The sequence below is a fragment of the Diadema antillarum genome, unplaced genomic scaffold (genome assembly GCF_040938485.1).
Source record: "Diadema antillarum isolate AM-2024a unplaced genomic scaffold, OU_Dant_1.0 scf00000088, whole genome shotgun sequence".
NCBI classification, from domain to species: Eukaryota; Metazoa; Echinodermata; class Echinoidea; order Diadematoida; family Diadematidae; genus Diadema; species Diadema antillarum.
Genome location: NW_027270977.1, coordinates 1,095,237 through 1,239,415, shown reverse-complemented (window position 1 = coordinate 1,239,415; position 144,179 = coordinate 1,095,237). Strand labels below are relative to the sequence as shown.

General features: G+C 37.6%; 2 protein-coding genes across 2 annotated transcripts; both read left to right on the top strand.

Moving 5' to 3' along the window:
* The first annotated feature begins 65,411 nt into the window (after window positions 1-65,411).
* On the top strand, window positions 65,412-88,706 carry LOC139718103 (melanotransferrin-like). Its single transcript, XM_071629594.1, has 13 exons — window positions 65,412-65,638; window positions 66,762-66,919; window positions 78,948-79,068; window positions 79,783-79,998; window positions 81,403-81,526; window positions 82,284-82,464; window positions 83,184-83,267; window positions 83,827-83,986; window positions 84,311-84,475; window positions 85,438-85,728; window positions 86,384-86,546; window positions 87,045-87,321; window positions 88,177-88,706. Exons 1-13 carry the CDS (start codon window positions 65,563-65,565, stop codon window positions 88,360-88,362), a joined length of 2,202 nt encoding a protein of 733 aa, XP_071485695.1. The 5' UTR covers window positions 65,412-65,562; the 3' UTR covers window positions 88,363-88,706.
* A 14,092-nt stretch (window positions 88,707-102,798) lies between these two features.
* Window positions 102,799-128,281, top strand: LOC139718101 (melanotransferrin-like). The gene is made up of 13 exons (XM_071629592.1): window positions 102,799-103,087; window positions 104,234-104,391; window positions 115,633-115,753; window positions 118,546-118,761; window positions 120,375-120,498; window positions 121,063-121,243; window positions 122,552-122,635; window positions 123,144-123,303; window positions 123,873-124,037; window positions 125,001-125,291; window positions 125,943-126,105; window positions 126,612-126,888; window positions 127,754-128,281. Exons 1-11 carry the CDS (start codon window positions 103,012-103,014, stop codon window positions 126,089-126,091), a joined length of 1,725 nt encoding a protein of 574 aa, XP_071485693.1. The 5' UTR covers window positions 102,799-103,011; the 3' UTR covers window positions 126,092-126,105; window positions 126,612-126,888; window positions 127,754-128,281.
* The last annotated feature ends 15,898 nt before the right edge of the window (window positions 128,282-144,179 follow it).

Below are 144,179 nucleotides of genomic sequence, written 5' to 3'. Positions count from 1 at the left end.
TTGTTTAACAGGAGTAACATTGGAAAAAACTGTTCTACTGTAAAATTTCCTTATCATAGTTCATTTCGCTATTATATATATGAAAAAAATAAAATTCATTCACAAAATCAAAGACTTTATACTATAAGTAATAGTAGCTATATGGCAACGATCAACCTGACTGTGAGCAACGATGGTGTCTTACGTAAGACTTTATTGCCAAAAGATACTATGAGGTATTGTTGTACACATTGACTCTCACTTTCCAAATAGATAGATAAATAGATAAATAACGAGAGTCCTTGATTTAAGCTTTTCTATCTTCACCTTTGAATTACAAACTTTTCACTCTTGGAGCCGGGGTGGCAAAACTCAAATGATTGTGACGTAAGGTATTCTTCAGTGCTCACGCCAGTTGTTACTTCAGGTTTCAGAACAAATAAACAGCATTGAAATTAACGAGGGGAGTAGAGCAATGACCCGCGAGCTCTGAATCATTGAGTCTATTTTTACGTAAATTACGATGAGCGTCTTTATAATGTGTGTGGATGTAGCCAACAGTTTAAACGGCTTGGAGGCTATCATTCGTGGGTGGTGGGAAGAGAAAAGAAAAGAAAATAAAGCAATTGGATGTACAAACAATAACAAAAAAAGAATTTCAAGGAATGTGACCGTCGGAAGATGCTATACAGTGTATGGAGGACGGTTGGGGCGAAAATCATTGACTTCTGTTATAGCTAACGTAATTCACTGCCAAGTTTTTAAATAGCCCTAAAACCCGCTTTTAATAACAATTGTTTAACAACAGTAACAACATAAAAAATTGTTCTATTGTTACGTAGGATTTCCTTATCATGAGTCATGTCATTGTGCATGCAAACACAAGCACATTGGACCTACATCTTCAAAAATTAATATACCAAAATTTATGACGTGCAAGGCATTCAGAGTTCATGTGCAAAGTCGAGGACTTCATACTGTAAATCTATGTTAACAGTCTAATGATGCAGCTGGGGCAACGACCAGCCGACTGTGAATGACGATGGAGTGTTACGTAAGGCTTCTTCGCCAGAGATACCGTATGAACATTTAATACACATTGACTCTCACTTTTCAAATTGACTTTTGAATGGCTGATAATCTTTCTCACTAAGGCCAGGATGGTACATACATTACGCCTCAAACGAAAGTGGCCTATGTGAACACCTGGCGTGATAAAGGTGACAAATTGTTACGTTTCAACGACATGTGTTTCAGAGTAGCAAATGAAAAAAATAGCACAGCAAAAGACAAGGGGCAGGCCAAACAACCTGACTTGCAAGGCATCGAGAGTTCATGTGCACAACCCAGGCTTTATACAATAATATGTAAAAGTTTAATCAGGCAGCTAGGGCAACGACCAACCGACTATATGGACGACGATGTTGCGTTACGCAAGACTTCGTTGCCAATAGATGTAAAAAGTACCAAAAAAAAAAAGAAAAACCAAACAAACAAACAAATTGACAAGATGTTTGATATCAACAACCGTGTGTGTTTTAGACCAGACGGCGGACCAAAGACCCGTCATCTCTAAGTATAATATGCGTTATGTGGGACTTCATTTCCCAGTTGTCGCTATATCTATGGGATATACAAATTAATTAAACCTAGTAACGGTTCATAACTGACAGGCTAACTGAAATTCAGGCTCGAATTCCAAAATTTCATATCACTTTACAATCTTATGAATCAAACAATTCCTTTCGTCTAAATATTATCTCCGAAAGAAGAAGATTGCGTTCGATTCCCTTGTAACGATCAAGGGGGAAATTTCTCACATTTCTAATACAGACGTTGGAAAGGTAGAATATATATTCTCCATATGAACAAGGAGCACGTTCTCAGACAATATAACCTAGTTTTTGTACATTTCTTAAAGAAAAAAAATAATGGTGAATTACCATAAAGCTTATATCCTCATACCCTCTGTTTTATCAACATTATTTTCATCAGTCGCGTAAAGTGTCATTAACACTTCTTCTGATTTTTGTCTTGTGAGGAACCTGAGTTCATAATCCAATTCAGAAGCATTATTTATCATGCACTGTAGTGATGTCAGTGTTGAAATCAAAATGACGTAATTGTGTTCAGTGGATTGGGAAACTATGTGAGAGACTAGATAAAGTTTACGTATCAAAGGCCGCGAGTTACAGAGCAGAATGAGGCAGTTAAAAAGATGAGCAGCAGTTGAGACTGGCGGCATTACCCGTCGTATTAGGCGGCGAGCAAAAAAAAAAAAAAAACAACTACAAATGTATATATAATACAATTTGTGTGGTAGGGCAAACAGCTTGTCTCACACTTCTCCTAACTGGAATATAATACTGTATAATCACAAGGTACCTTCTTTCAGACTTTCCGGCTTTTCTATTTTCGACATTTTACTCTAACACTGTACAATCATAAAGTGCCTTCTCTATTGGCTGTTATACTTTCAATTTATATCACTCATATAATGGATTCATTATGAGAGAACAAAAAAAAACAACAACACACATTTCGGATGAACATCAGCTAATTCTTTATCGTAAAGAATGGGAATGTGCATTTTCCTTACTTTGAATGAAGTTTAGCTTTCTTCAGCCCTTCCATGCCGTCCAGGCTGCTTGTGAAGAGAGATTTGTGTCGTTCTTTCTCGTCTGCAATATGACACGGGTGCCCCTTACAATGATTCGCGTGGCTAGCTTGTCCTTGGTTCTCAGGCCGTACGCTATGTTGGCAAGTCGTCCAGGCTCTCGCTTCATCGAAGCTGGAAGATCGGTCCGTACGGTGATTCTGCGGTGGGTAGTGCTGGCTGCGTCGGTGGTTGTTGCTGGTTGAAGGGATGCGCGTTGTCGAGTACGTGTAGATGCCTGCAGAATCTGGTCTCGGTCGCTCATGCGGCCGAATCGAACGATGATCGGGTCTGGGGCGACGGTGTGGCTGGTTGGTGAAGACGCGGCTGCGTCTACCTGTTGTGCCGGTAGTCTGCGAGGAAGTCGATGGGCGTTCATGAGTGGAATTCTGGCCGATTCCTCAGGGGAAATGTTGAGGATCTCTGCGAATGTGTCGGTGCAAAGTTTTACTACATCTTCATTGGAAACCTTTGGGATACCGTATATTAATAAGTTCTGTTTACGTTCATGGATTTCGAAGAGCATTAGTTTTTCATCCAGTTCAGATTTTGCTTTCTCTATTTTGTCGAGCAGGTCCGGTAGTTTGGTGGATTCGATATCATCAAGACGGCAAGACATGTCGGTTGCACTGGTTTCCAATGCTGTGACAGTTTGTTTTGTTGTTGTTAACTCCTGTCTCAGTGACGTTACGTCGGTGATGAGCCCGTCGATTTTACCGTTTAGCTGGCGGTTATTTGCCTCGGTTGTGTTTTTAAGGTCCGATATCATGGATGCTATATCATTGATGGTCAACAGCGGGTCACGGCCCGGCGCTTGCTGGAATGCTGACGGTGCGGACTCCTGCGGTGCGGGACTGGCGTTAGAAGATGTGGAGCGGTCGTGGTCCGAGTCTGCGTTGGTTTCACTGACACTTTTTTTGAGTTAAATTTGCAGTTCTTCGTGTAGCCATGCCGCCAGTCCCTGTTGTTTTCGATGTCGTTGTTTTTGACTTCGTACTCATGGTGAAGAAATGATATCAAACAATGGAGTTATTTCCTGCCAATATGTTGTGGAATGAGAGCTGATGCGTAGAGTTTGGGAGCTCTGCAGCAGACACGTCCGTTCAGTACCGCATGTTCGAGTCAAAGTTTTGACTAAGTTCGACATTGAAAACAGGTCCATGAGTCATACAGCTCACAAGTCGTAAAGCCCATGAGTTCGACACTAGGCAAAAACAGCCCACGAGTTCGACAGATACAATACGGGGCTTTATGTGTCGGTCCATCTCGTGGACCTTGTTTGCCTAGTGTCGAACTCATGGGCTGTATGACTCGCGAGCTGTATAACTCGTGGGCTGTGTGACTCCTGGGTGTCGGTCTCGTTACGTGCACCCGTTTAGACAGCCTTCTCCAGACATGCTAGATGACAGTATGGAAGGAGAGGTAGAAGGGACGGTCAGGCCAGGTCGTAAGAAAACAGGATGGATTGATAACATCAGAAAGTAGACAAATGGAGGAATGACGGCGGCAAGTCGAGAGCAAATGCACACAAGGGAATGAAAATAAAGACGGATCTTTGAGGATTATGGCAATACAGTAGCAGCATACGACCGTATAAACCATTGTTGATAACATAACTAGTAGTGACAAACAGGAAAAGGAGCTGTATCTGATATTTTAACCGCGCTTATTTTGCGTGTAAAATAAGACATTAATGATCAGTTTAAAGCATGCGCAAAACTGCTGTTTCGTATGCGAGTAATCTTCGTTGAATGTGCGATTTTGGTTGAAACTTGCTTCGTTTCGTTCGGCTGATTCTAATGTCGTTCAATAAAGTTAACTTGTGTACTTAGAGAGGTTGAATTTATGAGCAGATTCCTTATCTGCAATTTGCGCTTTTGAATATGCGGGTTGGTTCTACGGAATCTTTATGATATCATACATACACCCTGATTTTTTTTTTCTAGTTCTGCGATTTTAGTTGCATGTGCAGAAAGACCAGAACAAATCATCTTACCATCTTACCTTTAACAAGATCATATACGTATGATTACATCTAATACAGGATATATGCAAACAAAAGTTCACCCTATGTTCCGAACTAATTCACAACTTCAAATTTTAAAGAATATAGCGCATGGCGCTCCCAACCATTGTTAAGGAGTGGGATCGTCTGTGCGGCAATCACCTTACCCTACACAAACGGCCAGTAGTATTTGATAATCATCAAAATATAAAGATCAGAATGAGTTGCCAAGATATTGAGAGAGTATGATCTCCAACAGACTGAATAAGATTAACAGAAATGTTTTCCGCAGTAAACAATGCGAACGACAAATTAACGGCATTGCCGCTTAAACCACGATGCTTGCCAAAATAAAACCTATTCTGTGGTGTTCTGGTGTGCACAATAACGCTTTTCGGAGACAGCTTTGCGTCCAAAGACTTACAGTTCACTCCTGCCACCAAATTGTGCAAAGTTTACTTACAAATTCTCCCGCACGCCAGTACATCTCCATGGGCAAAGAAGAGTGTAATGAATACACCCAAAATTACTTCTTGAAAGTCTGGAAAACGATGTCCCATCTTCAGTCTTTTTTTTTTTTAGTTAATAGGATTAATTGTGCATAAAGACTTGTGATCAAACAGCGTAATGCAGCGGGTTGGCTGGCTGCCACTGAGAACTAGGCACCGGAAACCAATGACTCGACAAGTATACAAGGACGCCATTTCAAGTTAATGCACTTCCCGAAACCTCATTGATTCTATCTGATACCCGGAAGAACATTGGTACTGTGGTTAATCCTTTTTCTTTTGGTATATACAGTATACAGTATTTCAAGTTCAAGTTCAAGTTATATATTTCATTTCCAGCAAAATATGAATACATTGAAAAGTTTAACTAAATATATGTAATGACACGAAATAATTACAACAATGTAACAAAGAGACAAGGAAATGTTATATGTATATATAAACATATATATATATATATATATATATATGAGATTCATGTCTATAATACCGTGTACAAGATATATTTCAGGTTTCTTTCCCGTACAGGATATAGAACAAATTATAACAAAGAGACGTAGTGGGATATAGGAGACATAAATTGCGTATTTTGCTGTTAACCCATGTCAAGATGTCCTTGACTAGATTACACTTATTCAATCCAACGAAAGTATGCGAAAAAAAGTACAAATTGATCCAACAATTTTATGAAGGTTTAACTACCATACACGTGTTGTATTGATCTGTCATTAATGAAGATATGACGACAATTTCAACACAATTGACACTTTTTTATTAAGGAATGATCGAGTTGAGGAAAAATAAAACCAGGAAGAAGGCAAATATCAAGGTGTTGAGAGCATACACGCAGCATATGCCTTGGTAATCTAATCTACACACGAAGAGTGTTATCTTTTCTTCACAGTGACATAAATGGGAAGAATAGGTAAGAAGACTTAAAAAAAGGAAAATACATTATTCATAACAAAGAATAGTTTACAAGTTATCGACAGATTTCATGTGACTTTGTGTCTTTTGTATGCCGAACTCTAACTCACCCACCAAATACTAGTATTGTTACGACGTTTTCCTTGAGTACACCACCTTAATTAAGAAGTGTGGGATTAAACGTATTGTAAGCATCACTAGTGAAGTAATATAATGAAGACGAAGAAGTAATGTTTCACCTCTAATACGTTATAGATATAAACGCTACGGGCACAGAGAAAAAGAATTAAGTGGCAAGCGCAAAAAATAATTATATGATACTCCAGGCACGATTATGGAAAATGCTCACGGATTGGAATCTTGCCAGGAAGCCATTTGCTATGCCATCGTCATAACGAGTCTCACTCATGAACATCCGGCGTTTTAGTTGGTAAAATGCAGCATTAGATATGAAAAGAGTCATGCAGCCTTCATGTTCTCTAAAGAGTCGGTGTAATCGTAGCTGACTTCATATCAAAACAACAGCAGAATAAACATAAGAGTAGAAACTAATCTGTAATTTACGGTGGAAATAGTTGATAATGCATGTTGTAGCTAGTAGACACGTCTGTACAAACCGTCTTTGTACCCTTGGAGTTGTTGGAGGATAGCCCTCACGTCCTCTTTGTCCAGTCCTGGGAAGACTGGAGGTCCTACATATGTGGCCACAAAGTTCCCGAACTTCCGGAGTGTGTCGTAGTATTTATGTTTAGTCTTGGGAGCATAATTCTGTCCGCACATGTGCTTCGTTATGCTTAGGTGTCATAAAAAGAACTGATGTTAAATCATATGAAACAATGGATCTTGACATAAAATGGACATCAATAATGAGAGTAATTTCACTTTACATAATGGAGTATCAAATGTACCTTTCATGTAATTTCCATACTGTGAAACACAATCAATATTCTCAAATTGCCACTGGGATTCAGTGTATGTAGAGTAGGGAATTTTGCATGAATTCTAATTTTGTGAAACATGGCTCTCGCAACATTGATGAAATTGAAATGCATGCAAACATTCTCTTTTCTTAAAGTATGCCCTGAACTTGTTGCTGAGAAAGAAAGCACTAGTCATTGAATAAGTTAGCATTACTGCTGATAATTTATATATACAAAACAAAAAAGGCGTACCACTTTAAAAAAACTATAACTAGCACATACCTTTTTGAGCCAAGTTCGTGAGAAATCCATTGGCTCTTATCATTTTATGCTTCAGTGTGCACAATGTAGATGGTCCCTATTTAAATTTTGCATTTTGATCGAGTGATGCGATGATAGATTTACTACAGTTTTTTCTTATCAAGTATGAACACAAACTTGTGGAGAAATCTACAAATTTCATGGTACCTTTTCCTCTAAGAAGAAGCGAATAGCATGATCCTCTAGAGGATGGTGAAGGTGCAAATAAATTGTAACAAAAACATTTAATCTTAAAAGGGAAATCCAGACCTAATACAAATTAATTTGATAAGAAAGAGAAAAGCGTTACGAGTTCAAGGGTATAGACTTAATCGAAATCAGATGAAAAATAAGAAAGTTTTGATATTTTGGAATTTCACTACTTTTGGAGAAAACAGTTTATGAACAGTCTATATGCATGTAAATGGAAAAATAGCATGTCATTTCCTCTAAACTTACTATATCAATTCATACATAATGTTTTGAAATTAATTGTCAACTTTTTTTTTTTCATTCAAACGCAATTATGCCCAAGACTAAAATCTTCTTACATCTAACTGACCACTATCTTTTTAAACATAATAAATGGAAAATAGTGAGCGTATGACATGGTTAGCTCACTCATATGCATATTTATACCCTATGTACAACAACCGTTTTCGGAGAAATTATCAAAAGTTCAAAATTTCATAATTTTCCTATTTTCATGAGATTTTAGTCTTCTCTTTTCTCATAAATCTCTGAAGAATTCACTTCATTTTATCACCCAAATTTATTTTGGAACTGGATTTCTTCTTAAAGGTAATAAAGGGGAAATGTATCGCCAAGATTTTTTTTTTCTTGATCAGTGGTGCTACTGGATCAGTTATAAGCAATATAGACATTTGTGGTGATTTGCACAAAATTTGTCACAATCTTTAGAAATTGCAAAGTAACCCCAAAAGCACAATTAAAAAGGATACAAAATATACCCCCCCCCCCCCAAAAAAAAAAAAAAATACTTCATTTCAAACAAAAGGTAATTCAGGGTCAGTAAACACTGTTGTGAAAACCATGTTATGGATTTTGTCATTCATACTTCTTTAAAAAATAACCAAAGGTTATTCTAAAAATGCATGGAAAAAAGAAAAAGATATTACGTATTGTTGTTGGGTTTTTTGGTGGCTTCAGACACCTGCGAGGAATTTAACACACGTTTAGACAAAAAAATAGTGCTTACGTTGTCAGGGATTCTGTGGTAAAGATGTTTCTTAACCCTCCAACGACGCCAGCCATGGCAGACAACTGACTCACATGCTGTCGTACGGTTGCACTATCATCACTCCCACATTTCGCCATGAGATCAAGTTGAAATTGCTGAAGTATTTTCTCCATTTCTATTCAGCAGGTTTAACACAATGATTAGCAATTCCATATTTTTGTCAAAAGAATATAAGTAGCATAATTTTACTAGAATTATTTCATTTACAATTGCAATATTCAGCTCTTCCTCGTCCATTATCACCTAACTGCATGCAAAGAGGAAATTGTACTTTGATATTTATGCAAAAGAAAAACTTTTACATATTCCATTACTAAACTCTGTTCAGTTGTAACTGTAGTACGGTAAGCATTTAATGCTATCTTTCAATGATACAAATGAATACTCACAATACCTAGGTATATATGTACATATATATATATATACACACACATATATATATAATACACATATGTGTATATATATATATACATCTATATATACATATATATTCTTAGAATCATTAATAATTGATCATTCTCTTAATGAATAATTTGTCGTAAGAACTCATTATTTTTTTTCTCTTGATGATACATAAAAAATAAACCAAATCTTCTCTAAAAATGTATTCTTTATGCAAGAAAGCAGCAGTACACAGTTAGTTTCTCATAGAAAGGCATGAAATGCTGGGAAAATATGCTATAATTCAATCAGTCAAATGAATCAATCTAATTCAATGGAAGGTAGCTGCAGGCTAAAAAACAAAGAAATACTGTGATTGGTGATTGCAACAGTTTTAATACATGTAAGAGCTGACTTTCTTGCAACATGAATAACAACTGCTGGAAAATTGAACCTCCAGATTTTGTTGGATGGGTTGCTGCAGCTATATGCCCCTTCATATCTGCGGACCCTCTCGGTAAGTCATGTTGGGTGCTGAGGTGAGTGTCCATTCTCTGGACGATTGCCGTGCACCCTTTCAGAGGGCATTTAAAGAGCTTTATCGGCCCTGTTCTTCTTGAAATCGGTTGACTATTCAACCAAAATGAAAGGAGAAAAATATTTAAGGATGCAATTCAATGTCAACTTATCATAGTTTACATGTATTGAGTCAACTTTAATCATTGAGACTGATATAATAGACACAGAATCATAGACGTACCATTTGCAGTCAAAATTTCTAAAGGCAAAAATTCATCATTTTCCAATGTTGGAAAAACTAGAAATGTCGCCATGGCGACTGGTATGCCTCCGCCATAATACATGGTTCTCTGAATAGGTCTATAACACAATGTCTTGACAATGTGTAATGACAATTTTACATAATTGGCAAAATATGAACATGACAGGATTGTCACAAATGCATTGAATGTTCACTTTCCGTGAACTAGGTTTAATTAGATGAATATGGCTATATTGTCTATGGAGTGCAGGTATCTGGAAATTTGAGGATTTGTACCCAAATTTTTGAGCCTTTTATAAGTTTAAAGAAGAAGGGAAATTTAGCACTTCCACTTGACCTTTGACCTTTTGGCAAGAAACTTGCAAGAGAAGCTGCATTGAGTAATATATGCATACAAAATGTTTTACCCTAAGTTTCAAGAGAAAATCCTGCAGACATTGCATCTAGATAAGAGGGAAATAATGACATTTTGATGAGTTCACCTTGACTTTTGACCCCCTGACCTTTGACTATTAACCCCTAAATTCCCTACATGATCACTGCAAGTCAGTACATGCATATATACCTAGTTCCATGATGATACCATGAAATATTTGTGAGATATGGAGGAAAAAGTGAAATTTTAACATTTTCACTTGACTTTTGACCCTTGAGCTCATGACCAAAAACTCTCTCTGGGGAATCTTTGTTCGTCAGTTCATGTATGTTTCAAGAAAATAACTCTAGACATTGAATAGATACAGCAGAAATAATGAAATTTTGAGCATTTGACCATGACCTTTTGACCTTTGACCTTGAGCATGTGCACTCAAAAGTTGATAGGCACAACTTTTCCCACTCATACATATACATGCCAAGTTTCATTATGATACTTCTATTAGTTTTTTACACTGTACGCTGTCCACAAAATGATTACGGAAGGAAGAACAGACAGACGGACTGACGGACAACCCGAAAACATAATGCCTCTGGCATCACTTCGAGGCGGAATTTATTAAAGCATCTAAGATGGCACAATGTGCTATCAAAAGATATGATGAGGTGAGTTGGCTCAGTCGGTAGCGCATCTGCCTCATGATCACGCGGCCGGGTTCAAACCCGAGTCTGGACTGAGCAATGTTGTGTGTAAGCATACCGTCCCCTCTAGCAAGAGGAAAAACACTCTGTCCCTCGGATAGGACATAAAATGGAGGTCCCGTGTATGAGAGAGTCACAGCTCATGCATGTAAAAGATCCCGCTTCATTCATTCATCGCAAAGAGCAGGGTGTCTAACCGGTGAAGTGGTCCCACCCCACATCCAACTGGACCCCATGGAAGACCAGCTTAGTGTAGCTGAATATGGGCTATCTAGCCATCTTCACAGATGGAAAATGAACAACAGCAAGGTGCATAAATGGACCTATGAAAATAAAATTTGCTTCAGGTAGTGAGTTTTTTGTTGTTGTTGTTGTTGTAAATAATATGAAATCATCTCCCTAGACTAAAGCACTGGAATAGTGGTGGTATGCCAACATATTTGCAAAAATGATTAATATTTCTTTTTCTTCCTTTTTTGGCATTCTTGGTTATTTTTCATTCATACGAACATGATTACTCAAGACAGGAAGCTGAGATTGAAAGTTATCATTTTTTTTTTTTTTGCCTTTAGGTAGGTAAAACAAAGAATCTAAAAATTAGCTATATTATATGTTTTTGGTACCTGTTTTTTCTTACAGTGATATCAATGAGTGATTTAATAAGAATTAGTTTAATTTAGAATCAAATTGAAGGTGAACCTACTTTCAAATATTATGAATCTTGAATGATGCCAATGTCAAAAAAGTTACAATTTATTGATTGAGATGAAATATCAGTTGAAATTAGAAGGTGAGACAACCTTCTGTGTTTATGTGAAGACTGTCATTACAATATCAAAACATTCAAGGGACATTCCAGACGATTTCCATAATTTCACATCATGCAGTACATAAATCGACAACTCCATGCATAAATTTGTTGAATTTATTATGGTTCTTGAGCATTAAACAAAACTTTGAAAAATCTTAAAGGACAAGTTAACCTTCATAAACATAAGGATTGAGAAAATCTAGCAATATTAATAGAACACATCATTGAAAGTTTGAGGAAAATTGGACAATTCATTCAAAAGTTATGATTTTTTTTAGTGCAGTAACTGCTGGATGAAAAGAATACTGCAGTGTAGGATGTTACATGCATACAACAACATAAGGAAAATATAAAGAGAACTCCACAAAATTTCATCTTTTGACAAAAAAAGTACACATTCCCTTGACTCGTTACCGACATATATCATTCTCCCTACCTTTAGAACGAGGCAATTCAAGTGCTCCTTTGTATGCCAAAAAAAGAAAAGAAAATATGTTGAATTTTCTTTACATTTTCTTTATACTGTTGTACTCATATGACATCACAAGCTGTAGTAGTCTCCTCGTCCAGCAGTTCCAACACAAAAAATTTTAACATTCATAATTGTTGCATTGATTGTCCAATTTTTCTCAAACTTTCACTGACATGTTCTACTATTCTGGATAGCTGCATTTTCTCAATCCTCATGTTTATGAAGGTGAACTTGTCCTTTCAACAAATTACACTGAACAAGGATGATGACATAGGAGGTTCACATATTTCAGAAATGTAGTGCAGTGTAATTCCATAATAATACCGCTTGCAAGTTCACCTGTGCATGAGCTATGCATGTCTTCTCCTTTTGTTCTGCTTCTGTGAGCCCCAACTCATGCATTCTTAAATGGTGACTCTGCCATGTCATCATCCTTGTCGACATTGCAATTTGTTCTAAATTCTGAAAATATTCTTATACTTCATCCCAATCATCACAAATTCTGAAACTTTGTCCTCATTATAACTAATTTGTAGTTTTTCAAATGCAAATATTGGAAAATCAACAAGTCTCTTTAAGAATGAGATTTCAATGGAGCTTTTATTAGTGTTAATTGACATGGAACCAGAAGGGATTTTTTTGCCATAACCGACTTGCAAAATTCACAAAAATAAGTCCTTTATGTGAAAATACCATAGACATGTATACTGTATAACAAACTACTCACACACTGCAGTTGTAATATTTTCCGTGAATGTTTGGTATAATATTTCACGACAGATATTCATCAAAACAGACTTTATGATGCTGCCAGGCACCCTTTACATTAAGAAGTGAAGTACATACGTCTTGACCATTTGGTTTCTAGCTTCAATGCGCTCCTCTGGGGTGAGCTCTGCGTGCTTTCTCTTAAGATGTTGAGCCATGCGGTTAATGTCCTGGCCACAGAGGCAACATGGCCTCGAGATTGTCTGCCGTTTTTTCCCTTGTAAGAAAACATGCAATATTTATAATTGAAGGTGAACCTACTACTCAAATTCTGAAACAGAACTTTCCAAAGCATTCATTAATAGAATATTAAATGTCAAATGTTATGAGATAAATTACACCCTCTCTAAAAACATAAATATATTCACTAGTGTCATTTTTTCTGCGTAAACTTGAAGACAAAATATTTTGGGTACAAATTATATTCTTGATCTTCAAAAAAATATATCACACCATATAACCGGAGGGCCAAACCCCAAAAAGTCGCTTACTTAACGAGTGAGTTGCACTCTCTCTACAAACTAAGTAGACCATGCTTATTTTCAAGTTTTTATTGTAACAAAAAACATTCCACTGGTCTACCTCAAAAAATTTGTTGCGAAAGCCTCCAAATCCAAGATGGCGTCCAAGATGGCCGCCATATTTACTGAATTTGTTATTTGAAAGATAGAATTTGATTGAAACATCAGATTTCAACAAATTTGATGTCATATGAAAGAGAATAAGATTTTCTACAAGTTGATACCATTTTTGTGGGTTATTGTGATAACTGGATTGAGATTTTAAGGAAAAAACACTCATTTTTTGATATTTTTCTGAAAAAAGGAAAATCATGAAAATGCTTGATTCATCATAAATCAAATAAACACTGAAGGATTATCTTGAAACATCTCAAGAATTTTGTTTGACATATAATTAATACTTGGAGAAAATTAGGGGTCAGTACCATTTTTGGTTCAGGAGTTATAATGTCTCAAACTTGAAAACTCACTATGTAAAAATGGCCACTTTAGTTGTGACAAGACTTCGTTGGTCGTAAAAAAAGCCTGCGCGCGCCAAGACTACTACACGCACCACTGGCACTGGCGGTTGTAGCAGTGCCAGTGGTGCGTGTAGTAGTCTTGGCAAATGCAGACTTTTTCTTTGACAAACAAGGGTTTGTGCCTGCAAACTAACTTTTCATACCAAGTGGTAGCTCAGGTGACGCTGATTGCTATTATTTCAAAGTAGATTGTTCTGAAGCAGATGAGATGAAGCAAAAAATATCTTTCAAATAGAGGTAGAAGCTTGAAATAACCTTGCTATAGAAAGTTTAAAACAAAATTTGGATCAATCACTCAAAAAATTCAAGATTGCAGGTCATCAAAGCTGACATAGTGTATTGCGCCAAAGTAAATGTATCATTTCGATTTTTATACAATTTTGTCTGTTTTGGTGTATATTTATATGGCTTTTATATATTCTGAACATTTAAATGCTATTTCAAACCATCTTAGGTTTTTATGGAGACTCTTTTCAGAATGCACCATGAATATTTCTCTAAAAAGTTACAAAAGATTAAATTAAAAATGTTTATGAAAACCATGCAGAAATCAAAATCTTTCCCATATAATCAATATTTGGAGGTCAGTATTGTATTTGGTTCAGGAATTATAATGTCTCAAACTTGAAATCCCATTTTACATAATATGTATTTGCACGCATCTGTTCCCAAAGACGTCACAGAGGGTCAAATCCAAGATCGTGCTTACTTTTCGAGTTCAACTCTCTCTATAAACAAAACCATACATAATATTAAGCATACTAAGCAATGTTCCGTAAGTACACCTTAGTAGATTTGTTGCAAAAACCTCCAAAGTACAGATGCGGTCCAATAGGGCCGCCATTTTTATTGAATTTAACATTTCAAACATAAAATTTGATAGAGACATTGGATTGCAACAAATTTGATGTCATATGAAGGAGAGCAAATCTTCCTAAATGTTGATACCACTTTAGCTGTGTATTGTGATAAATTGGGGGGGGGGTTGTTTGCTTCTCTCTTTTTTTTTGGGGGGGGGGGGAATCCATACTTTTATATTCTTTTGAAGAAAGGAAGAAATGTAAAAATGCATGATTTAGTATTTATCAAAGAAGAACTGAAGAATTATTTTGAAACCTGCGATTGAGATTGAGATTTACTGAGATCGAGACATAATTCATATTTCTGGAATTACAGGCAATATCATACACTGTTGACAAGTTAACATCTAAAACTTGAAAAAAATATATTCATGCATTATAAATTTTGCATACAATGTGTTTACCTGATGGTCACATATAATACTGTAATGGTCTAGTGACTTGCAAGTACCTGCATGCAAACTAACTTTTCATGCCAAGTGGTAGGTGACGCTGGTCGCTATTACTGTAGCATTTCATTATAGTAGATTGTTCTGAGGCAGATAAGATTGAACAGAATTTTCCAAAAAGAGATAGGAGCTTGGAATTTGGCACAAATTTTTCCAATGTGTAACAATTAGCGATAAAAACAGTATCAACATAAAATTCAAGATGGCGGTAATTAATCGACGTTGTCTTTCAAGGCATTATTTACCATTAGTGCACGTAAAACGAAAAGCCAGCTTTAATTAACTCCTCAAACTAGTTCTAAACTGTGAGTTAGGGATAGAACAACTAATGTACAAACTTAAATCAGTATATTTAATGCTAAATATTGTTAGATGTACTAAATAGATCTGATAAGAATGTTTTTTTTTATATAATTCAAATTCAAATTCAAATTCAAATTCAAATTCAAATACTAAATTGTTAACAGTTATCATGGTTATGGTTTCTTGAAAAGAAATGGTGATATCTCCGTATGTTTTAGGCTTTATTATGATTTTTTTACATAGTAGAATGTTTTGTAATACAACTAACCTGCACATATAAATCGAATGTGATATCTCTCCCAATGGCAAAAAAATACCTTAAGTGTGTTGCGTCAAAGTTAAATCTCAACTTATAACTTATAATTTGATATATATTTTTAATCTTCTTATCTTTCTGTCTATTACATGTTTCTATACATCCGAACGATATTGTACTAGTGTAAACCATATTAAGGGTCTTTTTTTTTGGGGGGGGGTGGAGCTCATTCCAGTGTTTGGGTAAGGCCCAATCTTTGATAAAAAAAAAGAAATGCTTCTGTATCAAAGATACTATATGCTTTTTTACTTGTATGTTACTCTGCTGTTGTAGAAACGTGAATGATGATAGTATATGTGTAATAATGTCTGATCCGTAGATGTCCTTGAAAGCCCTTCTGATCCGAACCCCCCTCCCCCCCCCAAAAAAAAAAAAATCCGACATAGCGGCAATTTCTCTACTTTGCTCTTAAATGTGTTGTGCGAAATTACTTTTCAGTATATTGTTCGAATACAATTTTCCAAATTGATTTAATACTCGTGCTGTATATTCACATTTACAAATAAGCATGCTGAAACTGTATTTACTGTTATCAGATTTTTCTTACATTGTTTTTTGGCTGACTTCATGTGGGTTATAGTGTCACAATTGATCTGAACTTATGCCATTGGTAGATGCTTTCCCATATTAGATATCAGGATCACTCGAGAGTGAAAATATTCATTTTCATTTATTTTAGAGTGACCTCGGGGATCACTCGAAGAGTGACGAGTGATCCCTATTCAAAGGCAGGGCTCGACACTAACGTTGGTCCGGTGGCCCGGGGCCACCAAAAACGCATGTTGGGCCACCAAAATGTCAGAAATGAAGAATTTGGTGGCCTGATCGGGCCACCAAAAAAGGTCAGATATTTGCCTTTGGGCCACCAAAAATAAAAGTTAGTGTGGAGCCCTGCCTAAGGTCACTCTAAAATGAGTGAAAATGAACATTTTCACTCAAAAGTCACTCCAATTTCACTCTAAATTCACCGTTTCTGTTATTCACTCCTCACATCAAAAGTAAAAACTTCCACTCGATTTGTTTTTTCTTTTTCAGAGAGTAGAATATCACTGCTTTTAAAAATGTGTCCATAAAAACCTAAGACGGTTTAAGATATCACAACAGACAAAATTGTATCAAAATCGAAATAATACATTTACTTTGGCGCAATACACTAGATCTATGTCAACTTTGATGGCTGTCATCTTGATTTTTTTTTTTTTGCGGTTGATCTAAATTGTGTCTTAAACTATCTATAACAAGATTGGTGCCCAGTTTCAAGCTATTACCTCTATTTGAAATTTTGTTTGCTTCATCTCATCTGCTTCAGAATAATTTACTTTGAAATAATAGCGATCAGTATCACCTGAGCTACCACTTGATATGAAAAGTTAGTTTGCAGGCACAAACCCTTGTTTGTCAAAGAAAAAGTCTGCATTTGCCAAGACTACTACACGCACTACTGGCGCTGCTACCAGCGCCAGTGCCAGTGGTGCGTGTAGTAGTCTTGGCGCGCGCAGACTTTTTTATGACCAACAAGGTCTTGGTCACAACTAAAATGGCCATTCTTACGTAGTGAGTTTTTAAGTTTGAGACATTATAACTCCTGAACCAAAAATGGTACTGACCCCTAATTTTCTCCAAGTATTAATTATATGTCAAACAAAATTCTTGAGATGTTTCAAGATAATCCTTCAGTCTTTCTCTGATTTATGCTGAATCAAGCATTTTCATGATTTTCCTTTTTTCAGAAAAATATCAAAAAATGAGTGTTTTTTCCTTAAAATCTCAATCCAGTTGTCACAATAACCCACAAAAATGGTATCAACTTGTAGAAAATCTTATTCTCTTTCATATGACATCACATTTGTTGAAATTTGATGTTTTTATCAAATTCTATCTTTCAAATAACAAATTCAGTGAATATGGCGGCCATCTTGGACGCCATCTTGGATTTGGAGGCTTTCGCAACAAATTTTTTGAGGTAGACCAGTGGAATGTTGTTTGTTACAATAAAAACTTGAAAATAAGCATGGTCTACTTAGTTTGTAGAGAGAGTGCAACTCGACCTCTGTTTTCAGCTTTTGGCCCCCCGGTTAATAAGGATGCACCATTCAATCCATAGGGAATTGTTTGAATGACATATACTGCAGTATAATAATACCCAATAACCAATATCTGTATGTTATTTGATTATGTCAGAGTGATGGGGGTAATCATTTTGCCCTTTTATTTTTTCTTATCTCAGAGCCCCTTTTCACTAAAGGACTTCATTAATCACAAATATATGCTACTTCACTTCACTGGACTTCACCAAGACTTGAGCAGACTACACTTAGAAGGGGGGGATCTGACTTCAGAATATAAGCAAATACCTCCAACATCTTTCAGAGGCAGAAGTTTGCAAATAAATAGTGTAAAAAATAATGATTAAAAAATAATAATAATGGTGAATTATAGAGCTAACATGTCTATCCCTCAGTGATGGTCATAATGACGTTACCTTTTCGTCCTCCTCCAGTGATGGCACTTTCTTCTGGTGTTTCTGTAGAAATAAAAGGAGTTCATAAGTACAGTAGTGCTCAATGATAGAAGTCAAGCCAATCAAACAATTCTCACCTGACCTTTGACCTCATGATATTAAACTCTCTCTCTGCTGAATCTTTATGTAGCAGCACAGGGAAACATGTTTTAAGGAATTGTCTTTGGGTATTGCATAGATATGGAGGAAAAGTAATAGTGAAATTTTCAGCATGGGACCTTGACCTTTGACTATAAACATGTTCAGCCATACGTACAACTTCACACACTCATCATACATATTCATGCCAAAATACACAGCCTAGTCACTGTAGGCCTATAAACAGCGACAGGGCTGTACGAGAATGGCCCACAACACGAAGCAAGTTCAGCACGAAGCAAGTTCAGCACGAATCTTACGATCGCATTGAGTTTTGATACTTGACATCATTCTTTTCGTCACCTCAAACTCATTAAATATAATCTTCATTGATGACACTATAGCTATGATTTCAATGCACATTTCAAAACTTACCAAAAATGATGATTACATGCAGCATGTACATCTGATTATCAGAGTTCATCCGCAATCTGAATGCACTTTCAAAGGTATTACGCTGTCAACCATATTGCTACCGAAGAAGGTACTCATACAATATATCACTGCACTTCCAGCAACGCACGAGTGTGCATAATTTTTAGAGTGGTCAACATGGCATTTTGAATTCTGCAACGATGAACCTGAACGGTCAGGGATTGCGCTAGAAAGTGCCTTTTTTTTTTTTTTTTTTGTTCTGTGGACTTATCACGAAGGCTGTCTAGACTAATGTACCTTCTGTAATATAAATGTGCACTTTACATGAGTAACATATGAATTTCTACAGGTAACGTATACATTTCTATAAGTTTTGTAGTTGTGATGTGGATACCTGATGTGATGGTGAGGCCCCAACCAGCTGACGCCTTTCTTTGCACGGTGTCAGATGGTTGGGCCAAGTTTAACTAGGATGATTCGATCTAACTTGTTTTTTTTTTTTCAAGTAATGGTGTCCACAAAATTTATAAGGCTATCTCAGACGAAGGATGAATGGACAGACTATCCGAAAACCTAATGATTCAAGCGACTTCTTGGCAGAGACTGTTAGGATTAGCTTTATTAATAAGGTTCTTTGTTGTTATCTCCCTCTGCAGGTCTGGTGGGGCTTAATGTATGCCAGTAGTTAGAGATAGACAAGATAAGGAACTACCTATGCAAGTACTAGAACAAGATAAGGAACTACCTATGCAAGTACTAGAAAGTCCCAAATAGCCATCTACTTTTCATGGTAGCAGAGCGAGATTACGAGAACAGGTAGACAGAATCAACAGTAGACATGGCTGAAAAGGTAAAGGACAATTTTGTGGCCCCACCAGTATAGAAGGTGGATACCACTTCATGCGAAGATTGGAAGTTTGATGTATCACTGTGGACTCAATTCACCAAGACGGAAAAACGTAGACGGGGTTTCCTGTTGTACAGTGTTCTTCCTACAGACAAGGGAGTCAACGAGAAAGTGAGGCTGGCCATGCAGAATGGAGAGACCTCCATAAATGATGATGATGCAGTCAGTCAGATCTTTGGTGTACTAGACAAATGGTACAAAAAGGATGACCTCAGTGTGGTCTGTGAAGCGTGGTCTTCATACAAGAATCTACAGAAAAAGGACACTGAAAGCATGGATCAGTTCTTGAATGAATATGAGAAAAGAGTGAAAGAGCTCAATAAGGAAGGAATCACTCTGCCAGAGGTTGTTCTTGCTATGCAGTTGATTGACAGTGCTGGTTTGGAGAAAAAGGAGAAGCAGATAGTTCTTACTACGGTAGACTACTCAAAGAAGGAGGAGATGTATGAATTCAACAGATGAAAAATGCCTTACGAAAGTTCTTTGGGGAACAGACGATGCAGAAACAAAGAGGCACAACATACAAGGAAGAAGCTGTGTTCAACACCGAGTCAGAAGAAGCCTACTATACTCGAAGAGGTACAGCCGGTAGAAGTGGTTATCGTGGTAGACGAGGAGGTCGCTGGCCTAGATGGGGAAATCAGCCTGGTAGAGGACGTGGACATGACTACGGACAGGAGAGAAACAAATCACAAAATGAAAAAGGATCCAACACACTAAAAGGAAGTTCAGTGACGAAAAATCCATGTGATGCAGATGGAAACTTCTTGAAATGTCATGTGTGTGAATCTATCATGCACTTCAAACAGGACTGCCCTCACAACAGTTCAGGCAAATCAGAAAATGAAGAAGCATACAAAGTCCAAGACTATTCTCATGAAGACAAGCAGGTGCTTATGACAGAAGCAGCTCATGCAGCCGTATTGGATAGTGCTTGCACAAAAACTGTCACAGGACGTGCATGGAAAGAGTCATACCTGGCTTCACTGTCCTCAGACGAGAAGATGCATGTGAAAATTCGAGCCAGCGATACTAAGTTCAAGTTTGGAGGAGAAAGTACGGTCAGATCAGATGAACGGATGGAGTTTCCATGCACCATTGCTGGTCAGAAGACAACAATTGTGACTGATGTGATAGAAAGTGACATTCCACTGCTGCTCAGTAAGCCGGATATGAAACGGTTGGAATTCACTCTGAACATGGCTGATGACACCCTAGAAGTCAATGGAAAGAAGCTAGACCTTGATACCACTTCATCTGGCCACTACTACTTACCACTGACAGAATGTGAGATGCAGATTGAAAGGGTGAATATGGTTCTAGAAAAGACAACCCAGGAAGAAAAGAAAAAGATGATCACCAAACTTCACCGCCAGTTTGCTCACCCCACGGCAAAAAGCTTGAAAGCTATCATGAAGGATGCTCTAGATGATGACTATGCCCCCCTCATTGAGGAGGTCAGCAACAAATGTGAGGTGTGTAAGAGGTACAAGAAAACACCACCTCGCCCTGCAGTGAGCCTGCCTCTGGCTAGACAGTTCAATGATGTGGTAGCCATGGATCTGAAGCAGTTTGGCGAAGTGTACTTCTTGCATTTCATTGACGTGTTCACTAGATTCAGTAAGAGCAAAGTGATCAGAAGAAAAACACCCAAGGTGATAGTAGAGAGCATCGCAACTGAGTGGATTGCAGCCGGATTCGGGCCACCCAAGAAATTCCTGGTTGACAATGGAGGAAAGTTCAACAATGCCGAATACAGAGAGTTGGCAGAACAATTCAACATTGAAGTTTGCACCACAGCAGCATACTCGCCATGGTCAAATGGTATTTGTGAGAGAAACCACTATGTTGTGGATGTGTGTGTGCAGAAGATGATGGAAGATGACCCTCAGATGAACCTGGAAGTGGCCCTTGCATGGGCTGTCAATGCCAAGAACTGCATGCAAAATCAGAGTGGATTTAGCCCAATCCAGCTAGTTTTGGGGACAAATCCAAACCTTCCTTCAGTCTTGAACAGTTGCCCACCAGCACTAGAAGATGTTGAAGTCAGTGAAGCTGTGGCAAAACATATGAATGCCCTCCATGCTGCCAGAAGAGCATACGCAAGGTCTGAAGCTTCCGAGCGGATTCGCAGAGCCCTTCGTCACAACATCAGAGTTCCAGAAGTCCCGTTTCAACCTGGTGAACGTGTGTACTACAAACGCGATGACAGTAACAGGTGGCGAGGTCCGGGAAAAGTGATAGGACAGGATGGCAAGATTGTCTTCATCAGACATGGCAGTCAACTAGTCAGAGTGGCATCCTGTAAATTGATCAAAAGCAATCATGACACTGCCTCTTCAGATGACATGATAAACAACAGAAGCAAAGATGACACTCAAATCAAACAAACTGGAAGTGGCAAACTGACTGTCCTGGCAGAAATGGATGATAGCGAGTCTGTGGAAGAAAATCACAACAAAGATGATGTCAATGTGTCTGTGCCAAATGAAGGAAGAGACAATGATAGCGTCCAACAACAAGATGGAATTGAACCGGTTGATCGAATGAGAAATGAGGAGAATGCACAAATGCTGATACCCAAAGTGAACGCAAACATAAAGTATCGGCATCCAGGCACAACAGAATGGACAGATGCAAAAATCCTGAGTAGAGGAGGTAAAGCTACTGGAAGAAACAAGTATTATGTCGACGTAGAGACTAATACAGATAAGCACAGATACGGCATTCACCTTGATCAAGTTGAATTTGAAACGATGCCTGATGAAGAAGGAGAGCAACCAACAGACACTGATCAAAGAGGACAAGCTGAAGAAGCCAATGTCGTCTTCATACCTCCTAATCATCACAATGAACCAGAAGTCATAGAGGCCAAACAGAAGGAACTTCAAAATTGGAATGATTTTGAAGTGTACCATGAAGTTGAGGATCTTGGTCAGCAGACGTTGTCCACAAGATGGGTGATTTCTGAGAAAACAATGCCTGATGGAAAGAAAGGAGTAAAGGCTAGGTTGGTAGTCAGAGGATTTGAGGAACAAGACAAAGTCCCTTCTGACTCACCAACTGCTTCAACATCCGCACTCAGGCTAGCCATGGCGATAGCGGCAAGCGAAGGATGGAAGTGTGAGAGCATAGACATCAAGGCGGCCTTTCTGCAAGGCAGAAAAATGGACAGAGATATCTATGTCACACCCCCCACAGAAGTACGTCAAGAAGGAGTCCTGTGGAAACTCAACAAGACAGCATACGGCTTGAAAGATGCATCTCGCAACTGGTATCTCAGTGTCAGAGAAGAACTAGTGAAGCTTGAATGCTAACAGTCAGAGCTGGATAAAGTTTTGTTCAGGTGGTACAGTTCTGGGAAGATGGAAGGCATTATCTTGATGCATGTAGACGACTTCCTATGTGCTGGAACTGACAAGATAAGGAACTACCTATGCAAGTACTAGAGCAAGATAAGGAACTACCTATGCAAGTACTAGAAAGTCCCAAATAGCCATCTACTTTTCAGAGACATAGAAATGAATTAAAATAATAAGAACAGTCATGATAATAATAATGATAATAATAACAAAAATAATAACAAAAATAATGATAAAAATAACGAGCTCCTTGAACTAGTCCAATACTAGTTTCAGCCCAGCTGCCATCCCAGCATACACACACTTCAAGAAATAAATACAAATGTACACTTAAAAGGGATACCCATTTATCACACTTTGGTGGACGATACCCATTTATCACACTTTGGTGGACAGAAACAAATTGTTAACAAAATATCTTGTGTAAATAATGACATTACGATTTCCTCCTCCTCCACTAAGTTTCAAGATAAAATCTTCAGGCATTGCATAGATATGGTGAAAATAGTGAAATTTTATGTACTGTAAAACATGATGTATTCGCGGCATGAATTTTTTGGGAATTGGAGCCGACGGCCTTTTTTGCAGCATGAAATTTTCGCGAACTGCCACTGTCATTCAATGCATATAGTGTAGACAAGAACTTTCGTGTGCATTTTAATTTCGCGAATCTTGGTGCTTGCGAAATTCGCGAAATTAAAAGGTATGCAAAAAATCCTCGTTTTACAGTATTTGACCTTGACCTTTAACATTGAGCATGTGCACCCAAAAGCTGATAGGCACAATTTCATCCACTAATACACATACATGCAAGTTTCTTAGGATACCTCAAAAGGTTTTGAGAGTTTACCCTGTCCACAAAATTCATTACGGACGGACGGACAGACAGACAGACGGACGGACGGACGGACGATAAAACAATAAAAACATTTATTGTGCTCAATGATAGAAGATATTTAACACATCCAAGTGCATTTCAGCATTGATAGATATGCCTTGTCACACACAAAACATCATCCTACCTGATAAATTGCAGATACAGATTTCAAGGGGCCTATAGTGATTATAACTTGCGGGTTTTTTTACGTGTTATTGATTGTCGCGGTACCACGTCGAGTCAAACTAACGGCTCGTTTGAATTTTTCAGAGCCCGCTCTGCTCTGATACGAAACCATTAATTGCATGATTACTAAGACATGAGAGCACTTTGGGGCGAGTAATTCTCAGTGTTAGTTAGATGAAAGGTACTTCAACCTGAAACACAAACTAAGACAAGGAAACTCAGGGAAACTTTTGAGGTAACAAAAATGTATAATTATCTTTAACAGGGATACCCATTTACTACACTTTGGTGGACAGAAATAAATTGTGGACAAAATGTCTTGTTTGAATAATGGCATTACCAGTTCCTCCTCCTCCATTCTCGTCTTGTGGCTCTGTAGAAATTATAACAAAAAGAAAAACAATAAAAAACATTTCTTGTGCTCAATGATTGAAGTCAAGATATTTAACACATCCAAGTGCATTTCAGCATTGATAGATACGCCTTGTCACACACAAAACATCATCCTACTTGATAAATTGCAGATACAGATTTCAAGGGGCCTATAGTGATTATAACTTGCGGGTTTTTTTACGTGTTATTGATTGTCGCGGTACCACGTCGAGTCAAACTAACGGCTCGTTCGAATTTTTCAGAGCCCGCTCCGCTCTGATACGAAACCATTAATTGCATGATTACTGAGACATGAGAGCACTTTGGGGCGAGTAATTCTCACAGTGTTAGTTAGATGAAAGGTACTTTAACCTGAAACACAAACTAAGACAAGGAAACTCAGGGAAACTTTTGAGGTACCATGGTAACAAAACTTTATATTATCTTTAACAGGGATATCCATTTACTACACTTTGGTGGACAGAAATAAATTGTGGACAAAATGTCTTGTGTAAATAATGGCATTACCATTTCCTCCTCCACCTTTCTCCTTGTCTTCTGGCTCTGTAGAAATTATAACAAAAAGAAAAACAATAAAAAAACATTTATTGTGCTCAATAATTACTTCCATTATCATTACCAGTAAAACAAAGAAATAATAGTAATGGGAAATCCTCATACATCACACCTGTCTATCATTGAGTGATGTCCTTGGGACTAGTCTAATACCAGCTTCAGTCCAGCTGCCATCCCAGCACACAAGCACTTCAAGTATTTAAATAAAGTATACACTTAAAAGGCATACCCATTTACTACACTTTGCTGTGTGAAAATTATTTGCTTCAGAATGGTCTCATTTTCAAGTAATGTGCAGTTAAATGTTTTCACACAACAGTAGATATATAATGTACTCTTAAATGAATCCCATAAGAATTGGAACAATTATCCTCCAGCATTCCGACTGATTCCCACTGATCAGTTACTGGCCATCCCCTTTAAGGGGTACATACAGTATACACTGACAAGCATCAACATTATTTCGGGGAGTATATATATGGCAGAACCAAGTATCAAATCCCAACCCCCCCCCCCCCCCAAAAAAAAACAACAACAACAACAACAACAACAACAACAACAAACAAACAAACAAACAAACAAACACCTTAATCAACAGCCAAGCTCAACATGCTCAACAAAATGCACGTATGTACTTATTGATCACACTTACCTATCATACCTTGTATGATGATGTTTCCTTCCATCTGCACGGGCAAACAAATATTGGATCAAAAAACAAAGAAAGAACAAGCAAACCCCACCCCCCCCAAAAAAAAAGTCATTTATCATGTCAAAATCTGTCTAATATATTAATTGTGTAAAATCTGTTACCTTTTATGCATCTGTTAGAGTGCAGAGACCACTTTGCAAATCATAAAACCATACGTAAAATGTTACCACAGTACTTCCGGTTGAGTGTTCGTGGTAGTTCGTTGATTTTGTGAATCATCGCACAATCTACTCCGAAAAATTCAACAATGAGGTCTGGATACCAACAAAACACCAAATTCAACTCAACCATCAGCAAAATACGATGTAGCATTGTAGGTGAGTGGTAATAATCATCTTATTCTTACTGTTGTTAAAATCAAACAAAATAAAAGACATTTTATGTGATTTTGCCGTCAAAAGTGATGATCGTTTACAACGTTTAATTAAACATTGTTATATACAATGTAGTAACGTTAGGGTCTAATACTCTTTAGTTCGACGCTCTAGAGACTAGCTCTAATCTATAGTATAGACAGCTGTGCAAAGCACAGTGGTACGTACGTGGTCTGGCCAGGCTACGCGAAGCACAGCGGTCTGGTCAGGCTAATGTAGGCTATGAATAGATTAGGACGGGAGGTGTATGTGTACAATCATTTACTTTGATTGCCATGCTTGCCATTGATCTCAATTACATTCGTATTTGGCTCTCTAAGTTACACTTAACGTTACAGCTAGAACATTAACTGTTTACAGAAGCTCTAACATTACACTAGTATTGTAGTAACGTTACAGGCCAATGAATGTCCCCAATTTGCAACGGCAATGACATGAGTGTCATTGCACTGTCACTGTCAGTAAATTGTAAAACGTTATACCACATCAATTTTCTGACTGAAGTTGGCTAATCAAAAATGCGAAAAAGTGGGAGGAGTCGTCCGTTCAATTCAATTGAGTTCGCCAAAAAGAAAATTTGGTCCCAAATACAAAATAGTGCATGTATGGGACTGGCCGAGGACATGATACTAATTTTGCCTAACACCGTTAGATCTACTACGATATCGAGGAAACAATGGTCGATTTTACTAGTTAAAACTCACTCGTTCTTGGTATAAACTTCGCTAAATGTTACACCTATGCTGTCAACAAAGCAATCTTAATTCATTCTATTTAGTTAAGTTTCCGAATCAAGGCGAATTTTTACCTTTTCAGTAGCTCTCGATCCCGGCCGTTACTAGTGTTAGTCCCAGCTAGCGCGAACATCCAGAGTAGATTTGAATTAATCGATGCGCGCGCAGTGCTAGTGTGCACCACTCGGCACATCATAGCAATTTTGTGCGACACACACACTCGTCACTGTCGCACATAAGAAGTGTATAAGAAGTGTATGTGAGATACGTAATTGTCTCTCTCTACATAGATGTATCTAGGTAGAGAGAGACAATTACGTATCTCACATACACTTCTTATGGAGTTCGGAGCGACTGTGACAATCTACCTTGTGCGACACTGACGTCCAATCTCTCTCTCTCTCTCTCTCTCTCTCTCTATGTGTCACTGTAAGTGAGTGCAATTACAAAACATGAACCTACACTTAACATTAAAACAAATCAGTTGCTTCCTTTTGTCAGATTATACTGCATGACATTATTACAATAATACTTTGACAAAAGGAAGCAAGTGACTTAATGCTAATAAAAACATGAAATCATATATTCATTCACACATATCTAAGATCTGTCCTCTGAGTACAATTTGAAAACATATCTATCAGGGAACTGAGAAAGAGCATCACTGAGAGCTAAAAGAAAAACACGTGTTCCTTGTTTACGGGAAAACTACCAAATGTCAGTTGCTTCCTTTTGTCAGATTACGGCAGTGTTCACGGCAGTCTTTCTTTGATGTAATGATCGTCACCGACACCTGATTATGTGCATCTTAATGAGTACATTCAGGTGTCTGGACAATAACGTTTGTGTGATCAGGTATCGTCACTAACAAAAGGATCGTTTCCCTCATTTCAGTCTTAATTCGCTGATGTGCCTTTTTCAGACAGAAATGTCTTTGAATAAATACAGATGATGAGGAGCGGCCAACATGAGATCATGACAATTTTTTTTGCCAAAAGATGGGTAATTGCTGATTCGCACATTTTCGCACACGCCTAAGACCTTGCCTAATGGCAACATATATAATAGTTCTCTACCATTACCGTCCCTTTTTGCTGTGGAATAAGCTGGAAAAAAGTGAAATATTAAGAACACAAATGACAATCATTCTGCCAAAATGTTAGCTTTCTTTTAAAAACTGCCTGATTCTCCCAAGCGAAATTGTTTGAGGTATGATTTCCTAACATACAGGACAACTGCACATTCACTTTTCTTGATTTTGTGAGTTTTTTTTCTTCTGCGCATATAGTTTTACATTTCTCGAATCTCCGTCTTGTTCTTCTCCCGGCTTGCTGGCGATGACGATCATGGGATCAAAGCAGAGAAGCATGGTAAAATGTCTTTGTGGCGCTTTTGAGATGTACGGGTGCATGAATCAATTAACGATACGATGAATGTCCATGTGTATTAGGTCCATGGTTGAACATGGACGGGGAAAATGGACTGTATGGGTTTGCCTTAATAGTAGGACCACGTTATCGGACAGGTGACCATGTTACAAATTACGGACCATAAACATAATGTATGTTTAATAGAAGAAACCCTAAACACTAACCCTAAACACAGACCTCAGTCATACAGGAGTAGCCTGTTAATGTTACCCCTTTCATTGACAAATTTGAAAATCATTTATGACCTAATAATACATGTAGATTTTGAGCAAAAATCTACATAACGAACTAGCAGCTAGTGTGTAATGATCACAATAATTATAAACGTGTGTAAGCAAATCACATGAAATCAAAGAAGCCAACGAAATATTTCTTTTTTTTTAGTTTTAGAGTGAAAGAAAATGCAGACGTCTACTATCTTAAACAGGTGCTTGATAGTTGATGTTCCGAGAGGATAATGAAAACAAAAACAAACACACACGAAGAAAATTGAAAGTTTGCCATTGAAATTTGTTTTATGCTAAGTTAATGGAATCAGCATAGGAAAGCTAGTGGGGAAGGATTGACTAAAGGAAGTGAAAAGTTAGACATTAACAGAAGAAAGAAGTATTAAATTGAACGCTTACCACATTACTCAGGGTGATCACATGATCCTGATCTGTTCTGTACCGCCGCATACGCCAACAATGTACATCACCTACGGCTACTAGTGAAACATCCATGATGAAATAAAAGCCTTTTCCAAGGCAAAATGACACAGAACCCTTTCATACACACTACACTTATCAGGGTGTGGTACGAGATACCTCTATAGCAACATAAAGCCTGTCTGCAACTCCGTTATTGGGTCGAACAAAAACAACCTGAAATTTCAAGGAGATGAGCGAGACGCTATACACCTGGCCTAGAGTTAATTCAGTTCTCATTCCTACTCAAGTTTGGTTGTGTAAATGTACACATTCCCACCTACAGTACAACAAAACCAAACGTGGGGAAAAGGGAAGAGAAAATGAGAAGTGGCAAAGAAAAACTGCATAAGGGCAATATAACCTTTAGTGTGACAAATGAAGCAAATATATTAAGCTTTCTAGAGCTTAAATTATATATGAAATTCCTTATTTACGAAGTCTCACGTAATGCTATAGCAGTGTTTCAGCATAAAATCTTTGTACACACAGACAATGTTAAATTTAAAAAACATCGACTTAATGTCAGAGAAGAAACTAACGAACAAGATGCAGTAAAAGCGTAGCTTTCATTACATAGAAATGGAATCCACCCCCCCCCCCTTATTTTCCTTACATATGAATTTCTTATGGAATTTGCACACAGGATCAACAAGTGTGACAGTTCATGACATTTGTGTGTGTATTTGTGTGTTTTAGTGCTATTTTTAGGGTCATTTCATAACAGTCCTGGAGCAACATTGCAGTATCCTGGATGGAAGAAAAGACAAAATGCCTGTTCGCACATTTGGATGTGAATTACTGAAAGTAAATAACATCCAACAGTTTACCTGAGATGGCGCTATATCATAACTACATAGATCTCTGCTGGAGTTTCCATGTTCAGCGAGATGAATTGTAATTTGGCGATAACAAAAAATTCCCATGAGCAATCGAAGCACTCAAACATCCGATATAAAACAAGGGAAATTGCGTGTGTGTGTTCATGGGGTGTGTATATTCGATAAATTATTAAGATAAATAACATCGGAGTGAAGCTGAACTGCCAAAAAAAAAAGAAAAAATGAAGAATGAGATAGAAAAAAGAGAGAAAAAACAACGTCCTGCGGGACTCGAACATTTCGTCCTGCGGTAGCGTAACGTGAACTTCCAGCGCGCTAACCGACTGAGCCTATTGCAAAACTTAAATCTATGTAGCACAAATGAATATGACAATTCTTCGTCTTGATTCCATTCACAAATTTACTTTGATATTGATTTTTTTTGCCCTGATAAGGTTGCCTGATCGATATTTCAGTGCCCAATTACAAAGATTTGTTTCATCAGCTAAAACATATTTGATTCTCAAATGAAATAGACCAAAAATCAAACGTGCCCACGTGAACATGCATTGTACAATGTATTGCTAGCCGGGAATACATCTTCAAGTAACTGTGATTGACTGTGATGGCGCTATGCAATTTCTAGCAATGGGTCGGTTCGATCAAGGTTGCACAGATAAATCAGGAATCGTTTCTGTGCTGTCCCAGTCACTTCAACATGTTTATTACCACAAATTGACACCCGTTATCAGTACTTTATCCGTTGCTTTGATAATTTGCGAGAAATATATGTCAATTGTATATATACATAACTTGTATAATATAGTACCATTCTCTTACACCTTTAACATCGCAACATTGTATTGGGTAATTGTGCAGTTTATTCCAGGAACTCTTAGACTTCAATTACGTGCAATACGTACGATAACTAAAGTCACAGTATTTGGCACAAAGTAAAGAACTGTTATCAGAGTTACATTTATTTTATTTCAATTTTAAGGGAAATGCAAATGAAATTGTTACGAGTTCATTAATCATGAGTACGTTATTTATCAAAATTCAAAACAGGAATGTATATCGTTACGTTCTCTGTGTACTAATTTTATATAATAGTTATCCAATTTATAGTGGACGAACAGCTTTGATAATTACAATGATGACTGGGAAAACATTACGATGATAACGATTAATTTCTATGTTGAATATGACTATGTTTATTACAAACGACCAGAAATATACGATGCCGAAGATATATTTATTATATTATTTCACATATCCGTTTATACATCCCATCCTCTTCTATATCTTTCTCTCTTGTTAGTTCTCTCTTTTCTGCCCTGTCTCCATTTATCTCCTTTGCTGCCTGTATTTCTCCAAGTTTTTTTCTCTCTCTTATCTGATGAACATCAATATGATTTGAAAGGGTTACTGTGGAAGTTTAATAAATTGCGTGTACCGTAAATATTTAAAATGTTTTTTTTTCATAAAAGTCAATAGATATGTACTATGATTTAAATGATCGTTAGACCAACCTGAAGATAACATATAACTAAATATTAGCAGTGCCCGAACGAGAAGTAGTTTTATCCAAATGCTTTGTCCTAATTTATATTCATGATATTATGTAGTTAACAAACAACGCAGTTTCCATCAGCTACACCACTGCAGGTGTACCAAGGTTCATGAGCAGTTTGCCTAAAAAAAAATGAGGAAGTTCTTTTGTCCATAATATTTAGCCGATTTATTACCATAACATATGTTTCCATATTATCATAATATGTTCTTACCATGGCAACGCAGTTACCAACACAATCTAAAATATTTCTTGCACATCTGCACACCGACATTAATGACGTGTGCGCCAAGCTTCGTGAACGTTTTGCTTCATAAATCAAAAGTTTTTCGATCTGTAATGTTTTCCCGATCAATCGCCGTAAACTTATGCCGTTACTATCTCAATGCAGTTTTTGACACATTCAAGAATGTGACTTCCGTATCTTCAGCGAAGGACGATGTGCTTGCCAAATTTCATGATCATTCCTCGAAAAATGTGAAAGTAGCTCGATCACACACACAAAAAAACCTATGCGCTGGTTTATGGCCACAATATGCCGTCACCATTGCAACGCAATTTCCAATATATTTCAAACAAACGTCTAACACATCTTCATCCCAAAACCAATAAGTGTGTGCTAGTGTGTGTATAAGTGTGTGTTTCATGAGCATTGGTTGAAACTTGGGGAAGTGATTTGATTCGCAAGATTTGCAACGCACCGAGTGTAGTTGCGGACTTCGAGCTTTTGCAACAGAACTAAAAGTGGACTCATCGTTTTTTGTCGCGAAACACATTTAAAAGTTAAAGAAAAATACAAAGAATATGAGAACTTGTCGAAAAATCTGGAATCGAAAGAATTGAACAAAATAGACCTATTTCATTTACAAAGTCATTATTTTTTTTTCACTTTAGTGTCCATCTATGTGATTGTATGCCTAACCTTCCTGTATTATACATTACATGTTACAGCTGTATCAATATATATCATGAGCATGTATGACTAATTTATTTCGAAATTGTGTTCACTATGAACTATTCACTTTTATCAATATGACAATTGTTTGATGTTATACGTCACTGACTTATGATTGTGTGAATATTTCATGTCAATACAAAATGTACACAATTCTGCCTTCCAGCTTTCTGCCTGGAAAAGAATTTGCTTATAAACCATTACTACTACGTTGAAACAATAAGCTAGCTATTATGTACGTCTCCTACATTTTCTCTGTTTTTTTTTTTTTTTTTTTGCATTCACATCCGGACGATGAAATAAATGTTTTCATCAGTTCAACAATCCGTCCTGTCACAGTTTGAAAATACATTTTGCGCTATTTGCTTTTTTTATAACGTCATCAGAGCGTTTTATTTTCTTTTTTAAACGCTTGTAAGTCTGAAAAGTGCAGAAATCAAATTTTAAAAAAAATCATACAAAGACGTAGGACGCATTGAACTGTATAGGTGTTAAAGATGCACGACACCCATGATTTTGAAGATTTGTCAATCTAATACACACATGCACACACACACACACACACACACACATACATACACACACACACACATATATATATATATATATATATATATATATGAAGAGTTTGTTCTAAAAAACCGATAAGTCCATGTTTGCCAAATGGAGATATTTGCGATTAAAGATCAAGAAAAATAAAGAGAATAATAAGAATTTTTTTTGCTTCTTTTGACCATAACTTCAAAAATGTAGCTTTATTATGTATGTAGTGACCGATATATCATTTAAAGGGTATTATTTTGTACTTTAAGACAGAGACCGTACTTCAAAATCTTCAAATATGGACTTATCGGTTCTTGCGAAGAAACTCTTCATATATATGTTTGATTATATAATTATACATATGTAATTATAGATATATATATATATATATATATATGATTATATATAATTATATATACATAATTACATATACATATTATTATTATTATTATTATTATTATTATTATTATTATTATTATCATTATTATTATCATATAATTATATTGATACGTATAAGCTCGTATACTTATATGACTCTAAAACATTTCAGGGGCCAATCTGTTGTAATTATGTGCGGAATATATCCAACTGGAGGCAAAAAATAGTAAAAAGTAAGTTGAAATAATTCACATTAGGAATACAGTCCGTCTAAAGGCAACCCGAGTAAAACAGTGCTTTGCTAGGGTTTTCGACACCGTTTTGTCTCCCCAGCCAAGCTCCTTATCTGCAGAGTTAATCCCTTGTACAAACATTGACCTATAACAGAAGAAAGTACTCCTTTGAATCCATACAAGAGTGGCAAAATCGATCTAATTGGCAAAGGGTCTGGAATTCAGACTACCCTTATCTAGAAAACGGTGTCGAAATAATACCCAAACCCGAGTTGGGGAAGATTTTAGACGTGCAACTCCTCCTCCAACTCGGGTTTGAGGATTATTTCAGCACCAGTTTGTAGATGTGTAGTCTACATCAAAGACACTTATACATTTGCGACAGTGGAAATGCATTGCTGATGACCAAATTACCAGGTACTTCATGTTGCTTGATTGTGATGTGGGCATCGTAATATTGTGTTGATTTTCTACCAAACACAAGCTGCACGATTTTTTTTTTATTACGTATTCAAGAAAATACAATCTTTATTTGTGCAGAGATTGTTTTTTTTTTTCTCTCTCTTCAAGAGTACTTCACAGTTCTTTACCACTCTAGTCTAGGGATTGATTCAACACTGTTTTAGGGGATTGCAAGGCCTAAAACTTGAATTATATAAAGATTCTGGGAGGTGGGGAAGTCTCTTCCAACCTCCCCGGCATGTAGAAATGGCAGAGAGAATACTCATGACAACATAGCAACAGCAATGTGCGGCAAAGCACACTGATGTGTGCGTGCACCCATGCATGCAGTCATTTTACACTTGCCAGACTGAGATAAAAACAAAGGGGGGGGGGGGTCTCTGTCATGAGAGAGCTAACCACTGGTAATGCTGAGTATGGCGGTCAAATCCTAATAGGATTAAGATAGCAGCTTCTCTTGTGTAAACATTCAAAACGGTGAGTTCAATTTAGACGAGGTGTTCTCGTCATGATTTTCTACAAACAAAACGGTTGAAAAAGGATCCCAAGGAAAATTGCGACAATATACCATTAATCAAGCATTCTTTATTATTATCATCATTGCATCTTATCTTAGATTCTCAAGAAAGCACAGTCGTTCCATTTATACAAACTGATCATCATCATCATCATCATTCATCATTTATTTACATCCAGCAAAAGAGTGACGCAAAATACAAAGCATAAAATACACAAACGACATTATTTTATTAGTTAATAACAAACTACCTAATGTTGTTTGGATTGTAGAGCAAAAAGCAAGATATATTTACAATTAAGTAGAATAGCCAAGAGCAGGTATTCATGTGAAGGTTGACAGAAAAGTAAGTATGGAAAAGAATCGTCCTTTTAAAAGTGAGGCATGTGAAACATGGATCACTCAAAACTTAATATGTAACTAATACAACCTACTTGCCAGATTCAACATAGCTACGAAGAATCTATTTCGTTCAACTCCTACATAAACATGCATTCTGTTTGGCTGTCACCTCTCATAAAAAAAGAAAGCTTAAGTAAACCAAAAATTTCTTCGCAAATTTATATAACGGCAAAAATGTGATATAAGATTCAACTCACCATTAGTCTGTCAAACAATTTCTTGATTTTTCTCTTAACCTTTTTTATTTCTCTTACGCAAGCACTTCATTCGCACAAATATTATCCTCACACCTTCATGTCTTCAAAGAATTTCATAACATTTCCTTTAACGCACATTGTTTGCTGTACCATTAGTGAAAATATAGGTTTCCCCGGCCAATTTCGCACTTTAGTCAGTCCAGTTCCTAATTGCTGCATTCAATTTAGCAAACTTAAGGGTACATGACATGTTCGGTATTTCAATTTTATGATCTCTTCATTCAAATTCACTTTGGAACATTCAAATTACCTTTAACCTCATTCTAATTAACACTTTTTTCAATTGAAATTCGTAAAACAAGCACCAATTCGTCATTCGTTCATTCAATTTAAAATGATATAGTCACGTGATCACGTATATGCTACGCTCTTTCATTCGAATTCATTTATGGGCATCCAATTTAACATCTTTTGCAGTCAGTTTAGCACACATGTTTATGCTGTGGTTCTTTCTTATTTTTTTTTTCAACATAGTTATTGTTTTGTAAGCATCATTACCCTTAATATTTTCGTATTCATTTTAGATATTTTGGCAGCAGTTTTCTTTTTTATCATCGTACGTTTTTCCTAAGAATGTCTTGAGTTATTCTTTCGTCACACTTACGGCCGTCTAACAATTTCTTTTTGTCGTAAGATGGTCGTACGTGCAACTCATGGCACTCTCAAGTCATTCGTAAGAAAGTTTTAATCTTCAAGATGGCAATAGTGCCAACGAGACTACAACTGCATCTGCATCTGCAAGTAGAGGAGGACATGGAGGGGCTCGAGGTTGTTGCTCCAACTCTCCCCCTCTCGCTCCTTCCTCCTCATCTCCCTCCTTTCTTTTCTTCCCCTTCCCCCTTCCCCCTTCCCCCTTGGATTGCCTTCCCTTTTGGTCCCATATTTAACAGAGATGATTTCTGGTCGAACACCTAGAACAGAGTGAGGATTTGAACTTCGCGCGTTTGGCTTTATATCCCCTAAAACTCAACAGTTGTACAAATTGTGTACCTACGCCTTACGAGTCCCCCACGACCACCTTACAAACTCGAAGAGTTGTACGTAAGAACGCCGTACGAAACTCCGTTCGTATGGCATATTCACGAAAGACGTAAGAGCCCTCTATGAACGACGTGAGGCGTTCTTACAATCATCGTAAGAATTCAAAGGCTTCTAGAATTGTCTCTCGACCTTAAAAAATCTTGCGTAGTTCTTACGATGCTCGTACGACGTTCGTACGGCCGCCTTACGAAGAGAGGGTTTCGTACGAAGTTAAAAAAAAAATCTTGGACAAGATCATCGACCAGGCTACGAACTTACGAACGGTCTGCGAACGGCCTACGAACGCTGGTTTCGTACGGCCTTCTTAAGAAGATCTTACGAAATTGTCTAAAAATCGTTCGTACGGCGTTCGTAGCAGGTCGTAAAGGCTTTTGTGACCGAGCCTTAACTTGTGCTGTCATGACTGTAAGTAGATGAAGTTAATCTGTAGTATTGGTACATGTAGGCCTAAATGTATGAAAGGAAAGGGCCGTCACAAAGCAACAAACTCGAGTTATATCGGGTCAAAAAATGATACTTTTACTGTTTAACTGTGTGTTGATGAAACAAAAAGTCACATAAAATGCACACGTTTAATTGTTCTCTCCTTTTCAAAAAAGAAAAAACATGACGTTAATTTGAATGAAAATGTTTGGAATTTGACTGCCCATTCGCGAATTGAAAGAGTCAAATTCCATTTTCGGCGAGTGGTGGCGAATTTGAATGAACGTAGAGTACCAGCTTATTTGAATGCCCTTTTTACGAATTCGAAAGCCACATTTGCAAACTCCATCGATCGACATGCTACATTGAACCAAGAAGGTTCGAGAGATGGAGTTACAACTGACTATAATTATTACAATCAGCTGTCAGTTTTCTGTGGATGGACAAAATAATTCCACAGGTTCATTTGTGCCTTTGGTGTTCGATGCTTGAAGCCGCCATCTTTCTGAGCAATCTAAAGATTCATTTCTAACGCCAACATGACATCGGGTATATGCTGCTCGTATATCAAATGCAATGAAATTTCACCTAATGATAAAGCATATAAAACAAAAGTCAATTCGGTTCGAAAATATGTGCAAATGTGTAAATCTGAGCTGTATTTTGTGAAAGTGTTTGAAATTTTACCCTCATGGAAAGCCAGTTTTATCACTTTTCTCTTTATTTCCGCCAAATGAAACTAATATGGTATCATCTTCAAGTACAGATTAGCGTACAGACACGTACAGTCGAGTAATTTTGATATCTAGTTCAGCAATATTTGAGCAATTTCTATTCGCGCACCCCCGTGCCTTTACCACTGTCTATCGCCCATCGTTTGTAAGTAGGGATAGTGAAAAGTGATTACCATCACAAAGACATATCTTCCTTGGAAAATGGCTGATGATTATGCAATGAGACACGAGTCAATTGTCTTCGCATCTGAGCGGCAGATCCAGTTTGACACATACTTCAATTTTTTTTGGGTGGCGGCTTCGAACATGGGATCAAAGCGAATAAGACTGTTGTGACTCCATTTCTCAAACCTCCTTGGTCTGTCGGACGTTCGGTCTACAGGGCTGTAACCACAGAAAAAAGCTCCTAATTGGATAGATCAGGTAGCACATCTGAGCTTATCCCGAAATTAAAAAATGAAAAGCACGGGGGGGGGGGGGGGGGGTAAGCGTGATTATTTCATTTTCAGTTTGATTTAATTTCTGCAATTTGTCAAAGAAAATCATTTATGACATAATACAGGTAGATTTTGAGCAAAAATCTGCATAATGAACTAGCAGCTAGTGTATAATGATCACAATAATTATCAACGTCTTTGAGCAAATAAAATGAAATCAAAGAAGTCAACGATACATTGTTTTTAGCTTTAGAGTGTAAGAAAATGCAGAGCTGTATCTTAAACAGGTGCTTGATAGTTGATGTTCCCAAAGAATAATGAGTGGCTGGTGATTATGCAACGAGACACGAGTCAGTTGTCTTCGCATCTGAGCGGCAGATCCAGTTTGACACATACTTCAAATATTATTGAGTGGCGGCTTCGAGCATGGGATCAAAGCGAATAAGACTGTTGTGACTCCATTTCTCGAACCTCCTTGATTGAACGCACAAGTTGCCATTTTGAAATACAGACTGTGCGATAGCGAGGGGTTTTGCTTAATTGAATGAACCTTCTCAAAGGACTGACAAAAGTGCGAAATTGCCCGGGAAAACCTATACTACAAATTCCTTTTCAAAGAGAAATATTTTGCTCCCCAAATTTTCTAGTGTCTTTTTATTCCCTTTACTTCTCCTTGGAAAATATCTCTTTTCAGTTGAATGTATTTACATGCATGATTATATCCTTGAAATTTTCGTAAAGAGCGTTAATTTCTTGTTCATTGTCTTGTATGTCCTTATTTGTGTGAAAACAATTCAATGTACCATTACATGAAAGGCTTGCACTCTAATACTGTGTACATCATGTGCTTCAAAACACTGTGCAACCTACTTATGTACTCTACGACGTTCAGAATATTAGACATACACCGAAAGACTGCTCCTCCTACTTATGTACTCGCAGGTTGTTGTCTCTTTCTAGTGACAAACTTAACTGTACAAGTTTTACGTGAAACAATATCTCTCAAGATAACTACATGTTTCCGTGCTTCTAATTCCTGCCTATTTTCTTGGATTACATTTCTTGTTCAAAATCGATTCTTTATCTCTTTATATTGCCTTCTCCACGCCAACCCATGTTTTGTGTCATTTTCCTCCATTTCACTTTCAGTTTCAAAGTCAGTCATTATGCTCCAGAGTCTAAACTTGCGGTAAAGTAAACACTTCGAATTATAAAGACAAAAAAAAATAGGAAATGTACTTTGCGTAAAGGGAATAGTGTGGTCATTTAGTTGTCGTTGTTATTGCCGTCGGGTGTTGTTTTGCTTTGGGTTGTTTTGTTTTGCTTTTGTTGTTGAGCTATTTTTTTTTCTTTTGGTCGTTGACTCCAGAGGCTAGATAAGGTTCATACATTTCCCATTTTGATCAATCATGTTTCTGTTCTTGTTAGCTTTTCCATGAATTGAAGGGTGACACTATCTAAACTTATGAACCTTCAGGAAATTTTAGTGGGTGGATAGTATTTTGTTATTTTTTTATCTCAATTGAAACTGCAAACTTTATCATCCCATATGCTGCCTTCAAATTGAGTTCCGGACGGTCCTCGTGATTATTTGGGTTCATTGCCGGCTTACACCGAGAATACGCAAATTATTAATGCCTTACTATTCAAACTTTATACGATTAACAATGTAAACGCTATGTAAACTCAGAGGTTTACTGGCACGTCGTTGAAGGTGGAGCATTCCTGACTCGTATTATCTATACTTTTGGTTTACCACTTTTTCCATTATATTTTACTGCTCCCAAATTCATCTCGTAATCACTTAATAGTCTTATACTTCCATGTTGCCCATGCTAAAAGTAAATAGCGTAATCTGAACCGCCTTCAACGCTAAATGGCAAATACTCTGACGTAACGGTTGAAAATATACTTATTATGTCAGTTTCTGAACTTTCTGCAGTTGAGTTTCTGAATTTGGAACAATATTTTCCACCTAAATGAAGCTTAATCCTTAATAATGCTTTTATGGGGTAGATTCGGGAAGAAAATTGACTTCCTTTTTAAATCGGTAAAATTAAGGGTTGTTCACCGTATGACAAAGTGGCGTCACAATCAACCGTCAGGGGGAATACGGTGGATCAGCTGTTTGCAGTGTAAAGCACGAGATGTTTCTTGTTATTTCTCTTCCGCAGGATTATCAACGGGAGTGCAATGTGTGTGTTCAATGTCATCGCTGTCCCCTAGGTCCTTAGCCTGGAGACACGCCTTCCTCCCCCTAGGCACCACAACCTTATGATTCTGGTAGGCATGATCATCCTTGCCGTCGATTCTCGACTCAGAAATCGGTTCCAAGTCCTGGTAGTCCGCGGTCGGAGTTGACAAAGTTTGCAATCCTTTGTATGGGTTTTGGTTTTCTTGGTCGACCTGTTTAGGATCCTTTCGCGGTCGATCCTTTCGCTTTCTCCTGTGGAAGACAACAAAATAGGGAACTGAAGGCCGAAATCGGGGAAAAATGGGAGAAGAGAAGAAGTGGTCTAAGGGGGAAAATGAAGAGAAGGAAAAAGGAAGAATTGGTAGAAGAACAACACACACAAAGTGCTTAAAGGTTTTAGAGGACACCCTTGTTTGTTATCTATTATTCATAAGCTCAATCGATACTTCGGCACTGTTCTTGAGGAATAAATAGTATACTACTTTTTTAGCCATTTGAGATTGAATTACACCATAGGGTTAAAGGGCTGATATAGTTTTGGATGAGATGTTAGAAATGATTAGCAACCATGCAGTCATATAAAGTATTAAAGAGCATACATTCTTGGAGGAATAACAAGATATTTTGATGAAAATCGGTTTTGAAATTCCTGAGATATCCAAAGACAAACCAAAACATAGTAGTCCTAATGAAAGGTTGGTCCCACTTTTTATCAGGACCGCTTTGTTTGTGGATATCTCAGGCATTATAAAACCGATTTCCATTGAATAAACTTTTTCCTCTTAGAATTGTATGCTCTTTAAAATCTCTTATGAGTGGTTTCTACTCGATGCTAAATATCCCTCACAATGTTAAAACTTGAATTCCCATCACAACCAAAACTATTCCACCCCTTTAACTGTTATTGCACAGACTCACCGTAGGACTATGCTGACGATTGTGATCGTTACGGCGTAGAGCGACACGATGACCAGAGCGATGCCTAAACATAAGGTAGGTACTGCAAGATTGAAGTGCGTAAAAGTAGAAAACGAAGATTTCAAACATTTTGCCACGGATTTACTATGAGTGACTAACAGCCACGAAAAAAAAAAACCAGAACATGCACAAAGAGGAAAACATGAAACTTAGCATACATATTGTAACTTAGAAAAGCAGAAGTGAAGATCATGCTGAATGATGGTACGTTATTGAGAATGATGGTACATTATTGAGAAGACAAGAAGAGACATTGTCTTGTTACAAGTATCTTGAAAATGATGCAACATTGAGGAGAATTTTTTTCAAATCAATATATCAATTGTAATTACGTTGATATGCATATATTTGTGTATATATGACTGATGAGTAAGGTCGAAAGCGGGACCAGCTTTTGACTGTTAATGAAGAGACTACAAAAACAAAAATACATCATGATAAATGCATTATGTTTTGTCTAATTTCAAATATTGCGACGATGTATTTACATCATTCTAATTACCCACGCCGATGAAAATCGGCAGGGGGTTATGTAAAGGGTTCCGTATGTTTGTTTGTTTGTTTGTTTGTTTGTTTGTTTGTTTGTGTGTTTTTTTGTTTTTTTGTTTGTTTGTTTGTTTGTGTACAAGATAACAAGAGAACGGGTAAACGGATTTGCACGAAATGTTCAGGGGATGTCTGGATAATGACAGGAAAGAATCGATTAGATTTTGGTGATAATCGGTTGACCCTTGCAAATTCTGTGCGACCTTTAAGTTTTGACCCCATGGTATAGTGACCACTCCGAAAATTTCCCGTTTCTCACTTTGCGATTTTCCGCTACCATACGAACAGATAAACTCCCAAACGATCGGACTTCGCTGCTCAAATGTTCGTAAGAATTCCGAAATTTACGTGTAGGCCTATTTGAAGGACTATGTCCTTCTGGATTTATGAAAGTTCGTTCTCCGTCGTCACAAACTGGCCCGTATTTTGATGATTTTTCAAATTAAAATTGATTGTTTTTTTCGTTGGAGGAGCATTTGCTCGGTCGCAGTCATACTGCACGATATGCGCGCTCAATGTCAATGCGTGTGCAAGGCCGCTGAAAATGCATCGCGCTCTACCCTGTTGGTGCAAAATAGCATCGGGGACGTTGCGGCGCTCGTTGGTGACCGAATACTGGTGCAGTAGACATTTGCATTTAACCCTTGCATTGAATAATTCCCGTAGACACTAATCATAGGGGTAATTGCCTCGGGGGTACGTAAAATTTGTTTTTCTTTTGCGCTTTTGTGGATACCATCAAAGATCGTACACTCATACGACCTTTGATATCAACACACTCTCGGCTTGCTATAAGCAAAATATCCCGCAAGAAAACGGCGTATTTCTCGATTTTTAGCGCTTTTTCGGCGACCCGTCGCGTAGACAATACTCTTAAAACTGGACTTAATTCGCGCGCGCTTGGAAAAGTTCCGAATCTGCACTTTTGACGGTGGAATTTGGGATTTTCGATGGATTTTTGGAGGAGACTAAAGGACTTTCCTGTGGTGAATGAGTGTTACCGTATGTGAAATGATGTGATTTGCGTGTGATGTGACTGTAGAACCAAAGATCGTACACTTCAGTGTACGATCTTTGGTAGAACGCACTGGCTGGTGATAAAGGACACTGGCAATTAAGTGACCGAATTCTGGTAGATGACCGAATGCACAGTATGTGTACCCCGACTTTGTACAAGGTGTGGGTCTGCCGCCTTTGACGGCCCCTCTCTAGTTTGAAAGATGTTTTCTGCTGGTAGATTTTCCTTATTCACGTGAAATAATACTCAAACATGCACTATACGGCCCTTCAAAAACAAAATGCTGCATCTTTAGCACTTGCGTGTGAATGATATTTCTACAATCTCTATAATGACCAGAGCAATTTAGTGTGCATCAGATTCACTTCAGGGAACGTTTTTTGGACGCATAATAATGAATACGTCACTTTATCTAGATAATAATCAAGAAGTAATACTTTAAGTGCACAGTGTTATTGCGAGCGAACTGACATGATAAAAAGTCAGAATGCACTTTTTGTGTTCTTAATTCGGTTTGTTTTTGTTTTACTTTAAAAACTTGATCTTGATTTACAATTGCCCATTATCTTGATAGAGAATATATTTTTGGAACGATTAACGACATTTATAATTAACTGCATATGGGATATGCATCAATTTAATATGGAAAGGCAAAGGAGATTAGAAAAGGTTAACCAAACAGGCCAATACAACTGTGAAATTCGTCATACGTTTCAGCAGGTTAACACGTAAAGGTGTAGGGGGCTCAGAAGGTGAAATCCCGACTTCTGTAGGTTTCGTCGACATGGCTGTCACATCTAGTGAGGAAACTAAAAAGAATGATACAAAAAAAAAATGATACATACAATAAGTAGTATCTATCATTTTTAACTGATATTACTGAATGAAAGTTAAAAAGTATGCTGTTAGCCAAGCTGAAAATAACACAGCATCCCACAATGTGCTCTCAATGTGTTTACATGGTTGGCTACATGAAAACGCTCAAACTTCACTGTGTGAAGGTGATATCACACGCTGGTGTGGATTTTCACAGTGAGTTCACAAAGTAATGTTCTTTTTCACACTGTGAATGGATGATTCACAATGTGTTCACAATGTTGTAACGCTTGAATTTACAATGTGATTATAAAATTGATACGGTCTTATTCATCCAGGATAGCCTCTTCAGTGTTGCCATTACTCTACCAGAGGGCCCATTGTTACCCCCAGCGTTGCCAGGACCTCTGGTACCCATTTACACAGCTGGGTCGAGAGGGACAGTGGGCCGAATGCATAAAAGAAGCAATTGCTTCTAAGCAATTGCTTCAAGCAAAAGCACAAGCTCGTCTATCAAAAGGTCTAGCGAATCCATATGCATAACCTTTTGCTTGTGCGTATACCTTTTGCTTGTCCCGCACAAGCAATAAATTGCTTGCGTTTTCAACAAAAGGGACGTCACACATGTGCGAACACAAGAACAAATGCGAGTGTGACAGCATGTATTTCAAGGGGCATGTGTGGGCGGAGACATTTCCTGACATAGCAAAGTAGCTATGAAATGACACTCATAACTTACATTCAATAATATTACTTGAAATGACATTCAAGCGTCAAGACGAAAGGTGCAACACGTGTATCATCTAAATAACGCCCCTCTTGAATCTGTTGAATCCGTGAAGTACTTGGGTGTAACCATCACTTCTGATTTGAAGTGGACCCAACACATCAATACTGTCAATAAAGCCAATAACGTGCTTGCATTTCTAAAACGCAATCTTCGCATAAAATCTTCTGATGTTAAAGCCACAGCTTACAAAACGTTGGTTCGACCAATTGTTGAGTGTGCTTCCACAGTTTGGGACCCATCTACCAAGAACCTAATCCACCAAGTGATGGAAATGGTCCAGAGAAGAGCTGCGCGATTCACTTTAAATCGCTACCATAACACCTCGAGTGTCACCAAAATGCTACAAGAACTTGATTGGACCCCTCTGGAACAGCGCAGAGAAAATGACAGGCTAATTATGACGTACAAAATACACAATAATCTTACTCCTCTTTCAGCACAGGACTGTATTATCAAACAGGCTACTCAGTTGACGAGAGCCTCGCAATTATACTCCTATCAGGTATCATATTCGAGAACTGAATCGCATCGCCATTCGTTCTTCCCAAGAACTGTAAGGAACTGGAATTCCCTTGTCGTCGGAAATTGTTTCGGCGCCATCTGTGGGATCATTTCGAAACCGTCTAACGGTTGATCACAGTGGCTAGTTATTTTTGTCAAATTTTCTATGTGCTTGTAAATATCTGTTAATAAATTGTATTATAATGTAAATAGCACCAGTCTGCAAGAATCTTCAGTCTATTGAAGGAGGCAGACTTAATCAGAAGAAGAAGAAGAAGAAGAAGAAATGCACATACAGACGTACACACACATCTATACAAACACACGTACTGGCTGATTCCCATCACTGCTTAAAGTAGCCCGGATGTGCCAGATCGCAAGTGGAGAGAGGTCTCCTTGCTCTCCACCGGAGTCAGACATTTTACCTGTTTTTCATCACATTTTGCGTGCCAACCACTGGACATTCCCGTTGTTGAAACGATTGAAGTTTCTTACACTACTGAGGAGAAATTTCTTATAGATTTATACCACTCCTGCGTAGTGTGGTCTTTCTTTTATGAATATGAAAATGATACTTAAAAGGAAACTTCCCAGTTAAGCAAAAGCTCAAGCTCATTTTACTGAACTTGGAAAATCGTAAGCAATTGCCAGCAAGAACAGGCGACAGGTATGTCTTATGCATACGTTTTTAAGCAAATGCTTGGTCTCTAAGCAAATGCTTGCTTGCAGCAAGCAATTGCTTGTCCTTGCTAGCAAAAACTTCTGCTCGCAAGCAATTGCTTGTTTTCATGCATACGGATTCAAGTAATGCTTGTGCTTATACCTTATTCAAGCATAAGGTATAAGCACTAGCAAGACAGGGGCGGATCCAGGAATTCCGTAAAGATGGGGCGCGTTTACAAAATTAAAGGGGGCGCACGCACCCCTCCCCCCATTTTTTTTTTCATTTCTTTTGTTTCAACAAAAAATAAAGGGGGGGGGGGCGTTCGCCGGTTGCGGTCCTCCCTGGATCCGCCCCTGCTTGAAGAGGTTATGCATATGGATTTAAGCAACTGCTTGAGCTAGACCTTTTGCTAGACGAGCTTGTGCTTTTGCTTGAAGCAATTGCTTGCAAGCTATTGCTGGTTTTACGCATTCGGCCATATTATGTTCTTTCCAACGGGGGCTACGACGGCATTTCAGCAAGAAAATGCGATAGGACTTAACAAGTTTGCCAGTCATTGCCCCCCCCCAAAAAAAAACAACAACAAAACAAAACAAAACAAAACAAAACAAAACAAAACAAAAACAAGGAAAAAAACAAAAAAACGAAACAAAACACGCACTCTCGCATAAAATGCAACATTTTTAACGTATTTCCAAATTTTCTTGAATATTCACAAAATAGTAATATTATGTACTCCTTCCTCTATTATGATTTGAAATGGTACTCGAAAAATGGTACTTAATCGCACAGAACAAGTATAAGACTACTGAAATGCAAGAGCCTTTTACTTTCTATTCTCCTAGTTTATGTTGTAACGACAAATCTGTAGGGGACAGGATAGGCCTACTTCATTCTGATGCGCCCAATTCGAATTCATCTTTCATAATTTCTATGTCTGGAATGAATTGTAGTTCTTACCATTGAAGAGTGAAACTGCAAAATTGCCGCCGCAGCTTGATTCGGGATCACCGCTGCAAACGCTCTGGCACGAGGTGTCCGTCTCTCTTGTCAGGTCAAGGGTTATATTTCCACTTCCACAGAAACAAGTGCTTCCAGAAGAAAGTGCGGCGAGGGCATATTCGCTGCTCCGACAGAAGCGCCAGCAGTACGTAATGGTCATCCTATTGTCGGTGAACGTGGAACCATCCAAAAGGTGCCTGACTGCAGCTTCGCCAAAACAACCTAGGTATCCGCTTTCTATTAAAAAACAAAAACAAAAACAAAAACAAAAAAAAAACATAGTGTAAGAGTCATGTTCTTGGAAGAAAAAGAAGATAAATTGTGATAACCATGAAAGAGACCAAATTGGCCATAATTGACAGATTGAATATTAACAGCAATCACTGTAAAAATGGTTCTGCTTGAACGGGCATGGAAAGAAGTGAAACATATTACAATGTAATATACTTATGTTATACAGTCTTACATACTGTATGTATCATGTGTAACATGATGATAGCAATAACAACAATATTGATATCATCGTCTCTTTCCGGTTGTTATTGACATTGCTGTTGAGTGCAAATAATATCGTAATGAAACGCGGAAATCACATGAAATGTCTCTACTTCCGTGCTATGAATCAGATCTTTACTTTTGTCCATTCGAGTCATTTTTTTTTTCTGCTAAGAAATCCTTTTAGTGGTTCTTGCAGATAAATTTAACTTTATATATCCTTGTTTGATTATGATATATATATATATATATATATATATATATACAGGGCGTATCAAAAAAAACGTTACACTTTAGAAAAAATTTTCAAAATTACATTTCAAAATATTTGGAAGATCTTTTCATATTTGTGGATGCCCAATAGTCTCGTCTGTTAAGTGCAATCAACAAAACAATTTTTTGTTCACGCTTGGCTGAACACTGACGCTCTTTGTCCAGAGTGTGCAAAATGACTTGCGCCAAATTGAAAGAAGATGGAAAATACAGCCAGCAGTCCAAATAAGCGCTCCCATTCAAACAAATAATTTTGCTCTTTTGCTTAAAGCTTTAATTATGTTATGATAGTCTGAGATTTTTTATGTCAGCTTTATCGTAATTTTAATGATTTCATTTCAGAATTAATTGGTGAGAATAAGAGTGTGTAATAACTTCAACATCTTTACAGCACAGGTTTTACAATACACGGACACAACAATACCATCATTATATGCCAGTTGTTCATTAATGTGGTAGTGCTAACAAATTAACCAACATTCAAATCATTCATCCCATTAATCAATCAATTGTCTGACCAATTAATCAATCAATCGATCAATCAATCAATCAACCCATCAATACATCAACCGATATATCAGTTAGTCAGTCACTGAGTCGTTCAATCAATCAGAGGATCAACCCAATAATCAATTAATCACTTTTCAATCATTGAAATAATCAATCGGCTGATTGAATTAATAAATTAACAAATAAATCAGTTTTCAAACATTGATCAGCCGTTAAGCCATGGGGGGGGGTGATATTCCATATGTCAATCTGCCACTTTAAACATGCATACAATTGTGACTGACTGATTTGATTGACTGATGAAATGAATGATTGATTGATTGATTGATTAATTAATTAATGGATTGATTGCTTGCTTGATTGAATGATTGGTTGATTGATTAATTAATGATTGATTGATTGATTGTATTGATTGTATTGATTGAATGATCTGAGGATGCATTAATTTTGGACTTTTCTTATTGACTGAGTGACTGGCATGTCGGTTCGATATGTCTGTGCATGATTTGTGATAACTGTGCTTAAAACATCCTGATGTTGTTAATCAACCTTCCACAACACAATGGAATCATTCAAAATGTGACAGAAAATCACCAGAAAATTCCTAAACTATCATAAAATAATCAATACTGTGAGCAAAAGAGCGATTTATTTGAATGAGAACACTTCTTTGGACTGCTGCTGGCTGAATTTTCCATCTTCTTTCAATTTGGCGCAAGCCATTTTTCACACTCTGGACAAAGAGCGTCAGTGTTCAGCCAAGCGCGAACAAAAATTTGTTTTGTTGATTGCACTTGATAGATGAGACTATTGGGCATCCATGAATATGAAAAAATCTTCCAAATATTTTGAAATGTAATTTTGACAATTTTTTCAAAAGTGTAACATTCTTTTTGATACGCCCTGTATATATATGTATAGGATATATATATATATATATATATATATATATATATATATATATACTTGCGTTCGAATAAGCACATAGAAGGACAGACACACTTTCCCATTCTTTGCCGTCATACATGTGATTATTTTCACTCAATTTTGTTCCTACATAATAGACTCCATAGAAAAGAAGAAGAATAAAAACAAACATAGTGAAAAAAAAACGAACCAGAGATGAAGGAGGCTTACCCGGACTGTAGCACTTTGCAAATGGTTCGTAATCCAGTGAGCATTGGCTGAGCTCTGCAGCTGTGCAGTAGTCCAACGCAGTTTCTGCACGAGTTACAAAAGCTTCATCAATAATCCGCCGTTCATGGCATTGCAACTGATTGACAAAGTGCCCTCAGTTAAGGTAGATAAATATCAGTTATACAGTGTTATTTAAGTATAGTCATGAAAACGATCATGGGCATTTATATACAGAGCCTACATATTCGGTGGTATTCGAACCCACGACTTTTTAATTGCTAGACAGGTGTCATAATCCCATCCGCTAGACCAACCTTCCGCCCAACAGCCGTTACATGATTTGTCACATCATTTCATTCATTTTATTTATTTCATCAAAAAAAGGGCAACGGGAACAAAACATTCCAATACACAATATCTTGACCACATGAAATCAGTTCAACATTGTAAGAAAAAATGCTGCGAACTAAAGATATTGACCAATTGACTATAATGTCTATATACCGAATATGTACCTTACCGCGCCTGTTAAGAGGCTTAAAGATCGCGATCATTTTATTCGAAGTTTTTGTATTGTATAACCGCGCCTACTGGCGGCTAAACTCTCAAAGTTTGTCATACGAGTGCTCTCGTTCACGTGTGCAAGGAAGAAAAAGGAGAATACAGTCTGACAGCTAGATAAGTGATAGTGACTTGAAAATGAGTAGGGGCATCCATTTCAGGCACATCCCGAAAACAATCGATCGATGCCGAAAACGAAACGGGTAGCCATAGTAGCTGCAACAACTTTTGCGGGAAGTTTGCGGTCACACTGACAAAACTTCGAGATCATCAAGATCGCCATCTGAAACTTCGCGATCACTTGCCATTGTGACCGTGTATGTGTGTCTTTATAATAGCATGTGCGATGTTGACATTTGACACCCCATTATACGTTTTCCATCAAGCAAAATGATTGACACGCAATCCCCTGACCAGTCGCATTTTCGTTTTAATTGTCGTGAAACTTAACGTTTGTTGTTAGACTTTGTTGCTACTGTGATTTTTTTCTGTTTCCATGTAGCCGATATACACGGAAATTATCCTTACCATTTCCGAAGCATGTAAAGGAAATGTTTGCATCCGAAGGTGCGGCCGATTCCGATCTGGAAACCAAAATGGCGCGGTTAGCTCCCGGCTTTCCCAGTTCTCTGCAGATGACGCTGGCGACATTTATGTCAAAATTGTTGCTACACAGAGACAGCATACCATAGTCGCTAGCTATTTCCACTCTTCCCTCGTGACAGTCCCTCAGTCGAGGATCTTGAAAACAATGCATACAAAGAGAGGAACGTTTCAGCCTATAGTAAATGACCTGTAAAATACAGACGGTATATAGGAAAAATGTCTGCGTCTACTCACGAACAGGGTAGAAGCTAACAGGGACAGTCTCGTCATATGTAAAGAGTATGCTTTATTTTCGTATTGACACAAACTCAATACATGTACATTTATGAACAGGATGTAACACAGAATTAACATACATGATTGAACGGGGTCGTCCGACGGGACGAGCAATCATGGTAATTCGGACATTCTACACCAGAGATTTGTTCTAGGTATAAGCAATTGCAAGAGATCTCACAAGCCAACTAAATTTGATTGTAGAAGGCAAAAAGAGATCAGCTTGAAACTGGAGAAGGAGCTAGTAAAATCTCTCATGTGATACTCATGTGCAGAAAGTTGGACATTAAAGCAGAATCACATGAAGATGATAAAATTATTTGAGCTGTGGGTGCGGCGTATAGAATACTTCAGGTCAACTGAAGAGATGGGAAGACCAATGTATGGATCCATCAAGGATCATAAGAGTTAGAGAAGATTCAATTCAATTCAATTCAATTTATTAATTTCATAAAATCACATTCAAAATATTTACATAAATGTGTGAGTAAAAGGAGAAATCACGCAAAAGCCTAGGGCTAGGGCTTGGAAATGGAGATTTCCTTTACAATGTAGTTTAAAATCACAGTTTTGAATGAAACATATCAAAATGTACTTAAAACAGAACTTAAATCAGAGGCTGTTACAAAATCAACAATACAGTATATGATAGAAACAGGAAACACGAAACAAAACAACGACTGAACTAAGAAAGTCAAAACAAAACAAATATGCAGGATAATTGCCAAACGTTTGTATGGGAATTACACAATGTTCATCATTCATTCATATATAATAAACATTAATTGATACAGATTAAGAAAAAGCTGCTTAAGAGTCATAAAAAGATTCAATGTGTTAACAGTTTTCAGTTTCGTGCTTAACAAATTCCACAATTTAGCCCCTTTGTACTTTGAGTTGGACTGACTGATTTTCAGACGATAAAATGGTAAAATATAACATTGTTTATTTCTAGTATTAAAAGAATGTTTCATGGCATGAGAAGAAAAATAATCATTGAATATATCAGGCAATACTGAGCGAACATATTTATACATAAAAATACCAAGTTTAAATGAAATTCTGTCTCGCGGTAAATTTAACGTTTCCAAGTCCTTGAATAATGGAGGGGTGGGGCAAGATTAGGGAATTTGTACAAAGGCGAATGGCTTTCTTTTGGAGGATCGTTAGCCGATCTAATTGTCGCTGGCTAGTGCCTAACCAGACGAGATTACAATAATCTAAGTACGGCAAGATAAAGGCATTGTAAAGCATGAAGAGTGTATTTTTCGGGATTAACGAGCGAAGCTTGAACATCATACCAAGTGCAACGCTTATTTTCCCATGGACATAATTTATGTGGTTATTCCAAGGCAAGTTTTCGTCAATATACACCCCTACAAAGTTGTTTGTGGCAACCTTTTCAATTGCAATATTATCAATTTTTATAGAAAAGTTTGGATAAAATTGTTGCTGTCTTCTGGAAGACTGAAGAATAAAAATATATATATTTCATTTTACTAATATTACTAATATTCATTTGTAATTTATTTGCCTTGAACCAGTTGCATAAAGATGACACTTCTTCGTTGGCAATTTGGTTAAGCATTTTCTGATCAGAATGTGAATATGTGATATTGATATCGTCAACATACATTACAAAACGAAAAACTTAAGATGAATTGGTAACATCGTTGACCAAACTCAAAAAGAGAAGAGGGCCAAGGATACTACCTTGGGGCACCACGAATACCATAGTGTTCTAGCTTGTGCAAGAGTACGTTATGGTCCAGTGAGTCAAACGCTTTGCTCAGGTCAATGTACATAGCCAAGGGATTTTCTTTCTTTTCAAGGGATAAAATGACTTGTTCCAAGGTGTGTAACAATGCTGTTTCGGTCGAAAAAGAGGGCCGAAAACCAATTTTTTTCTTTTATGAGAAGATCATTTTCGGACAAATACTTGTACAAGCGTTTATATACAATGCATTCAATTATTTTGGAGAAAGTTGAAAGAAGGGAAATTGGTCTATAATTTTCCATCAGAAATTTATTCTTCTTCTTATAAACAGGAATTACATTTGCAAGTTTGAGGGAGTCTGGGACCTTACCAGAGCATAGCGATTGATTAAATATAAAAGCTAGGTTACGAGCAATATATTGAATAATTTGTTTTACAAATTTAGAACTGAGACCATCATGACCACATGAAATCTTACAATTCAAGTCTTTCACAATTTCAACTATTTCAGACTCATTGGTAGGACAGAAGAAAATAGAAACTGATGTTTTCGAGCTCAAATAATCTGTAAAATGTTTCGGACGACATTCGAAAAAATACTGGTTGAAAACATTTGCTATTTCTTTAGGATTTTCAATTTTTTGCCACAAAGTTCAATAAAAGGTGGCAATTAAGATTTGCTACTTCTCCCCGAAATCTCATTTACAATTTTCCATGTTTTACAAAAGTTTGATCTATTTCTTTCAACCAAATTTGCAAAATAGAGTCGTTTAGATTCGCGTAGAATCATATTCAATTTGTTTCTATATCGTTTATTCACAACTTCATTCTTACGTGAGGGAACATGAATATGTTTGTAATATAACCGTTGGCTTCTATTGATTGACTTTAATATTCCTTTTGTTCCCACGGCTTTCTTATAGTACATGTTTTGATCTTCGTGAGTGGTGCACGCTGAATAACATGTTTATCACAAATCTATAGTGAAAGTCTCAAGAAAAATATCATACGAGGAGTTAACATCACTCCCATTTTCAATAAATGACCAATTGACTGAGCATATTTCCCTAGTGAGCTCTTTCATATCAAAATTTTCATAAAAGGGCTTTTGGTCGTAACTTTCAGGCCTGTTCTGTTGTTGGTGCTGTTTGACAAATTTTGTAAACTGAAAAATTGGTAAGTGGTCAGAAACATCAGAAAAAAAGGAGCCCTGGAGTCGTTGGTTTATCAACAACGTTGGTAAATATGTTGTCAATACAAGTGTATGATCTCGCTGTTAACCGGGTAGGTTTAGTGATAAGTGAGTACAAACCGTGCGAGTATATTACGCTAATGAATTCGCTTGTACATGAACTCGCAGAGTATTTAAATATGAAGAGTTTGTTCGCAAAAACCGATAAGTTCATGTATGCCAAATGGAGATATTTGCGATTAAAGGTCAAGAAAAATAAAGAGAATAATAAGAAAACATTTGCTTCTTTTGACCATAACTTCAAAAATGTACCTTTATTTGTAGTGACCAATATATCACTTTGAAAGGTATTATTATGTACTTTATGACAGAGACCGTACTTCAAAATCTTCAAAAATGGACTTATCGGTTCTCGCGAACAAACTCTTCATATGTTGAAGTTGAAATCCCCAACAATGTAACATAATTTGTTTTCCATGGCAATAGCTTTCAAAGACTTTCCTAGCATACCATTGATATCACTGAGGTTTGAATTTGGAGCTCTGTACACCATACCAATTATAATATTCTTTGCGTGCTTCATATCAATTTCAATGAATAAGATATCTGTATATTCATTGCAAAACACCAAGTCATCTCTTTACTTAAACACGTATTTAGATTCCACATAGAGACAAATCCCTCCTCCTCTTCTTCCTTCACGTGATCTATGTAACAGAGAATAACCTGGCATATTGTAAAGGGAGGACACATTCGAGTTAAACCAAGTTTCAGTGAAAGCGTAACTTGCAAATTTATGGCAAAGGCTACTCAGATAGTCGGCTAAACATTCGTGCTTTGCAGACAAACTTTGAGCATTCAAATAAAATAGGGCGAATAGAGCCTCGTTTTGACATTTGAGAAATTTGTGATTGAAATTGTCATTGAAATAATAATTGCATGGACTTTCTAGATTATTGATGGAAACATTATCATCGCTATTCATGCCAAACACGTCAAAAACATGGGAGTCAAGACCTGATCCAAATGAGATATCACTGCTAGAGTAGTGGAAAAAGTGAATAATTCTCGGTGAAAATCATCATCTTCGAGTATGTGGTTAAATGGCAATTCGTTTGAGATACACAGAGGACAAATATAAGATTTTGGGTTAAATGTAGCGAGCAGCTTGACATGTAGCATGTCTCATGACATTGCTTTCCCCACAATTCACATACACACGTCTTGTGATTCGATCTTACGGTATTTGAACAGAAAGTACACTTCATGCGGACATAACACTTGTACAGTTTTATAACACATAACAAGTTGCTGGGAAAGATTAATACGGATATTACAAAATCAGGAGTTCACAAGTTCAGCTAACAAAAGGCGTACGGAGCCGTTTGTGTTAACATTCTGCAAAATCAGCCCGCGATTTAGCGTCCATAGCAACTGCCTATATACAAACAGGTGCTGTCATGTTAGGTATGTGTATGCTTACAGTGTTCTGTCCAGTCGTCATGGGACGCAATCGTGAACACATTGTTGGCAGTTCTGACCTTGATTTTGCCATCCTGTGTCCATACTTTGTTATTTGGTGGAGGATATTTTGTTCCTACCTTTCTCAGCAGCTTTTGTCTTTCGATGTATAGGTTTTCATGGATGAAGATGCGTGTGGACTTCAGCTTTGATCTGGCGGCATAGATACGCGATCTGGGACCATATAGGTGGCAAACTTGGTGGTGATGGGGCGAGGTAGAGCATGGCCATTCCTGTCTAGTCTGCCCTTCTCGCCAATCCTGTGAGACCTGTCGATGTCCTGAGGCTGGATTTCAACTCCCAGTTGATCCTTTGTGAGTTTGCTGACCAGCTCATCTGTGCTTTCATGTGGGTTTTCCTTGATCCCATGGATGACCAGACAGATGGTCTGCTGGCCCGATTAAGGAACAGAAAGCTGTATGTGCATTATGGACCGCGAGACCGACACGCACGAGTCGTACATCCCACGAGTTCGACAATGAAACCAGGTCCATGAGTCATACAGCTCACGAGTCGTACAACCCATGAGTTCGACATTCGGCGAATAAAGCCCATGAGTTCGACACTAGGCAAAAATAGCCAACGAGTTCGACAGATACAACGTGGGGCTTTATGTGTCGGTCTCGTGGACCTTGTTTGCCTAGTGTCGAACTCATGGGCTGTATGACTCGTGAGCTGTATGACTCGTGGGTGTTGGTCTCGTTACGTGCACCATGTTACGGCACATTTTGATAATTTACCACAATGTGCAATTTATCAAAATATGTCGTAACAGACGGATCTTTGAGGACTATGGCAATACAGCAGCAGCATACGACTGTATAAAGGGATAACATAATTAGTAGTGACAAACAGGAAAAGGGGCTGTATCTGATATTTTTAACCGCGCCTAATTTGCATGTAAAATAAGACATTAATGATCAGTTTAAAACATGCAAAAAACTAATGTTTCGTATGCGAGTAATCTTTTTGAATGTGCGATTTTGGTTGAAACTTGCCTCGTTCTCTTCGGCTAATTTCATTTCGTTCAATAAAGTTAACTTGTGCGCTTAGAGAGGTTGAATTTATGAGCAGATTCCTTATCTGTTTTTAATCTGATCATTAATGTCTTATTTTACATGCAAATTAGGCGCGGTTAAAAATATCAGATACAGCAGAGCAGTTTATCAGGTATTTTTCAACGAAGATACAAGACATTCGAGCAACACTTGATGCTGAAGTGCTGACAGGGGGAAATCTTACTACAGCTCATTCTACTGAGAAAGACCACACGCTCAACAGCTTTGACTTGGCATCAGAGGAAGAAGTGAGAAAGATTATAGCTGGTTCCCCGCCTTCTTCTAGCTCGCAAGATCCAGTTCCTACATGGATTTTGAAAAGACACTTACATCTTCTTCTCCCAAGCATTACACTGATGGTGAATAGATCGCTTGAAACAGGCATCTTCCCCAGCTCATTCAAACAAGCTGTCGTTCGACCTCTGCTAAAGAAGCCCAGTTTAGACCCCGACACCCTCAATAGCTACAGACCAGTGTGCAATCTCAAGTTTATTTCAAAAGTTTTGGAAAGAGTCGTAGCCCAGCGTCTTCAAGAATATTTGGAACTGAATGATTTAAGTGAACCACTTCAATCTGCTTATAAGAAGCATCATAGCACCGAGTCTGCCCTGATTAAAGTCCATAATGATATACATCAAGCACTTGACAAGAAGCAAGCTGTTTTCTTGGTGCTCCTTGATCTGTCAGCAGCTTTCGACACCATTGACAAGGATATTCTTATCACAAGGTTTCGTTCAATAGGTGTGAAAGGATCTGCCCTTGCATGGATATCTTCCTATTTGTGTAACCGTTCGCAGGCAGTCAGGATCAATGAGTGCATGTCATCCTTCGCTGAACTTCTGTATGGTGTCCCCCAAGGATCTGTTCTGGGCCCGTCATTCTTCAGCATTTATGCAAGTCCTCTCGCAGAGATCGCAAGGACCCATGGCATCCATATACATCTTTACGCTGATGACACCCAGCTGTACAGCTCATTCGATCCCTCTGATCCTTTAAGTGAGGCCTCTACCAGACATAGACTTGAAGCATGTATTGATGATATGAGGGCTTGGATGGCATGGAACAAACTCAAACTGAATGATGACAAAAGTGAATTTATGATAATTGCATCAAAACATCTGGCAGCAAAGGTCCGTAGTCAGTCATTACGAATTGGATGTGTCAATGTACAATCTGTGCCAAATTGTAGGAATCTTGGAGTTTATTTTGACCCTGAAATGTCAATGGCGACACACATTACAAACACATGTCGATCTGTATATTTGCAACTACGCAATATTCACAGTATCAGAAAATCCTTATCAAACAAAGTTGCAGCCTCTGTTATTCATTCGTATGTTTTGTCTCGTATTGATTATGGAAATGCATTATTGTTCAAGGCTTCATCTTACCAACTGGCCAAACTACAGCGTGCTCAGAACTCTGCTGCTCGGGTCCTCAGTGGAACATCTCGCTTCTCCAGCATTACCCCAGTTCTAAAAAATCTTCACTGGCTACCAGTATCCAAGCGGATAGAGTTTAAAATTCTTATTCATACATGGAAAGCAGTACATTCTTCAGCTCCAAAATATTTGCAAAACCTTGTTTCAGAATACGTCCCTGGCAGAAATCTCCGTTCATGTAATAGTAAACAATTAACAGTTAAAAGAACAATCTCGACTCTCGGAGAAAAAGCCTTTGTTTCTGCAGCCCCATCTCTCTGGAACGCTCTTCCACTGAGGATCCGATCAGCAGAGACCATTGAAACATTTAAAAAGTTTTTGAAATCACATATGTTCACATCTTGTTTCGATTGAATTTTCAACGAATTGTTCATTGGTGTGTATATCTCTACTTATCTCTTTCTTCTTTTTCAACCTTCTTATGTACAATTATGACTATGATGTATGCTATTCTTTTCATAATTACGTCCCTCTGCGCCTCAGAATAGGATACTAGATCGAAGGCGCATTACAAATGCTGTACTTATTATTATTATCTGCAATTTGCGTCTTGATTTATTTTTTGCTCTGCGATTTTAGTCGCATGTGCAGAAGGACCAGAACAAATCATCTTAACATCTTTTACAACTTTTTTAAAGAATAATTACACCTAATACAGGATATATGCAAACAAGACTGTTCATGCTATGTTCAGAATCAATTCACAAACTCAAATTTTAAAGAATATAGCGCATGGCGCTCTCAATCATTGTAAATAGGTGGGATGGTGTTTGCGGCAATCACCTTACCTTACACAAACGGCCAGTAGTATTTAATAATCATCAAAATATAATGATCAGAATGAGTTGCCAAGATATTGAGAGAGTATGATCTCCAACAGAGTAAATAAGATTAACAGAAATGTTTTCCGCAGTAAACAATGTGAACGACAAATTAACGGCATTGCCGCTTAAACCACGATGCTTGCCAAACTAAAACCTATATACTGTAGTGTTCTGGTGCGCACAATAACGCATTTCGGAGACAGCTTTGCGTCCAAAGACTTACAGTTCACTCCTGCCACCAAATTGTGCAAAGTTTACTTACAAATTCTCACGCACGCCAGTACATCTCCATGGGCAAAGGAAAGTGTAATGAATACACACAAAATTACTTCTTGAAAGTCTGGAAAACGATGTCCCATCTTCAGTCTTTTTTTTTTTAGTTGATAAGATTAATTGTGCATAAAGACTTGTGATCAAACAGCGTAATGCAGCGGGTTGGCTGGCTGCCACTGAGAACTAGGCACCGGAAACCAATGATTCTTGTGCTCTCTATCCGACAAGTATACAAGGACGCCATTTCAAGTTAATGCACTTCCCGAAACCTCATCGATTCTATCCGATACCCGGAAGAACATTGGTACTGTGGTTAATCCTTTTTCTTTTGGTATATACAGTATACAGTATTTCAAGTTCAAGTTATATATTTCATTTCCAGCAAAATATAAATACATTGAAAAGTTTAACTACATATGTAATGACATGAAATCATTACAACAATGTAACAAAGAGGCATGGAAATGTGTTATATAATATCTATAGATATATATGTATATATATACATATACGTATGATTATTTCTCAGGGGCATCTCAGAAGATGTCAAATTAGTACCACGGTTCTGAAAAGTACTATATGATAATGTAATATGATACAATATATACAACATAGGTATTATGACACATATATATACATATATATATATATGAGATTCGTGTCAATAATACCGTGTACAAGATATATTTCAAGTGTCATTCCCGCATAGGATATAGAACAAATTATAACAAAGAGGCGTAGTGGGATATATGGGACATAGATTGCGTGTATTTTGCTGTTAACCCATGTCAAGATGTCCTTGACTAGATGGCACTTATCTAATCCAACGAAAATATGCGATAAAAGCACAAACTGATCCGACAATTTTATGAAGGTTTGACTACCGTATTGAGCTGTCATTAATGAAGATATGACGACAATTTCAACACAATTTGACATTTTTTTAATGAAAGAATGATCGAGCTGGGAAAAACACAAGCGGGAAGGCAAATATTAAGGTGTTGAGAGCATACACGCAGCATATACCTTGGTAATCTAATCTACGCACGAAGAGTATTATCTTTTCTTCACAGTGACATAAATGAGAAGAATAGGTAAGAATATGAAAATATATTATTCATAACAAAGAACAGTTTACAAGTTATCGAGAGATTTCATGTGACTTTGTGTCTTTTGTATGCCGAACTCTAACTCACCTACCAAATATCCGATATTTGTATGAGTACGCAAACTTAATTAAGAAGTGTTGGAATATACGTGGCCAGCCATAATCATTGTAAGCATCAATAGTGAAGTAATATAATGAAGACGGAGAAGTAGTGTTTCACCTCTAATACATTATAGATATTTACGCTACGGGCCCTGGGAAAAGAATGACACGCGGAGATGGTAGAGCCAGAATTAAGTGGCAAGCGAATAAACTAATATATGATACTCCAGCCACGATTTCGCAAAATGCTCACGGATTGGAATCGTGCCATAAAGTCATTTGCTATGCCATCGTCATGACGAGTCTCGCTCATGAACATCCGGCGTTTTAGTTGGTAAAATACAGCGTTAGATATGAAAAGAGTCAGGCAGCCTTCATGTTCTCTGAAGTACCAGTCTAATCGTGACTGCCATCATATCAAAACAACAGCAGAATAAACATAAGGGTAGAACCTACTCTGTAATTTACGATAGAAATGTTATAATTGTGTTAATTGTGCTAGTAGTCACGTCTGTACGAATCGTGGTGTTAGTCTCATTTACTCACAACCGAAGATTTTATTGTTATGACACCTGCATATTCCTGACAAAATGATGAAATTCTGACTTCCTTTAACTCCTGTCCACGTACTATCAGTATCGATGCACTCAGTCAACGTGTAACTACTCTGTTTTCATGAGTCATCTCTCGAAATGGGTTTTATTTGACCTGTTGGATTAATTTGCACATCCCATCTTTTGTTCGCTTGAATGCGTCTAAACTGTAAGATTTGATTTTCTCAAAGTTCATTTGGTTCATTGGGCGGCAGGCATTTCTGCAGCAGATTATGGGAGGTCAAAATGTGACAAGTTATGTGTTGATGTAGGCCAGAAAGGGACTTTGAGAACTGATGAAATGGAAATTGGAATATTTACAATAAGCAACTTCTATGTTTTTAGAATTAAGTGAATGTCATTAATATAGTAAATCCACTTGAATACGCACACGCATTCATCTCCACCCTGGGCATATGCTGCTCGTTTATATATCAAATGCAATGAAATTTCACCTTATAATAAAGCATATAAAACAAAAATCAATTCCGTTCGAAAATATGTGCAAAAGTGTAAATTAGCTAGTGTACACTGTAAAAACATCGGTGTTAGATTTAACACCACGGGTGTTAAATTTAACACCGATCAAACTTCAATAAAGGACCACACCCACAGGTGTTAAAAATGCACTGTGATGGTGTTGAAAACTGTTCACCTGACACTTCGTGGTGTTAATTTGACACTGTACCTGGTGTTATTTTGACACTGTACTGGTGTTAATTCAAAAATGACACCACATGGTGTTGATTTGATATTTGTTGGTGTTAATATCAATGGTTTAACACCCGTCTAGCTTCAATAAGAGACCACACCAGCTGGTGTTACTTTGGTGTAAATCTATTTTCACATTTTTTCAAAAATCTAGTATTTTAATGTAAAATTCTTGATCGTCTTGTTTAAATTAAAAATCAACAAGAAGTGCAGTTACTAAGAAACTTTTCAAAAAACAGTTTAGAATTTGGAAATGACACCCGGAGGTGTTAATTTAACACCATAAATGAGCACCGAAAATTTAACACCAGCTCGGTGTTCACTATTTAACACCGGACTTTCCCTTACGAAAAAGTCCTGTGGTACTCCTGTGGTAATTACCACAGGACAGTACCACAGGACAGTACCACAGGAAAGTACCACAGGACAGTACCACAGGATAGTACCACAGGATAGTACCACAGGAATTGTCCTGTGGTATTTTGGGACATACCACAGGACAGTATCACAGGAATTCCTGTGGTATTTTGGGACGTACCACAGGGCAGTACCACAGGAAAGTACCACAGGACCGGTACCACAGAACAGTACCACAGGAGAGTACCACAGGAATTCCTGTGGTATTTTGGGACGTACCACAGGGCAGTACCACAGGAATTCCTGTGGTATTTTGGGACGTACCACAGGGCAGTACCACAGGACTAGTACCACAGAACAGTACCACAGGAACTGTCCTGTGGTATTTTGTGACAGTACCACAGGACAGTACCACAGGTCGATCATTACCACACAGCATTACCACAGGGCAGTACCACACAGCATTTCCATGGTACCACAGGAGAGTACCACACAGGATAGATCGAAAAAAAAAAATCTGGGAGAATTTTAGCCACATATCAAGGAATATTCCTGATAGGTGAGTGATGGATTTCAGGACAAACATGGCCCTACTTAATAACCTATCCTACTCCTAACATATAACCTCAAACGAGAGTCTAATGGCCAAGTGCCAATCTAGTCCTATAATAGATCTATATAGTCATATTCTATTCCTAGGTAGCCATCGACCGTATCAGTACATATATATATGGCCGTCTATCCGTATAGCATTAAGGCATGGTTACTAACTCGATTATACTTTATTATCAAGATATGAAATTACACTTTCATAACAATATCTATGATATTGGGAATAACATAACATAATTAGACAATCTTTCATAAAGTTCAAAGTAAGTTCCATCATTAATACTTTGACTTTTTAAGTCATATATGTATTTTCTAAAATCTAGAGTGCTTTTTATGAATATTCATGAGCTATGTAAAAATTTGTACCACAGGAGTACCACAGGAGTACCACAGGAGTACCACAGAAGTCCTTTTGAAATTTCTCATGCTTTACATCAGCACTTTCACTAAATAGGTAATACTGTAGGAGTATAGGACAGGATAAGTAATGGCAAATCAATTGTTGTAATTCACAGCATAACTCATCTATCAATTAATTGAGGAATATTGATATGTGCTTTTTTGTTTGTATTTTTGTTATAAATTTCAGGTGATTCTGCCTTACAATTTTCCTGTGTGGTACTCCTCTGTGGTACTGCTGTTTGATATTCTCCTGATGTGATAGTCCTCTGGTATAAAATGTTAAGAAAAAAAAAAGAATATCCTGTACCATTTTTCTGTGGGACTTACGAATTTAATTTGCTGTGTGGTACTTCTGTGTGGAATAGCACCATATTATGATTTTCCTGTGGGATTTTGGACAGTTCCTGTGGTACTCTCCTGTGGTATACATCGAAAATTACCACAGGAATTCCTGTCGTACTGTCCTGTGGTACGTCCCAAAATTCCACAGGACAATTCGTGTGGTACTATCCTGTGGTACTTTCCTGTGGTACTGTCCTGTGGTACTGCCCTGTGGTACTGCCCTGTGGTACTGTCCTGTGGTACGTCCCAAAATACCACAGGGCAAGTCGTGTGGTACTGTCCTGTGGTACGTCCCAAAATACCACAGGACAATTCCTGTGGTATGTCCCAAAATACCACAGGGCAAGTCGTGTGGTACTGTCCTGTGGTACGTCCCAAAATACCACAGGACAATTCCTGTGGTATGTCCCAAAATACCACAGGACAAGTCGTGTGGTACTGTCCTGTGGTACTATCCTGTGGTACTATCCTGTGGTACTGTCCTGTGGTACTGCCCTGTGGTACGTCCCAAAATACCACAGGACAAGTCGTGTGGTACTGTCCTGTGGTACTATCCTGTGGTACTGTCCTGTGGTACTGCCCTGTGGTACGTCCCAAAATACCACAGGACAAGTCGTGTGGTACTGTCCTGTGGTACTATCCTGTGGTACTTTCCTGTGGTACTGTCCTGTGGTACTGCCCTGTGGTACTGTCCTGTGGTACGTCCCAAAATACCACAGGACAAGTCGTGAGGTACTGTCCTGTGGTAATATCCTGTGGTACTGTCCTGTGGTACTGTCTGTGGTATGTCCCAAAATACCACAGGACAATTCCTGTGGTACTTTCCTGTGGTACTGCCCTGTGGTACTGTCCTGTGGTACGTCCCAAAATACCACAGGACAAGTCGTGTGGTACTGTCCTGTGATACCGTCCTGTGGTACTTTCCTGTGGTACTGTCCTGTGGTACTGCCCTGTGGTACGTCCCAAAATACCACAGGACAAGTCGTGTGGTACTGTCCTGTGGTGCTATCCTGTGGTACTTTAATGTGGTACTGTCCTGTGGTACTGTCCTGTGGTACTGTCCTGTGATACGTCCCAAAATACCACAGGACAAGTCGTGGGGTACTGTCCTGTGGTACTGTCCTGTGGTACGTCCCAAAATACCACAGGACAATTCCTGTGGCACTGTCCTGTGGTACTACCCTGTGGTACTTTCCTGTGGTACTGTCCTGTGGAACTGCCCTGTGGTACTGTCCTGTGGTACGTCCTAAAATACCACAGAACAAGTTGTGTGGTACTGTCCTGTGGTACTATCCCGTGATACTTTCCTGTTGTACTCTCCTGTGGTATGTCCCACAATACCACAGGACAATTCATGTGGTACTGTCCTGCGGTACTGTTGTGTGGTATACATCCCAAAATACCACAGGACAATTTGTGTGTATACTGTCTTGTGGTACTGTCCTGTGGTACTGCCCTGTGGTACATCCCAGAGTACCACACGAGCCTGTGACACAGTACCACACAGTTCCTGTGTTAGCATATATTTGTGTGGTACATTGTGTGGTACCAACCAGTACCACAGGGAGTACCACATGAGCCTGTAAAACAGTACCACACAGTTCCTGTGGTAGCATTTATATATGTGGTACATTGTGTGGTACTGACAAGTACTACAGGGAGTACCCTACAAGCCTGTGGTACAGTACCACACAGTTCCTGTGGTAACATTACAAATGTGTGGTACATTGTGTGGTACCGACAAGTACCACTGGGAGTACCACAGGACTTTTTTTGTTAGGGTTTTGCAGTGTATAATGATCACAATAATTATCAACGTCTTTGAGCAAATCAAATGAAATCAAAGAAGTCAACAATACATTGTTTTTAGTTTTAGAGTGTAAGAAAATGCAGAGCTCTATCTTAAACAGGTGCTTGATAGTTGATGTCCCCAAAGAATAATGAAAAAGAAAACCAAACACAAACGCAAAAAAATGACAATTTGCCGTTTAAACTTGATTTGATTTGATTTGATTTGATGCTAAGCTAATGGAATCAGCATAGGAAAGCTAGTGGTGATCGAATGATGGACTAAAGGAAGTGAAAATTTATACATTCAAATATTACTCGATATCAGTGGCACGTAATCTTGTATAAATCTTGTCATTGTATAATGTATCTGACTTGTACCTTGTTGGGATGATCACTCAACTCTCTAGAAATTTTGTGCTGCGGACATTGTTTTCTTTGTCTTCTCTTTGTCTTTTTTTTTAATGTTCTTCAACGTTTGTATTTCCATAATTCATGAATTGTTATTCTTTTCAATTGTAGATATCAAGTAAATATCTATCTCATATCAACATCTGGGAATCTACACCTTACAACCAATGCTTTTATGTAGATTCCTCATATTTCGCATGTTTAATTGTTCTTAATGCTGTACTTGACAATTTACCCATTCATCTTTTTTTTATGTTCATGGTTTCATTGTTGAAACGTTGAATATGGAACAATAACATCAAACAAACGAAGAAATAAACAGATATGTGCAATTCGTTCGCAAGTTTGATATAACATGATCACATCCTGGAACTGTGGAATCCTTCCAGAACAAAATTGACGCACGAACTGGTACGGGTACTTGTTTTCTTCCCCAACCATTGACATTCTCCGTATGATTTCTTATTGGAGGCTCTGAAATTCGAGATCACATTCCGTCTGGCTGAAGATTGACATTTGACACCTAACGCCCTAACCCCTCTCACTCGTCCTGTTTGGTGTAAAGCGGGGACAGTCCCGGCCCGGTTGAATAAACTCTTGAGGCATGGCTTTCAAGTTCACCTTGCGCTCTTCGCAATGCCATGCGCATGCTCGTCAATCTCTGGACCAATGAAGTTCTAGCTCGTCTTCCACCTTTAAGAAAGTTTTAAACAATTCAAAAAATTACTCTTCCCTCTGTTGATGCAGATGATCCGAGACAGCCTCTCTTAAATAGACTCGCAACTCGAGGAATTTGGTCAGCAGTAGTCATAACCAACCACTGCACGAAAGACACAAGCACGATTGCCCACGTTTTCTGACAAATCTGAGTGAGAATCGTATTTGCAACTTTGGAAAACATGTCGAATCCCGCCATGATCACGCTAGTTTTCATCGCATTTGCCGTTTGGGTTCCCACCTCGATGTCATCTCCAGGTACATATATTTTTTTTTAAATGTAGTGGTTTTAAGAATGCAGCTAAAATCAATTTTGGTTAAATGTAAGTGAGCAAGTTCCTGCAAACCCACTTTAGCAAAGGCGAGTGCACTATCCATTTTACCCAAAATAAGCTCGAAATCATATATACTTTTATGTTATGTCATTGCGTTATTACATGATTCCCTTCCTACTATTGGATTTCCAGACTTGATGTTATAACGATACTCCTTGATCATCATTAATAAATGTCATGTCAAATTTAATAACACACCTCTTTCCAGAAAAGCATAAAAAACACATCAACACCGAGACTTGTGATGAGGGTGATCTACATTACTATCATTTTTTTTTTTTGTATTACCTGCCTGCAAAAATCATCATACAGGGATTTAGCTCATAGCAAACTGTTCCTTTACCTTTCTGCTAGTCACTTTATAGACTTGTGTTCTTTGAATAAACATTCCATACTGCAATTGTTATAACATTACAACAAGTATTTAATAAAGACGGTGTTTAACAATAGTTCAAAAGCTCTTAAAGATCTGAGCTGTAACATCATTTTACTCTCTACATGCTACAAGCAGTCTTTGAAATTATAGAATTATATTATATACATACGACGGTATAAAAATATGGATAAAAATAAGCGCTTTACACTTTGAAAAAGTAAAAAATCTAAAAGTGGCTCAGTATTTCCCTTAGAAAACAGTGTAAGAGTAGAATGAACCATTCAATAGACGCCTTATTATATTATTTTTTTCATAGATCTTTTTCAGTGATGGCAGCATACAACTCATAAAATTCATATTCAGTCAGTCATGTTCGACAATCACTAAATTCAGCTACCTAAGTTTGAAATAGTGTTTTCAACGCTATGATTATCATCATCATGAACGGGATTGTTTTCACGTTTTATTGCTGTTTTTAAGTTGTATACGCTAGTGGTGCCAATCGTTGTGACTAAAACTGCATCGTGTTCGAAGGGTGCTCGATAGGAATTTAACGAAAATAAAATCCTGAGCATCATTATCACCAGTTTTATCATAATCATTGTGATTGTGCAGTTATCAAAATTCGTATTATCACAGAGCATCACTAATTCTCTTTTTTTTTTATCAGTTCCAGATACGACCGCGCCATCGGAGGAGACGAAACCTCCGATGAGGTGGTGCACGATCTCGGTCGAGGAGGAGGCCAAATGCGTTGAGATGAAGAACGCCTTCCGAGCCTACAGTTTGGAGCTCGAAGTGGAATGCGTGAGGAGGGGCGAACATGCGGTAAGATTTAAAGAGACTGTGCAGTTCTGGTTGAGGTGAGGATTTAGCATCTAACGTTTTGCGAGATATTCATAAACCACTCTATGAGATGTTAGAGAGCATGCAATTCTAAAGGGTATCAAAAGTTTATTTGATGAAAATCGGTTTTGAATTGGCTGAGATATCCAAAAACAAGGTGAAACAAAAAGATCCTAATAATAGGCGTTGCATGTCGCCTTTTATTATTATCAGGTTTGTTTTTTTTATATCTCAGCCATTTGAAAACAATTTTCATCAAATAAACGTTGAATCCTTCTTAAAATTACATGCTCTTTCACATTTTATAAGAGGTTTTTCATTATCTCACTTAGGAATGTTATAAACCTGAATCCCCACCTCAACCAGTATTATACAGTCCCTTTAACTTCAGTATACAAATGATGCACAGGACAGAGTGGATCGGTGAGAATTGAATGCGCGAGTTTAACTTTAGAACTGCTTAAACCCACGAGCACAGCGAGTGGGTTTTAGACCAAAGTTAAACGAGAACATCCAATTTTTCACTGATCCATGAAATAGGCCTGTGCATCATTTGTGTTATAAAATGTGCCCGTAAATTCATAAAATACAACCATTTTCCCCATCATGCGACCGACATACCTACAACATTATACAAGACTTGAGCCATGCGTTCGGATTTTACCGGACGCATGGCTCAGTGTGGATCAGTAAAAGTCAATGCATGACAATTGACCAATTAGATTGCAGAGATTCTAAAGCACATTTTATAACATATTATGGATGAATGTTGACAGTCGGGGCTCAGTGGGGGATCCAGAGGGGGGCGAAACCGGCGCACGCCCCCCCCCCTTTATTTTTCGTTAAAAACAAAAGAAATAAAAAGAAAAAAAATGAAATGAAACCCGGAAGTGGCACCAGAAATATTAGTCACGCCCCCCCCCCCCCCCTTTACAGAATTCCAGGATCCGCCCCTGGTACTAATGGACTATCTTCAAGGTCATACCCTTACTGAAAAGAACACAGTGTCCCACAGTGTGACACACAATGTGAAACACAGTGTTAACACATTTAGAACACAGTGCGAAATCTCTTCGCATTGTTAAATTCGAGCGTTTTGATGTTGTGAACACACTGTGAATCATCAAATGAAAGTGTGAAATAGAACATGACTACGTGAACACTCTGTGAAAAACCACACCATAGTGTGAAACCATCTATACACTATTAAACTCGGACGTTTTCACGTTAGCCGACTATGTGAACACATTATGAACGTCCTGTGTTCTTTTCAACTGGGACATCTATAATGTGATATTAATATTTCTATTTTTCTTAAACGGCATTAACACCAGGCTCATGAAATATGAATATAACGTCTTGAAATTCATAAATTCTTAATGTTAAAATATCATTAAGTCTATATTGTTTCATTGTTGAAAGAACCATACATATATCAATGTCTTGATTTCAAAGCTAATGCCATGAAGACATACAGTACTTTTATAGCACTTACCAATAGTAGGGACTGATTCAATGTTGGTCATATGCACCTATACAGAGACGAAAAATTATTTCAATAATCTTGTGCAAATTTGTAACAGGGTGCATGTATTAATGGGATATGGCCAGTCATGAACTCAGAGTATCCTTAGTAAGATTCCAGTACTCCAACCGGATGACCATAATACCTCCAGTGTATGAAAAGGTAAAGAAAAATTCTTCCCTTTTAAGAACCCCCCCCCCCCCGTTAAAAGCAAGTGCTTTTCGATAAACATGAGATTTAATTCCATTTTGTGTTTAGAAACAACTGACGTTACATTCGTCTTATGGGTGTAAAGGGGTAAAGAATAGGAAATGTGTAATCGGGAGTTTCAGCTTATAGTAGGCATTTAAAACCTAGGTATTTAAAAATGAATGCAGATATTTCGTGTGTGCGTTTGTGCGTATCATGGTTGATTTTACAGTGTTTAAAAACACGAAGCTCTATAGATATCTCATTTACAAAAAGAAGAAATTTCAGGAATATGGCAAATAGCTAAATTTCGAAAGAGCTTACTACCGTGTTTCAAACGGTGTGAAAATGGAAGAGTTGAAATATGAATGTTTTTCATGACCGTATTACTAGCAACAATTTCTCATCTTCTCCTCCGTGTGTGTGGTTAACGACTTTCCTCGCCTGCTTGAAGAACACAGTGTTCCACTACGTGAAACAAAATGGGAAACACTGTGTGAATACATTGTGAACACAGTGTGAATCTCTTCCTACTTTCAGATTCGAGCATATCACGTTGTGAATCATCAATTCGAAGTGTGAAACCTAACATTACTATGTGAATATCCTGTTGAGAAGAAAAAAAAAAGCACAGTGTGAAATAATCTTGACACTGTCATATTCGGGGCGTTTTCACCTTGTCGGTTATCTGAACACAAAGTGTGAACACACTAAATCGACATTTAGGATAGATTCACCTTCTTCCACAATGGATATTACTGCCCTTTGAATGTGACAATTAGGTAGTAATTAAATTCAAATTGTTAGACAAATTGCCTGTATAACTCAATTCAAATCTACTTTAGAAACGCATATCTTTACAGTTTAAGCACACATGAAACTTGCAGTTGTATAATCTGTCATAGTCATTAATTTTGTTTAATTGTTATTCGTTTTGAATAAAAACAGTACCAACTTTGAATACAGCTGGTGTTTTGCCTATTATAGCCCTGATAGTGTGTATTGCGCACTAATAGGAATGAATGCAGTTGAAAACTAACATCCAAGCGGTCAAAGAAGTATGCCGATTTCATGACAAAAATCGGAAGAATGATCGGTATATCTTTTGTTGTTCGTTTTGGTTGTGGGAGGATTTTTTTTCTGTTTTTCTGTTCAAAAAGAGTATCCAATGAACACCGACTGAGTATTTGGTTATTTTGATCTTGATAACGGACTGTTATTTTTCTTAACTCAAGAGATAGATTATGCTTCCATCAAGTTGAATGCAGCCGAATGCGTACGGCATTTTGCTATTTTTGTTTATTTATTTGAAGATGAGAAAGTTAAAAAAAAACTTACTTTTATTTTGGTTTAGTTTTAATATAATATGAATTTCTATAAGTCAGAATGATTACATATTTTTCATGTGATTACCTAAACGAGAAATTTCTTAGTCTTCGCATGTCTATGTGTCTCCATGTGTGTGCAGATGTTCAAAGGTATAAACTTGCAGAAAATGTAAACATGTATTCTATACACATAAACATATATATGGACATATATGTATTTATAGTAATAATAATGCCACAAATGCCAATTCCATTAATTTTAATTTAAAATCCGATTTTTAGGGGGCCTCCCCCTTCGTCAGGGATGTAAGCACTTTCATATATATAATTATATAAATATATATGAATACAGTATTATATATATGCAGAACAGAAGCGCTGAAGCCCTGTAGAAGAGACTTACTTTGTATGTGTCCAAAGTTCCTGTGGTTAACTTGCGAAAGAAAAGAGAAGAAAATCAGACAGCAAATAGGAGACCCAATGCTTTACTTAAAATATAATCTTAATATTATACATTAAGATACCTGGTCCATAGGCCTTTCCTTTAGCAGCCTGTGCATGCTGAAGAACAGCGTTAAAAGAGCGAGAAAGAAGGTACCATTAAATTTGCATTATTTGCAAAAAAAAAAAGGGGGGAACAATACACGCATCCCTAGTTTCCTTCCCAATCAAAACATGCAATTTTCTCTTCGTTGAACATGATATAATACTTTGCTTTCTTTTTTCTCTCTCAATCACTTTTGCTGCTGAATGGGCAATTTCTCTTTTGGTATACATCCCATGGTTATTTTTCATGGCTTTTTGTTTTGCTTTGTATTTCTTTTTTTTTTCTGTTTTGTATGCTATGTTTCGCACCCGGATATCCGGGAATTTTCATGGTATAACTCTGAAGTTGGCGAAAGGGGAAACACCTACAGTATCCCTGATCAGCAGTTTCGTCATACACCTGCGGATTTAGAAATCCTGTATTCGTCCTCTGAGATTTATAAGCATGTTCTGGATCATATGTATTGAAATATATAGATTTCAAACAAACCCAGCACATCACACGTTTGTATTTAAAAGTGTGAGAGTGTGCGTGAGTGTGTGCCTGTGTATATCAAACACCCACAGCAAAGTCCTGGGGCATAAATCAAAGTCTGTGTTTATGAGCCAAGACTGTGAAGGTATCTTGACGGATCCGATCGATATACAGGTAGAATTTCACTCATAATATTTTCCCCGCAGTCTTTACTTTACTGCCCTTTCAGAGAATTTAACGAACACGGAAAAACAAGCTAGCAGACAAGACGTGACAAAAGTTGACAAATTACAGAAAAAAAAACAGTTAAAATGTCTAGATTTCAGTAGATGCAAGCCCTCAGCAACAAGGTAATTCGACTCCGTTCAACCTGGTGACGTCATGCTTGAAAATGGACACTAGGCACCAGGCGGATAAAGCCATTTAACACTTTTCGTGCCCGGGACTTTGGACGGTGTGTACAATGCTATATGGTTTTCTGTCCCTATCAGCACTAAAACCACACAGAGGGTTAAAGCTATGCTTCGCGTTAAAATTCACTAATCTGAAAAAAAAAAATCCAGTTCAGGAAGATGATGTCATCAGTTCATCTGCTTTAGAGTAGTGAAAACCTGTGAAAATTTGGGAAATCCCATACAAGCCATAATTTTCTTGTTTTATGTAGAATTTTGATGAAACGTCTGTCATACTCTTTGATGAACGTCACTAATTTAAGTCACCTGAAGCATTGAGGTCACACCTCTTCAGACTTAGGATGATGTGTAGTTTTGTTGAGAGTGAAATTTCATGTGACGGGGAGGGGGGGGGGAGGGGGGAGTGGGTTTAGTGTTAAGGGATTTTTACACTTGTAAATTTTTGCTTAGTCCCGTACCAACGATGGGGCTAAGGGGATGGGGCCTTAGCCCACCGTTGGTACGGGACTATCCTTAGCCCACTTTCTGTTTACACTCGTTTTTGCCAAAGTGGGCTAGCCCCACCGATAGTCCGGTACTATCTGGCCCTGCAAAATAGCAGGGTTAGCACCGCAATTGCGGTGCCAAGCAAGTGAGTGTAAACAGAACGAAAAAACAATCCGAGGCTATGCGACGGAGACGAAGTCCGACCCCCACTGACCAATCAGAAACGAGGTAATCAAGTGCTGCCGGTGCGTGCGTGTACGTGTACAGTGCACAGCGTAACCAGGAATATTCATGTGGTTTGGAAAGTCCAGGGCTAAGAAATACGAGTGTAAAGAGGTCAGTTTTCTCCTTAGCCCCGGACAAGAGATAGTACGGGACTAATTGGCCAGTGTAAAAAGCTGAAAAAATTTGGTACGGGACTAACGATAGTCCTGGGTCAGAGAAAGTCCGGGGTTAAGAAACACAAGTGTAAAAAGGGCTTTAGAGTTTTGGAATCGAGACGTCAAATACAACCCCCTCCCCTCTCCGTAGGGAGACGTGTCTCGGGCCAACAAGGGTGAAGTCACTTTCGTGTCACTAACACTTGCACCTGTCATAAAACATCCAGGAGAACAATCGCTTGAAAAGCAGGTCGGGGTAAGATGATTTTTTTTTTTTCAACGGAGAAAGAAAACACCTTTTATTGCATAAACAAACAACAAGCATCAACAAACACTGTCGTACAGTGTTATTTATTGCCAGACAATAGAGAAATTGAACACGTGAACATTATTACTCACTTTCTTTTTCTTTTCAGATGAGTTTGAAGTTCTAGAAACAAATCGGCTTTATCATGTTTATCGTTTGAAGAAGCTGAAACATTGAATTTAATTCAAAAAGGCTAGAATATTGACTTCCCCGCAGACAGAGTTGTTGATTCCTTTGGCTGTCAAAATTTATGCTTTCATGTGTGTTCTTATTGTTTATGTGTTTCTTGTTTGTTTTCGTATTTGTTTTTTGGTTTCTTTTTTATGGAGGAAGGGGGAGATGGATGGAATTCCGGAGGTGGTAGAGAGACAGTAAATTTTAGATGAATATCACGCAAAATCTTTTATACTTTTTTTTTTAGTAATTTGGTCTATAGATCTGGCTTACAGTTATAGGTTTTTTTTCTGTCTTACTGTAGTCATCAAAGTCAGCTTGAACGTAGAGTAACAATGGATCATAGAATCGGTCACATAGTTATATTTTCCACATAATACAACTATATATATAAGTCAAAGCCTCACACAATTTAGCAAAAGACCCAGAAAAAGAACAAGAAACTAAACAAAACAAATGAGAACAAATAAGAAAAAATGAGGATACACACACACACACACACACACAGCAAAATAAATGAGAATATAGTACAACAAACATATCTTGCCTGTTGGCTTCTTCATACACGTGTTTACAAAGAATGTATATAATATACTTTGGTACATCTTGCGCGTGATAAAATAGTATACATGATAAAGAGCAATCACTGGGTGAGCTTTGTTTGAAAGAACGTGTGTTAATGGGTGCATGGTTAAAAGTCCCACATTCAATAGCCAATACAGATGTTGCAAGAAATGTACCTTTACTGTTTACTCCCCTTTACTCCCCCCCCCCCCCCCCTGTATACGGGAAAGTCTCCCTGAACTTTAACTGGGCAAGTGTCACGGTCCTTGAATTCTCTGTCTGTACGTGTTTTAAAACACAACACCTTTATACTGAGTGGTCCGGCTATCCCCTGGTGATCTGTTGTAATTGCGTACTAGTAATTATTGTAAGTGTGACCAAGATGGGTCTAATTGTACCAAATTTTGTATTGTATATTGAAACCCCACACACATTTGCACTTTGCACACACACCTGCACAGTAGTATGCACTTGCAAAATGCACATTAGCACCTATGCAGTTGTTGTCTCTCAAATCTCCGGTAATTTACATCTCTGTATTACGGAATGGCGTCGTCACATGTGAATACCCCCGATATTCCTGCTGACATTATGCCTATGCGCGACAGTAAATATTACACACCCCTTGAATTCAATGATATTGTATCGTATAGTTCAGATAATATTTCACTTCTTCATATAAACTCTAGGAGTTTGAATAAAAATTTTGAATATATGGAAAATCTTTTGCACTCTTTAAACAATTTTGAATTTTCTGTTATTGGAATAAGTGAAACTTGGTTACATCAAAACTCCCCAGATATCTTTAATTTACCCAATCATAAATTAGTTAGGGCTGATCGTCAAGGAAAAAGGGGTGGCGGTGTTGCGTTTTATATTGCGCAAAATTTACAGTTCAAAATCCGTTCTGAAATCACGTTAAGATATGCAGAAACGTTATTTATTGAAATTGAGAACCCAATCTCTAAAAACGTTATTATAGGTTTAATTTATCGACCTCCTGATCTGAATTGTGAATTATTTTGTGATGAATTGGATTTATATCTCCATAAGATAGGTAATGAAAGCAAACATGTTTTTATTTTTGGTGATTTCAACATTAACTTTTCCCCCACATCCGATAACAATAATTCCCTTAATTTTATGCATTTAATGTATTCATATGGTTTTATGTCGATTATCAATAAACCCACCAGGATAAATCCACACTCGTCAACTCAGATTGATAATATATTTTCGAATGTGTATAATAATACAATTATGGGGGGTATATTATGTTCTGAAGTTTCTGATCATTTACCAATATTTTCAATTTGTGAATGTAAAGTGGGTCGCAATAAATTACATGATAAAATATGGTACTATAAAGAGTCAAAACGTAATGTGGAATTATTGAAACAGAATTTATTTTTAGAGGAATGGACAGATATTTATAGTATTAACAATGTTAATTTGGTATATAAATGTTTTAATGATAAATTGTTGTATCATTATGAAAATAATATTCCTTTATGCAGAATAAAAAGTAACCGAAATAAACCAAGAAATCCTTGGATTACAAAAGGTATTTTGAAATCCATAAACACTCGTAATTTTTTGTATAAGTTACATATTCGTAACCCAACTGAATCTAATTTGAATATGTATAAAGTTTATCGAAATAAATTGACAAAATTGATTCGTTTATCCCGCAGATTATATTTTTCTGATAGAATGAAAAAGGTTTCTTTGAATATTAATGCAACATGGAAAATTATTAAAGAGGTCCTAGGTAAAAAGCCTGATTCTCCGCCAACGGATGATATCACATTAAACGGTATTAAAATAAATGATCCTAATATGTATGCTAATTCATTTAACTCATTTTTCGTTAATATCGGTCCGGAACTTGCTACTAAAATTAGCAATACTTCTGCTCATTTTACAGATTATCTTTTTGACCAAAATCAAGAGTCTATTTATTTTAACCCAACAAGTCCCAGTGAAATCATTAGTATCACTAAATCTTTAAATAGCTCTAAATCTTGTGGTTCTGATAAAATAAGTATGATGTTATTGAAAGAAATAGTTTATCCACTCGCAGAACCGTTAAGTTATATATTTAATCTTTCTTTATCACAAGGTATTTTCCCTGACCTGCTGAAAATAGCGAAAGTTAATCCTGTACATAAAAAAGATGATCCTCATGAAATTAGCAATTATCGTCCTATTTCTTTATTGCCTAGTATATCCAAAATCTTAGAAAAAATTGTTTATAATAGACTTCTTAAATTTATTAATAAGTATGATTTACTTATTCCCAATCAATATGGTTTCAGAAAAAATTATTCAACTGATTTAGCACTAATACAAATTTATGACAAAATCACGAGTGCTTTTGCAAACAAAGAACATGTTGCAGGTATATTTTGCGATTTGAGTAAAGCATTCGATACTCTTGATCATTCTATTTTACTCACCAAACTTAGTCATTACGGTATTCGAGGACAAGCACTTTTATGGCTTAAAGATTATCTAACTAATAGAAGACAATATGTTATTTTTAATGGTTGTGAATCTGACCCCCTTTTAATTAAATGTGGTGTTCCTCAAGGCTCAATTTTAGGCCCATTATTATTCCTTCTTTATGTTAATGATATCATAAATACATCCTCTCTTCTCTCTTTTGTTCTATTTGCTGATGATACGAATATATTTTATTCTCATAAAGATCTTAAGATTTTAAATGACACTTTAAATATTGAAATTAGTAAAGTATCAAATTGGTTTAAGTCTAATAAACTTTCTTTGAATATAAAAAAGACTCATTTTATTCATTTCAAACTTCATTCTCATAATGAAGATACGTTGATACATATTAACATTGATGATATCCCATTAGAAAAGAAAATGAATTCAAAATTTCTAGGAGTATATATAGATGAAAGTTTGACTTGGAATGAGCATTTACATTATGTTACAACGTGTATTTCTAGAAATATAGGGATAATTTCCAAGCTGAAGTTCTTTCTTCCTCGTTCAACTTTATTTCTATTATATAATTCCTTAATTCTCCCATATATAAGTTATTGCAATGTTGTATGGGGCACTTGCGGCTCTACCAAAATAAATTCTATATTTAAATTACAAAAGAAAGTTATACGTATTTGTACAGGATCGCATTTTCTGGCTCATACTGATTCTTTATTTCATGAGCTTAAAACATTGAAGGTTTTTGATTTGAATATTATTCAAGTAGCAGTAATTATGTTCAAATATATACATCATCAACTTCCATCATCGTTTGATAACATGTTTAGGTTCAATAGTTCTGTCCATTCGTACCCTACTCGTATATGTAGAAATTTCCACCTTTTGAATCCCAAATTATTAGTGACACACAAATCTATAAGACATTCGGGTCCGGATATTTGGAATAATCTCCCGGATAATATAAAGTCTTGTTCAAGTATTTATTCTTTGAAAGCTTCACTTAAACGATATTTGATACAATTATATTCTCCAAACCAATTGAGCTAACAAATATTTATAGTATAGATTGTCATCTTATTGTCAATCTCAATTTTCTTCCTACAACTGCATCTTGCACTCTCACCTGCAACTGCACTGCACTCACCTGATCACCTTCCTCCAAGAGAGTTATGTCGTTGGATAGTCATTTTATGAGGCCTCCATCCATTTCAAGCTTAATCGCTTATGATGGTGGTCTCCTGCATTCAATTATCTCTGCTGTTTACTGAAAAATACTGTATATTTTATTTGATGTTTCTGTGTATCTACATTGCTCAATGCAATCACCTATGTGAATCTATTTATGTACTGTTATCGATTTATTTCACTGCACTTGTTATTCTTTGTCTTTGTACTTTTTGAAGTTTGCATTCAAATTGCATCTGATTGAATGCAGAAATAAAAGCAAACAAACAAACAAACAAACCATTGAAACACAATCCCCAGTTAAAAGTATCTCGGCAACGGTATTGTTTAATAACGAATTGATTCTGTGATTCCTTCAGACAGCGATACGACCTCCTGGGGCAACATACGTGCAGCTTTGTCTATTGACCCGGGTGACATACGACTCGAATAAAGGAAAAATTGATTTATATTTTTCTCTCTCCCGTGGACGTTGGTATACAGTAGCAGCATCTTCTTTCAGTGAAACTTACATGCCACTGTGTGAATTATTACTATATGACACACACACGCAATAAAGAGAAGTGTGCGTGGTCAAGATTTATTATGTTTCTTGACTGGTAATTGTGTTGTCATTTAATTTTAGGGGAGGAGGGGGCAATTAGGCACAGATTACGGGTTAGGGACCTTGCTATAAGCTCTTTTTTAATGCTTTGATATTTGCGTTGATTTCTTGCATGGCAAGTGGTGACTATTGTTCCGTGGGACAGGTTAATGATTTGTCTGCGTCATTTCAAAGTCTGATCAGTAATCGACCTTGTCAATAGATGCAATGAAAATGTATAATTGCAATGAGTGTTGAATATGATAGGACTTAAAATAAAACCACAAACATAAAAGGCTGTAACTCTTCCTTGAATATTCGTAGTGCCAAACAGTATCACGGATATACCCACATCCCAGATATTTAAAAAAAAACGCAAATAGTTGGCTATTTATAGACAGAAACAACAAGTACTTGTATTGTATGATTGTATGACTTGGTCCGAGACAAGACAGTGCTTGAATAAACATAAGTACGTGATAAACATGATTACGTGACAGTGTACCATTTGTCATGTTCTCTTATTTTCATTTCGCTTGAAAAAAGAAGAAAACGAAACGATACAAAAACTATGAAACATCTTTATTTTTGGCGTAAATGATGGCTTTTACGTCTTGTGTGGGCGCTTTGTTTTTCTGTACACAAAGTTTACTTGTCACCGCGGTATCCTGCATGATGAAGACAGTGAAAAAAAAGAATAAATGTAGGAAATGACATATTTGATACTTCATTCCGAAAGCCACATAAGTAAGATTTTGGGGGTGTCAAGACTTGACTTTTTCAAATGATAAGCTTTAAATTGATAAAAGATTAATCTAAGTTATACAAATATAGGTGAAGCAAATCAGAAATTACCATTTTCTTATAGGCCTACACAAGACTGAAGCGAAAGTTAATATCAATTATCTTCACTATACACTGTAAGAATTTTAAAGTCTTCAGAACGTTTTGAAATAAGTATGTAAAGGTATATAAAGGATGAAGAATAAAAAGATGGGTTTTGATGAAGTATAAAAATAGTGTTTTAAATTACTTTCAAGATTTTGATATAATTATTACTTTACTTTACTTTACTGCCCCTAAAGTTGAAAACCAATTCATTATGCTTATTTATTTGGAGACTCGCTATTATTTACCCTTTTTGTTTTGGTTTTAATAGTTTGGAGGAAAAAAAGCAGAAATAATCACTTTGAAGTAGAAAACATAGAGGCCGACGAAATTATAAATAACAATCACTATCACGTTTTTGTTGTGGTAATGCAAACCTTCATCATCATCTTCATCACCATGTCTCTCTCCCCATCTATCTATCTATCTATCTATCTTTCTATATCTTTCTATCTACTTATCTATCTATCTATATATCTATCTATCTGTGGACAGGACTGCTACAAGGCGATTCGGGACGGACATGCGGATCTCATCACCTTGGATGGCGGGGAAATCTACGAAGCGGGCAAAGAGTATGGCCTGGTGCCCATCATTAAAGAAACTTACACCAGAGGTAACGGTCACCCATGTCTTATTCGTGACAAGATACAGCTCCTCAGTTCTTCATGCCTTAGTATTAGAAGAGCTTGCTTCCAAAAGGCGCTAAATCCATCATTTGTCAATGGACTTAGCGCCTTTTCAAAGCACAGCTCTTCATTTCTTTCCACCCTCATCTCTCCCCAGTAAAACACTTGTCTTTTTACTCTTAATTGGTTCACAAATTATAGTATAGTGTTCCTCACTCTTCAATTCGCAATGCTGCTACGATGAGATGTTTGACTGCTATTGAAATTAATTGATTTACACTCATTTTAATTCATATAAAACTGGAAATGTCTGAATTTTGTTGTGAGTACATATAAAAAAATATATAAGAATTGACTCTTGTGTCATTTGATTGGTTGATAATACTTCGTCACTTTGCTGATGACACGAACGTAGTATACAAATCCTTCTAAAATTTGAGATTGCACTCCGCAATGTGTTTCATTTCTTTCCAACAATTCCCTGACCTATACCAGCTGTACCATGCTTTGTTGTTCTAGCTGATATTTGCTTACTTTTACTTATTATTCTACGTATATTTTTCTTTTTCATTTTTGATGTTATCGTTGATATTGAAAGTATAGTGCGTAATATTTCTTATTTTAATTGATGCAATAAGGACACATTGTGAAATTCAATAATTACAGAAATTTTACGCATGCTCAATTTGCCTCTAATGCAGAGAGGTACTATGCCATCGCCGTTGTTCGTGCCAATGATACGGACATCAACATCACCAACCTGAAGGGTAGGAAGTCGTGTCACACGGGTGTGCGCCGGACTGCGGGTTGGGTTGTTCCCGTTGGTTTCCTGCTCGACAAGGGCTACATGGATCCCGTCGATTGCGGTGACGACATCAACGCCGTGGCCCAGTTCTTCAACAAGAGCTGTGCCCCAGGTAGAATTATTGTCCCACGCTAGGCTGTCCTGTGCAGCAAAAATTAGATTAAAAATGACAGAATTACGTGTTTCATCAGTTTAGACGACAAAGAGATTCAACTTTGTTTCAAGTTCAAATGGCAGTTCTATAGTGACGTTCATTGAAATCTATAATCATTAGGTTACATGTGCATGGGGTCTTCCCACGAGCTTGACACCAAAGAGTCACACAGCCCACGAGCTAGACATAAAAAAGGTCCATGAGCCATACAGCCCACGAGCAAGACACGAAGTAAAACAGGCCCATGAGCTAGACACTATAGGCAAATGAGGCCCGCGAGCACGCCACTAGGCAAATAAGTCCCACGAAATCGACACTAGATTAAAAATGTTTAAACGAGATCTCTATACACTACGTACATTACCTTGAGGTAATGTCGAGCTCTATGGGATTTTTTTTTTCTTGAGTCTCGCTCGTGAACCACGGCTCATGAGCCTCATTTAGTTGATATCGTGCTCGTGGACCTTTTTCACTTTTATAGTGTGCAGCTCGTGGGCTGTATGACTCAAGAGTTGTATAACTCGTGAGTTGTACGACTTGTAGGCAGGATGACTAGTGGGCTATATGACTCTTGAGCTGTATGACTCGTGGGTTGTATGCCTCGTTGGCGTCGAGCTCGTGATGTACACCCCATGTTAATTACGACTTGTTGATTATTTCTTTCTCGTTTTGTACATAATGATTAAACAGAAGTCAATTTGAAATCGAGTTTACATGATATTGTGTACAATGTTTATGTGCTTCGTATTTAAAGGATGTGTTTTTATGTCAAAAACGGTGGCACGACATTTGCTCCTGCAACAATTGCTCCGCTCTTATTTTCTCCGCTCTTATCTCCTCCGAGGACATAGAGTTACGGTTATGATAGGGTTTTAGGTTTTGTTTGATGTGAGGATGATGAGGAGGATTAGGATTAGGGTTTGTTTGTGGGTAGAATTTCAGTTTGGCTTAGCGTGCAGATAGTCCATGCGAGCAATATTGTCGCAGGAGCAAATTTCAAGGAACCATCAAAGACTTACTCTTATACGTAACACATTATACATAATATTACATGCTGGAAACCATTATGCTCTTAGAACATTTAGATGCAACATTAGTATGCAGTGTAATGTAAGGCCATCTGTATTCACGACGACTTACTATACAGTGAATTACAAAGCTGAGTTGATGATTCAGAGTTGAGAAGGGGGAGGATACGTCTTTTCATAATCAGGATTAAGACTGATTATAAGGTTAGAGATTTTTGTGAGGATGGGTGCGTATGTGTGTGTACTGTATGCATTTATATCATACGGAGAGAATGTTCAAGTTCATTAAGTTAATCTTCTCCCCGTTTTGCGTTTGTTTTCCATTGTACAACAGGTGCTTTCACCGCGTCCAAAAATCCATACGGCACCAACCCCGCCCACTTGTGTGGAATCTGTACCAATCCGCAATGCCCGCCCGATTCATCGGAACTCTATCAGAGCTATGCCGGAGCTTTCAGGTAATTGAACAATCTAAGACCAACAAAGACAAAGAGTCAAAGAGGGGGAGTTGAGAGGGTTACAGTTTCTCATTCCGGAGGTTCGTAACCCCGAAGGTTCGTTATTCCTTTAGGGTACGTACCTACATCGGAAGGTTCGTTATTCCGAAGGTTCCAAAGGCCTAATGCACATTAGTCCGATGGCTCGATTGACCGAAAACGGAGAAAGGTTTGTTAAATGAAAACTTAAATGGGCTTACTCATTCGTTAAAGATAATCTGTTCGTTTTTAATATGACAACATGCAGTTAGGTTTGGCGATACCCAAGCGACCCAGCGCCCAACAGGTTCCCCAATTTGGAAACGAAATAGGGTAAAATGTCAAGTGTTGCAACATAAAAAAATAAATAGATAAGCGTCAAAATACATTAGAGAGATTATCGGTGCTACAATGTCTCTTTTAACTATGTTTAACGAGCCTTATTCAATTATTAACTAACCGCATTTCATATTTAGCTTGCATGTGGCAAAGGCTCAAGCGATCTGTATTGCAATCATCGGCCGACGTAAGTCGTGCGCCTTCCTTCTTGCGTCGTCATGAGTATGAACAGTTTACATTATTCAGCTTCTTCGTGACAGCCAAGTGAAGGATCCATTCAATTAAACTTGGCAGATAGGATCCTTAGGGTACTAGGATATCAATTTGTTCAAACGGGCACAGTCATACGTCTATGAATTATGATAATTATATAAAACATGGTCTCGGTGTCCACTTACAGATGTCTCGTAGAGGGCGCTGGTGATGTAGCATTCATCAAGCCAGAGGCCTTCCTCGCAAACATGGGTCTGCCTGCTGGAGACAAGTGGAATAGCGCTCTCAACCCGAACGACTACCGCCTGCTCTGCCCCGATGGATCCCGGGGAACGATCGATGATGCCCCCGCTTGTAACTTTGCCAAGGTACGCTAGAATAATTATGCATGAATTCACTATAGATCCCGTGACACTCAGCGAGTCCGTTTGACAAGGGATCAAGAGCTCTATCAATGAGCAATGTTCTTTTCCCTTCTACACAAACAATACAATGTTGACTACTTATTTAAGACGGCATTTATAATCCACTACATCAATATAATGTCAAGAACATTGAAGATTTACGTATACTTAATACAACCATTGGAATGAATTTTTAAAGAGAAATCACCATCAAACTGTGTCAATGTATTCACTTGATTGTTTCAATCTTTATTCCTTTTCCTTTTATTTCATCACATAAGCGTATGGTAATAGCTTTTTTTACTCGTGTAATTAGATGTGATTTTTTATTATTATTTTTTTTTTTTGCTCTTGGTTGTAAGGAGCCATTCCGTCGGTATGTTTCTGCTGAACATAATTTTGATATTGATTATTGATATTGATTATTGATATTAATATTATTCATTCATGCTTGTTAACATTTATGTAGTATAGAATAAGTATGTTCATGATATATAGGCATTTATTTACACATAATATATATATATATATATGTATATATATATATATATTAGAGAGACTGATATTATATATATATATATATATATATATATATGTGTGTGTGTGTGTGTGTGTGTGTGTGTGTGTATGTATAATTGTGAATAATGTGTTTACTAATGTTCTCCGTAATCTGGTTTAAATAGTCCCCTGCGCACGCTGTGGTCACTTCTCCTACCAAGTCGGTGGACGATATTCAGGCGTTCCAGTCAGTACTAAGGGCAGCTTTGGTATGCATTTCTTCCATTATTTTATTCATTTTCTTTTCTCTGTTCGTATATTGGTGATGGTGGTGGTAACAGAGATAATCCTCTAAAATTATAGTGGCATGTCGGCCTATGCATATATCATGGCTCGACATTAACGTTGGGACCACTAAAATCCTTGAATTTGGAAATTTGGTGGCCATGGTGGCCCGACATCATTTGTGTGTGTGTGTGTGCGTGTGTGTGTGTGTGTGTGGTCTCGGGCCACCGGGCTACGGCCAAAGTCGATCCTTATCATAAGAAGAGACTCTTATTTTTTTGGAATATTTTTTTTTCATGATATTATACAGTTAAAGGCATTACTTGATTTACTATTCTGACGATTTTTTTTTTCACTACTGATGATTCCGTCAGGTATATCAAAGACAGTAGAATAAAACCCCTGAAGAACATACTTCCTGAAATGCCTCTTGCACGTAATCTGGACCGTCGATACTTATACGATGTGTGCTTATGACCGTCACGATCATATCATACCAGTGTTCGGCTATTTCTTCTTAATTTTTCTCTCATTTCAATCCAGCCGCTATTCGCTGCCGATAACAACACTAGAGGATTTCGCATGTTCGATTCGGGGGAGAACCGTGATCTTCTCTTCAAGGACTACGCACGCTCTCTGAAGGATTTGCAAATACCCCAGACTTACAAGACATACCTGGGAGGCTATGCTAACAGCATTGCAGGTTAGATTTTTTTTTTTCAAAAAAAGGTTTTTCGTCTAACCAAACCAAAGAAAAGATAGGTAAATCATTGTATATTCCTTTATTTTCTATGAAATACGATCTCTATTTTTTTCTCCTAGCCCTTATGATAAGCGGCATATAACGATCCTTCATTTGTTCATGACACCAATATTCTAGGTAGTGAATGAGACATCCTTCACCTCCCCCCCCCCCCCCTTTCAGGCCGATGTCAGGTTGTTCAGCATATCCACATAGAAAAACTGGAATAAATCTGTAAAAATTGAATAAATCTGAAAAAAAAAAAAATCTGCTTATCTGAAACAGGCCTGAAAAGGTGTCCGCCAAACACGCTGAGATGGTGCACCACGTCCATCGACGAGACCCGCAAGTGTCGCAGCATGAAGGCAGCCTTCAGCGCCGCCGGCCTCACCCCGGCGCTGTCCTGTTACGAGGAGGAAGGTGTGGGAACGTGCATGGAGAGAATTGCAGGTGAGCCGCCAGCGCGCATGACGCAGCACGTACCTTCGAGATGACCGCAAAAGGGCCATAGGATGTTTTGACGCGAAACAACGGGCGCATTCATGAACGAACTATTCAAGTGTGGATGACCAAAAGTCATCGACAATCCAAAAGGGGATTTGAAAGTTTTTTTTACTAATCCTTTTGTGGGTTTACATTATCTCCTTTGCTTTTGTTTACCAAGATTACAGAATTTGCTGTTGAAATCACGTGAAATCAGTTAGAAGCGGGCCTTCTATTCCCGTCGTTTCTACTGCCTCAGAAACGATTCTGGATTACTTGGAGCATACTTTCTTTCCTATTCATTTCCTACAACCGCTTCTTCATCTCTCAACCATTCTCTATATCTTTTTAGGCGACATTAGACAGCTGAGAATGATTGCTTCTATGGTTGTTTATCCCGTCGAGTTGGTATGAGTGAAGAAATAAAAAGAAATTTAGTCACCTTTTAACTAGAATGAAGCGAGATTATACAACGAAAACAAAACATGATTTTCCATTCTTTATATATCAATTTCAATTTCCGTAAAATCTTCTAAATTGGACATTAAATTACAAATGTCTTATTTATGTTTTCACAAACAATAAGACGTATTGGACATTTACATGTACAATAAACCGATAATAGAATTTTAAAAAAGTTGACTCAGAGCTATTTAGGATAATGGAAGAAACGATGATCTGACAAAGTATGGTAGTATGTATTATGGGATAAGAATGCAGAAGACAGCCTGAAATAAAAAGAAAATTAAAAAAAACGGAAAGCGTACATTGTGTGTACATAGCAAAATGAGGGACGAGGTTGTCCATTATTCTAGCGTTGCATTGCGATGATAACAAAGGCTATTAAGATACAAGAAAGGGGGTCTAGGCCTACACCAAATACGAGACTTTTTTGACATGTCTTTTTTTTTCGGAAAACAAACGAACAGCGGGTTATGCTGACGTGATGACCGTTGATGGGGGAGATCTGTACACTGGTGGACGTGAGCATCACGTGGTTCCGGTTGCTGCCGAGGACTATGAGCAGGGTGATGCCAGCTACTGGGCCGTTGCTGTCGCACGCAAGGAAACGAATTTCGGCCTCGACGACCTCGCCGGGCGAAGATCCTGCCACACCGGTATCGGCAAGACGTCTGGATGGAACGTCCCCATCGGAACGCTGATCAGACAGGGATACATCACTGTTAACAGCACCACGTGTAATGTGCCGGAAGCAGTAGGTAGGTGGTGGGTGTGTGACCTAATAGATCTCGATGCATGGTTTCATACTTTTGATATCTAATGAATTGCTGAATTTTCCTTCATAAGACATCAATAAATATCAGCAAATTGATGTTAATATCTTGGGTAGACGAAACCTGCCAGCGTTTAAATTTTGGTTTTAGATCCTGGTCATATGAAATGTGTCGATAATAATACACGATAGGCTTCATGTATGAGGCAATTCCGAATCCTGAATTCAGTTGATTTACTCAGCCGGATTTCACAAAAACTAACAGGATCTCCTGGACTGGACTGCATGTAGCATTCTTGAGGATGACTGATGGACGACGTAACTATAATCTACCCTGTTATAATTGCCTGTCACAGTCCGCATCCACTCGCTGTATAGAAGAATGACTCGGGATTGGCCTGATAGGGTTGTTATCTTTGACAATTAGGCTTTCTGATCTTCATCCCATCACGAAGGCCAGAATACACTGATCCATGTGTTTTTGTCAGGACCAAGAAACATCCAGTTCCATTATTGTGCCATTTCGTTATTATGCAAAGTGCAATGATCCAATTCCCGTTGACATGACGTATGCTATCTAAGAATAACTAAGTTACTATTGTCACCGTTTATATGCATTCATCGATGTCTTCTACCCGCAGGCAAATTTTTCAATAGTAGTTGCGCACCTGGTGCAAAATCGTCCAAATACGATCCAAACGGCGACAACCCAGCCAGCTTGTGCAACCAGTGTAGGGGGACAGGGGACCGCCACTGCGCCAGAAGCGGTGCGGAACCGTACTATGGCTACGCTGGCGCCTTCAGGTATGTCTCTGGCACATGCATGCATGCATGCACACACACGCGCGCGCACGCACACACACACACACACACACACACATACATACAACAAGCAAAAATCAAACAAAACTTTAGCTTCTTTAGTGGCGACATCTTGCATTCTATAATGCGGGTATCCACTAATAGGATTAATAGAATTGGAGGATTACCGGTACTAAAATGGTTATTGAAAGTGCTGCCGCAGGTCGGATCAGGCGTTCTGAAAAAAGACTTATCTGGCTCGATGATTGATTAATCGGTTACATATAATTATCATTTTAGTTATCATCGTTTACAGAATTCATGGTGTCGTTAACATGAGCCATTGAGGCCAACAGTGTAATTTGTTCTTGTCATCATAAGTTCTTTGAAGTAGCCCTGTTACATCAAGTGTTATCATGTATCATGTAATATCTGCGTAAGTCTAATCTTCAAATCCATTTTGGTCATTACTTTCTCATCTCTTTCGATGACGTACAACAGGTGCCTTGCGGAGGGACAGGGTGACGTCGCGTTCGTGAAGCACACCACGGTGGCAGAAAATACGGACTTCGAAGACGAGGACGATGATAGCCTCGGATGGAACGCCGACCTCGTCAGCTCGGACTACGAGCTGCTGTGTCTGAACGGGTCGAGGGCACCCGTCGACCAGTTCATGAGCTGCAACCTGGCCAGAGTGCCCGCCCACGTCGTGGTGACCGCCGCCAACAAAACGGAGGCTGAGAGGGAGGAGATCTGGAACTTGCTGGACCAGGCTCAGGTCTCAAAGATGATTTTTTTTTAATCCATTTGATCTGATCCTGATAAGAAAATGCCGTTGGCATTGTGTATTATTATTACAGTGGAGTGTATTACATGGTGAGAAAACGAAATTTTGTTTTCAAAATGGCAACATTGTGTCATAAGTGGCATTTCAATTGTCTAACAGATTTTGTAGTGAAAGTGAGTTTTGGTACATCTCCAGATGTCGCTACTTTCGAAGCGTTTCAAAATACAGCTGTATAGAGTTTATTTGCCCGTTTTCGATTAGTATGAAATGCATTTCGGCGCCAGAAAAAAAAAACAAGCTATTTAAGTGTGAGGCCGCATGACTTGTGTCTGTTCTTACAGTTTTGGAAGACAATTTTATTTATGGCACCCATGCAATATTACTGGGATACAACTTCCCCATTCATTAAATTTTGACGCTGTATCCTCAGTGATCTGTATCGGTGATAATTTATTTCTTTACGTTATCAATTTGCCTCTTAATTGGGCAGTTGCGATTGCCAAAATGGTTGCCCGCATTCCCCTCCCCTTTTGCCTTCCTTACCACCCCCCCCCCGAAAAAAAATACAAAAAATGAGCTATCATGCCAGTCCGAGCTTACATGCTAAGTTTGAATCAATCTACGAGTTACTAGTATGCGAATTTCAAAGAGCATAATTATATAGGTACGTGATTCTTCGCCCACACTAACAAAGGCCATACGCGTATATTTTTACGACCCTTTGGACGCGTGCCACCCTTTGTTTAATCTTCAAAACCACCTCCGTGAATTCGGGCGATTCGCTTTTATCAGTTCGCTCATCATCATCTGCACCCCTTCTTCGTGTCATACAATGTATACATGCAGGGTCTGTTCGGCAGTGACACCGGAACCAATTTCAAGATGTTCGATTCGGCGGACTTCGGCGGCAGCAACCTCCTCTTCAAGGATTCGACAAAGCATCTGAGCGACGTCGGGGACCGCGATGAGTACGACACGTGGCTGGGGGCCGACTACCTGGGCAATCTCGACGCCCTTAACTGCGTTAACTGAGGCTGAATGATGCCAGCACTTCCGCGTAATAACCTTCACGCCAAGTATCAGAACGGAGTTACCAACAGAAAAGAAAACATGTCTTCTCACTGAAAAGTGTCCCACGCCGTTTTCGTTATAAATCACAATATTTCCCCGCTTTTGTAGACTCTTCTACCAGCATACTTGACCATTACAGATCCTTCAGGTTTGGCAATTGATGTCTTCGCGGTAACATGTGAAACGAAAAGCATATATTTTGGGGTAATATTGATGTATCTTTTTCAAGAGACTGCCTCAACTACACTCATGCTCATCTAGTTTTCCTGTGACTTTTTTCTCCTCCTTATTCTTTTTTTTTATTTTATTGTGTTTTTTTTTTGCGGGGGGGGGGAGTCCTTAATGAAGATCATCCAAATCCCGGCTTTCTCTTCCCGTTGGATTTTGTTATAAGGGGGATCAGAAATAGACAAAGATCAGCAGTGTTGGGCACTGTGAATGTTACAGAATGAGGGGAAATACTGGAAAAGGCATCTTTATAACTAACTTCAGTCAGTCATTAATTTTGGTTGCGGTGTCTTCTTTCCCGATTCCACAACACTAAGTAGTCGTGGTTGTATTTTGTAATGGGGTGGGATCTTCCCTTCCCTTCTCTTATATACGAAACATAGATACTGAGTAGAATTCCCATCCATGAACACAAGACGTAGCACTCATAGCTGAAATCATTTGTCTGCAACGTGTTTCATTTTATTATAGTTGTGTATGTGTGTGTGTGTGCCTTTTCACCTTCAACTTATAAAATGGCAGCACGAGACTTTGATAATATGCATGATATTCGGCATGTTACAAAGAATCTTTGTTAAATATTTGAACATATAGGTCATTCTGACCAGTTTTACATTCTTAGCATTCGCTTTGTAATCCTGACGATGAAAAATATGGGATCAGATTGTTTCCATGTCCTGCATACAACTTCAACAGTAGATTATATAGCATTCCATATCCAATATACTCTACCACTCGGCCACAGAACATCTAGAATAATCCGTGAAATTTTCTTAGTGATATAATTGATAAAGAGTGTTTAATCGGGATGGATAAAATCACACTGAATAAAAATTCACAATTTTTTGTTTGCTTGTTTCACTTCAAACACATTTTTGAAAATCCTGCAATTTAATGAAAATGTGTGCCATTACAGTGTAAAATATATTTTTGTTCTTGCAACTGATTTTCTTCACTTATGAGCACAAAATGATTCTCTGTTTTCTACAGTTTTCTACAGTAAACTTCTTGTAAGTATAGATGGCATTTCAGTGAATGTTATTCTCAAAACTTCATGATTTATTGTTCATAAGAAAGACTTTATCAAGGTCTCCGTAAAAATTTATAGATTCATGTCATTTTCCGTGACTGATGAATAAATGTCTGCCTTATATAGTCTTCAAAGAAATCGTGTGTGAGAATTTAGTATCTTCTGTTTTGTTCTTTCTTCGAGTGGTTGTTGCACATTGTGTGGTCATTATCATGGTGACATGACTTTTGCTCCTGCCACAATTGCTCCAGTCTCATTTTCTCCAAGGACCAAGGACTGAAGGATTAGGGTTACGGTTGTGATAGGGCTTTAGGTTTAGCTTGATGTGATGATTATAGAATTAGGATCAGGGGTATGTTTGTGGGTAGAATTTATGTTCGGCTAAACGTGCAAATATATCATAGTAGCAATTGTTGCAGGAGCAAATGTCATGTAATGGAACCCATTATTACACCTCAGATGGCAAGACCGCAAACTCTCCATCTTAAATCTTACCTTAACCCGTTGAAGATTGGTTCCGAGTACTAGTAAGTACGTGAGCAGGTGTCTACGGGACGTGCGTGTTATAAAATCTGTGCAAAATCTGCTCGTCCTCAACGGGTTTTTAAAGACATAGTGTGGATAACTTCTGTTCTCTTCTGTTTCCTTACTCTTCTCTCTAGGTGGATTTGCAGATTATTGGTCAAAGATTTTAAGACAAAGATCTCAAAGTCTTTAAGGATTCAAATGGTAACTCAAGTTCCAGAAACATATTTTTGTTCTTTTTTTTGTATCTATTCACTTCATACTTTTGAATATTCATCATTAGGGATTTGTCTCTCTTCCTATCTCTCTCTCTCTCTCTCTCTCTCTCTCTCTCTCTCGGAGTCACTCTCCCTCGGTTTTTCTCTTTCTCTCTCGATTTCTCTTTCTTTAATCATCTCTATTCTAAATTGGGGATGACCTTGATGTTTTTCATTCTCTTCTTCTACTTTAATCATGTCAATTAAACTATGGTCTATCGTGCTGACATCTGTCATAAAACTAAACATTGAAATAAACAAAGATGAGTAATTGTTCCTCATTTCACGGTGACAGTTCTTTTTTTTCGAGGGTTCGATCGTTATGCTGAAGGTTCCATAATCGGAAAATGAATAAGGTTCTTTATTTCAAAAGTTTGTTAGCCCGAAAACAAACAAAGGTTCGTTAGTACGTACGCACTTTCTTTAACGAACCTTATTTCACTATCGGACTATGACGAGCCTGTGCACTATGGTATTGCGAACATCGCCCTTTCTTATGCACTTATGAATTCTCTCTTTCGTTGTGCTTCGCTGGGGTATTGTCAGTTCCCGACCAGACTGTGTATACATTCCCATGTTTTTCGGACATATCACATTAGGTCTTAGTGGAATTAAATGAATCGCGTAGAGTGTTGATACAATTATTATATTGTATTATTATATACAATCAGCACCCTGTACAGAAATTCATGAACACAATGATCATTCATCCCTTTATGTCAGTTAATTATGGGTGTTAACATTCCACAATACAATATGCCTCTTGCAGGAAACCGTAAAAAATTAGAACTTGGATAACATTCTAAGTACATATATTTAAAGGAAACCAAACCCAAATATAAACGTGGATTGAGTGAAAGCAGCAATATTAGTTGATCCATCAGTGAAAGTTTGAAGAAAATTGGACAATCCGTTAAAGTTATGAATTCTTAAAGTTTCGGTGCCGTCATCGCTGGACAAGGAGACTACTACAGTTCTGACATCATTATGGACAATAACATAAAAAACATAAAGGGAATTCAGCATATTTGCACTTTTTTATTATTTTAAAAGATCACTTGGCTTACCTCTTTCAGAAAGGAGGGAGAATAATATTTCCCTTAATTAAATATGTTAGTATAATGTCGATGGAATGTGTACTTTCCATGAAAAATCTATTTTTTAAAATTCTCCATACATTTTCTTTATATTGTTGTCCATAATGACGTCATGAAATGTCTAAATCTCCTTATCCAGCCATTACTGAACTAAAAATCAAAATATTTATAATCTTTTAATCGACTTTCCGACTTTCTTCAAAATTCAGCTGATGTGATCTATTAATATTACTACATTCACTCAATCAAAATTCACATTTGGGTGTTGGTTTCCTTTAACAAAGAGAATCTTTATTGCATATTGGAATGCTTTACAAGCACAACGTCAAATGATATCACATATAAAGTACAAACAAACAAAGAATTGTATGGATAACATGAATCTGATTCTTTTCCTTATATGTCGCAATGATAGTTCTGCCCATGTCTTGTTAAAAAATGTATATAATAATTATATTTTTTCTTGCTTTACTTTGAATACAGCAGCGTATAATTATGCTCCTCCATATTTTTGTTTGACGCTCAAGATGAGAAAGTCATGGTGGCCAATTGTTGAATCATTGAACTCTACAAATGCTAGAGGCCCATTTCATGAAACACTCCATTCAGAATTCAATACATGGAATAACAACCATCATTTTGCACTGAAAGATAAAGATTTGGGGTCATCACGAACTCATTGTTAATGCGACCAGTACCACACTGAATCTTCAAAGAAAGATACATTTACATAACATGAGTTTTATTCGACACCGCAGAAGTGTACAAAAACAACTTCGACTATACGCAATGTTAAGTAAAAAAACATGGACGTGTATTGAAAATAAGTAGAAAGGCACCTAAAATGAAAGTGTATCGTTGTTTTTTTTTTCATCACCCTCTATCTCCCTCTCTCTCCCTCTCTCTCTCTCTCGATCTGAAAGATTTATCTGAAAGTCGTAAGCTGCATTTCTCTAGCCTTTCTAAGACTCTGAAATTTCTCTCCTCCATAAAGTAGAGTTCAATATACCTAGGAAAAAAAGAACATTGTTTTCTATGTACATTTGAATGTAAGACAATGGTTCGTCAGGTCCCATGAAATGCATTCTAGAGGGCACTCATGACATCTGGATGCACAACACCTTTAGGGAACGGTGACTCTCTAATTCCGGCAGCAAGACCAAAGGATTAAATCAATATATTGAGAATTAATGAATATATTAAGAATGTGATTAAGAAAGTTGATATGGAGTATTATAATGAAAATTCACACTTGAGATGGGAAATAATTAAAATTAAAGTTAGAGAATTGACAAATGAATATATTTACAGTTGACAAGTGTGCATGCTATGAATTTATATCAGCCTATTGTGTGCGTGTGACAGAAATTATGTGTTTAGAAGTGTTGCTCAACTGTCAAACATTCACATTTTACTAGTCAGTCATTTTCATAACAATCCATTATATGTCTATATGAAAAGTAACCTAAGCCTTTAGAGCAAGATAAAGAAAGACTATTTCTAAACATTTTAAGGCTATGTCATCATAAAACAGAGGAATATACAAATTCTCAAGTTATTCTTCGTTTTAAAAGAAAAAAAAACAAGTATATTCTTGAAGTTATGATTGAAAAAAGATCCCATATTTTCTTTGTTTTTCTTTGTTTTTGCATACTTTTGTGGCATATTTTTCATATTAAACCAAAATGAAGTTAAATCATTTTGCGATCAAACTCCTTAAATTGCGATCAAATTCTTCATAATGCACAATAATGCTTTAAGATTCTTATCTCCCTCTCTGTTGATTTCGCACCTGTCGGTGCTGAAGCGCAAATTTCATGAGAAAGATTGTGAGTTCATTCTTGGTTTACCTGCGTTTCAGGATGATGAAGATGATGATAATCAGATCAGGAGAGCGATAATCACCAGAAGCATGATGATCGTGATGCCAAGGGGGCTCTGGATAAAAACTGATTCAAGAAGATCGCCATAGCGCGTAAACGAAGAATCAATGTGCATAATGTGAAATGGGAAAGTCATCTCCATACATTGCATTATATAATCATTGGAATATTTATTCAATTGAATATCAGATGTAATTCGTTTGATTCATGAAATCTGCAACAAATTGTTGATAAGATAACTACAAATATTAAATATGCCAGTTTTGTAAACTGCATTGTTATAGCCGAAAGCAGACAGTAATTATAATGTACGAGACATAGGACCGGATGCATAAACGCTAGCAATTGCTTGTGCTAGCTTTTTACTCGAATCCGTAAGCATAAAAAGAAGCAATTACTTGCGAGCGGAAGCGTTTGCTAGCAAGCACAAGCAATTGCTTGCTGCCCGCAAGCAATTGCTTAGAGACCGAGCATTTGCTTAAAAACGTATGCATTAAACATACCTTTTGCTTGTTCTTGCAAGCAATTGCTTACGATTTTCCAAGCTCTGTAAAATAAGCTTGAGCTTTTGCTTAACTAGGACGTTCCCTTAAGTATCATTTTCATATTCATTAAAGAAAGACCACACTTGTGCAGGAGTGGTATAAATCTACAAGAAATTACTCCTAAGTAGCGTAGGAAACTTTTTCCTACCAACAACGGAAATGTCCAATGGTTAGCACCCAAAATGTGATGAAAAACAGGTATAGGGTCTGACTTCGGTGGAGAGTAAGGAGACCTCTCTCCAAGTGCGATCTGGCAGATCCGGGCTGCGTACTATAAGCAAAGATGGGTATCAGCCAAAACGTGTGTTTGTGTAGATGTGTGTGTGCTTCTGTGTGTGCATTAATGAGCTACATTAATAATCTGCTATGTCAGGAAATGTTTCCGCACACACACGCCTTTTCAAATACATGCTGTCACACTCGCTTTTGTTTTTGTGTTCGCACAGGCGTGACGTCCCTTTTGTTGAAAACGCAAGCTTGCTTGTGCGGGACAAGCAAAAGGTATAAGCACAAGCAAAAGGTTATGCATGTGGATTTAAGCAATTGCTTGAGCTAGACATTTTGCTAGACGAGCTTGTGCTTTTGCTTAATGCTTGTTTATGCATTCGGCCCATATTCGATTCCTCAAAGTATTCAACTTAATTCTAAACCTAGATATATCAGACAGGTTAAGTATCCATGTCTTGAATGCAGCTTACCTGTAATAATCAAAATGCTATACTCTGTGTGAATTGTAAACAATGATGTCATTTAAAGTGCAATGTTCCACTCGATGTACATCAGAGTGATCAGGAATGGATTTGTAATGCATGCACATTTAAGGAGTTTCCTTTTGTTGATGTTGGTCATCAAGAATATGAATTTGAACTAATTTCAAGCAATAATTGCATAAATGTTAGTCATCAGAATGAGATGGATAACAGTGCTGTTATCAGTGAATTAAAAGGCAAGGGCCGTAAGATTGGTCATATGTTGTAAGAAGTTTGAGAAATAAGATGGATGATATCACATATTTTTTTTTATTACACAACCCAATTAACGGGGGTCATCCCACGAGACCGACTCCCACGAGTCATACGGTCCACGAGACCGACATCAAAAATAGGTCCATGAGTCATACAGCCCATGAGTTATACGGCTCACGAGTCATACAGCCCATGAGTTCGACACTAGGCACAAAGGCTCACGAGACCGACACTATTAAAGCAAAGAAAGCCCACGAGACCGACACTAGGAAAAGAAGGCTCACGAGACCGACACTAGGCAAAGAAAGTCCACGAGACCGACACTAGGCAAAGAAGAATCACGAGACCGACAGGATGAACAGCGCCATCTACATGTCAATTACAAATATGTACACTGCAAAAAGTCCGGTGTTAAATAGTGAACACCGAGCTGGTGTTAAATTTTCGGTGCTCATTTATGGTGTTAAATTAACACCTCCGGGTGTCATTTCCAAATTTTAAACTGTTTTTCGAAGAGTTTCTTAGTAACTGCACTTCTTGTTGATTTTTAATTCAAACAAGACGATCAAGAATTTTACATTAAAATACTAGATTTTTGAAAAAATGTGAAACTAAATTTACACCAAAGTAACACCAGCTGGTGTGGTCTCTTATTGAAGCTGGACGGGTGTTAAACCATTGATATTAACACCAACAAATATCAAATCAACACCATGTGGTGTCATTTTTGAATTAACACCAGTACAGTGTCAAAATAACACCAGGTACAGTGTCAAATTAACACCACGAAGTGTCAGGTGAACACTTTTCAACACCATCACAGTGCATTTTTAACACCTGTGGGTGTGGTCCTCTATTGAAGTTTGATCGGTGTTAGATTTAACACCCGTGGTGTTAAATCTAACACCGATGTTTTTACAGTGTACCTGTAGAGGGTGTTCAATTAAGGGGAAAATTACGCACTGGCGGGTGCAATTTCGTTACGCTGTCGAGCAAGAGATTGTTACTATTATAAAATGGGTTCAAGAATGTAGCCAATTGGAAGCGCTGAAATGAGTCACGTGTGCGTGCATTAATTTTTACTACATGTATCATGCACGGCCTTGCAAAAAAGCGTAAAGTCACTGACGTCACAATGTTTACACGAGCAGTGCGCACTTAATCAGTTGTTACAAGTGCGTCGAGCGCTACCATACGCGCTGTCAATCCTGTAAACAACTTCTCGTTCGGGCTGCCAGCCGGCCTTTCTTGCGCACAACAATCATGTGGCGTACGTATACGCTTATACGTACAGTACTTACATGTGCGGGATTTCCGAGTGCAACGTGCGTAAATGTTTGGGACGAACATCCTCGCACGTCTTGACCCACAAAGGTACGTGAAAAACGCTGACAAATGCTGTTAGTTTTCGAATTTTCGACCCATTTCATAAAAAAAAAAATGATGCACAGGATTATTTCGTGGCGTTAGTGGAGGCGTAGCTCACTCTCGGGTATTTACAATGTAGTGCAACATGCACTCGGCTTCGCCTCGTGCATGTTTCACAATTATAAATACCCTCGAGTGCACTATACGCCCACACTAACGCACTCTATCCTGTGCATCATTTGTATAATAACAGCACCATTTACATATCAACGACATTAAGTATGTATTTCTACACGTGTGGCTCTTAGGGGTCAGTTGTGTTATGCTACGAGGACCGAAATTGTTACCATTTTTTTAAAAATAGAATTGTCTTCTTCATTGAACCCAGCCCCCCCCCCCCCCCCCAAAAAAAAAAAAGAATGAAGAAGTGATAGAGGACAAGAACGATGAATGGTTTACTTTTAGATATCATCATGCAGTAGGCTTTCCTAATTTCTACTTAGACGGTGGACAGGATCTAATTTTTTTTCGCCCTTTTCTTTCTCGCTTCACAAGTTCAGTATTCCTTATTAGATATTCTTTCTGCCTGCTTTTACCCGCCTGCTTAGAGTTCAATTTGCAATTTTCTCTTTTTAACCTTAATGTATGAAATTCAACGGATGAAAACTTTTTTTTTTAATCGCAGCTATTCATCTCGATTTTAGTGGCTTGTGTTTGTAAAATTGTTCTTCTCAAAACAGTACGTTTTTCATGAAATAGAAAACTTACTTTCATGGATGCATCTTCTTTTCCCGAATTCTTAACGCTGCCTTAATTGACAATTACATTATTTTCTGTGATTTTTCATTATTTCAACATCCTTGCAGATGACTAGCCCCCTTCCCCGCTCATATTATGTAAAGCAGGTGAGCACTACAACATTGACCATTTTGTGAATAATTTTATTGTAGTGAACTTCATTTCATACCTGGGTATTTTTCTAGTTGATTCATCAGAATGTCCACATCATTTTTTTTTCTAGGTAGGTATTTATACCGGTATGGGCTTTGCAGATAGGGAAATGAGGGTGTTTTGGCATTTTCGAAAGTAATGTTGAAATATCTCATGCACTTTTACTGAATTTTGTTGCATTTTTCACAAACACTCACATACGCAAACACAATTAAAGATCTTGAACCGTTCAGGGGGTGAGGGAGGGCAATTGACGGGGTATTACCCTAGCAACTCTCCTTGTCCATCTCTTATACCTTCTTTATGCCATTATCTGGACACCCTTTACAATTGATTGGTCTATAGGGGGCGCTGTTCATCCTGTCGGTCTCGTGGGCCTTCTTTGCCTAGTGTCGGTCTCGTGAGCCTCTTTGGCCTAGTGTCAGTCTCGACATGTCTCGTGAACCTCTTTTGCCTAGTGTCGGTCTCGTGAGCCTTTAAGTGTAGTGTCGGTCTCGTGGGCTTTCTTTGCTTAGTGTCGGTCTCATGAGCCTTTTGTGCGTAATGTCGAACTCATTGGCTGTATAACTCGTGGGCTTATTTTACTTGATGTCGAACTCATGGGCTTAATTTACTCAGTGTCGAACTCGTGGGCTGTATAACTGGTGGGCTGTATGACTTGTGAGCTGTATGACTCGTGGGCTGTATACTTGTGAGCTGTATGACTTGTGGGCTGTATGACTCGTGGGCTGTATGACTCGTGGGTGTCGGTCTCGTGACGTGCACCCGATTAACGTGCTAACCATTTCGAAAAGTTGGTTAGATGACACAATATCCGACGATGAATTGCAAGTGAATGGTTATGATATGGAAAGAAAAGACAGAAACCTCTGTGGAGGTGGAGTAATCTGTTATATACATTCAAATTAGTCGTATTCATGACGATGTGATTTAGAATGTGAGTAACTAGAGCTCCTGTGGTTACAGATTAATATAAAACAATCCCAGCCATGGCCTGTCGGAGTGGGTATATCGACCACCGGTAGTACAGCACAGTTTTTTTTTTTTTTGTTTTTTTTTTTTGATGAGCTAGAATCACGTATAGAAACAGTGTTAGATATTGCCAGAAATGTTGTGATACTTGGTGATATTAACGTCAACATGATAAGTCAAAACCCAATGTCAGACAAGATTCGTAATCTATCAGTTGCAACAGATTGTTGACAAGCCCACGAGAATTACTGATCGTAGTCTTACATGCATTGACCTTAATCTGCATGGTGACAAACGGGAAGAGAAATGCAAACTCAATCTCATGAGTTATTTCAATGGGGCTGAGTGATCATTCGTTCATATGTGTCAATTTGAAAATCAAAGTACCTAATAATATTTTTCAGAGTTGCATATTTCGTTCGTTCAAAAAAATTTGACAGAGAACAATTTCTTTCTGATGGCAATGAGCTGTCGTGGTCCACATATTATCAGCAACGTGACGTAAATCAACTGAGGCAAATTTGTAAGGAATCTTTTTTTCATTATGTGATAATGCCCCCAAGATATCAACGAGAAAACGGGAAAAAATCGCCCTGGATAAATAATGCATATGTTGAAATAGCTAGAGAAAGGGATTGTTTGAAAAAGAAATTTGATGACACTGGTAATACAATGTATTGGGAAAAATATAAGAGAGTCCGTAATTCACTTAATGATATGCATAAGAAGTTAAAGCGGCAATATTATTTTGATGAATTTCACTCTTGCACTCTTGTCTCACGATTCTAAAAAGACGTGGAAAGCGTTGCAGTCATTTACGACTAGTTCAAAGACTAGAAAGGTTGAGCTGAATATCAATGGTACCAAATTATCGACTGCAGGTGACCTTGCCAATGCTTTCAATGAGCACTTCACTACATTTAATGAGATACCAAAGTCAAATAAAAGCTCTAACAACCACCCTAAGTTCACTGACAGTAAGTTTATGTTTGCTCAAATAACAGAGGCAGAAGTGGCCAAAGCCCTAGATAATGTGTGCATTCACAAGGCATCTGGATCAGACGACATTCACCTTCGGTTGTTAAACATCCATTGAAACAAGTACAATACCCGGTGAGTGGAAGCAGACGAGAGTCACACCAGTACATAAATCAGGTGAAAAGAAAAAACCAACAAATTTCACCGACCTATATCTATGGTATTATAACTATCAGTCATAATGAAAGCATTTGAAAAATTAGTTCATGGACAATTATATCGCTATTTGAATAATCATAACTTGTTAAGAGATTGTCAATTGGGATTTCGTCCACTGCATTCGACAAGTACAGTTTTGCTTGATTTGAATGAATATTATGTTCAGGTGTATTCATCAAAGCTATGCTATTGGGACGATATTTCTGGATTTAAAACATGCTTTTGACACAATGAATCATACTATCTTGTTTCAAAAATTGAGTAGGTATGGAATTGTTGGTAAAGAATTAGAGTGGTGTGTTGATTATTTCCGACATAGGGAACAGTGTGTTTGTATCAATGGGGCCCAGTCTGTGTTTAGAAAAGTTTTTATTGGGATACCTGAAGGCTCCCTGTTAGGTCCATTATTTTTCACGCTATTTGTAAATGGCATTTGTACAGTTGAATTGGGAAATGATTTGAAAATGTGTTTTTATGATGATACTGCAGTGTTTGTTCGTTCGAAAAATGTACAGGAATAAAGTAAACTTTTGCAAGATAAAATGAATTTAATTGGTCAATGGTTGGAGATGAATTGTCTTGTTATGAATATTAAAAAATGAAAGTTATGTCAATTGGATCGAAAGGGAGGATAAATAAGAATAACTTGTATATTGTGAATAAAGCTAGTAGTATTGAACATGTTGATGCATTTAAATATTTAAGTGTGATTATTGATAGTAATCTCAGATGGGATAAGCATATGAATGCTGTATTTAGCAAGATTTTTCGGATAATTGGATATATTCGTAGAACTAAGCAATATTTGCCTGAAAGTATGATGCATTTGTTATATGTGACCGTGCACCTCAAAACGAACGAAGTCGCACACACTGATTTTGCGTGAGAACTGAAAATAAGTGAAATGGGTCAACCTAGCCGAACTTGACTTTTTCATATTTTCTGAAAGAGGGGGTCTTCTTTTACATTATGCTAACATTTGGTATCATAAAACGGGCAGGAAAGTGTGTTTTTTAGCAGTTTATCTCAAACATGTTTGGTAGAATAGTGTGATTAGGTGTGTCTTTAGAATCCCTTTTTCATTTCTGAAAAACCTTGTCCACACTCTTCACTTTCAACTCTAATAACTTTTAAAAGGATAATGCTACTGCTTTGAAAGTTGGCATTAATTATGGACAGAATATGTTAATGAGGCATGCGTAATTTCATTTTAATCTGATAATCCCTTCATTGTTGTTACGCTGGTGGTTTACTCCCTGATTTTTGTCCCATTCATGGCACAGCCAGCACGGTTTGGTAAAGATTAAGTACTTGAATAGACACTGTACTTCAGAGCCTCTTTTCTCAGTTCACACTTTTCCTGAGTTTATGCTTTCTTTCCAGTATTTAGATAGGTTAGGAGAGTCCATTTGATTTGAGTTATACATCATTTTAAAGCTTAAAGTCTGCTCTTTCAGAATATGGTCTTAACTAAAAATTCATGACTGGCGACTTTTTGTTTGTTTTGAGGTGCAGGGTCACATATGATAGATTGATATTGCCACAAATAGATTATTGTATTGTTGCCTAGGGGAGAAGTGCACATTGTCATTTGGATAAACTCCAAAAGCTTCAAAATCGGTATGCAAGAATTGTTCTAAAAGCCAGTATGTATACTAACGCCACATAAGCAAATGCTCTCCAAATTACAATGGCAATCAAAATACATTAACGAGTTCAGTACCAGAGTTGCATATATTTGTATCAAATAACCATTGGCATGAGCCCATGTTATCTCAGACAATTAATTGCTGTAAGACACACACCATTTCATGCACTATGTGCCGTTAATTACCCCTTGTTTATAAATGCCCCCAAAACAGATTATTAACTCTTTTCATTATCAAGCTTCAAATATGTGGAATAATTTGCCAAATTTCATTCGAAATGGGCAGTCATTGTTTATTTTCAAAAAAAAAAATGCAAGGTGCTCAGCATGATTGATAGGTTATGAAAGCATGCATATAGAGGTATACAGTAGGCCTATATAATGGAAAATGTACTGAAATCAACTGAAAATTGTGTGTTCACGTTATTTTGTGTTATATATCATTCAGTTCATAATGTATTTCTTTGTATGAAGAAATGATAGTTAAGTGCGAAATTTGAAGATGTTGTATGATAACAATAGTAAAGGGGGTAGGTGAAGTGGCAATACTTTTCTGATTGCCCTATCAAGCTGTTGTTAAGCTGTAATCGTAATAATGCTCGAGTTTGTTTCTATTTTTGTTATGGAGTAGTTGTTGATTGTAGTATAAGTTATCTTATTGTTTAGACTTTGTTTTGATGTTCATGACCTTTTTATCTGTACATAATGTGAGCAGGGCCCCTTGGTAGAGTAGAACACTAAACCAACTGAAAGGGCTATACCCTGCTAAAAGAATATTGCAATAAATAAAAATAAATAAACAAATGAATAAATGGAATTATCATAGGAAAAATAGTGGTGAAGGATTGACTTAAAGGAGTGAAAAGTAATACATTTAAATATTACTTGATATCAGTGGCACGTAATCGTGTATAAATCTTGTTATTGTACACTGTATCTGACTTGTACCTCGCTGTGGGGATCACCTAACTCTGTAGAAGATTTTTGCTGCGAACATTGTTTTCTTTGTCTTCTCTGTGTTGTTTTTTTATTCTTCGACTTTTATATTTCCCTTATTAATATTTTTTTCTTTTCAATTGTAAATATCAAGTAAATATCTATCTCATATCAACATCTGGGAATCTTCACCTTACAACCAATGCTTTTATGTAGATTCCTCATATTTCGCATGTTTAATTGTCCTAATAAACATGCGGTATTGACAATTTGCCCATTCTTTTGTGTGTGTGTGTGTGTGTGTGTGTGTGTGTGTGTGTGTGTGTGTTTACGGTCTCATCGTTGAAACGTGGAATATGGAACAATAAAGACAAACAAATGAACAAATAAACAGATAAATGCATATTGCTTTCGTTCGCAAGTTTGATATGATCACATCCAGGGACTGTGGAATCATTCCAGAACAAAATTGACGCACGAACTGGTACGAGTACTTGTTTTCTTCCCCAACCACTGCCATTCCCCGTATGGTATCTTATTGGAGCCTATTAAATCTGAGACCATCCCATCAGGCTGAAGATTGACATTTGACACCTAACACCTCAAACCCCCTCACTCGTCCTGCTTGGGGTAAAGCGGGGACAGTCCCGGCCCGGTTGAATGAACTCTTAGGGTGCGTGAGGATTAGCTATCAGTGTTCACCTTGCCTTCTTGACGATGCCATGCGCATGCTCATTAATCTCTGGATCCATGAAGTTCTAACTAGTCTTCCAGTCTTTAATAAAGTTTCAGACGATTCAAAAACTTACTCTTCCGCGACTCCTCCCACTCCTCTGAGTTCTTGATGCAGATGATCAGAGAGACAGCCTCTCTTAAATAGACTCGCAACTCGAGAATTTGGTTAGCAGTAGTCATAACCAACCACTGCACGTAAGACACAACTACGATTGCCCACGTTTTCTGACAAATCTGAGGGAGAACCGAGATACGATTGCAACGTCTGCAAACATGTCGAATCCCGCTATGATCACGCTAGTTTTCATCGCATTTGCCGTTTGGGTTCGTACCTCGATGTCATCTCCAGGTACATGTATTTATTTTTACAATGCAGTGGCTTCAAAAATGCAGCTGAAATCACTTTGGTTTATAAATATACGTGAGCAAATTCCTTCAAACCCACTTGAGTAAAGCCGAGCGCATTATCCATTTTACCCAAGATATTTTTGAACTCCTATATACTTTTATGTTATTTAATCGTGTTGTTACGTGATTCCTTTCCTACTATTGAATTTTCAGACTTGATGTTATGCCGATACTCCTTGATCATCATTAATAAATGTCATGTCAAATCTAATAACACATTTCTTTCCAGAAGAGCATAAAAAACACACCAACGTCGAGACTGGTGATGAGGTTGATACCAATTACTATCAAGATTTTTTTTTCTTTGTATTACCTACCTGCAAAAATCTACATACAGAGATTTAACTCATAGCAAAGTGTTCCTTTACCTTTCTGATATTCACTTGATAGACTTATGTTCTATGAATAAACATTCCATACTGCAATTGTTATAACATCACAACAAGTATTTAATAAAGACGGTGTTTAAAAATATGTCAAAAGCTCTTAAAGGTCTGAGCTGCATTTATACCCTCTACATGCTACAAGCAGTCTTTGAAATACATAGAATTATATCATAATATGCATACGACGGTATAAAAATTTGGATAAAGAATGAACGCTTTGCACTTTAAAAAAAGTAACAAATCTAAAAGTGACTGGATTTACTATGCTCGGTATTTCCCTTGATATAGAAAACAGTGTTAAGAGTAGCGATAACCATTCAAGAGACGCCTCAATATACATTGTATTACTTTGTTCATAGACTTTTTTACTGATTGCAGCATACTACTCTCAAAATTTAGTTCAATCACTCATGTTCGACAATTGTTAAATTCAGCTACCTAAGTTTGAAACACTGTTTTCAACGATTTGATTATCATCATCAAGAATTGTTTTGTTTTCAAGTTTTATTGCTGTTTTTATGTTAAATATGTTAGTGGTGCAAATCGCTGTGACTAAAACTGCATCATGTTCGAAGGGTTCTCGATAGGAACTGAATGAAAGTAAAATCCTGAACATCATTATCACCAGCTTGTTCATAATCATTGTGATGCTATAGTTATCAAGTTCTTATGATCAAGAACATCACCTTTTTTTTGGTCAGCTCCGAGTACCGCCGCATCATCGGAGGAGATGAAACCTCCCATGAGGTGGTGCACGATCTCGGCTGAGGAGGAGGCCAAATGCGTTGAGATGAAGAACGCCTTCCGAGCCTACAATTTGGAGCTGGAAGTGGAATGCGTGAGGAGGGGCGAGCATGCGGTAAGATTTAAAGGCATTATTTACCATTTGTAGATGAAACAAAAACGCAGCACTGGTGCTTCAAAAAAGTTCTTACATGTGAATTAGGGATAGAAACAACCAGTGTAAAAATTTGAAAAGTATAATCAATGTTAAGTATTGTTATATTATATACAAGATGTGAACAATAGTTATATAAAAATATTTCCAAACTACACTGTCTACAGTTATGGTCTCATGAGAAATATAGTGATATCGCCTTATTTCTTAGGCTTTCTTGCAAAAATTCTATATGGAAGGATGTTTTCTGATACAATTGAACTACACATATGCATTAAAAGTGATATCTTGACATTTTCTTTACATCACTGCTCACGAAGTTAAACAAGACCTTAAACATCAGCATTTTATGGAGTAATGTTAGTAATAATGGACTGTCTTCGAGGTCATATCCTTACTGGAAAGAACACAGTGTGAACAATTTGAGAACACGGTGTGGAATCTTTTCGCAGTATACAAGTCCAGCGTTTTAATGTAGTGACCACACTGCGAATCATCAAATCACAATGTGAAACAGAACATAACTATGAGAGCTCTCTGTGGAAAAAAAAAAACACACACCACAGTGTGAAATAATCATCATTCCGTTAAATTCGAGCATTTTCACATTACCAACTATGTGAACATTATTGTGAACAAACTGTGGGACTCTTCCGTCGAAATTTTTTCATTGAAACTGATTGCCAAATTGCCCTACATCGACGTAAATGTATCATTGGTACTACTAAAACAGTGATCAATTCCATGTTTATTTAAATCGATGTAGGGTAATTTTTCAATCAGTTGCAAACTGTGGGACACTGTGTTCTATTCAGCTTATAGACATTCATGATTATGAAATCAATAACTATTTCGTTCTTAAATGAAAGGAACACCAGATTCATGAAATAGGAACATTTGACATGAATTCCAAAAATTCTAGGTAAATATTTCATAGGTCTATTGTTGCATTGTTCAAGAGCATTAGAGACATCAACATCTTTATCAGATATCTGTTTCAATGAAGACATACAGTCCTTTTATAGCACTTACTCATAGTATAGGGACTTATCCAAAGTCTGTTTATGCACGCATGCAGAGAGGAAAATGTGTTTTACATTGTGCAACTTTTGTAAAGGGTATACGGGTTATGGATTTTGAACCCAAAATATCCTGAGTAGGATACCGGTACTCTAACCACTTGACCACATTGCTCTTGTGTGTGAAAAAGGTAAAAAAAAAACCCTCGTATAGAGCAAGCGATTGATCAATGTAAGATGTAATTAGGTGATCCGAGTATCCTCTCGGATCACCTTCTGTATCTGTACTGATTCTTTGTTCTTCTTCTTTCCTTATTTCTCCTCAAAAGTTGTGCAGAGGTTAACTCAGAAAGTCTTATGCATATCAATTTCAAACTTATACCATATATGTATCATGTCCCAAAGACGAAAGATTTAATAAAATCATTGTGATCAGTTGACCGTGACGTCACTATGACGTCATTATATGAAAACACATTTTCATTCATATCTCATTAATGGAATAGAATTTCTCAATGAAATTTACTTCACATATAGTTTAAGTCAAGTTCTTTCTACTCATATTCTCAAAATGCATCTCTACCCTTAAAACGTGAGCGTACGCGCACGTTGAAATATTTACAAGCTCCAATCGAGTTCAATTCTTTTTTTGCACACGTTTCAGATCATTTGGAGCATTTTTTGAAAAAAAAAATGAAAAAATGGACGGACGCGTAGGCGCGCGCGCATATACGCACGCAGAACTCATATGCAATAGAAATTTCCAGTTTTTTCACGCGGATCGAATGTCTGAAATGTCAAGGAATAAGTCTACTAAGTTTCAAGTCAGTAAGACTCAATATGACGTCATACATGCCCGTCAAAGTTGAAATTCCGCGCGCGCGTCAATGGCGATATACAGTGCAACTATGCCAAAAAACCGCCAATTTTAAATCCGATTTTACTCGTCAGAATGGACGGTGACCCCCCCCCCCCCTCATTTTTTTGTTTACATATTCTGAAAGCTGATGAGTTGTACATGTCATTTCATGGGTTGGCGATGCTGGAAAAATGATTAAAAGATATCAAATTTCTTACTAAAATAAAAAAAGTAAATTTTCAAAATGACGTCATCAAATCCCGAGTTCACTCGAGCGTATCTTACTTATAGTTTGCCTATTTTCACAAAGACTGTTATGTGATGTAGCTAATTAAATGCTCTTTCATAAGTGTAATTACAAAATTTTGATTGGCTGACGGCATCACCTCGTAAAAATGGATTGAAAGTAATCTTGTCAAATTCGACCAGTTCACATGTTATCTCTATGGGAGTGCAGTTTTTCTGGAAATGAAAATTGACATGACTATCTTTTTCGAGCACTAGCTCACTTATCCGTCAGTTAATTTCTCCACGATTTTAATATGTTGTAGCTGAGACTTTAGGCTATCAGTAATGATCGCTCCGTTTTTTTCATACGACGTCGGCATCACGCCGAAAAAATTGGTTAAAATTGGCACTTGTCTTCGATGCAGCGTCATTTTGCTTTAATAATACACAGGGCCTATGGAGGATGAAATACAATTTGTAGGTCAGTACATAGCGCATCCGACTTGTAATTCTAAGGTCCTCGGTTCGAGGCTCACCCCTGCCAATACTTTTTTTTTTTGCATTTTTCAACATTATTTTCTTCTTTTTCTTTAGTTAGTCTTATTTTCCCTTCCTATCTTTAACTTTTTCTGATTTTTTTATGCTTCTCCTTCAAATTTCTATACAATAACTTATTTTTTTCTTTATTTTTCTTTCTTTCTTTCACTTTCTGTGCAATAGATCAACAACAACAATGGCTATCAACCCCATATTTTGCATATGCTTAGTTCATGTCATGAAAATCATTTCATAAAATAACAACTACTTACTCCTACACCATCTTGGGTAGGTAAATTAGGGTCAAAGGTCAAAAGTGTTTCATCCTGTATCTTGGTAAACACACGTTCTATCTTTCCCACATTTTGCACACGTAAGGAACATGTTGCAAGTATAATTTCACAAAATAACAATTTGTCGCTCAGATGCCATCTTGGCTGTGTAAAGTGGGGTCAAAAGTCAAATGTACTTCATTCAGTAATCTCATTAGTGTATATGGTATCACCGTCATATTTTGCACACACATGGACCTCAATAGATGGATCATTTTGTAAAATAACGACACTTTGGTCGGACGCCCTTTTGGCTGTGCAAATGAGGTATTATCTCTATGGGAGTACACTTTTTTGTGGAAATGAAAAATGACAAGACTGTCTTTTTCGAGCACTAGCTAATTTATCCTTCTGTGACTTTCTCCCAGATTTTAAAATGTTGTAGATGAAACTTTGGGCTATCGTTCATGTGATCCATATTCTTATTGTCGGGATTACGTCCAAAGACCTGGTTGAAATTATGAGTTCGTTGGTAACAGTCGCAAAACTAAACGCGGAGGAGGTGTTGGGTTTTATGTACATAAAGATATCTCTTTTAATCGCCGATGCGATCTTGATATTAACACTGATATTTTTGAGAGTATATTTATAGAAATAACAAATTGCAATACTTCTATTTTGATATGTGTTGTGTATAGACCACCCAACAAGTCAGTTAATGAATTTTGTGAGTCTTTGAATGATATTTTAGATATTGTTAAAAAGGAAAAGAAATGTTTTTATCTAATGGGCGATTTTAATATTGATTTGCTTAAAATAGGGTGTGTGCAATATGTAAATGAATTTTTGGATTTGCTATTATTGAATTCTATGTTACCTTTGGTTCATTATCCCACACGTGTCACTGACTCTTCCGCTTCATTACTTGACAACATTTTTACGAATGATTCTTGTAAGATCCACTCTGGAATTATTTTAACTGATATATCAGATCATTTCCCGGTATATTGTATTTGTAAAAGTGTAATTTCATTGTTTAAAAGTCAACAAAGACAAATGAAGAGAGATACAAATGAAAATAATATTGTATATTTTTTACGGTCACTGGAATCGACGTCATGGGAATATGATAAAAATGATGGTAATATTAGATTTAATTACTGACAAATATAATGAATCATTTCCGTTGATTTCAGTTTGTGGTAAACGAAGGAAAAATGATAATGTATGGTGTACAAATGATATTCGTAAATTAATAAGGAAAAAATGTAAAATGTATAAATTGTATAAAAAGAATCCAAATGATTACCGTAAAACTCTTTATAAGAAATATCGAAATAAAGTGACTAATATGATAAAATTAGCTAAAAAGAAATATTATGAGAAAAAGTTAGCTGATAGTACTGGGAATAGTAAAAAGACATGGGATGTGATAAATAATGCCTTAGGGAAAAAGTGCAATAAGAAAACAACCATTAAATCTATTAAGTGTAACAATGAAACAATTATAAATGAGAAAGAGATTTGTAATTTGTTAAATACATATTTTGTTAATATTGGTTGCGATATTAATTCATCTTTTGATGTTTCAGATGAGTATGATTATCTTCAATATGTTACAAAAGTTGAGCCAACTGCATTTTTTAAACCAATTACTTGTAAAGAGATAATTGATGTTGTAACCAGTTTTAAGAATGATGTCAGTGCTGGATACGATAATATTGATATGCGAATTGTGAAAAGAGCTGTTCATTTGATATGTAAACCTTTATGTGCAATATTCAATCAGTGCATGGAATCTGGTACTTTTCCAGATAAAATGAAGATCGCAAGAGTAGTACCAGTTTTTAAAAGTGGTTCCCCTGATTTAATGACAAATTATCGCCCAATATCAGTTTTATCCGTTTTCTCCAAAGTTTTTGAAAAATGTATTTCCACTAGGCTTATTCAATTTCTGACAAAGTGCAATATTATTAAGAAAAATCAGTATGGATTTAGACCGGGGCACTCCACATCTTCTGCATTGATTGATTTCATTCATAAGGTGATCTGTGCAATAGACAACTGGAAAATTTTACTGGGCTTATTTTAGACCTGAGCAAAGCATTTGACACGCTTGATCATAATATTCTTTTAGCTAAATTAGATCAATATGGTATTCGTGGAGTTATTTTAAATCTTTTTAAAAGTTATTTGAGTAACCGTAAGCAGTTTGTATCAATTGATAAGAATGTTTCTGAATATAAAAACATAAGATGTGGAGTGCCCCAGGGATCGATCCTTGGGCCTATTTTATTTCTTTTATATATAAATGATTTGCCGAATGTTTCTAATATTTTACAATGCATTTTATTTGCCGATGACACAAGTATATTTTTGTCTCATGATAATATGGATTCTTTACAAGAGGTTTTTAATAAGGAATTGCAATATGTTACAAGTTGGCTGCGAATGAACAAATTATTAATCAATATATCAAAAACTAATTTTATGATATTTACAAAGAAAAAAAATAACATTGATACTGTATCTATTAATATGTGTGGTTCTCAAATCATGCAAGCTTCCTCACTGAAATTTCTTGGAGTTTTTGTAGACAATAAGTTGAATTGGTCAAATCATATTAATTATATTTGTAATAAATTATCAAAAAATATTGGTGTAATGTACAAACTTAGTTTTCTCCCGAATTCTGTTTTGAAATCAATTTATAGTGCTATAATTTTACCTTATTTGTATTATGGAATAATTGTTTGGGGTAATGCTCATGAATGTCATATTCAAAGACTATTACTACTTCAAAAACGTGCAATGCGAATCATTGCCCATGCCTCTTATCTTGGCCATACCCCACCACTCTTTTTATCCCTGAAAATATTGCAATTGAATGATATGTATAAATACCAAGTGGGGATTTTTATGTATTTATGTAAGAACTTTATATTACCAAAAACTCTTTTGGACTTTTTCACATACAATAATCAAATTCATAATTACAATACGCGAACCGCGAGTGATTTTCACCTACCTCTATCTCGTACATCTTTTTATCAACGATCTATTCTTTACAGTGGTCCTATTCTGTGGAATTCTCTCCCCTTTGAAATACGCAATGCTAACTCATTGAATATATTTAAGTCTGCTTATAAAAAAATTATCTTCAATAATTACAACCAAATTCATTTAAGTTAGAGTATCAGTTTTTACCCTTTACGTTTTGAGACATCAGGTGTTTGTTATTGTCTTTGTGTGTTGATTGTTATGTCTTAGTCTTGTCTTGTTCTTATGTTTTACTTGCTTCGAACACATTGGTAACAGAAATTTAACGTATGTTTTTAGGTCAGCCGAAAATAAGGGACATTTCCTTTCTGGCTGCTGCCTACCACAGCAATTCCTTTTACACTGTTTAACTGATATTTTGTAATTGTATTCTAATGTTGTTGTATGTGTTTGTTTGTTTTTATATCTTCTTTGCTTGGTGAAATAAAGAAACTTGAAATTGACGCTTAGCTTCAATGTCGGGAGATACGTGTTTCTTTCGGTGACTTTCTTTGCAATAGCTCAAGAAAAATACTCCCTTTTACTCCCACATTTTGCACATGTTTAGTTTCCTTTTGCGTTTATTAATACCTGATGTTACTTACTTTTTGGTGTAAACAGAGACGAATTCAGGAATTCTGTAAAAGGGAGGGGGTGTGAGTAATATTTCTAGTGCCACTTCCGAGTTCCATTTCATTTTTTCTTTTTATTTCTTTTGTTTTTAATGAAAAATAAAGGGGGCGTGCGCCGGTTGCGCCCCCTCTGGATCCGCCACTGGTAAAGGAGTGAACTATAGTACAATTGCTTAATCACTGTATCAGCTTATAATAAGCATTTAGAAATGTAATGCATGCCATTATTATACATGATATAAAGGCGTATTGATACAGATGCCCTGGAGCCCCATAGAAGAGAATGTTATTTTGTACATGTCCAAAGTTCGTGTGGTTGACTTGCAGAAAAATAGAAGGATATAAGAAAGAAAATAGATGTTTAAACAATGTTTAACTTGAAGCAAGGAAATTTTTATATACCCCCCCCCCCCAAAAAAAAAATAAATAAATAAATAAATAAACAACAGACGAACAAATCTGTATCATAAAAGAATGCGTGGCTCATAGGCACATTCAACATGTTCAATAGGCAGCACGTGCATGCTGGAAAAAAAAAACAGCGTTAAAATGACGAGAAAGAAGTTGTCATTAAATTTGCATTACATGCAAAAAAGAATACAGCAAGAGTATTCTTAGCTTCTATTCGGTGAACATATTCATGAAAGTTTGCTTTCTTTTGACCTCTCACAATCACTTGTCTTTTGCTGCTAAAAGGACAGTTTTTGTTTTAGTAAACGTTCGCATGCTCATTTTGCTTGGCCTTTTGTTTTGCCGTGTATTTTGATTTGATCTGTTTTGCATTCTATGTGGCACCCAGATATCCTGGAATTTTCAAGGTATTTCTCTGAAGTTTGGGTAGTAAAAGGGGAAACACCTACATGAGTGTCCCTTATCAGTCAGAAGTTTCATCATAAAAGAGAGGCTGTATTTGGCTTCAGATAACGATAAACATGTTCGGGATCGTATTACATATTGAAATATAGAGATTTCAAAGAAACCCAGCACATTACAAGTTCGTATTCAAAGGTGTGTGTGTGAGAGTTTGTGTGAGTGTATGGGTGTGTGTGCGTGTGTGCCTGTATGTATCAAACACCAAGTTCAAAGTCCTTGGGCATAAATCAGAAGTTTGTGTTTATGAGACAATGATATGCTGTAAAGGTATCCTGACGGATCTGATATACAGGCAGAATTTCACTCATAAACTTTCCCCAAGTCTGTACTTAACGGCCTTTTTCAGAAAATTAACAGACATAGAGAAACAAGCCAGCAGACGAGACATGACAAACGCTTGCGAATTTATAGATTTCAGAAGATGTATAAGCCTTCAGCAGCAAATAAACTCGACTCCCTCCATCCTGGTGATATCATGTTTCACTGGGTACTTAACAGCTGAAGCTCTGCAACCCTTTTATTTTATTTTTTTTTATTTTGTGCCACGGACTTTAGACAATGTGTACAACGCTATGTGATTTTCCTCCCCTATCAGCACGCAAAGCTCTTAATGGGTTAATGATAATTCGCGTTCAAATTAACTAGTGCAAAAAAAAAAAAAAAAAAACACGATAATTTCATGAAGATTATTTCTGTCCAGATGAGTAAGATGTTGCAATCAGCTCTTCTGGTTTAGAACTGTCGAAACCTGTAAACCTCACCGAAATCCTATATAATTTTCTTGTTTTATGTGAAATTTTATGAAACTTCTGTTATGCTCTTTGTTAACATTAGTAATTTAAGTCACCTTATGAAGCATGAAGGACGCACCTCTCCAAGCTACGGATGATGTGTAGTTTTTTGAGAGTGAAATGTCATGTGACAAGGAAAAGTCGGTTCAGTGTTGGCATGGACCGCCCATGGTGCTGGGGTCTTGGAATCGAAACGTCAAATACACCCCCTCCCCCCCCCCCCCCCCCCCCTTCTCGGCAGGGAGACGTGTCTCGGGTTAACAAGGGTGAAGTCCCTTTCGTGTCACTTACACTTGCGCCTGTCATAACACATTCAAGAGAACAATCCCTTGAAAAATAGGTCGGGGTAAGAAGATTTCTTTTTTTAATCGAAAGAGAAAACAAAAAACTTTTTTTTTGTTGCAAAAACAGTCAACAAGCATCCACAAACACTGCATGTCGTACAGTGTTATTCATTGCCAGCCAATAAGAGAAGGTAAACGTTATTACTCACTTTTTTTTTTTTTTTTGCTTTTCAGCTGAGTTTAAAGTTCTAGAAACAAATCGGCTTTAACCTTCTGCAGAAGTTGAAACAGTGAATATAATTCAAAAAGGCTAGATAAGTGACTTCCCCGCAGACAGAGTTATTGATTTTTTTTACTGTAAAAAACTATGTTTCAATTTGTGTTTTGGTTTGTTTATGTGTTTCTTGTTTGTTTTCCTATTTGTTTTTGTTGTATTTTGGGGGGTGGAGTGTGTTTTGTCTTTTTCGTTTATTTGTTTTTTCTGTAAGGAGGAAGCGGGAGATGGATGAAATTCCGGAGGTGGTAAGGAGACAGTAAACTTTACATGATTATCATGCAAAATCTTTTATACTTTTTTTTAGGGTAATTTAGTCTACAGATCTGGATTTGCAGTTATACTGTCTTACTGTATTCATTAAAGTCAGCTTGAATTAAACGTAAAGCAACAATGGATTATAGAATCGGTTATAGTTATATTCTCCCACATTTAGTACTATATATATATATATATATATAGAGAGAGAGAGAGAGAGAGAGAGAGAGAGAGAGAGAGAGCAAAATAAATGAGAATATAGTACAAGAAACATATCCTGCCTATTTCCTTCTTCATACACATGTTTACAAAGATATGTAATATACTTTGGTACGTCTTGCGCGTGATGAAACTATGTTTATTGCTTTCGAGCAATGCAAAACAATACACATGATATAGCGCAATCTCTGGATGAGCTATGTTTGAAAGAACCATTGAAACACAGCCACCAGTTAAAAGTATCTTGGCAACGGTATGATTTTAGAGTGAATTGATTCTGTCATTCCTTCAGATAGCGATACGACCTCCTGGGGCAACATACATGCAGCTTTGTTTATTGACCCGGGTGACTTACGACTCGAATAAAGGAAAAATTGATTTATATTTTTCTCTCTCCCGTGGACGTTGGTGTACAGTAGCAGCATCTTCTTTCAGTGAAACTTACATGCCACTGTATGAATTATTGCGATATGACATTACGCACACATACGCATTAAAGAGAAGTGTGCGTGGTCAAGATATGTCAAGATATGGTACTGTTAATTGGGTTGTCATTGAATTTTAGGGGAGGAGGGGGCAATTAGGCGCAGATTACGGATTAGGGACCTTGCTACAAGCTTTTTTTATGCTTTGATATTTGAGTTGATTTCTTGCATGGCAAGTGGTGACTATTGTTCCGTGGGACAGGTTGATATTGTCTGCGTCATTTCAAAGTCTGGTCAGTAATCGGCCTTTTCAAAAGATGCAATAGACACTCCCTTAAAATGTATGATTGAAATGAGTGCTGAATACAATGTGATTTAAAACAAGCCAAAAAAATAATAAAAGGCGTATAATTCTTCCTTGAGCATTCGTAGTGCCAAACACATGAAAAAGTATCACGGACATATCAGCATCCCAGATATTGGAAAAAAAAAAACGCAAATCGTTGGCTATTTATAGACAGAAATAACAATGTGCTTGTATTGTATGATTGTCGGAGACAAGACAGTGCGTGAATAAACATGAATACGTGATAAACATGATAAAGTGACAGCGTACCATTTGTCATGTTCTCGTATTTTCATTTCGCTTGAAAAAAAAAGAAAACGAAACGATACAAAAACTATGGAACATCTATATCCTTGCATAAATGATAGCTTATTGTGTTTGTTTTGTTTTTCTGTAGGCAAAATGTACGAGTCACTGCGATAACCTCCACGAACAAGAAGGCGAAAAAACATGAATAAAGACAATTAATGTAGGAAATGACATTATGTGATATTTCATCCGGAAAACCACATAAGTAGCACTTTTTTGGGGGGATGGGGTTTGAGACTTGACTTTTTCAGGTGCTAATTTGTAATTTTTTGTATAATCAATCTAAACTGTAAAAATGTAAATTAACTTAATCAGACATTAGAATTTTCTCATTATAGGGCCTACTCAAGACTATTAAAGCAAAATATAAATATCTTCACTATCCTCTGTCTGAATTTCAAAGTCTTCAAAAGGTTTTGAAATGTGTAAAGGTATGAAAAAAATGGTTGTGATGAAGCGTAAGACTAGTGTTTTGAATGGCTTTCGTTTTTAGATATAAATGAGTGTTATGCTTTACTGCATCCAAAGTTAAGACCAATTCTTTGCGTTTGTTTATTTTTTTTCCCTGATAGGTTAGTTTGGACAAAAAATAGAACTGTCACTGTGTAGAAGAAAACATAGAGGCCGAAGAAATGATCAATACCAATCAATATCACGTTTTCATTGTGGCGGAACGTATTTATCATGTGATAACTCCAACCTTCATTATCATCATCATCTGATCTCTTCCTTTCCTCTCTCTATTTGTCAATCTATCTATCTAATATCTATTTATTTATCTATCTATCTACCTATCTATCTATTTATCTATCTATCTACCTATCTATCTGTGGACAGGACTGCTACAAGGCGATTCGGGACGGACATGCGGATCTCATTACCTTGACTGGCGGGGAAATCTACGAAGCGGGCAAAGAGTATGGCCTGGTGCCCATCATCAAAGAAACTTACACCAGAGGTAACGGTCCCCATGTCTTCGTAGTGACAAGATACAATATGGTAGGGACCTTCAGATGGACGTTCAGAGGGGAAAAAAAAACATGTTCTTAGCATCAACGGCGTAAATCCGTATTGAGGAGCAGGGAGAAGACGTGAGCGAGTGCTATCACCACCCTTCCTGTACGAGGGAGCTTTTGCCTTATTTAAAGTTGAAATTGAGATATCTCGTAACCGCGTATTTAATGAGATATTTGGGAAATTTAAAAAAAAATGATCTGTGATGGGGGAAATGAGCAGGAAAGGATTGATTAAAAGGAGATATTCCCCTTAAAAAGGAACTTTCGAGTTTTTGGAATATAAGTGATAAATCTTGTGCACTCAGAATTTTTCTGCCGAAAAGTGTACTAAGGCTCGGAAAAGAGACACAGAGGGGGAGGGTTTGGGAGGAGGTATCCCCCTCCCAAGCACGAGAAATTTTGCTTTTTTTTTATGAAATTCAGCAATCTGGTGCACACTTTGGATGAGATATTTAGACAACACGTAAAAAACAAAATCCTCATTTCGGGAATTATTGGGGGACAAATAGTATTGACATGTTTGTCCGCCCGCCAAGATCGCAGTCCCTGCATACGAGTGGGCTTCTGCATTCTTAGAATACAAATAAAAATGAAAAATTTTAATGGAAAATTCGGAAAGCTGTTAATCCCCAAAGTCCACTATTGTTTTTAATGGGAAACAAAGCTTGGAAAGGATTGATTGAAAGAAGATATTCCCTCCCACCCTCGGTGGATCTTTGTTGTCCTTTTTTTGTAAGTGAAGTGACAGACCTGGTGCACAAAACATTTGGGAATCTGTCGATCTAAAAAATAAAAGGACCGAAAGTGGAAGGGATATCCCCCTCCCACGCTAGATTTTTTTTTCATTTTCAGAATTAAATTTCTGCAATGTGGTGCACATTTTGGATAAGATATTTGGACAGTTTTCTATCAAAAAAAAACGCAAGAAAATTTTTTCTCATTTCGGGAATAACTGGGGATCAATATGATATGTTTGCCCTTCCCCCTCCGCCGTCCGCGCCCCCCGTCCTCCAGCATCGACGTGCCTGCCAAGAGGGTGCCTGCCTTTGCATTTGTGGAATTCAGATGAAAATATCTCGTAAGCACATTTATGAGGTAATCTGGGAAAATTTCAACCCCAGAAGTGTATACTATTTTTTATGGGGGGGGGGAACCCTCCCTTACTTGAAAGTGTCTAGATATCTCCTCCCACCCACTCAACTGTTGTATTTCTTTTAAACTGAAGTAACAGACCTGGTACACACTATAGATGAAACATCTTAAAATCTGTCAATCTAGAGTGTATTAAGTAGAAAGGACAGAACGGGGAGGGTATGGGAGGGGGTAGGTCTATCCCCCTCTTACTGAGGGAAATTTTGTATTTTCAGAATTGAAATTCAGCCATCTTTGGGTGAAATATGTAGACAGTTTTCTATCAAAAAAGTAAGAACATTTTCCACATCTCGGGAGTTACGAGGAGGAGCAAAATGGTAGTTTGTCCCCACCCAAATACTTTTGTGAGGGAACCATCCCCCCACGCCCAATCAACGCCTCTGCATAAGAGGGAGCTTTTGTAAGTGAAAGATCTGCTGCACACTCTTTGATAAAATATTAGGAAAAAACGTCAATCTCAAAAGTGTACATGGTCTATCGAAGGGGATCCAGTAGCGGAGCGTTTGCATGTTTATGATTGCAATTCAACGATTTGGTGCATAGTTCTGGCGGTATTTGGACAATTTTCCATAAAGACAGTTCGAGATTTGTCCTCATCTCGGGAATTGCTTTGGGGACAAATGATTTGTCTGCCCCAACACTTCCGTAGAGGCGGGGAAAATGCCTCTTCCTCCCCCCCCCCCCCCCCCCCCGCACAGTCCGCACAGTTTGCAACGCAGAGAACTACTTCATGCACCGATCGTATGGGGGGGGGGGGGATTCTATTTTTAATACGTTGCGTCCCAGCGTAATCTAAAGCACCTTTTTAGCACGACGCAGGGGAGAGGAGAACGTCCAGCACAAGCGTCGTGTCAAGCGTCCGCGCGTCAGAATCTAAAGCTTCCTAGTTTCTCAGTTCTTCATGCCTTAGTATTTGAAGAACTTGCTTCCAAAAGGCGCTAACTCCATCATTTCTCAATGAATTTAGCGCCTTCTGGAAGCAAAGCTCTTCATTTCTTTCCACCTCCATCTCTCCCCAGTAAAAAATGTTTTTACTCTTAATTGCTTCACAAATTAGTATAGTGTTCTTTACTCTTCAATTCGCAATGCTGCTACAATGAGATGTTTGACTGCTATTGAAATTGATAAATTCTAAGTTACACTCATTTCAATTCATATAAAACTGGTAATGTCTGAATTTTTTGTGAGTACATTTAAAAAAAAATAGAGAATTAAAACTTATGGAATGTGATTAGTTGATGATATTTTGTCACTTTGCTGATGACAAGAACGTAGTATACAAGTCCTTCTAAATGTTGAGATAGATAGCCCTTCCACAATAATGTATTTCATGTCTTTCCAACAATTCTCTGTCCTTTAACATTCTTTGTGTAGTTCTAGCTGATATTTGCTTACTTCTAAGTTCATATTCTATGCATATTCTTTCTTTCTTTTTGTTGTCGTTTTTATTATCATCGTTGACATTGAAAGAATGATAGAATACAGTGTGTTATATTTCATATTTCCGGTGATGCAGTATGGGTACATTGTGACATTCAATGTTACAGAAATCTTACACATGCTCAATTTTCCTCTAATGCAGAGAGGTACTATGCCATCGCCGTTGTTCGTGCCAATGATACGGACATCAACATCACCAACCTAAAGGGTAGGAAGTCGTGTCACACGGGCGTGGGCCGGACTGCGGGTTGGATTGCTCCCGTTGGTTTCCTGCTCGACAAGGGCTACATGGATCCCGTCGACTGCGGTGACGAAATCAACGCTGTGGCCCAGTTCTTCAACAAGAGCTGTGCCCCAGGTAGAATTATTGTCCCACGCTAGGCTGTCCTTTGAAACAAAAATTAGGTTACAAAAAAGATAAAGTTACGTGTTTCGTCAGTTTAGACCACAAAGGCCCGAATTCACGGAGGTGGTACAAATGAAACCATGGTTTAAACCATGGTAAATTTGTATGGACCGCCAAGTGTCGCATGGCCTATTTCGTTACGAAATCAGTCACTTCCTTGATGAAAAAATGTTCATTTCGTTAACGAAATGATAAATTCGTCGACGAAATTTTGTCATTTCTTTCCGAAATGACTGATTTCGTAACGAAATATTGTCATTTCTTTCCGAAATGACTGATTTCGTAACGAAATAGGCCATGCGACACTTGGCGCTCCACACACACACAAAAAAAAGGTCAACGAGCCATACAGCCCACGAGCAAGACACCAAATAATACAGGCCCATGAGCTACACAGGCCCGCAAGCGCGCCACGAGGCAAATAAGCCCCACGAACTCAACACTAGGTAAAAAAAAAGTGTATTATAATTATGATACGAGATAAACACCACGTGGTAAGTCCCTTGAGGGTTGTAGGTTTGTATGACTTGTGGATGTCGCGCTCGTGACGTACACCCCAATTTAATTACGACTTCTTGATTTTGTCTTCCTCGTTTTGCACATAACAGGGAGCTTTAGATTTTGACGCGCGGACGTTTGAGCCGACGCTTGCGCTAGACGTTCTCCTCTCCCTGCGTCGTGTGGAAAAGTAGCTTTAGATTACGCTGGGACGCAACGTTTAAAAAATAAAATCGCGCCCCTATATGATCAGTGCATGAAGAAGCTCTCTGCGTCGCAAACTGTGCGGACGTGAAAATAGCCCACTACGCGTAGTAAGCAACTCAGGCGACGCAAGCTAAAAATAGATTGACTTTACGCGCGCGCTACTGCGCAAGCTCAGATCATGTTTTTCTTTTCCTTTGAACGTCCGCGCGTATAAAATCTAAAGCTCCCTATTAACTGAACAGGGGGGCGTTTCATCAACGAGTTCGTCGGAGATTTCACCGACAAATTTGCTATCAGCCAATCAGACCAAGGATTTCATTAGCTTTTAACAGTTGTCAGTGTAAATCCTTGCGTCTGATTGGCTGATAGCAAATTTGTCGGTGAAAACCTCCGACGAACTCGTTGATGAAACGCCCCCCAGGAGGCAATATTTGGAATCGAGCTTACGTGTGTATAATGATTATGCGCTCCGTACAAGGGTGTGTTTATTATGTCAAAAAGCACACCTTTATACGGAACTGTATTAATTATGTCATATTCTGGAAACCGTTATGATCTTTGCGCATTTAGGAGCTTTGATACAGGAACGTAAATTTGTAGTAGGTAAGGTCATCCTTCATTCACGACGACCTACATTATGTTGAATTAAAACTGAGCTGAGGAATCCAAGTCGAGAAATGGCCGGAGGATGCGCCTTTACATAATTAGGATTAAGACTGATTATAAGGGTAGAGATTTGTGTGAGGATGTGTGTGTGTGTGTTATGTGCGTGTGCTGTATGCACTAATATGATATATCATTACACTGTCTTACAAAGTTATCTTCTCCCCGTTTTGTGTTTGTCTTCCATTCTACAACAGGTACCTTCACCGCGTCCAAAAATCCATACGGCACCAACCCCGCCCACCTGTGTGGTATCTGTACCAATCCGCAATGCCCACCCGATTCATCGGAACTCTATCAGAGCCATGACGGAGCTTTCAGGTATTTGAGCAATCTAAGACCGACAAAGAAAAAGATTCAAAGAGGGGGAGGTTGGGTTGAGAGGGTTACATTTTCTCATTCCGGAGGTTCGTAATACAGTACTGAAGGTTCGTTATTCCTAAAGTACATACATCGGAAGGTTCGTTATTCCAAAGGTTCTATAGGCCTACTGCACATTAGTCCAATGGCTCGATTGTCCGAAAACTGAAAAAAGTTCGTTGATTCCAAGACTTGAATGGGTTTACTATTTCCTCTAGGAGAAACTGTTTGTTTTATTTCAACATGCAGTAGGCCTAAGGTTTGCTGATACTAAAGCGACCCAGCGCCCAGGCCTGGATTCCCCTATTCGGAAATGAAACAAGAGTAAAACGTCACACACGAGTGAGTGAACTCTTTACATTTTCAGCTCCTCCTTGACAACCAAAACGAAGGAATCTAAATTACATACTTGGCAGATAGAATCCCTAGCTAGGATATCATTTTTTTTTAACGGCCACATATCTATAATACTATGTTAAGCGTTATGACAATAACATAGAACATGGTCTCGGTGTACACTTATAGATGTCTCGTAGAGGGAGCTGGTGATGTAGCATTCTTCAAGCCAGAGGCCTTCCGCGCGAACATGGGTCTGCCCGCTGGAGACAAGTGGAATAGCGCTCTCAACCCGAACGACTACCGCCTGCTCTGCCCCGATGGATCCCGAGGAACGATCGATGATGCCCCCACTTGCAACTTTGCCAATGTACGCTAGAATAATTATGCATGAATTCACTATAGATCCATGACACTCAACGATTCCGTATGAGAAGGGATCAACAACTCTGTCAATGGGCAATTTTCTTTTCCTTTCTATACAATACAACACAATGTTACACAATATGTACGAAATATATCGTGTTTTCATAATGTCATCAGATCGGTCATATCTTATATCCACTTATTCATTTATGCCATACTACATCAACGGTCAAGAACAATGAAGATTAATTGATGTATGACGTTTATGAACGCTCGTAATGACGGTAAAGCTTAAATCTTAGATCAGAAATAGACTCATACGCGTATCTATCAAACGAATCTTTGCTTAAGACACCGTAAGGGCTTCTGTTCAAGGGTTTTCTTTTTTCATTCATCAAAAAACAATTTCCGCCATTCTTCGTACGTACTTTATACGACCATTACAACAAATGATGAAGAAAAAATATCAAACTATGACAAAGTATTCACTTGATTTAATTGTTTCACTCTCTACATTTCTTTTCCGTTTGTTTCATCACATAAGCGTAAATATCAGATGGTAGTAGCCTTTTACTCATGTAATTAGATGTGGGGTTTTTTTGCCCTTGAAACGTTGTAAGGAGCTGTTCAATCGGCATGGTCCTACTGAACATGTTTTGATATTGTCATCACACAATGATATCATTCATTCACGTATAACAGTAAATGATGGGCCTACGTACAAATGCAGTACAAATGTGTACATCCTTACAAATTATGTGTACGTATACATGTACAGTCGGAATGAAGAGCTTGTTTCCAAAAGGCGTTAAATTCATCATTGTCAATGGATTTAGCGCCTTTGGGAGCAAGCACTTCGTATATATATATATATATATATATATATATTGTACATATATATACATATATAATTATATGAAGAGTTTCTTTGCAAAAACCGATAAGTCCATTTTTTAAGATTTTTAAGTACGGTCTCTTTGATAAAGTACAAAATGATACATTTTAAATGATATATTGGTCACTACATATAAAGGTACAGTTTTTGAAGTTATGGTCGAAAGAAGCAAAAATTTCTTACTATTCTCTTTATTTTTCTTGCCCTTTAATCCCAAATATCTCCATTTGGTAAATATGGACTTATCGGTTTTTGCGAATAAACTCTTCATAGTATATGTATATATATATATATATATATATATATATATATATATATTCATTTATTTATTCATCTATTTATTCATTTATCTATCTATCTATCTATAATTATGACAGATGTGTTTATTAATTGTTCTCCGTAATCTGGTTTCATTAGTCTCCTGCTCATGCGGTGGTCACTTCTCCTACCAAGTCGGTGGACGATATTCAGGCGTTCCAGTCAGTACTAAAGGCAGCTCTGGTATGCATTTCTTTCATTTATTTTATTCAGTTTTTTTTTCTCTGTGAGTGTATTGATTATTGTGGTGGTGACAGAGATCGACTATAACGTTGGAGACCACTAAAATCTTTGAATTTGAAATTTAGTGGCCCGATATCAATTTTTAGTGATCCCGGGCCACCGGGCTACAGCGAAGTCGATCCTTATCATAAGAATGTGACGGCTCTTTATTTTTCTTTCCCTTTTTGCATGATTTTTTTTTTTCCATAATATCATACAGTTAAAAGCATTACTATATTCATTATTCTGTTTTTAGACGACTTATGATGCCGTCAGATATATCAAAAACAGTATAATAGAGCCATGCACAGAAAATAACCTACTTCCTGAAAATGACGTTATCTCATGTACGTAATCAGCTCCGTTGATACCAATACGATGAGTGCTTACGACAATTACGATCATCTATTACGTTACACCAATTTTGGTCAATTTCGTCTTATATTTTTTTTCTCTCATTTCAATCCAGCCGCTATTCGCTGCCGATAACAACATGAGGGGATTCCGAATGTTCGATTCGGGGGAGCATCGCGATCTTCTCTTCAAGGACTACGCACGCTCTCTGAAGGATTTGCAAATACCCCAGACTTACAAGACATACCTAGGAGGCTTTGTTAACAGTATTGCAGGTTAGATTTTTTTTTTTTAAATCGTCAAACCAAACCAAAGAAAAGATAGGTATATCATTGTGTATTCCTTCATTTTCTAAGAGATTCGATCTCTATAGGCCCTATGATAACGATCCTTCATTAACTTGTTCATGACACCGATATTCTAGGCAGTGAATGAGACATCCTCCCGCCTCCCCCCCCCCCCTTTTTTCAGGCCGATGTCACGTTGTTCAGCATATCCACATAGTTTATTTATCTATTAATCATACTTTGAAGAGCACATTGGAGATTTCAGATAAGCCAAGCTACCATTCAAAATTAGGTATGCAATTTTGCGGTATTTGAGTTGATTACTGACGGTAATTTAATTTTTCCTCCTTTCTCCTCTTTATTTTTTCAATTTATGGTATCTTCTTCAGTTAATGCTTGTTCAAAAGTAAGCGTTATTGTTATGTTTCTGAGTCTTCTCTTCTAATTCCGGTATCAGTTTTAGAAAGACGGCTGTTTACGTTGATCCCTCACAGTCCAGTCTATCAGCTGTGAAAATTGAATAAATTTAAAAAAAAAAATCTGCTTATCTGAAACAGGCCTGAAAAGGTGTCCGCCAAACACGCTGAGATGGTGCACCACGTCCATCGACGAGACCCGCAAGTGTCGCAGTATGAAGGCAGCCTTCAGCGCCGCCGGCCTCACCCCGGCGCTGTCCTGTTACGAGGAGGAAGGTGTGGGAACGTGCATGGAGAGAATTGCAGGTGAGCGGACAGCGCACATGACGCAACACATAGGGCCTACCGTCGAAATGACCGCAAAATGGTCATGGGCTGTTTTGACGCAAAACAATGGGCACATTCATGAACGAACTATTCAAGTGTGGATGATCAAAAGTCATCGACAATCCAAATGGGAAATTGAAAGTTTTTTGTACTAATCCTTTTGGGGGCTTACATTATCTCCTTTGCTTTTGTTTACCAAGATTACGGAATTTGCTGTTGATATTATGTGAAATCAATTAGAAGCGGGCCTTCTATTCCCATCATTTCTACTGCCTCAGAAACGATTCTGGATTACTTGGCGCATACTTTCTTTCCTATTCATTTCCTACAACCGCTTCTTCATCTCTCAACCATTCTCTATATCTTTTAGGCGACATTAGACAGCTGAGAATGATTGCTTCCATGGTGATTTATCCCGTCGAGTTGGTATGAGTGAAGAAATAAAAAGAAATTTAATCACCTTTTAACTAGAATGAAGCGAGATTATACAACGAAAACAAAACATGATTTTCCATTTTTTGTATTTCAATTTTAATTTCCGTAAAATCTTCTAAATTGGACATTAAATTACAAATATCTTATTTATGTTTGCACAAACAATAGAAAGTATTGGACATTTTCATGTATACAATAAACCGATAATAGAATTTTTAAAAAAGTTGACTCGGAGCTATTTAGGATAATGGAAGAAACGATGATCTGACAAAGTATGGTAGTATGTATTATGGGATAAGAATGCAGAAGACAGCCTGAAATAAACAGAAAATAAAAAAACGGAAAGCGTACATTGTGTGTACATAGCAAAATGAGGGACGAGGTTGTCCATTATTCTAGCGTTGCATTGCGATGATAACAAAGGCTATTAAGATACAAGAAAGGGGGTCTACACCAAACACGAGACTTTTTTGACATGTCTTTTTTGTTCGAAAAACAAACGAACAGCGGGTTATGCTGACGTGATGACCGTTGATGGGGGAGATCTGTACACTGGTGGACGTGAGCATCACGTGGTTCCGGTTGCTGCCGAGGACTATGAGCAGGGTGATGCCAGCTACTGGGCCGTCGCTGTCGCACGCAAGGAAACGAATTTCGGCCTCGAAGACCTCGCCGGGCGAAGATCCTGCCACACCGGTATCGGCAAGACGTCTGGATGGAACGTCCCCATCGGAACGCTGATCAGACAGGGATACATCACTGTTAACAGCACCACGTGTAATGTGCCGGAAGCAGTAGGTAGGTGGTGGGTGTGTGACCTAATAGATCTCGATGCATGGTTTCATACTTTTGATATCTAATGAACGGCTGAATTTTCCTTCATAAGACATCAATAAATATCAGCAAATTGATGTTAATATCTTGGGTAGACGAAACTTGCCAGAGTTTGAATTTTAGTTTTAGATCCTGGTCATATGAATTGTGTCGATAATAATACACGATAGGCTTCATGTATGAGGCAATTCTACATCCTGAATTCAGTTGTCTTACTCAGCCAGATTTCACAAAAAATAACAGGATCTCCTGGACTGGACTGCCTGTAGCATTCTTGAGGATGACTGATGGACGACGTAACTATAATCTACCCTCTTATAATTGCCTGTCACAGTCCGCATCCACTCGCTGTATAGAAGAATGACTCGGGATTGGCCTGATAGGGTTGTTATCTTTGACAATTAGGCTTTCTGATCTTCATCCCATCACGAAGGGCAGAATACGCTGATCCTCGTGTTTTTGTCAGGACCAAGAAACATCCAGTTCCATTATTGTGCCATTTCATATGCAAAGTGCAATGATCCAATTCCCGTTGAGATGACTTATGCTATCTAAGAATAACTAAGTTACTATTGTCACCGTTTATATGCATTCATCGATGTCTTCTACCCGCAGGCAAATTTTTCAATAGTAGTTGCGCACCTGGTGCAAAATCGTCCAAATACGATCCAAACGGCGACAACCCAGCCAGCTTGTGCAACCAGTGTAGGGGGACAGGGAACCGCCACTGCGCCAGAAGCGGTGCGGAACCGTACTATGGCTAAGCTGGCGCCTTCAGGTATGTCTCTGGCACATGCATGCATGCATGCACACACACGCGCGCGCACGCACACACACACACACACACACACACACACACACATACATACAACAAGCAAAAATCAAACAAAACTTTAGCTTCTTTAGTGGCGACATCTTGCATTCTATAATGCGGGTATCCACTAATAGGATTAATAGAATTGGAGGATTACCGGTACTAATGGTTATTGAAAGTGCTGCCGCAGGTCGGATCAGGTGTTCTGAAAAAAAGACTTATCTGGCTCCATGATTACTCGGTTATTGTCATTACAAATAATATCATTTTAGTTATCATCGTTTACAGAATTCATGGTGTCGTTATCATGAGCCACTGATGCCAACAGTGTACTTTGTACTTGTCATCATTACTTCTTTGAAGTAGCCCTGGTACATCGAGTGTTATCATGTAATATCTACGTAAGTCTAATCTTCAAATCCGTTTTGGTCATCATTTTCTCGTATCTTCTCGATGACGTACAACCAAAGGTGCCTTACGGAGGGACAGGGTGACGTCGCGTTCGTGAAGCACACCACGGTGGCAGAAAATACGGACTTCGAGGACGAGGACGATGACAGCCTCGGATGGAACGCCGACCTCGTCAGCTCGGACTACGAGCTGCTGTGTCTGAACGGGTCGAGGGCACCCGTCGACCAGTTCATGAGCTGCAACCTGGCCAGAGTGCCCGCCCACGTCGTGGTGACCGTCGCCAACAAAACGGAGGCTGAGAGGGAGGAGATCTGGAACTTGCTGGACCAGGCTCAGGTCTCAAAGATGATTCCTTATCCATTTGATCTGATCCTGATAACAAAATGCAGTTGGAATTGTGTATTGTTATTACAGTGTAGTGTATTACATGGTGAGAAAACGAAATGTTGTTTTCAAAATGGCAACATTGTGTCATAAGTGGCATTTCAATTGTCTAACAGATTTGTAGTGAAAGTGAGTTTTGGTACATCTCCAGATGTCGCTACTTTCGAAGCATTTCAAAATATAGAGTTTATTTGCCCGTTTTCGATTAGTATGAGATGCATTTCGGCGCCAGAAAAAAAAAAACAAGCTATCTAAGTGTGAGGCCGCATGACTTGTATCTGTTCTTACAGTTTTGGAAGACAATTTGATTGATGGCACCTATGCAATATTACTGGGATACAACTTCCCCATTCATTAAATTTTGACGCTGTATTCTCAGTGATCTGTATCGGTGATGATTTATATCTTTGCGTTATCAATTTGCCTCTTAATTGGACAGTTGCGATTGCCAAAATGGTTGCCCGCATTCCCCTCCCCTTTTGCCTTCCTTACCATCCCCCCCCCCCCCCAGGGAAAAAAAAATACAAAAAATGAGCTATCATGCCAGTCCGAGCTTACATACTAAGTTTGAATCAATCTACGAGTTACTAGTATGCGAATTTCAAAGAGCATAATTATATAGGTACGTGATTCTTCGCCCACACTAACAAAGGCCATACGCGTATAAAAGGTTATGCCTTTTTTACGACCCTTTGGACGCGTGCGACCCTTTGTTTAATCTTCAAAACCACCTCCGTGAATTCGGGCGATTCGCTTTTATCAGTTCGCTCATCATCATCTGCGTCCCTTCTTCGTGTCATACAATGTATACATGCAGGGTCTGTTCGGCAGTGACACCGGAACCAATTTCAAGATGTTCGATTCGGCGGACTTCGGCGGCAGCAACCTCCTCTTCAAGGATTCGACAAAGCATCTGAGCGACGTCGGGGACCGCGATGAGTACGACACGTGGCTGGGGGCCGACTACCTGGGCAATCTCGACGCCCTCAACTGCGTTAACTGAGGCTGAATGATGCCAGCACTTCCGCGTAATAACCTTCACGCCAAGTATCAGAACGGAGTTACGAACAGAAAAGAAAACATGTCTTCTCACTGAAAAGTGTCCCACGCCGTTTTCGTTATATATCACAATATTTCCCCACTTTTGTAGACTCTTCTACCAGCATACTTGACCAATACAGATCCTTAAGGTTTGGCAATTGATGTCTTCGCGGTAACATGTGAAACGAAAAGCATATATTTTTGGGTAATATTGATGTATCTTTTTCAAGAGACTGCCTCAACTGCACTCATGCTCATCTAGTTTTCCTGTGACTTTTTCCTCCTCCTTATTCTTTTTTTTTTATTTTCTTGTTGGTTTTTTTTTGCGGGAGGGGGGGGGGGGGGGAGTCCTTAATGAAGATCATCCAAATCCCGGCTTTCTCTTCCCACTGGATTTTGTTATAAGGGGGATCAGAAATAGACAAAAATCAGCAGTGTTGGTCACTGTGAATGTTACAGAATGAGGGGAAATACTGGAAAAAGCATCTTTATAACTAACTTCAGTCAGTCATTAATTTTGTTTGCAGTGTCTCTTTCCCGATTCCATAATACTGTAAAAGTGGATATTTTCGCGTGACTAATTTTTCGCGCTTGGCCGGGTGAGAAGAGTTTCGCGTGTCTTTAATCCCGCGGAATCAAGATGCCAAGTACAGAAACATACGGCAAGCAAAAACATTCGCGTGCTTTTATTTTCGCGCTAGTTTCTGGTTGCGCGAAATGCGCGAAAATTCAACACCGCGAAAATTTCCACTTTTACAGAGTAGTCGTGGTTGTATTTTCTAATGGGGTGGGATCTTCCCTTCCCTTATATACGAAACATAGAAATTGAGTAGAATTCCCATCCATGAACACAAGACGTAGCACTCATAGCTGAAATCATTTATCTGCAACGTGTTTCATTTTCTTATAGGTGTGTGTGTGTGTGTGTGTGTGTGTGTGCCTTTTCACCTTCAACGTACAAAATGGCAGCACGAGACTTTGATAATATACATGATATACGGCATGTTACAAAGAATCTTTGTTAGATATTTGAACGTAGGCCTAAGTCATTCTGACTGCCCACCTCCCGGTCCACCTCTCCGCATACAATTAAATATCAATAGTTTGACATTCTTAGCATTCGCTTTGTAATCCTGACGATGAAAAATATGGGATCAGATTTTTTCCATATCCTGTTTACAACTTCAACAGCAAATCACATCGCATACCTTGTCCAATATACTCTACCACTCGGCCACAGAAGATCTAGAATAACCCGTGAAATTTTCTTAGTGATATAATTGATAAAGAGTGTTTAATCGGGATGGATGAAATCCCATTGATTGAAATTCAAAATTTCTTGTTTGCTTGTTTTGAAAAATCCTGCGATGGAATGAAAACGTGTGCCATTACACTGTAAAATATAGCTTTGCTGTTGCAGCTGATTTTCTTCACTTATAAGCACAAAATAATTTTCTCTTTTTTATCCTACACCACTGTACAGTAAACCCTTAAGTATTGATGGCACTTCAGTGAATCTTATTATACAAAATTTCACGATTCATTGCTCATAATTACGACTTTATTAAGGTCTCTATGAAAGTTTAATTCATATCATTTTGCTGTGGCTGATGAATAAATGTCTGCCAGGATAGTCTTCAAAGAAATCGTGTGAGAATTTAGTCTCTTCTGTTTTGTTCTTTCTTCAAGTGGTGGTTGCAGATTGTATGGTCATTATTACGGAGACACGACATTTGCTCATGCTACATAGGCAGATATTTCATAGGAACAATTGTCGCAGGAGCAATTAATGTCATGGAACCCCTTTATTATACCTTAATGGGTAAGGGCATAAACTCTCCATCTTAAACCTTATATCAGGAAGCTTTAGAGTTTAGACGCGCGGACGTTCAGAGGGGAAAAAAAAACACATGTTCTGAGTGTGCGCAGAAGCGTGCGTCAACTTGACCCGCTCAGAACATTTTTTTTTCCTTTTGAACGTCCGCGCGTCTAAAATCTAAAGCTCCCTATTAACCCGTTGAATTAATTGATAACCTATAATGTTTCTGAAAACTGAAAATATATATCATTGCTCCCTATAGACAGTATGGTTGGGTGTTCATAATACCGGACACCTAACGTTTTTCTATCAATAGAAACGTGAAAAATCTCACAATATTATTGGGGGAAAAAAATGACGGCTAGAAAAAAACAGCGGCCTGTCGAAAAAACGCATTTAAGTGCCCTTTATACATATTGTCAGGTGTCAACGGAACGTGCGTTTTGGGAAATTTGTTCAAAATCTGCTCGTCCTTAGTCGGTTTTTAAAGACATAGTATGCAGAACTTCTGTTCCCTTCTACTTCTTTACTCTTCTCTTTTGGAGGATTTGCAGGTTATTGGTCAAAGATTTTAAGACAAAGATCTCAAAGTCTTTAAGGATTCAAATGGTAACTCAAGTTCCAGAAACATATTTTTGTCCTTTTGTTCTGTGTCTATTCACTTTATACTCTCTCTCTCTCTCTCTCTCTCTCTCTCTCTCTCTCTCGGAGTCACTCTCCCTCTGTTTTTCTCTTTCTCTCTCGATTTCTCTTTTTTTAATCATCTCTATTCTAAATTGGGGTTGACCTTGATGTTTTTCATTCTCTTCTACTTCAATCATGTCAATTAAACTATGGTCTATCGTGCTGACATCTGTCATAAAATAACTAACCATTACACTAAACAATAAACAAAGATGAGTAATTGTTCCTCATTTCACGGTGACAGTTCTTTATTTCGAGGGTTCGATCGTTATGCTGAAGGTTCCTTAATCGGAAAATGAATAAGGTGCTTTATTTCAAAAGTTTGTTAGCCCGAAAACAAACAAAAGTTCGTTAGTACGCACTTTCTTTAATGAACCTTATTTCGTTATCGGACTATGACGAGCCGTTGGTATTGCGAACATCGCCCTTTCTTACGCACTTATAAGTTCTCTCTTTCGTTGTGCTTCGCTGTGGTATATTGTCAGTTCCGACCAGATTGTGTACACTGTAAAAACATCGGTGTTAGATTTAACACCACGGGTGTTAAATCTAACACCGATCAAACTTCAATAAAGGACCACACCCACAGGTGTTAAAAATGCACTGTGATGGTGTTGAAAAGTGTTCACCTGACGCTTCGTGGTTATACCTGGTGTTATTTTGACACTGTACTGGTGTTGATTAAAAAATGACACCACATGGTGTTGATTTGATATTTGCTGGTGTTAATATCAATGGTTTAACACCCGTCCAGCTTCAATAAGGGACCACACCAGCTGGTGTTACTTTGGTGTAAATTTATTTTCACATTTTTTCAAAAATCTAGTATTTTAATGTAAAATTCTTGATTGTCTTATTTAAATTAAAAATCAACAAGAAGTGCAGTTACTAAGAAACTCTTCAAAAAACAGTTTAAAATTTGGAAATGACCCCCGTAGGTGTTAATTTAACACCATAAATGAGCACCGAAAATTTAACACCAGCTCGGTGTTCACTATTTAACACCGGACTTTTTGCAGTGTATACATTCCAATATACTTCGTATACATATCACATTAGGTCCTAGTGGAATTAAACGAATCGCGTAGAGTGTTGATACAATTATTATGACGTCAGCACCCTGTACAGAAATTCATGAACACAATGATAATTCATCCTTTTATGTCAGTTAATTATGGGTGTTAACATTCCACAATACAATATGCCTCTTGCAGGAAACCGTAAAAAGTTACAACATGGATAACATTCTAAGTACATGTATTTAAAGGAAACCAAACCCAAATATCAACGTGGATTAATTGAAAGCAGCAATATTAGTTGATCTCATCAGTGAAAGTTTGAGGAAAATTGGACTCCGTTCAAAAGTTATGAATTCTTAAAGTTTCGGTGCCGTCATCGCTGGACAAGGAGACTACTACAGTGTTCATGACATCATTATGGACAATAACATATAGAAAACATGAAGAGAATTCAGCATATTTGCACTTTTTCATTATTTTGAAAGAGCTCTTGGCTTACCTCTTTCAGAAAGCAGGGAGAATAATATTTCCATTAATTAAATATGTCAGTATAATGTCGATGGAATGTGTACTTTCCATGAAAAATCTATTTTTTTAAATTCTCTATACATTTTCTTTATATTGCTGTCCACAATGACGTCATGAAATGTCTAAATCTCCTTATCCAGCCTTTACTGAACTAAAAATCAAAATATTTATAATCTTTTAATCGACTTTCCGATTTTCTTCAAAACTCAGCTGATATGATCTATTAATATTACTACTTTCACTCAATCAAAATTCACATTTGGGTGTTGGTTTCCTTTAAGACAGGAAATCTTTATTGCATATTGGAATGCTTTACAAGCACAACGTCAAATGGATATCACATATAAAGTACAAACAAACAAAGAATTGTATGAATAACAGGAATCTGATTCATTTCCTTATGTGTCGCAATGATAATTCTGCCCATGTCTTGTTAAAAAAATTTATATATATTTTTTCTTGCTTTACTTTGAATACAGCAGCGTATAATATATCCTCCTCCATATTTTTGTTTGACGCTCAGGATGAGAAAGTCATGGTGGCCAATTGTTGAATCATTGAACTCTACAAATGCTAGAGGCCCATTTCATGAAACACTCTATTCAGAATCAAATACATGGAATAACAACCATCTTTTTGCACTGAAAGATAAAGATTTGGTGGTCATCACGAACTCATTGTTAATGCGACCAGTACCACACTGAATCTTCAAAGAAAGATACATTTACATAACATGCGTTTTATTCGACAACGCAGAAATGTACAAAAACAATTTCGACTATACGCAATGTTAAGTAAAACACATGGACGTGTATTGAAAATAAGTAGCAAGGCACCTAAAATGAAAGTGTATCGTTGGTTTTTTTCATCACCCTCTATCTCCCCCTCTCTCTCTCTCTCTCTCTCTCTCTCTCGATCTGAAAGATTTATCTGAAAGTCATAAACTGCATTTTTCTAGCATTTCTAAGACCCTGAAATTTCTCTCCTCCATAAAGTATAGTTCAATATACCTAGGAAAAAAAGAACATTGTTTTCTATGTACATTTGAATGTAAGATAATGGCTCGTCAGGTCCCATGAAATGCATGCACAGGTGAAACTTGATTATTATTCATTTCTTTTTCGTATCCATGGAAACGAAAGACGAAGCCTTGAAAGTGAAACAGCTTTGATTTCTGATCTTAATCGGTTTAGAGACAGTACTACACTCAAATATTCTTTCTTCTTTAAAAAATAACAAAACAAATGTATTGCTAGTACACCTACCGTTAAAAACTCTGGGAATATACCTTTTTTTATATTAAGTAACACTTGGGGCAAGTAAAGTAGAGTTCTCGAGGATCTCATATCAAACTTCTGTCTAATGTTTAAGTCCATCTCAATCGGGATAAAATAGTCACTATTACCACATGGGTCCGGCGCTGTATATAGTTTCTTCTTCGTTGGGTCTTCGTCCGTAATAAGTAGCTTGTTCATCGTCACTAAAAGGAATCCCACGTTGCACAACGTTCATTCACTATACATTTTTGCCCGGTCTTCGTCCGTAATAAGTGGCTTTTTTACCTTCATTTCATGCGAACCATCGACATCGTCATTTTCTTCTTTCCGTTTCCTGAATGAAAAAAAAAAGGATGACGAAAAGGTAGAGAGAGAGAGAGAGGTAGCGAGTAAGAGTACAGAAGATTTTGATATTAAAGGGACGTTATAGTATTGGATGAAATGAGGATTTTTGACTTTTTGCGAGATGCTTACAGAAACCACTTTTTGAAATGTTACAGAGCATGCAACTCTATAAAGAGGAATTCAAAGTTTATTAGAGATCAATCGTTCAAAGCTTATTAGATATAAATCAGTTTTGAAATGGCTGACATATCTTCAAAAAAAAAATGTTCTTATATAACCAAGCGATCCTAATAAAAAGTGGGACCCACCTTTGTTAGGATTGCCTTGTTTTGGATAACTCAGCCATTTGAAAACCCATTTTCAACAAATAGAATTTGAATTCATCTTAGAATTATATGCCCTTTCATATTTCATAATGAGCTTTCTCATTATCTCGAAAAATCCTCATAAAAAAACAACGGAAACCTGAAGCCCCAGCTCAACCGAAAATGTACCATTCCTTTAAGGGGCAATTTATGACATCAATGCAGTAAAACTTGAATAAACAGAATGGGTAAAGTTTTACCAAAATCAGCATTGAATATTAACAGGGAGGTAGCATGAGAAAATGGAGCTATGCGTGGAACTTCGCAGTTTCGCATGCTTCTACTGAAATTCGATATTACTCGCAGCAACATGCAATTAGATGAGATGATAATGTCCACATTGCTTTTGCACTGAGATGTGTAAATCACAATTATTTTTGGTAAATCATAGATATTCAGCAGTTACAACCCCCATTGCCAGGCCGTTGCAACACAACAGTAATTTCATACACGAAGATCATGTATCTACTGTGAAAAAAAAAAACCCCAGAATTTTGGTAAAGACGTCTCTTAAGGTGATGGGACACTTGTGAGGCTATAACATTATAATCATCATGTCCTTTGCACATGTGGTGCATGCAGACACTATACTGCCTATATAACATAACGCTTGCTGGCATAATGCAAGAACACTTAACTTACCTCCTTCAGAAAGCAATTGATATGGTATTAATCTTGAGAATATGCCAGTAAAATGTCCAGGAAATGTGTAGTTTTAATTCAAAAATGACATTTCGTGGAAATCGTTTTGAATTTTATCTTTATGGCTGTCCCGCAGTGGTGTCACGAACTGTTAAAGTCTTCTCATCTAGCAATGGCGGCACAGAAATTTTACTAACGCATCACTTTTAAACGGATGGTTTGATTTTCCTCAAACTTCACCGAGGTGTTCTACTAACATTGCTACATTAATTCACTTAATCCACATATTTGGGCATCATCCCCCTTCAAGTCTCATGTAGGGGTTTTGTGTGTAAACAGAGTCTTTAAGGGACGATTGGTAGCATAACTTTGGTTGAATGTTCGCAATCACCTTTGAATTATACTGAGCTAGATTCTCTGACTATTTAGAACGTAGAAAGCATAAATTTCAAATAAGAAGAAAAAAAAACAAAAACAAAACGTGGAAAAGGAATGGATTGTTATCACCTATCCGTGCATTCTCAGTCTGTGTATGACAAAAGAAAAAAACGAACAAGAAGATGTATTATTCATGCAAGCATGCACTTTTGGTAGGTACTATAACATTCGTCGTTTGTATTTTTACTTTTAAAATTGTTGAATTACATGCAAGAAAGGACTTCATCCCTTTCGTTCTGTAAGCAGGTAAGTTGCTGGTAATGAGCACAGGTTTAAGCGAATGATGTCAATTGTGATGATGGATCATAATGATGATAAATGATTTTGGTTGGACATCAAACGTGGATTTTTTTTTCAGCAATCCAATACTCACCACCATCGAAAAGATCTGAAGGATCACCCTCACTTTTTTTAGTTCTACATAGGAGTTGGAGAGAGTGAATGGGAACATCAAAATGAGGAATTATCGTGCATTCGACCGGTTTCATCTTATTTGGGTGTGTTATCGGATTGTTGCGAATGTGAAACGCGGAAGATGCTAGCCCCATGCAGGCTTCAACTAACGGGGGTCATCACACTATTAAAGACACCCACGAGTCATGCGGCCCACGAGCTCGACATTGAAACTAAGGTCCACGAGTCATATAGCCCACGCGTCATATAGCCCATGAGCTCAACACTACGTTAATAAAGTCTAGGAGTCCGACACTAGACATAAAAACCCACAAGTTAGGCACTAGGCTAAGAGGGCACACGAAATCTACACTATTAAGCCCTGTGATGTAATGTCCGTCTCCTGGGCTTTTTAGGCCTAGTATGGGACTCGTTGGCTTGTTTGCCTAGTGGCGGACTCGTGGGCCCCATTTGGTTAGTAGCGAGCTTAATTATGGACTATTTTGCTTAACTTCGAGCTCGTGACTTACATGACTCGTGTGTGTCGGACTCGTGACGAGCACTGCAGCTAACACGACCCGGTGACTGCGTATTTTTTGTCCTTACATATTCACAAGTCATCTTCTACCTTACATCAACCGATTCCTTTCATCTTACTGACGAGTATTACACTCTGTTCTGGACAATGCACCCAAGAGTTATGGAGCAATAAGTATGATTCCACAGATTCCGTGAAAGCCCGAAAGTTTATGAGCAATGAATAACTGGGTGAAATTGAATTCAAGCGATCGAAATTAATCTTCTCTTGAGGGCACCCATGCCATTTGGATGCACAACACCTTTTGGGGGATGGTGACTCTCTAATTCTGGTAGCGTAAGACCACAGGATGAAATTTGTAGTTGACAAGTGTAGAGTGCATGAATTTCTATCAGCCCGTTAAAGATTTGTGGTCGTGTAAGAGAAATATAACATCTGTGTATGGGAGTGTCGCTCTTTTTTAGCGGAATTTACATAAGAAAGAAGGATAATCCATCATAAGTTCTATGCAAAGTAAACCTTTGGAGAGAGGTAAAGGAAGATATGAAGAGTTGATCGCAAAATGTGCTAAGCGCCATTTCCAAACATTTCAGTTAGCTCATCGTAAAGTAGAGCAAAATCAAAATTTTCAGGAAACTTCACTTATAAGATAACAATTAATATTCTTGAAATTATAATTAGAAATATATCTCTCCTTTTTTTTTTTAGTTTTGTTTTCAGCAGATTTTATCGCATATCATTCATCATTATCATTTCAACTTCACCAGAATGGAGTGAATTATTTTGCGATCAAACCCCATAAATCGCGATCAAACTCTTTACATTGCATAACAATGCTTGTGTAGATTCATTTCTCCCTCTCTATATGATTTCGCACCTATTGGATTTGAAGCACAAATTTCATGATTAAGATTGTGAGTTCATTCTTGGTTTACCTGCGTTTCAGGATGATGAAGATGATGACAGTCAAGAGAGCGATAATCACCAGAAGCGTGATGATCGTGATGCCAAGGGGGCTCTGGATGAAAACTGATTCAAGAAAATCGCCATAATATAGCGCGTAAACAAAGAAATAAAAAGGGGGTTAATGTACATACTTGAAGTTGGTAATGATCATCTCCATACAGAGCATATAGACTTACGGGTACTTCGGATCACACGTTATTTTGGTACACTTTTAGTCCTGGAATTGAACTTTGTAGTAGATCATGCCGTGTTTTAATCATTATAACGATGACATAATCATTGGAGTATCTTAATTCAATGAAATATCAGATGTAATTCGTTAGATTCATGACATCTGCACCAAATTGTGGATAGAATAACTACACATATTTACCCGTTTGTTAACTGCATTATTCAGTCGAAAGCAGAGAGGGACTTAAATTTACGAGACATTATAGCCAATAACGCAAAAATGAATGTATTCAAGGATACCCCTTTAAAGATATGACATTTCTATACAGCTACTGTTCTTCGAGTCAGCACGGAAAATACCCGTTTGCTATATTTTTGTACATTCAAGCATTCCTCTTTCACCAACATAATTTTCGTGATAACTATTATACTGCGCTGCAGCTACCCAAGTCTTGCCGGGTATCTAATAGCAACTAATCCATAGCACCTGAATTTCAAGTAGGTCCTGTTGTAACCTATTCAGCATGATAAGGTGAACTGAATGGCTTTTCTAGGTCCTCAAACACTACTTACGATGGTGTCTATTCATCTACATACTTCAGGCTGGACCAATAAAAGGACACAGGTCTGCGTAATTGCGAGACGTGCATTTAAAGACACAGTTAATGACAATACATAATTCTTTTCTTTTACACTGCATGACCTAATATTGCTCGTGTAGCTCTGATTTGAATTTTCCATACTCTTACTTTAACACAATGCTAACTACACATTTCTTCTAATATTCAGAAATAAGGACATAAACTACATATCAAGTTGTCTTTGAGGATCTTTTAAAGCAAGCTGGCATAACTCTAGACACACCTACCTGATGTGTTTTCCACGACTGCGGCGGTTGTTTGTGTTGGTGCGGTGGAGTGTTGAGGAGCAGTCGTTTTCTTTCGTGTGGCCGCTGGTGTGTTGGGTGCCGCTGCAGCCGTGGTCAGAGAAACTCTGTTTGTAGGTACTGTTGTTGGTAATCGTACAGATGCCTTCGTTGTTGTTGGGGCTGCTGTCGTTGCTGCTACCACGGTTGACGTTTTGTTGGTTGGTGGCACCGTTTTCTTCGGTGCCGATGTTGATAGCTTTGTGGCCGTCAATAGCTCAGCCGCTGTGGTTGGTGTTTTTGTTGTTAGCGCTGCAGTGGTTGGTGCCTTGGTGCTTGGTGGTGTAACTGTCGTCGGCATCGTTGTTGGTTGTGTGGTTGTCGGTAATGACGTTGTCGTCGGTGTTGTTGTTTGTTGTGCAGTTGTGGGTAATACCGTTGTTGTCGGCGTTGTTGTTGGTTGTCTGGTTGTCGGTGGTGCCACTGTTGTCGCGGGCGTTTTTGTCGTTACCGCTACAGTTGTTGGTGCCGTAGTGGTTGGTGGTGCCGTTGTCTTTAGCGGTGTTGTTACTCTTGGTTGTGTGGTTGTTGGTGGTGGCGCAGTTGTAGGGCCGGCAGTAGTTGGCGGTGGGGGTCCTCCAACTAAGGAAAACGATTTAATTTGAAATTTGATTTCGTGATCTTGTTATCACAGAAACAGGACGGTGATATGCAAGCTCCAAATCTCTTTGATATTTTTGTCTCGGCCACTCTACCCGATAGACAGTGAAGATAATGACACGTTTTCATTACTAAGCCTCGAAGCGACAGCACATCTTGAACTTCTAATATCTCATAATTGGATTACTCGGTATGATTATAGGCATACTTTTAAGTAAGGATTCCTCGATAAAATTATTTTATGGTTCAATTTGCGGAAACTTGCTGATTCGTTGTTGTCATTTTTACTTTATATCCGACGATGTTACACATTCCTTGCGATAGTTCTGTTGCGTTTACAGGTGCGGTATTGTACGGGTTGCGACGCCATGCAACGGGAAAAAAAGTAAAACGTAAAGAAAAATAACAACAATATCAACAACCCCTTGGCTGTTCACATTGACAAAAAACAATTAAACGAAAAGTTTAGACCATTTATCGGTTCTCCCCTTGATTGCCTCCCTCTGCATGATCCCTTGGAGTAAGGAAGCATGCATGGTTTGAGTTATAACAAGATGACTCATCATCATGAATACGTTATGTTATTAGGAGTTCATGTTTTATTGGGTGATCAGTCTTCCTAATCTCCTAGAAGTTACTTGGGCCATATCACTGGTATCAGAGTTAAGCTTGATTTGATTCAGCACCAAAGTTAAATTAAGTAAATAGAGCAAAGACATACAAACAGTCTGTCCAGCGGTACACTTAAAAGACAACTTACTAGGGATCCGACAAAAAGAGCGAAATATTACACTTTTGAAATCGTAATAAAAAAGTGATGTAATTATAAGGGCATTTATGTAATGATACTTGTAATTGATTGTGACGTGAAATCCTTTTTTTTTCTAAAGGTAAGTGAGAAATACTGTTGTTAGTAAGGTAAGCAAGCAATATATAGTACATTCAAAAGATGTGTGAACATAAGGTCTTCCTACAAACTTTTCGTCATTATAAAGAATGGTTCCATATGTTTTATCACTTGTATACATGTAATGATGTTTTTCTTATTTCTCTATGGTTTTAAGTATTGTTAGAAAGGGGACAATTTCGAACGTTTTGCTACATGCCATGTACAGGCGGTTACTGACTGAAAATGATATATAGAAGGAGATATCAAAATCTTATTTTCAATTCATCCGTAAAAGGACTTTGAAACTTTGGCAGGGTATCATGAACATGACAACAGAGTCCACCCCAGATTCAAACACAGCTTAAAAAATGAAAAAATAGTAACTGTAAGCATTTTTTAAAAAAAATGAAGGTTCATAAGTAAATGATGAATCATCTTCCTTTTCAGCCACACTTGTAACGTTATACACGTATAGTATTATTTCCAAACAATGTCTGAACAACAATGCAACTCGTTTCACAATATTATGCACATTAAATATGAACACTCAGGAACACCGATAACGATAAACGAGAAATTGCTGGTTCGTGTATCTGATAACGCCAACTGCATGACTCCCGATTTTGAGCTTCCCCTCAACTGCTTTCGTGGCTTTAATGCTCTTTTGTACGACACGCCGTTTTATCAAGGAGGTACAAGGCGAAGCCTCGCCTAGTACCTCCTTGATTTTATGCCCATCCATAGTAACATTTTCTACGTGTTCTCCAGGCCACTGAACGCACGTGCGAATGCACACGTTTTGCACAATGGGCTATCTATTTTACTGTTCTTCTTTGTGTATTCTTTCTTACTCTTTTGTGTTGTTCTGTCCACGCCTTTCTTCTGTCCGCCTTATTGATTGACATTATCGAGGTCAGTGACCGTATGCTAATAAAAATAAAGGTTTAAAGGGATAGTACAGTATTGGTGGAGATGAGAATTGGGCTTTTAACTTTTTGCGAGATACCAAGAAAACACTTATGATATAGTACAGAGCATACCATTTTAAGAGGAATTCAAAGTTTATTTGATGAAAATCGGGTTTGGAATGAATGAAACATCCAAAAACAAGTACAAGAAAGCGATCGTAATAAAGACTAGTGTGGGTCCCACACTTTATTAGAATCGCTCTTTTTTTGGATATCTCAGCCATTTCAAAACCAATTTTCATCAAATAAACGTTGAATTCCTCATAGAATTACATGCTCTTTCATATTTCATAAGAGGTTTCTCATTATCTCACCAAAAAATGTTAGAAACCTGAAATTAGGTCTCAACCAAAACTGTACGATCCCTTTAATCTCCTGCCAGATGGACAGCACACATGCGTGACTTGAGACAAGGTATGTATAGTCTCAGCAAGGAATTATCAGACACCTTGGTGTAGGTAATATCAGCTATACGGACGGCTGCATGGGCGTTGAGCATTGCGCCCATCAAACCAAGTCAGATCAATGCAGATGGTGGTACAGACATATTCTTTTATTCAGTGAGGTAGGATTTGATAGTGTACATAAGGAGAAGGCTTGTATAGTAGCTGTTGCTGAAAACAGATATATAAAGTAAAACAAAGGGAACAATTAAGTAATGAGAATAGAAGATCCTAAAATCCTAAAGATACAGTCTGATATCGTGGCTGAGCGTTAATACCAGTTTTTTCCCCTCCATGGTTTGTTTGTTTGTTTGTTTGTCGGATTGCTTGTTTGTTTCTTCTCCATTTCATATTAAGAATACACAGAGCAATATACAAATCATACATTAATCAAAGAAAAAATACACAATGGATGGATTGCAGGTTTCAAGTTCATTACATCTCTTATTATTAGGTCTATCAGAACGTATATAGTTTATTATTAAGTCTTTAACGATTCTGCTTTTCCATGGGGTCCAATACACATAAATGCTGAAAATCATAAATTGTATGGTAAAATAAAATTATGATCATATTCAAAGATACACACAAATGAAACATATTACTTTTATAAACGTAAGCAGTTCAAGCCGCACTTCGGCAGTCCAGTGCTCATTGGCAAGGCACATTATACTCACATCATACTAAAATTTTGGGAGGCGACTCAGAAAAGGTCGTTTCTTTGTGTGGGGGAACTATAATCAGATTCAGATTCAAATTTCATTTTTTGTCCAATATAGAAAATCGTCTCTGTTGGCATTTATATAAATACAATCTACATGCATGCATTCACATACATAGATAGGCCTACATATAAATACAGTCCTTAACATATGTATGATTATACAATTCTTATATGCATAATAGAGTAAACAAATACCGTTTACTAGGGCATATACCCTAACCCTAAAAAAACCCACTTCAGAAGGGTGAAATCCCAATGAAGTTGTCAAGCAAACACACACACATACACACTCTCACACACACACACACACACACACACACACACACACACACACATACACCCAAGCAAAACAACCCCCCCCCCCAAAAAAAAAAAAAAAAAAAGAGAATCCGGCTAGTGTATTATCTGCAGTAATCTTCAGGATTGAAGGGGACAAACTTACCCGAAAGAAGAAGAAGAAGAAGAAGAAGAAGAAGAAGAAGAAGAAGAAGAAGAAGAAAATAAAGATGTAAGTTGTGTCAGCCTTCACCATTCACATATGTTTAAAGTAAGGTTAAACTGACAATAACTGGCCCAGGGCGGGGGAGGGGGGGGGGTTACCTGTATGCGATGTGTCTGAGAAGCATAATTGCAATAAAGGCTTGCTGCAGTGGTGGTGAATAAAAGGTTGCTGCACTGGTGGTGATGTTTTGTGGTCGCCCTACTTTAATCACTACTTTGCTTTCTAAAGAGACCCTGGACAGTGATTAGAAGTCTCCCTCTACTGAATCGGAACTGACCGGACAAGGATTCCCCACTTTTATCAAAATCGGAGAACCAGAGAGACACCCACAAAATATTTACAAATGAAGCAACTTTTTACAATGTCTAGATGTTTTTAAAAGCCTTACGTTGCACATCGTCTTTGGCGATATAAATGCTTGTAGACAGAATAACCAGTTATATAACGTTTAGCATGTTTAGTGTCTTTGTATAATCGCATTATTACCAAACAACACACAAGCAAAGAAACCTGTAGAAAATTCGTGTGTATATGGATGAAAAAAATATATATATAATAAGAATTAGTCTCAAATACGCCATCTGTAGATCCAACAAGAAGGTTTTTATTCACAAAATTTCAACCCGCCTCGGGTCTTCGACAGTGTAGTGTATGTTAGGACAATGCTAGTATACACTACTGACGAAGGCCCGCGGCGGGTTAAAAATTTTGTGAATAAAAACCTTCTTGTTGGATCTACGGATGGCGTATTTGAGACTCATTCTTCTTATAATTATAACATTTGAAGTCCAACACGTGGAAAATTCCAATATATATATATATATATATATATATATATATATGTGTGTGTGTGTGTGTGTGTGTGTGTGTGTGTGTGTGTGTGTTATGTGTGTGTGCACGTGTGTGTGTGTATGTGTGAATATCTGTGTGCATGCAGAAGCGTAAATGTGTATATGTATATATAAACAATCTGTTTTATCCCAACAATATCTCAGAACTTTATTCGTTTTACATAAGGCATGTTTCTAATGTGTCTATCGACTGTATTCACACCAATTATCGCTTTCATTTTATAGCAGAGTTATTGAAAATTTTGTCAGTCTATGTAATTGCTGCTGTTTTCTTTCTGTGATATGTTTCAAAAATAAGAGCAACAAACTGAAAAATCTGGGGGAAATACGTCGAACATCCATTTTGACGAGTCACGTAATATATGGATTGTATATAAAATCGTGTCGTATGTCGTCCTTTTATATCCTTGCAGTAGAGTAAAATTATACATTACTACTGCAGTAGGAGAGAAAAGTAAACCATCGTGATTATATGCAGTACAGACATCAAAATTTGATGTCAAATACCCTCAGAGTAATACCCATATTGGCTCACACCGATCCCATATTTTATCGCCTAAAAACTTTGAAGGCCCATGATATACATCTATATCTAACTGCCATATTTATGTACATACACACTCGAAATTTATTACCATTTTTTCATAATACCCTAGTAACCAATGACCATATTCACTTATACCCTACCTGTCGTTCCTATGATTTTCATTTAAGTAATCCGAAGCTTTTACCTGCTCAAAAGTCGATTAGACATCAAGGTCCGGATACATGGAACACTCTTCCTGAGGTGTTGAAACAGTGTGCCTCCTTGTTTTCATTTAAAGCAAACTTGAAGAAGCACATTTAATACAGTATACTTCAAATACGAACTAAAAACAATGGTCTCTCGATAGCAACAGCGCATATCGTCCCCCCTTCCAGCAAACCAATCATTCTAAATTCCAGCCTATCTGCCCTTGTGCACCTTCAAGCACTTGCACGCACATTCACCACCACCACCATCACACACTAGAGTTTATTTTCCCCTGCTATCTTCGCAGCAGAATTTATATTGTTACGAATTTAGTATACGTCCCTATTTTTTCCTTGGGCCGGCCATCTTTTCAAGCAATGCT

Coding starts and splice junctions, on each gene's coding strand:
- LOC139718103 (XM_071629594.1), top strand. CDS start 65,563: ATGTCGAATCCCGCCATGATCACGCTAGTTTTCATCGCATTTGCCGTT. Junction 79,069..79,782: donor TAAAGAAACTTACACCAGAG/GTAACGGTCACC, acceptor CCTCTAATGCAG/AGAGGTACTATGCCATCGCC. Junction 81,527..82,283: donor AGCTATGCCGGAGCTTTCAG/GTAATTGAACAA, acceptor GTCCACTTACAG/ATGTCTCGTAGAGGGCGCTG.
- LOC139718101 (XM_071629592.1), top strand. CDS start 103,012: ATGTCGAATCCCGCTATGATCACGCTAGTTTTCATCGCATTTGCCGTT. Junction 118,762..120,374: donor CAACAAGAGCTGTGCCCCAG/GTAGAATTATTG, acceptor ATTCTACAACAG/GTACCTTCACCGCGTCCAAA. Junction 123,304..123,872: donor CTTTGTTAACAGTATTGCAG/GTTAGATTTTTT, acceptor TATCTGAAACAG/GCCTGAAAAGGTGTCCGCCA.